This window comes from Mesoplodon densirostris, chromosome 2, assembly GCF_025265405.1.
Source record: "Mesoplodon densirostris isolate mMesDen1 chromosome 2, mMesDen1 primary haplotype, whole genome shotgun sequence".
Lineage (NCBI taxonomy): Eukaryota > Metazoa > Chordata > Mammalia > Artiodactyla > Ziphiidae > Mesoplodon > Mesoplodon densirostris.
This window is the reverse complement of record NC_082662.1, coordinates 112,240,857-112,385,035: the sequence shown is the minus strand read 5'-3', so window position 1 is coordinate 112,385,035 and position 144,179 is coordinate 112,240,857. Positions and strand designations below refer to the sequence as shown.

The following is a 144,179-nucleotide window of genomic DNA, read 5'->3' as shown; positions in this document are numbered from 1 at the left end:
TTTCATTGTCTCCTGGCTTCCATTATTTCTTTTGAAAAGTCAGCTGTCGGTCTTAGAGTTGCTCCTTTGAAGATAATATGTGTCTTTTCTCTGGCTGCTTTTAAGATTTCCTCATTGTCCTAAGTGTTTAGAAGGTTTTTATTATGTGTCTAGGCATGGTTTTCTTTTATATACCCTGCTTGGAGTTGATAATAGTTTTTGATTCTGTGGCTTGATATCTTTCATCATTTTTTTAAAAAACTGTAGTTATTTAACCCCCCAAATTACTGTACTTCCCTTCCAATCTGAATGTAGGCTTCAATAAATTGTCACAATTTTGGTAGCATTATGACACCTTCACACACACACACACACACACACACACACACCAGCTTTCTAGTTGTTCTTAAAGTAATCTTACTCTGAAACAACCTACTAAGCCATTCCACAAAGCGATCCCTTAAAAACTGAATTATATTAGATTACTCTGTTACAAAAAAAAAATCATTTAGTGACTTCCCATCACATTTAGAATAAAATGCACAAATATTACCCTATTTAGAAGATCATCATTTTCTGACCCCTTTCTGTAAATCTGACTTTAAGTTTTATCACTCCTGATTTGTTCTGGAGTTGTATTTTTTCTATATCACTAACATTCCAAGTTGATTCCCATGTTGGGATCACTGCACTGTTACTTTTACTTAAAATTCTTCAACTAGTCAACAAGGTTAGTTGCTTCCTATTTTTCCATTTTAAGCTCTAATATCCTCTTTACCACAAAATCATCTCTGATTAATCTAAAGTACATTCCCCATAATAACTCTATATAGCACTATTGTTATTTTAATGTATGTATATCACTTCTCAATATCTAATCGCTTCATTCACTTGTTTGTTTACTGTCTTCATAAGAATAGGCATCTCATTTATCTTGTTTATATCCCCAAAGCATAAAACAGTACTTAATCCTGTGGTAGGTGTTCAATATTTGTTAAATAAATTAAGGTGTGAATGAAAGTGTAGAAATCAAGGTGAGGTCATGCTTGGAGGTATCAATCTGGAAGTCATCAGATAGATAGTATCTGAAGGGATCCAATGAGATTTTGAAGTGAATAGATACACGGACATGGGCCATGGGGATTTCCAACATTTGGAGATTAAGCAGATGAGAGGTTAGCAAAGAATACTGAGAAACAGCAGCCAATAGATAAGAGGTATATCAGGAGAATATAGTCTTGAGATCCAAGAAGCAAACAAACAAAATTCCATGAATGGTTAGGGAAAGGTTAACTCTACTTTACACCACCAAGAGGTTGAGTAAGATGGTGATGAGATGGAACCGATCACTGTATTTAGCAACTTGGAGATCATAGGTTATTTGACACAAATCAGTTTCAAGTGTTTTGGAGACAGAAAATTGAGAGAACTGGGTTTAAATGAATGGTAAACATAAAATGAGGGAAAGCACAGAAAACTCTTTGAAGACTCTTTGGTGAGAAAGTAAACAATTCATTAGGAGAGCTGGATGGGGTGGAACATCCTGGTGGAGGGGGAAATACTGTTCTAGGGAACAAACTTATCTTCAAGATGATACAAAGTCCAGCATGTTTTTGTTATGGATCAAAATTAATTACTAGATAAGGCAATAGTATGGAGGTAGGAAAAGTGACCAGTTTCAGGGATATTTTTTAAGTACACTGAATAAAACGTTGATGAATTAAATACAGGATGTGAGAAAAAGGAGAACCAAGACTAATACCCAGGTTTGTGGCTTGGGCAATCAGCGAGATAGGGATAACTGGGGAGGAGAGGGTGTGGGGTAAAGTAGTTGGAAATGAAGACTTCTATCTTGAACATGGTAGGTTTAAGACCTCTCTTAGGCCCAAATAGAAATATTTGATAGGTATTTAGATATACACGTGTCAAGCTTAGAGGAGACGTTATAGCTGGACATATAAACTTGGGAGTTGTGAACCTATACATAGGATTTAAAATTATAGGGCTAGATGAGACCCCCTCCACCCCGTTCAAGGGAACATAAATAGAGAAAAGAAACTAAGGAGTCAATCTCAGGCACATCGACATTAGGGGCTGAAAGAGGAGACTAACAGCAAATAGGCAGTGAGGTTAGAAGAGAAACAAGAGAGCACGGGGTCTCTGAAAGAGGATGTAGCCACCTGCATCAAATGCTGCTGATATGTCAAGCACATGGGAAATGAAAATGGATAGTTGGATGTAGTAAGACAAAGGACTTTTTTTATCTTCATAAGAGCTTTAGTGGATTTTTCAGAGAGAAAGATAATTTGAGTGAAATAGGAAGTGAAGAAGAAATATAGGCATATCTTTTGAGGGGTTTTGCTATAAAAGTGAAAAGATAAATCAGGTGGTTTCTAAAGGAAGATGTAGGATGGGAGGAGAGGATGTTAATAAGAGACACTTCAGCATAAATACATGCTGAAGGGAATGATCCAGCAGAGAAAAAGAAATTGATGATGTAGGAGAAAAAGTGGACAACTGCAAAAGCAAGTTGTTTGAATAGGCAAGAGAGTGAGGTCCGTTGCTGAAACAGAGGAGAGAAGCATAGTTTATCCACCAAAACAGTAGTGAAGGTTAAGGTATGTGGATACAAATGCAATAGGTTGGGTGAATAGATATTGGAAAAATGAAATTATCTTCTAATGGCTCCCAAGTTTTCAGTGAAATAAAAAGCAAGGCCAGGGCTTCCCTGGTGGCGCAGTGGTTGAGAGTCTGCCTGCCGGTGCAGGGGACACGGGTTCGTGCCCCGGTCGGGGAAGATCCCACATGCTGCGGAGCGGCTGGGCCCGTGAGCCATGGCCACTGAGCCTGCGCGTCCGGAGCCTGTGCTCTGCAAAGGGAGAGGCCACGACAGTGAGAGGCCCGCGTACCGCAAAAAAAAAAAAAAAAAAAAAAAAAGCAAGGCCATCTTCTGAGATAAAGGAAAGAAAGAAGCTGTTGGGGCTTTGCCAATGAGTACAAGAAAGAGTGGGACAAGAAACAGAGGGTGTATGCAAGGAGTAATGATGGAGATGAACTATAATGTCTAACCAAGGTAAAAAGAGAAGTGAGTACATAAAGCAGTAAAAAGTGAGGTTAAAGAATTATTGAAGTATGGGTACAAGAGGAAGTCAGAGAGTAAATCCGTGAGAGTGAGATTTTGGAGACAGTGCCATTACAATTAAGTCCAGGTCTGAAATATCACCACAAATAACAGTAGCTGAAAAAAATCTTAAAATCTTAGGTATGTTTTTGTAAAAAGCCTACAACTGTATTTTTAATTCAATCTTTATAATCTGCCCTTTAACCAGCAAGTCTGGCCTATTTTACATCTACTGTAACTAATGATAAAATAATATTTAATTCTACTCTTTTATATTTTCTGTTTATCCTGCCTTTTCTATGCTTTTTATTTTCTTTTCCCCTGGCTTCTATCAAATTGATCAAGGTTTTTTAATTTGTTTTTTCTTCTCTTAATGGTTTAGAAGTTATAAATTCTATCCTTCTAGTTCTTATCCATAAACATATCAAAATACGTATTTAACCATGTCAAAAATTAATCAGTACCTATTTCCTCTTACCAAACAATCTAAGGTCCATAAATGCTATAGATCTGACTACTACAGTAATGCCTTTCATGCTATTATTTTCTACAGCTTCCAAATTCTCAGTGAAATAAAAATCAAGGACATCTTCTGCCTGGTTTTATAAGCCCTAAAGTAGTCATTATAATGCTTTTATATAATAAATGCTTGCTTAGATTTGTTGACATGTTTAGTAATTCCTTTGTTCAATGAGATAAACTGAACATTCCTTAAATGCTACTCCTTAAATGGCAAAATGAAAGCTAGTCAACAAAATATTTTTTATTTTTTATTTTTTATTTTTATTGGAGTATAGTTGATTTATTACAATGTTGTGTTAGTTTGAGGTGTACAACAAAGTCAATCAGTTATACATATACATATAGCCACTTTTTTTTTTTTTAGATTTTTTTTCCCCATATAGGCCATTACAGAGAATTGAGTGGAGTTCCGTGTGCTATACAGCAGGTTCTTACTAGTTATCTATTTTATATATAGTAGTGTGTACATGTCAGTCCCAATCTCCCAATTTATCCCTCCCCCCCTCTTATCCCCTGGTAGCCATAAGTTTGTTTTCTATATCTGTGCCTCTACTCCTGTTTTGTAAATAAGTTCAGTTATGTCCTTTTTTTTAGATTCCACATATAAGCGATATCATATATTTGTCTTTCTGTGTCTGACTTACTTGACTCAGTATGACAATCTCTAGGTCCATCCATGTTGCTGAAAATGCCATTATTTTGTTCCTTTTTATTGCTGAGTAATATTCCATTGTGTATATATACCACATCTTCTTTATCTATTCCTCTGTTGGTGGACATTTAGGTTGCTTCCATGTCCTGGCTATTGTAAACAGTTCTGCAATGAAAATATTTCTTATAATATTGAAAATTTATTAAAGCCATTTGATCCAATCAAACCCTTTTTATAATATTGAAAAGCTATTAAGCCATTATATCCAATCAAAACCAAAAAAAAAAAAAGTAAACTGAAAGGATGTTTGTTCATTGACTGTCTCAGCCATCTGACAAACTGGCTTGCAGAAAATAGTCTCTCAACATACATTTAGCAAATTAGCTTTTGGAGGACGGATTTTTAGCAAATTGGTATGAGTAAATTTTCCTGCTTCTGACGAGTAGTCTTTCTTAAATCCTGTTATGGACAATGGCCAGATCAGAAAAGGGTGTCTTATGTATAGCACACTAAGGTCTGTGAGAGTATCTAAATCCTGCTGTGAATGAGTTCAAGGCCAAAATGTTGGCATTTTTTTAGTAAGCAGTTCAGTCAAACTCTGTGTTAATATTCACCATGTAGATAATAGATAGAAGTTTTTCGTGGCCATCTTCCATTTTTAAAGCTGGACTACATAGGGAAAGATGTAGGTTATAAATGTGGAAATTCATCACAATAACTGATATGACCTACAAAATAAAAGAAATATAAGAAAAGTACATTTTAATTTTTTTCTAGGTTCACCTATACTTCCAAAAGATGTCTACTCTCCTGGAAAACATCATTGCCATCATCAAACTATTTCACGAATATTCAAAAACAGATAAGGAGACTGACACATTGAGTACAAAAGAGCTGAAGGAACTTCTGGAAGCAGAGTTTCAGCCAATCCTGAAGGTAAAAGATATTTGCCAGGATTAAAAGGTGTATCATTTTTGTTCTGCATCAAACAATCTGTCAAAATATTACTGTGAAATCTTTGTGAGTTGTTTCTTTTGGAAGAGGAACAAATGTAATCTTATTTCAAAACAGATATAATTTGTTCAACTTCTTTATACCTCTATATATACTACACACACACACTGTGAAAAAATATATATAAATATTTAGGACAAATAAGTGAAAAACAGTTAGTTAATTCATTGTAATATTCCCCCTAATTTCAAGAATGTAAAGAGGGTACAGCTAAAAGACAATTCAGTTAAGAAATTTATAAAATACTGACATTTGAAGAAGAAGTAAAAAGAACTTGCCCCATCAAATTTTTTATGTCACCATAATAGTGTTTAAGATTTATTTTTTTTAGGACAGTACCAACAGCTCCCTGCTGAGTCAGGATAAGATAAGTATTATTAAAGAAAAAATTAGGTTCTACTTTCCTGTACCAAGAATTCACATTCCCTAAGTTAACTTTAATTATTTAATTACCCATTTGAGTCAGTCTCATGGACTTTCCCTGTCTTCCTTGTATACAGAATCCAGATGACCCAGATACTGCTGATGTTTTCATGCATATCCTCGACGTAGATCACAATGATAAAATAGACTTTACAGAGTTTTTCCTGATGGTATTCAAGTTGGCTCAAGCATATTATTATACCCAGAGACAGAATTTCAAGACATTAGGGAAAAAGCAGAAAAAGTATAGATACCATTCTGAAGATGAAACAGAAGAGGGTAAAGAAGAAAGAGAAAGAAAGTCCAGTCATTCAAGAAGAAGTGATGGAAAGAAAAACGATAGAACAGAGAGCCCAAGAGGAAGAAGAAAAAACAGAAATGGGTCTAGTTCTGGAAGGGAAGGAAGAAGAGGTGACAGAGCTTCTGGACACAGACAGAGATGTGGGAAGAAACATCATGAATCAAGTAGGGAAAAGAAAAGCAGAGCGAGTTCTACTGAACTAAAAGAAAGAAGTCACATGTCAAGTGTTAGCCCCACCAGGGAAAATGAAGGAAAAGAAGAACGTGGTTACAAAAATAAAGGTAGAGGATGTGAAAAATGTATAGGATCAGAGCGTCAGGGCTCATATCAAGTTTGTGAAGAAACTGTGACTATGGATTTTCAACCCGGTTGCGGTACACACCGGGTTTCCAGTATCAGTAAGGGCAGCGACAGCAAAGAACATTCACAACATTCAGGTAGACAATCAGTGATCACTCATGGAAGGTTGCCATCCAGCTCAAGGAACCAACATGGGTGTTCCCACGACCAGTCAGGAGACAGCCCTAGGCACTCAGAGTCGCATCAAGGGAGGACAGACACACACAGGAAGAGTGAATCTGTCCATGGAAAGTCAGGATCCAGCACTAGGCAAAGACAGGGGCACCACCATGAGCAGGAAAAAGACAGCTCCAGACTCGCTGGAACTGGACATGGACACGCCTCAACTGGATCCGGAAGCAGTAGGCACAGGGAATCCAGTGTTGGTCAGTCCAGTGACAGCGAAGTAGAGTCAGGATATTCAGGTAGATATTCTGTGACCACTCATGGAAGGTCTGGGTCCAGCTCAAAGAACCAACATGGATCTTCTCATGGCCAGTCAGGAGACAGTTCTAGGCACTCAGAGATACATCAAGGAAGGACAGACACACACAGGAAGAGTGAATCTGTCCACGGAAAGTCAGGATCCAGTACTACCCAAAGACAGGGGCTCCATCATGAGCAGGAAAGAGACAGCTCCAGAGACTCTGGAACTGGACATGGACACACCTCAGATGGATCCAGAAGTGGGAAAGACAGGGAATCCAGTGTTGGTCAGGCCAGTGACAGAAAAGGACATTCAAGAGATTCAGGGAGATATTCGGTGACCACTCATGGAAGCTCTGGGTCGAGCTCAAGGAACCAACATGGGTTTTCCCATGATCAGTCAGGAGACAGCACTAGGCACTCAGAGTCACATCAAAGGAGGACAGACACACACAGGAAGAGTGAATCTGTCCATGGAGAGTCGGGATCCAGCACTACGCAAAGACAGGGGCGCCACCATGAGCAGGAAAGAGACAACTCAAGACACTCTGGACAAGCCTCAGATGGATCCAGAAGCGGCAGGCAGAGGGAATCCAGTGTTGGTCAGTCCAGTGACAGTGAAGGACAGTCAGAAGATTCAGGTAGACATTCTGTGACCACTCATGGAAGGTCTGGGTCCAGCTCAAGGAACCAACATGGGTCTTCCCGTGGCCAGTCAAGAGACAGCACTAGGCACTCAGAGTCACAACAAGGTAGGACAGACACACACAGGAAGAGTGAATCTGTCCATGGAGAGTCAGGATCCAGCACTGCTCAAAGACAGGGGCACCACCACGAGCAGGGAAGAGACAACTCAAGACACTCTGGAATTGGACATGGACACGTCTCAGATGGATCCAGAAGCAGCAGGCAAAGGGAATCCAGTGTTGGTCAGTCCAGTGACAGTGAAGGACAGTCAGAAGATTCAGGTAGACATTCTGTGACCACTCATGGAAGGTCTGGGTCCAGCTCAAGAAACCAACACGGGTCTTCCCGTGGCCAGTCAAGAGACAGCTCTAGGCACTCAGAGTCACAACAAGGGAGGACAACACACAGGAAGAGTGAATCTGTTCATGGAAAGTCAGGATCCAGCACTGCTCAAAGACAGGGGCACCACCACGAGCAGGAAAGAGACAGCTCCAGACACTCTGGGACTGGACATGAACACTCCTCAGCTGGATCCGGAAGTGGGAAAGACAGGGAATCCAGTGTTGGTCAGGCCAGAGACAGCGAAGGACATTCAAGAGATTCAGGGAGATATTCTGTGACCACTCATGGAAAGTCTGGGTCGAGCTCAAGGAACCAACATGGGTTTTCTCACAGCCAGTCAGGAGACAGCTCTAGGCACTCAGAGTCACATCAAGGGAGATCAACATACAGGAAGAGTGAAGCTGGCCACAGCAAGTCAGGGTCCAGCACTACTCAAAGACAGGGGCACCACCATGAGCAGGAAAGAGACAGATCCAGATACTCTGGAACTGGACATGGACACACCTCAACTGGATCTGGAAGCAATAGACACAGGGAATCCAGTGTTGGTTGGTCCAGCGATGGTGAAGGGCAGTCAGGTGATTCAGGTAGACATTCTGTGACCACTCATGGAAGGTCTGGGTCCAGCTCAAGGAACCAACATGGGTCTTCCCATGGCCAGTCAGGTGACAGCTCTAGGCACTCAGAGTCACAACAAGGTAGGACAGACACACACAGGAAGAGTGAATCTGTCCATGGAAAGTCAGGATCCAGCACTACTCAAAGACAGGGGCACCACCACGAGCAGGGAAGAGACAGCTCCAGACACTCTGGGACTGAACACGGACACACCTCAACTATTTCTGGTAGCGGCAGATACAAGGAATCAAATATCAGTCAGGCTAGCAACACAGAAGGACATTCAGGAGATTCAGGTAGACAGCCCTTGACCACCCAAAGATGGTCTGCATTCTATTCAAGGAACCAAAGTCATGGTTCAGATCAAGGTTGGAGACATGGCAGCTATGGCAGTGCAGATTATGACTATGGACAGTTCAGGGTTTGGCCATTCTCAGAATGGAAGTGTCAGTCATGATTCCAGCCATATGGGAGCCAGGAACAGATTTGAATATAGGAGCATTTATGGGATCCAATATAACAGGCAGTAACATACACCCTGCACCCTGCAACATATGGCCATTCAAATTATATTTCAAAACGGTTGGGGTTTGGACAGTCACATAGACACTATTATTATGAGTGAGAAACTATTAAATAAAGTATTAACCCAAAGAATTGGAGAATGACCAAGACAACTTTGAGTCAAGAAAATGTTCATTATACTTTCAGTGAGGTTATCTTTTCTTGTCATTCTTTAAAAAATTAGTTACACTATTTCTTTACATTAGTGATAGTTTCTTTTCATTCTATAGGAAGCTTTGAACTTTATAGTTAGGAACTGGTTAATGGGAGAAAGCAATATCATGGAGTGCTAAATTTGGAAAACCATAAGTATTTGGGGAGGTTGGGGTTAAGTACGGATTTTTTCTTTTGAGAGGTTAAGTTTCAGAACCTCTCCAGATTGGTACATATTTGTAAAAAAAAAAAAAAAAATCAAAGGAACCAATAGTATAAAATCACTATTCTGTCAGCCAAAGCTGCTATATTAATATTAAGGGTCATCACACCTGCCTCTATTATCCTTCTATTGGAACTCTGTATTATTCTTCATTCACTAATTACCTTGGGCACATAGAATCCAAGAAAAGTGAACTGCATGAAAATTGAAAATAAACAATTGATCATATATCATACTGTGCCTCTTCCATGATTCTCATAGACCCAAAAAGACTTATCTCCCCATAGTAAGAATGACATATTTTCCTCTGTCACTGAAAATTATATGTCCAAATGGCAGATGTACACCATGCAAAAGAAATAAGGAGTCCAAAGAAGAAAAAATTTAATCAAATCCTATATCATTCTCCAACATAGTCACTGTTCCACGTAGTCACCATCAGGATGAAAAAAGGCTTAGCTCAACCATAGATAGCATCATAATTATTACAAAACATCAACCCGGGGCTTCCCTGGTGGCGCAGTGGTTGGGAGTCCACCTGCCGATGCAGGGGACACGGGTTCGTGCCCCGGTCTGGGAGGATCCCATGTGCTGCGGAGCGGCTGGGCCCGTGAGCCATGGCCGCTGAGCCTGCATATCTGGAGCCTGTGCTCCACAACGGGAGAGGCCACAGCAGTGAGAGGCCCGTGTACTGCAAAACAAAAAAACAAACAAATAAAAAACATCAACCCAAGTGGCTATTAGCAAAGTCAAACCAAGATCAGGAAACAAAATACTGACCATAGGTCCTTCTTACAAAGATACGAAAAGATATTTTCCAATGGAAACTAATGAGAGCAGAAAAACTGTGCTGAAATTTCTTGACAAAGGAAAAGTGATAAAGAAAATTGTCTCCTGTCCTGGAAAGAAAACATATATTCATATATTTTATGACTAGGCAGGAGATCTAATAATTTTAGTAAAAATGTGAACAAGCTTCTACCATTAAAAGGAATATCTCTCTGTGAGAATCATACCCCAAGTTTTCCTTCTCCATGATATCAGACCAGTAGGAATATTAGACAATATCTAGTCCAATGTTCACATTTTGCAGATGATTCTATCACAGAAATAATCCATACCAAATACCTCAAGTCCCCAACTCTGAGTTTAGTGGTTTTATAAAACCACTTATAAAAGCTGACTTTCTTTGACTTTTAGTTACATAAATTAAGCTAAACCTAAATTACCTGTCAAAGTTAAAATGATCTGCAATGTACACAGGGATTGAGTGAAAAGCAACAAGCAAGCTCATTTTTCTAATTAGTCTCAAACAATATTATGTCTATGTTTGTGCTCCATTAGCCAAATGAAGGGAGCACCAACCCCAGTGGGAATCCTGCTTCCCTGCTTGAAGTACTGTCCCCAAATACCCCTACAAAGCTGCAAAGTCCAGTCAGTGCCAAGAACACAGTCAGCATCCAGTAAATGTTTGCCATTAAGGATGGAATTATAGGCATGATTGAATGAGGGGATGGAGAGTGAGAACCAAGGAAAGTATATTGAGAAAACCCACCGTTAAAAGTTCTGCCCAAGTCACATAACAAGTAGGCAGTGGAAACAAAATTTGAAACCCGATTCTATCTTCCAAGTATATGTTCTCCTCACTGAAAAGGAGAGAGTGTTATCAAAGTTTCAATAGTTCAAATTTCAGGTAAAATGAAGAATGAAATACGTTCATTGATTTTGTTAACTTGACATTTGGGACGTGGAAACAGTTATTTCTGTGGAGAGGTGATGATGTAAACTCTGTTGGAAAGCTTACAAGTGAGTGGTTTTTAAAGAACTGGAAACAATAAAGGAAGTTCAGAGTAAATATCTAACTACACTTCTCCTGTGAAAAAGCCAAAAATTAATTTCCAACCGAATCCCTTAGGTTTTTCCCATCACTAAGTGTCCTGGGGTAGAGAGATTCTGGGGGTGAAGGCTGGGAAAACAGTCTGCGGGAGATAATTTTTGAGAATTAAGTAGGGATCATATCATGTAATATCTTGGAAGCCACAGGAAAGAGATTAGAGTTCTTTTTAAATTTGTAGTAAAAAAACCACATAACATAAAATTTTATCATTTTATCCATTTTTAAGTACACATTTTAGTAGTATTAAGTATATTCACATCGTTTTGCAACCAATCTCCAGAACTTTTTCATCTGCAAAACTGAAACTCTGTACCCATTAAAAAACAAATCCCTATTTCCCCCTCCCTGCAGCCCCTTGGTAGCCACCATTCGACCTTCTGTTTATCTTAATTTGACTACTAAAGATACCTCATATAAGTGGAATCATGAAGTACTTGTCTTTTTGTGACTGGCTTATTTCGCTTAGCATAATGTTCTCAAGGCTCATCCATGTTGTAGCATGTCAGATTTTCCCCTTTTTAAGGCTGAATAGTATTCCATTGTATGTATACCACATTTTGTTTATCCATTTGTCTGCTGGATGGACATTTAGGTTTCTTCCACTTTTTGGCTATTCTGAATAATGCTTCTATGAACCTGGCTGTGCAAATGTATCTTCCAGACCCTGCTTTCAATTCTTTTGGATTGAAATGGGATTGCTGGATCATATGGTAATTTCATATTTAACTTTTTGAGGCACTATCATACTTTTTTTCCGTAGGAGCTGTAGCATTTTACATTCCCACCAACAGTGCACAAGTGTTCCAATTTCTCCAGGTCCTCACCAACACCTGTTATTTTTTGGGTTTTTTTTTTTGTTGTTGTTGTTTGTTTGTTTGTTTGTTTTGCGGTACGCGGGCTTCTCACTGTTGTGGCCTTTCCCATTGCTGAGCACAGGCTCCAGACGCACAGGCTCAGTGGCCATGGCTCACAGGCCCAGCCGCTCCGAGGCATGTGGGATCTTCCCGGACCGGGGCGGGCACGAACCCGTGTCCCCTGCATCGGCAGGTGGACTCTCAACCACTGCGCCATCAGGGAAGCCCAAATTTTTTTTTTTTTTTTGTGGTATGCGGGCCTCTCACTGTTGTGGCCTCTCCCGTTGCGGAGAACAGGCTCCGGAAGCGCAGGCTCAGTGGCCATGGCTCACGGGCCTAGCCGCTCCGCAGCATGTGGGATCCTCCTGGACCGGGACACGAATCCATGTCCGCTGAATCGGCAGGCGGACTCTCAACCACTGCGCCACCAGGGAAGCCTGTTTTTTTTGATAGTGGCTATCCGAATGAGTATGAGGTGGTATCTCATTATGGTTTTAATTTGCATTTCTCTAGTAATTGTGGTATTGCGCCTCTGATCTTTTACATCATCTTTGGGTAAATATCAATTCAAGTCCTTTGCCCATTTTTTTATTAGTTTTTGTTGTTGTTGTTGATATGTAATAGGACTTCTTCATATATTTTGGATACTAACCCCTTATGAGATATGTAATTTGTAAATATTTTCTCCTATAACATAGGTTGCCTTTTCATTCTGTTCTACCTTTTGATGCACAAAACTTTTTAAGCTTGATGTAGTCCCATTTGTCTATTTTTGGTTTTGGTGCCTGTGCAGAAGGCTACATTTTATTCTGATCTGATAGGAAGTCTTTGAAGAATTTTGAGCAGTGGAGTGATAATAATCTGATTTTTAATTTTAAAAACATTTTAACTGTCTGATGGAGGATCTATCTCCATTGGGATTAAAGGCAAGACTGGAAAAAGAATAACAGGAGTCAATACAAAATATTATAGTAGTTGGGATGAGGGCAGAGGTAATAGAGGGAGTAAGAAGTAGTTATAACTGGTATATATTTTAAAAACAGAATCAGTAGAACTTGCTGATGGATTGGCTTTGGAGTATAAGAGACAGTGTAGATTCAAGGGTGACTCCCAGATCTTTGGGCTTGGAAGGGCTTGGCTGAACAGTTCTCACTTGGGGTCTCTCATGCAGTTATAAGTAATAGTTAGATGTCATCTGGGGTTTCAATCATCTGAAGGCTCAACTAGATCAAATGTACAAGATGGTTCATCCACATGACTGGCAGCTGATACTGGCTGTCAGCTGGGAGCTGAGCTTGGCCACTGACTGTGGGCACCTCTATGTGGCCTCTCCAGCCTGGCAATCCCAAAGAAGTATGATGTCTTACAAGACACCCAGCCTTCCCCAGAGAAAGCATGCCAAGAAAACCAAGTGGAAGCTGAGTGGTCTTTTCTGAACTAGCCTCAGAAATGACACAGAATCACTTCCTCTGTATTCTACTGGTTACAAGCAAGTGACGAAGCTTGACTCAAATTCAAACAGGACCACCATCTTTCAAAAAGAGAAATGCCAAACAATTTGAGGATGTGTTTCAAAACCACTACACTTACAATGTCAACTTTTTCTAGGATAAAAATTTTAAAGGTAAGAATGTAAGTGAATCCCTCAATTAGAACATAAATATGAGAGACAGAAGAGAGGCCAGCTTCCTGGAGGTAACAGAATATGTGGAAACTTGGAATACAATTGGATAATCTGTGTGGGCTCAAACATGAAATCTAAGGGACTCAAGGACAGAAGTCAAGCTTGAATACCATCAGCTTAAAGTTAAGATTCATCCAAGGCAACACATGGAATAGGAGAAAACATTTGCAAGTCATATATCTGATAAGGGGTTAATATCTAAAATATATGAAGAACTCATACAACTCAAAAGCAAAAAACAAAAACAAAACAAAAAAACAATTTGTAAAAAATAGGCAGATCTGAATGGAATTTTTCCAAAGAAGACGTACAGATGGCCAACAGATATATGAAAAGACCCTCAACACAACTAGTTATAAGGAAAATGCAAATCAAAATCACAGTGAGATATCACCTCAGACCTGTTAGAATGGCTATTATCAAAAAGACAAGAGATAACAAGTGTTGGTGAGAATGTGGAGAAAAGAGAACCCTTGTGCACTGCTGGTGGGAAAGTAAATCAGTGCAGCCACTATGTAAAATGGTATGGAGATTCCTCAAAAAATTAAAATTAGAACTACCATATAATCCATCAATTCAACTTCTGGGTATTTATCCAAAGAAAACAAAAACACTAACTCAAAAAGATATATGAACCCTCATGTTCACTGCAACATTACTTATAATAACCATGATCTGGAAACAACCTTAAGTGTCCATAAGTAGATAAATGGATAAAGAAAACGTGGCATGCATATATATATATATGCATATACATACACATGCACACATATACATACAATGGAATATTATTCAGCCATAAAAAGGAATGAAATCTTGCCATTTGTGTCAACATGGATGGGCCTTGAGGGCATTATGCTAAGGGAAATAAGTCAGACAGAGGAAGAAAAATACCATATCATCTCACTTACATGTGGAATGTAAAAGAAACAAACAATAAAAAGAGAAAAGAAGCTCATAGATACAGAGAAGTTGCAGGGTGGTCAAAATGGGTATATATAGGGTGACAAAACTTAACAACTTTCAGTTGTAAAATAAGTAAGTCATGGGGATATAATGCACAGTATGTTAACTACAGTTAATAATACTGTGTTGCATATTTGAAAGTGCTGGGAGAGTATGTCTTAAAAGTTCTCATCACAAGAAAAAATATTGTGTAAATATATATGGTGATGGATGTTAAGTAGACTTATCATGGTAATCATTTTGCAGTGTATACAAATATTGAATCATTATGTTGTACACCTGAAACTGAAACAGAGCAGGACCTTATGGTCCTTGCCCCCCACCATGTCCTCAGCCTGCCTTTTGTCTGTGGAAAAACTTTAGCCAAAGAATAAGTTTAATCAGAGAAATGAGAAAATACAGAAACAGAGGAAAACAGTCAAAGGAAACCAAATAATAATAGTTTAGTCATTAAGCATAGTCAAGGACCTTTAGTTCCTCCTTAAGGGCTATAGATAATATTCTGAGCCATATCCTGTGAGCTTTCTTATAGATACTGAAACCCTCACCAGGTGCAAGAAGTTAACTACATGATGACCAAGCTGTAGCCATGACATAAGCTGCCAGAGTTCTGAGAACTGGCCTCAGAGAAATGGAAGCAAACCCACCCTGGAGCTGAAGATTAACCGTGCCTAACATAATCAAGATGATGCTGGTCAGACCACTGATGACCAATTTCAAGATGACTGTCAGGGGGCTCCCCTGGTGGCGCAGTGGTTGAGAGTCCGCCTGCCGATGCAGGGGACACGGGATCGTGCCCCGGTCTGGGAAGATCCCATATGCTGCGGAGCGGCTAGGCCCGTGAGCCATGGCTGCTGGGCCTGCGCGTCTAGAGCCTGTGCTCCGCAACGGGAGAGGCCACAGCAGTGAGAAGCCCACGTAATGTAAAAAAAAAAAAAAAAAGATGACTGTCAGAGCTGACTGTACTGTTTCTGCATGTAGCCCCTCCCTCAACCTATAATAGCTCTTGCCCAGTGGTTGCAGGAGGCAGGGAGTCAGCCTTTGGACAGGGGTCTGCTCTCCCTGCCGGTTGCCAGCATCCAAAATAAAGCAAAGTTTCCTTTCTACCAAACTTGCCTCCTTATTGGCTTTTGAGCGGCAAGCAGCCAGATCCCACTTTTGGTTACAAAACTAATATAATGTTATATGTCAATTATACCTAAATTAAAAAAATATTCATCCACAGCTAGCAATGTTCTACTTTACTGGTAGTAACTTGCTATAAGTTGACCTTATTCAAAATACTTAATAACGATCTTATTTTTTCTACCATAAAAAAAAGAGAATGGAAATTTATTGATTTCTCACTGCACATCACCTTCCTCACAATACAGCGAGGTAAAAAAATTATAATTTACCCTTTACAAATTATAAAACTGATGAGCAAAGACATCAACAATAACTTATCTAAAGGCGTGAACTGAGTGATAAAGCCTCAAATTGAGCCCAGTCACTTCTACTACGACATACTGACTAGCACAGTTTCTGGCACACAATGGATCCAGATTAGACAACAGTTTCCCTTCTTGACTTCCTCTAAAAAGCAGTTTAGGGTACCATTTTTAGAGCCTAAAAAGAGAAGGCATATCTTCATATTAACTCAGCAAGGTCTCTTTCCTTCCTTGGCAGTAAGGCTTTAATAGAAGATAAGTTGAACCCAAAATTCTCAAAATAAAACTTTATCATAATCCAAGAAGAGACTCTTCTTTGTTCTATAAAAATATACTATTAAAATGTACAAAAACATTAATCATTTCCTATGGTGTCATTTCAGGTTCTAAACAAGCAGTGTTGTTCAGAAATCACACCACCACGGCGACCACTTACTGTTAAGATGTTAACATTTAGGGAAGTAGAGGACATGAGAAGAAAATGAGTAAATTACAATCATGTCCTAGGCTATTACCAAAGTGACTGAGCTTTTGGCAATAAGATTGTGGTTTTAATTTAACAAATGATTTATTTATATAGCTTCATATGAAAATGAACAAAATAGTCCCTACCTCTTTGTGGGGCTATACAGCCATCAGTTTTCATTGCTCTTCCCTTCCAAGGACTTGTTCCACTCTTCTCAGCACCTCTCCCAACCTGTCACGTGAAGAAAGGATTGGCAATACATATCAATGGATGTCTGGGCTCTAGACAAACACATTTCCACACATCTTCAAATACAAAGCTGAGAATAAGGATTAGACTGATCAGAATCCAAATAATACAGTTGTTGGTTGGCTCTTGATGAATATTACTTCATTCTTTCATCAGGAGGATTCAAGGAAATTAAATATTAATCATTTAGTTGTCAGTCTCTATACTAGATGTTGGAGTTACAAAGAAGAGACAGATCTGTTCCTTCAAGAGATCACTAACAATGAAGGAAAGACATAATAGCATAAGTAGATTTAAAAAGATATTATTAGGGCTTCCCTGGTGGCGCAGTGGTTGAGAGTCCACCTGCCGATGCAGGGGACATGGGTTCGTGCCCCAGTCCGGGAAGATCCCACATGCTGCAGAGCGGCTGGGCCCGTGAGGCATGGCCGCTGAGCCTGCGCAGCCGGAGCCTGCGCTCCGCAACGGGAGAGGCCACAAACAGTGAGAGGCCCACGTACTGCAAAAAAAAAAAAATATATATATATATATATATATATATATATATATATATTATTAATGTGCAGCGGTGGTTGAAAACTATAAGGTGCTAGCTAACTGTAATTAGTGGTAAGAAAGACCTGGTTCAGGGCTTCCCTGGTGGTGCAGCGGTTACAAATCTGCCTGTCAATGCAGGGGACACGGGTCCGGGAAGATCCCACATGCCGCGGAGCAACTAAGCCCATGCGCCACAACTACTGAGCCTGCGCTCTAGAGCCCGCGAGCCACAACTACTGAAGCCGGGGTGCCACAACTACTGAAGCCCGCACGCCTAGAGCCCGTGCTCCACAACAAGCGAAGCCACCGCAATGAGAAGCCTGTACGCCACACCGAAGAGTAGTCCCTGATCACCGCAAGTAGAGAAAGCCCACACGCAGCAATGAAGACCCAACGCAGCCAAAAATAAAATAAATAAATTTTAAAAAAGACCTGGTTCAGATAAACCTTTTGAATTTAGGAGAAACGTGCAATAAATCTCTAAAAATGGCTGGAAATGTGCCAGGTTGACTTGGGAAGGAGAGTATTCCAGGGTGGTTAACCATCCTGTGAAAAATCCCAAAGATGAAAAAATAAATAAATTAAGGTGCTGTAAAGGAAGTGATAGTAGCTCAGCGTAGCTAAGATATAAGATGAATGTTGGGACATGGCATAAGGTGATTCTGGAATCCTTGGAACCAGATTGAAAGGCTCCTAGTAAGCCATCCTAAAGGATTTGGTCTAAATGGTCGGATAGGAAGAGTCAACAAAGGGTTTTAAACAGAGAACATGATTACGTTTGCATTTTAAAAGATCATTTGGTGTGAAGACATGGAAGGGATGACGTCAGTGGCAAGAAGACTAGCTAGGAGACCACTGCAATATCCTGGCAAAATTATGTTAGGAGTCAGTAAGAGCAAAGCAGAACTGAATGTCACAGACATGCCTGAGATAAAGTGAATATGATTTGGGGATAGATTGAATGTGGTGATTGTGCAAGAGGAAAGTCTTAGATAATCTACCAGATTTCTGGCTTGGATTTCTAAGTAAATAGAGCACATCAGAGGTGAAAAACAATACCTTAATAGATGAAAGTACTTTACTGGGAACTTTCTAACAGTTTTAAAGTTGAATCACATCCCAACCAGTGGTTATAAACTAGTCACCTAAAGGCCAAATCTAGCCTACAGATGTGTTTTATTTGGCCTGCACCATTTTAGCTCAAGTATTCTGAATCTGATTTAGTTGGATGATTCCACATAAAAGCATGCATAGCTGCCTTCTTTCAAAATTGTAAGATAAGGCATGGGTTCATCAGCATCTTTTTCGGAAGACAATCAGCAATACTTAAGAAGTAAGACTGCCACCTATTGGCTGGACATATACCAGCCTGTTCATTCAGACCCATTATATCCACTGTCTCTCCTCCACTGAAAGCTGCCTCATTTATCTAGGTCATCTACCTGCCTGACCCCATTAGGGATATAGATATGTGACCCCTCCTCCAAGCCTAAAGCACACTGAAGCTCTCCTCACCACTAGCAACCCCCATTTCACCCCACACAGTCACAAGGGGAACTTGCAGTCAGTCAAGGGTGAACTGGTACAACAATTACACAGTGGGGGTCATTGGAAGGAGGGGTGGACCTTTTAATAATGGTGTAAAGAGGCTTAAAATTCTCTTCCTCTTACTAGATCTCTTATGTGTTCCTTTGTTCTGAGATACTTGGTTGTATTAAGTACAAAGAGGGAATCAGAGTGGGATTAGGAGGAAAGGACCTAAAAGAAGCTACTAGTACTAGCCACTCTTCCAGGTCTTAAATTAAAGGACTACAAGAAATTTATGAAGTTCTCCTTGGTCACAAAGTTGATCTGGGTGATAGAGCAGATAGAGGTTTGGGCTGAACCTTGGGAAGTGTGCATGTACCCTTGGGTAGCTATCTTCCTGGAACAGAGTTCATAAGCTGTCAGCTATGGGAAGTGAACGAATTTTCACATTAAATTCATTATGAAGAATTCTCAAAAGAAAGGCAAATAGAGTAAGAAAATAAACTATCTTTGCAGAGGGAAACTGCATGCTCCCTGTGGCAGATTTTTTTTTTTTTTTTTTTTTTTTTTTTTGCTGTACACGGGCCTCTCACTGTGTGGCCTCTCCCGTTGCGGAGCACAGGCTCCGGACATGCAGGCTCAGCAGCCATGGCTCACGGGCCCAGCCACTCCACGGCATGTGGGATCTTCTTGGACCGGGGCACGAACCCGCGTCCCCTGCATCGGCAGGCGGACTCTCTACCACTGCGCCACCAGGGAAGCCCTGTGGCAGATTTTAAATGGCTACAAATTCGTTGACACTCCTGGCATCAAGAGGTGGAGTCTGTGTCCACTCCGCTGGAATCTGGCTGTCCCGTGACTGCTTGGGCCAACAAAGTGGAGTTAAACCTGTGCCATTTCCAGGGCTAGTCTTTAAGAAAACTGGCAGATTGGCCCTAAGAGACTGAACATACAAACAAATAATGGCCAGATCATATATAAAAACAGAATTCTGATCCACAACCTGCAGAAACCTGCCCAGGAAACCAACCCCTTATCTACAATAAACCACCCAGGAAGCCAGCCTGCTGTAAGTCAGATTTGTAGTTAGACTGTTATCTTTAATAATAATCCAGGAAGCTAAACAATTACTTTTGCAACAACCAATCCAAATGGCCAGGACTCAGCTAATAACTGACAGCTTCCCTGAGTTTTATCCCTGACTCGCACTTAAGACCAAACAGATAAAGCCAAATATGCACCCCAATCCAATCATACAGGATGTTCTAATTAGCCCACCTACAGCTTCCCCATGCCAATGGGGAATGTGACTTTAGACAGCAGATCACTTTTCATTTGGAGGAGATAGAGCACATAACACAGGACACCTAAAGTCAGTCAAGGACAAAAAGAGGAAAGGATAAATGCAATGTTTTGGTTTGTAACCATTTGGAAACATAGTCATTCCCCACCTTCACCCCATTCCCCTAACACTATTTTCTTCTTACCATGTTCCTGGCTCTTGTGTTATGTTTTTCCAGTAAGGTCTTCATTCATAGGGTCTGAAGATACAGAGCAAAGAAAAAAAGCACTATTTGGAGGAACTCTACTCACAAGTCACAGTTTCCCTAAGGCTGTACTCCAAGTGACGTGAAAACCTACCATGAGTTTCCGAAGTTTAGGAAGGGGATTGGGCAGCACCCAGATCACACTGCACCCACTGCATTATGCCTCATGAGGGAAGCATACTTCCAGGGAAGTATCCCCTAAAATGAAAAGTCCTGAAAAAGACATTTACATTCTTAGATCTTCTCCTGCTCGAAACACATATAAGTACATAAGTTTACCCAATTAAGACAGTCAGTATTAGGCTGACAACTAAACTCTGATAATTTTATGATAAATTACTATCTATGAGTTTTAATATAACTAAACTTTGAGGCAATGTGCCAGATAACTGACAGAATTAACTTATTTAATACTCTCAAAGGTCCTTTAAAACAGGCATTTTACCCTCACCTTAAAGATAAGGAAACAGACTCAAAAAGGCTAGGTAACTTGCCTGACATCATAGAGCCATAAATGGAAGAGCTGGGGGTAAACTCAGGTGGGTCAGACTCCAAAACTTTAGCAGCTGACATTGTTCCAGGTTGGCTTGTGGCCTTGTCTACTCAAGAAGGGCAACAATATAGTGGCGGGTGTGTTTTTTAGGTCAACCCCATTATGTAAACTTACCTCACAAGATTTTTTTTTTTTTTTGCGGTAAGCAGGCCTCTCACTGTTGTGGCCTCTCCCATTGCGGAGCACAGCCTCCGGACGCACAGGCTCAGGGGCCATGGCTCAAGGGCCTAGCCACTCTGCAGCATGTGGGATCTTCCCGGACCGGGGCACGAACCCGTGTCCCCTGCCTCGGCAGGTGGACTCTCAACTACTGTACCACCAGGGAAGCCCTCACAAGATTTTTTTAAAATAGGAATTGGTACCAAGTCCAAGATCATTCTGCTCACCACACAAGAGGCCAACAAATTGGAGATGAGGTGTTGAGGCAAGGATTAATGACTTTATTCAGAAAGCCAGTCATCTGAGAAGATGGTGGACTAGCATCCTAGAGTACCATCTTATCGGGGTCTAGATGCTAGTTTCTTTTATAGAACAGAGAGGGGGAGGAGGTGAGGAAGTAAAGTAAAAAGGTCATAAGTCTTGCAAAATATCTCCTGGTTTTGGCCATCCTCAGGGAGGGGATGTGTTAACTTCTTCTTTCCTGCAGCCATTCACAGGTGGACAGGGTCAGGGTGTTTTCCTATGGGCTGAACAAAGGCACTTTGGTTTAACATTCAGACAGAGGGGTAGGGCTCCCTGAGGCAGGCAATTATGTATGCCTATATCTATAGACAGAACAAAAGCAATGGAAAGCAAAGGTCAAAGTAAAAGAAACAGATCCAACATGGAGTCAGAGTTTGTTCTTCCCTGTTACAGAATTGCATTAAAAAAAAAATTAGTTGAAATATAACCATACTACACATGAATTACATATAATTCAGTGATAGTTATCTTGAGTGATAGGGGTACACTGTACATAAGCACTAGTAAAAAAGTGGGAGAAGAGTTGGTGTGCTCACCACCACTGGGGATACCACTAAAAATACCTGATCCAGCCTGAAGGGATTTTGCCCTAAGTTGGTCAGGAAATCCCAAAGTAGAGCTGGGAAACTACAGGAAACTGTGAACACAGTTCAATGCTGAGATGCTGATGAAGGAATTAAAATGCTGATGGAGAGACTAAGCCAGGCTTCACCATGAGATCAGCACTGCTTGAGGAATCAGCTTTTTCAACATAAAAACACATCATTGGTGACACGAGGTCATGACTGAAGGCCTTTTGGAACTGTGTCTCAGTAATTATTCTGTTTTTATAGAGGTTCACAGCTCAGGATAATTTTTATACTATTGTTATTTTCTGCTACCGTTTGAATATCCTCCCCCAACTTATATGTGGGCAGGAAATTACAAATAATATGCAATGTGGTATAGACAGAGTCTTGTGCAAAGCTAGATCAATAATCTTGAAGATTAGGGATGCTATTTTATTCCCAAGCTCAGATTTTAATATTTAGCATTATTAAAATGATCTCTGTTAAATTTTCATTCCAGCCTATAATATCTTCAGTGGTACTGAATCTTACATACAACATATTGGCCACCTATTCACACTGTTGTTCAAGTCACTGATTAAAACGGTGACCTACACACAATCAAGGGAACCAGCACAACAGCTAACCACCCTACAGACTATTAGCAACCCATGAGTCAACAAGATTCAGAAACCCTTCCATCATATGGACAGACCCTATCACCATTCCCCTGAAGGCCTCAGCCACCTCATAATTTCCATCAAGGTGGCTGGAGTCATTAAGTGACAAAACCCTCTGAATAAGAGAAGAGGTAGACAAAGAGAAAAGAAATGTAAGAGAAGCTAATGCTGCCAAGAAAGAAAAACATGGATTTTTTTTTGTCCCTTTATTATGCTTCAGAGAGTATTTGATACAGGGCAGCATTTCCCTCACTGTGTTCCCTAATAATACATGTTCTTCAAAAGAAGAATTCCAAGGGGAAAAACGTTTGGGAAACCCTGGTTAGACAAGGGTCTTAGGTACAGCACAGCTTCTCAGAGTCAGAGCCTTTAATAGTCTAATGCACATTGTACGTCCAAGAGAATTGTGTGTGCTTTCCCTAATGGTCCGAACACTGTAACTTATTTCTCGCAGAGCACCTATTAATACCCTATATCCCTGATGGTATGAAGATGAGCAAAAAGGAGACTTTATCATGAAGATGGGGACACAGCAATGAGGGTAATGGGATGACAGATCCAGGAACAAACAATTAGAATACAATGTGACAAGAGCCATGGGAAAACCCTATGTAGATGCAAGTGATTTCAGTAAACAAATGACCTCGGGGGAAGTCACATATAAGCGATGACATTTCAGAAAGATCTTACAGTATATATAAGAGAGCTTGTTGGGCAGAGAAGAAATACAGCAGAGGAAACAGCATGTGCAATGACATGAGATCAAGAGTGAGGGTGGTATGATCAAGGATTGTAGTTAACATTCAAAGGGACAATCCCATAAGAGACAGTTCGTAGAAGAGGAGGCTAAAAAAGTGGATTCCCATCTGATTTCAAGGTGGTTTGTGGGCCCAAATTTAAAATAATTTGAATTTATTCTATAGGCAAAAGAGAGACGCCACAAGCTTTAAGGCAGGGAAATGACATGATAAGGTTTGTTTATAAGAAGATGAACCTGGCAGCAGTATAGAAGGGATAGTAGGAAGATATCCTGGTGGTAGAGAAAGACTGATTACAAAGCTGCTGGAAATGGTCAAGAGGCAAGGTGACCAGGGTCAAAATCAGATCAGCAGTGCTAGGACAGAAGAGGGCTGGGTCCAGGAGACAAGTCTGCAGTAGCACTGACAGGATAGGATGTGGTGGTCATCTGTGGATGAGGGTGGGAAAAAGGGGGAGAAATGAAGAATGACTACAGAAGTTCTTAGCCTGAGACACTCAAGAACGATGATGTTACTGATATGACAGTAGACAACAGGAGAAAAGATACTTCTCATTATATATTATAATGGAATCAGTTTGAACCTTTTAGGTTTCAGATGACAGGGATATCTAAATACGTGAAGAGATCATATAGGCAGTGAGATATAACGATCTAGGGAAAAAAAGTGCAAGTTTGAGCATGTTCTGCAAAGAGATAGTGGTGTTTTTATAGGAGTGAACACAGTATATGGCACGTGTCTGATATTCCAGGGTAATAACAATGATAAAAAGAGAAAAGTAGACCCTCCTCCCAACTTGGGATGATATAACTAAATTTTTGCACCTCCAATGTCCTCTCTGTTCTCATTTACCACAGTACTTCAAAGACTGCTATTAGTGATTTAATTATCTCATAGGCAGGTTTCTTCAATACTCAGAGATGGAATTCACAGTAACCAATGAGGTCACATTAAATCCTAGGTGGGCACACTCTTTTTTTACACTCTTCACCTCTCTTGGATTTCAGAGCCCTCTTACACATGCATATTCTATCTCTCTCAGTTCAAGGACCACTGCTCTTCAGCAAATATATATATCAAGCATTGTTAAGTCACCACGGCAGACACAAGAACGTATAAGGGATGACAGATGTATACAAGGAACGTGTGATTTCCAAAGAGACTCTTCTGTAAAATTTCTGGTAGAAAGGACTAATATTAATCTAAATCTGGAAGTTGCTAATATAAGCAGAAATGAGTAAAGAAGTTGTGAAATAAACAGTAGAGAAAGAAAGGTGGGGATAAAGGGTGGATCAGAATATGATTATGAATGAATTAGACCATCTCATAAAGGATGGCTCCTCCTGAGAATGAAGCTTTCGTTGCTATAAAAGGCCACTCTCCTGACCTTCGTTCGGCACCCTGCCAGCTCCTTCAGTCCACACCATAACTTGTACTTTTGGCAAACTACGTAAGAAAAAAATCTATCCAACTATTCCTACTTAGTATTACCCAAGATGGAAATCTAGGAATGTGCTCTAAGGCATAATACCACTGGGAGCTTAGCTTTTTTTCCTTTATTTTATGTTCCCTATTATCATAAGATTCCATATAGAGAGGAAACTAAGGACAGAAATGTACCTTTTCTGAGATTACTCAGTACTCTCTCTGCAGTGCTGCATTGTACAGCCCTAAGACATGGGAGGCCATAAGAGCGTCAGCATTATTGATAGTCTCTACTATCTTCAGAGAGCTTTATCTAAATGTCATACAGCTCTTACTGTCTCCTGCACTGTTGAATCTAAAGATGCAGGGAATTCTTGTGTCCTCCTACAACCTTTGGGATATATGATAATTTAGACAAGGCTTCAGTGAGATAGAAGCTGATCTTAGGAAACCAATCCCATGACTCTCTATTATCTAGATTAATGATAGCTAAATTCTAATTCAATGATTCATCTAATCCTAATTCAATGATTCCATTTTTTCAGGTAATATTTATGCAGTTCTACCACTGAACAGGTGCTTTCATATATGTTGGAGATACAAAGATGAATAAGCTGTGGATATACAAAAATCCGTAAACTATCCTCACAAAGATCACTTACCACATGAGATAATCCCATAAAATGCTAACTATAATTTAGTATATTACATGATATGTGTAGAACGAAAAGGACACAGTATGAACAGTGTGCTAAGGAAAAATGAAGGAAGGAGACCCTACATAGATTAATTTGTTCAGTTAATTTGTTAATCTTCATTTGTACAATCATGCAACAGATATTATAAGTGCCTACTCGAAGCCAGACTATTCTAGGTTTTGGGTTTACTGCAGATGGCAAAACAGATAAAATCACTCTCTCAAAGAGCTTATTCTGTTGGGGGAGATAGGTACTACACAAATTTCAAATGGTAATAAATGCTGTAAAGAAATAAATATGTCAGAGTATCTAGCAGGAAGGAGGGTTACTCTGAGGAGGCATCATCTGAGCACAGACCAGAATTACAAACAGAAGTCAGCTATGTGGAGAACAAAGAATCAATAACCAAGTCAGAGAACAAGGTCTTCTGGAAGGTACAGGCTGAAAAAGACATGATATTCTTCTGAGCTGAGAACTCAGTGTGTCTTCAGCATGGTGAAAAAAGGGAGAATAAAGGTACGAAATGAGATCACAGAGGCAGATGGGGGTCCAATCACAAAGTGAGTAGTGGTAAGAAGTTGTCAACTAAGTATGATGAAAAGCTCTTGGAGTGCTTTAAACAAGAAAGTAACATTTTGATTTACATTTTTTAAACTTCAGTCTATTACTGTATTGATAGTAGATCATGGAATAAAGCAAAAAGAAAGAGGGAGACTAATTGCACAGTATAGTTGAAATGATGGTGGCTGGGACTAGGTTGGTGACAGTAAAGATGGGAAAAAAGAGATGAATAGAGGATATTTTGAAGGGAAAGTCAATGGGACTTGTTGATGTACATTAAAGATGAGGAAAACAGGAATGAAAGATGACTTCTAACAGTTTATTCTGACCAAGCTGACAGATGATGGTGCCTCTTCTGGTTCCATTTATTTTGGTCATGTTAACTTTGAATGCCTACAAACATCTGGAAACTCAAAAAGGCAGCTGGATAACATCCATGTCCAAACTGAGTGTTCATTTTCACTGCTTGATACCTTAGCAGCACTTAGCACAGTTGACCTGTCCCTCCTGATTCCTCCTGGCTCCCATGACACCATGTTCTCATGGACTCCTCCTACCTCATTGTCACTACTTTTGGGTCTGCTTGGCTGGCTCTGCTTGACCTCTAAAGGTTGAAGGTCTCCACAGTTCTATCCTTGGCTTTTTTCCTTATACAGCTACACATCTACTAGGTTGTCTCAATCTAGTCGTTTGGCCTGCCATCAGTATGTCAGTGAGACAGCTATAGTCAGTCCAGTGATAGTAAGGGACAATCAGAAGATGCAGAAGAATAGTCAGTGTTCCCCCATCATCAGTTTTAGTATGGCAATAGGCAATATGGATCCAGCACGAGAGGAAAACAAAACTCTCATCATGGTCAAAGAGGAAGCAACACTAGACAGTCAGGATCTCAGCAGGACCAAATACCCAGTCTTGAATAGCTTGGTTCTATGCAAGAAAATATGGGTCAAGTATAAGAGGACATTCATCCAGTCATGGACAGTCAGGAAAGAGTTCCAGACATTCAGCATCATCTCATAGCAAATCATTATCTATAGAGTCTGGAATCAGTACAAATGACAATGGTGCCTAGTATAGTCAATCTAGTGATAGTGAAAGACAATCAGAAAACTTAGCATCAACCCATGAACAGTCTGGGTGTGGCCATAAACAATCAAAATCTGACAAAGTAGGAAAACAAGGCTCTAGCCTCATGCTAGACTCTCAGGACCAACATCTACCCATGGACAGTCTGGATCTACACATGTAGAATCTGGGCCCAACACAAGAAGACATGGATCCAGCCACAGTCATTTAGGAGAAAGCTCCAAATACTTCTCACAGACAATCATCACCTCTGCAGTCTAGATTCAGTACAAACAGTAGAGATATAACTTTACTCAGTCCAGTGGTAATGAAGGACAGTTAGGTGACTGGATAGACAGTCACTCTCTTCCCACAGTCCACCTGAATATAGGCATGGGCAGTCTGGATCTAGCACAAGAAAAAGAAATGGCTCCAGCCATGGACACTTAAAAGATAGGCCAGGGACTCATCAAAGATGGGTATCCACTCAATCTGGGTCTTCCAATGAAGAATCTGTGTTCAACACATGAGAAAGAAATGGATCCACCTATGGACAATCAAAAGGCAGCACTGGAACTTCAGGGTCAACTCACAGACAAGCACCATTAATATTCTACAGACATTAACAGTGATGCAGACATCAAGAGACACAGTTATACCCAGGCCAGTAATGATGAAATACAATCTGGAGATAGAGAGAAAGAATCACAATAAACCCACTGGCAGTCTGAGTATAGACAAAGATAGTTGGGCTCTAACACAAGAGAAAAACAAGGATTGAGTCTTAGAAACTGAAAAGATAGCTCTATAAACCCTATGAACTCTAGGGCTTGTCAGAGCCAGACATCCACTAATGGTCACTCTGAATCTACAAATGAAATCTCAGGATCCAACTCTAGAAAGAGACAAACAGCCAACCATGAACAGACATGAGAGCTTTGGAAAATCAGTGTCCCGTCATGGCCACATAAAAATTCATGAACAGTTGGGTCTCGTCATGAAGAGGCTCAGATAGAGAGTGAGGATTAATCCATGAAAAGTTTAGGTCCAGCATAAAAAAGAGACAAGTATCTAGCCATAAAAAGGAGATGGCAGTGGACATTCAGTGTCTACATCCACACAGCCTCTACCACTGTAAGCAGGAAACAGACATCAGTTATAATCAATCTAGTGATAGTAAAAGGCAATCAGGAGATTGAATAGACAGACAGTCAGCTTCCACTCATGGTCAGTCTGAGTGTAGTCATAAGCAATCTTGGTCTAGCACAAGAGGAAGACAAGGCTCTACCAAGGAGAATTAGAAGACAACTCTAGACATTCAGAATGTCAACATGGCCAGACAGCAATTCATGGACATTCTGGATCTACCCAAAGAGAATCTGAGTCCACTATAACAGGAAGACGTGTACAGTATTTGGCTATGGAAAATCAGGAGATAGCTCTGAATACTCCAGTTCTGCTTACAGACAATCTGCACATACAAGGTCTAAATCAAGTATAAGCAGACATTGAGGATCCAGTTATAGTTGATAACACAATCAGGAGACTCACATAGAAAGTCAACATTAGTCCATGCATGGTCTGAGTATGATTATGGACAGTTGAGAAACAGGAAGTCAGAAGACGGGTTTATATACTCAGAGTCTCACAAGGACAGACACACACTGGAAGACAGTCTGGACCTACTCATGAACAGCCCAGATCTAGCACCAAAAGCATATAAGGTGGTTATGGACAATCAAGAGATAGCTGTGGACACTCAGGATCTACCCACACACAATCATTTACAAAGTCTGGTTATAGTATCAACAGAGAAAGGGGATCCAGTTATAGTCAGTCCAGTATATTGAAGGACAATCAGAAGACAGGGAACAACAGTCTTCACCTTCCCATGATGAGTCTGAGTATGGATCTAGTAGCACATGAGGAATAAATTCCTCTAGCCACAGGAAATCTGGAGATAGGCCAGGGTTCTATCAAAAATGGACATTTATTCAGAGGCAAGCTAGGTCTACCCATGCAGAATTAGAGTCTAACACAAGAGAAAGATATGGGTTTATTTATGGACAATCTGGGTCATCCCACAGGCAATCATCATCTATACAGACTGGATCTGGAATAAGCAGACACAAGGATCCAGTTACAGTCAGGCCAGTGATAGTGAAGGGCAATCAGAAGATTCAGAGAGACAGTCAGAATAAACCCATGGCTGGTCTAAGTCCAGTTCAAAAAACCAGTATGAATCCACTCATGGCCAGTCACTACACAAGTCTAGATATTCAGGGTCTCATCAAGGCCAGAGAGCCTTCCCATGGACACTCAGAATCCAGCAGAGGAATAAATCAAGGATCCTGCCACAAGCAGTCAAGACATAGCTCTGACACTCAGGGTCTCTTGAAGGGCTGATGACAATTTATGGACAGTCTGATTCTTCCCATGGATCATCAAGATCAAGCACGAAAGAAAGATAAAGATCCCCCGTGAACATACAGGACACAGTTCTAGAGACAGCCTGGGTACGCAGCAAGCAGACATCGAGGATCCAGTTCCGGTCAGGCCAGTGATAGTGAAGGGAAGTCAGAAGATTCAGAGAGAGCATCAGCATCAACTCACGGACAGTCTGGATGTAGACATGTGAAATAGCTTTCAGGAGGACAAAGAGATAGGTCCATACAGTCAGAATCTCAAAAGAGCCAGAAAGCCACCCAGGGACAGTCAAGATTCAGCCCAGCAAGCAGATAAGACTCTAACTAGGAGCACACAGCAGACTGCACTAGATATTCACAATCTCATCATGCCCAGATATCCACCAGTAGACAGTCTGGGTCCACCCATGAGAGATTCAGGTACAGCACAACAGAAGGACATGTATCCAGCTATCAACAATCAGAAAATAGCTTGACACTCAGGGTCAGCCTACAAACTTCATCCATACAATCTGACCCTAGTAAAACTAGAAAATGAGCATACAATTATTGTCAGTTTAGTGGTGGTGAAGGAGACTCAAATAGAGTCAACATAAACCCATGGACAATCAGAGCCCCAAAAAATAAGCCCCCCAAAAGACCCATTCATGAACATTTCTGAAGACCAAGTTAGAAATTCAGAGTCTAGTCAACTACCCATGAGCAGTCAGAATCCAATACCAAAAGAATAATGTATACAACAAATTCTTTCCAGGAAAAAGTCATAGTCATAATCAGGCAAGAGATAGCACACTCAGAAGCCAGACACATCAAACCCAAGGTCAATTTGGGTCTAATCATATTCAGACAGTCATTAGTAGAGACAAAGGCAAGGATCTGGGTTATAATTGCAAACATGGCAGCTATGGAAGTGCTGAATATGACTATGGATGGTCTGAAAACAATAGAACAGAACATTTAGCTTTGATTCCAGTCCACTGAAATCTGGGAATAAAAGTACAAACAAGCCTAGGCTCAATCAGTCAGGATCTGCTTCTGATCATTCAGAGTCCAGATCAACAGGTAAGATAGAAAGGCAAGGATTTAATTTTGGATACTCAAGAATAAGTTATACACTTAATTTGATACCGATGACCAGTCTGAATCTATCAGAGGTGTAAGACCATCAACTGCTTATAGCAGGTCCCCTGAATGACCTTAGACAATTGGAATCTAGTCATTTTCTAACTACTTCCCCTATTGTCCATAATTCACTTCAGCTAGAAAACAGGCATCTAACAATAGACATTCTAGTAACTCTGAAGTTCAGTCAGGATAATCAAACAGAAAATAATCATCTACTAGTGGACAGATGACTTCTGGCCATGAAAGACCAGGATTCAACTCAACAATACTGGAAGACAGGAGTGCAATAATACCCACCCAAGCAAGTTACACCTACAATAAATTTGAGTCCAGTACAAATGGAAAGCAGGATAATAATGTCCAATCTAGTGATACATCCAGGCAATCACGGTACGAACAAGGACAATCAAGTTCCCCAAAGTGAAAATCACATCTCTAGTTCTTACAAATCTGGTGACAGCAAAGCCCCACCTCCCCCCCAAAAATAGGAGAATGCAACTATTGCTATACATTCAGTACCAAAACCAAAGGGTTCAATGGAAGGTATAAAAAAGAATCTAGCCATACTCAGCTACGGGACAGTGGAAGGTACAGCCAGGATGAGGATATTTATCAAGATGGCAGTTCTGAGACAACAAGTAACAATGGAAGCAAGCGAAAACCAAGTTTTTACTACTTTTTGTAGCAACACTCCGCTCTATAAATACATCCACGAGCAAAGGGACAACTACCATAAGTGAAACACCAACAGGAGAGGAACTAACTCAAAAAACTAAGCAAAGACACGAGAAAAATACATAAAGCACAGGAATTTGTAGTGAAAAACTGCTTTTTAAAGACAGTTATCTGTCTCTATTATTTTCTTTAAAAATGTAATTCTACTTTAATCATTATACTTCCTGTTAATCTTCCTTTAAAGAATAGTATATACTTCTCCCCCTCAGCTATATATTAGTGATATAAGTTTAAATGTAATAATATAATACAAAAAATTTTGCTGTTTAGGGTTCAATAAGAGTTAAATATGAGCACTTAAGTTTTGAAGTTTCTGCCAAGTTTGATATTACATGTGACTCAAAAGTGACATATTAGGGGCTTCCCTGGTGGCACAGTGGTTGAGAGTCTGCCTGCCAATGCAGGGGACGCAGGTTCGAGCCCTGGTCTGGGAGGATCCCACATGCTGCGGAGCAGCTAAGCCGACGAAGAGTGGCACCGGCACACTGCAGCTGGAGGGGGCCCATGCACAGCAATGAAGACTCAACACAGCCAAGAATAAATGGATAAAATAAATAAATTTTTTTTAAAAAGTGACATATTAGGTCTTACGGCATCATCAGATTACTGTGACTGCAATACCTTGAGTTTATAGACAGAGCTTTCAAGTCTTTGGTTTCAGACTATCTACTGCATAAAAATTGCCAATATAAAAGTATAAACACTATGTCTTGCCTCTTCCCTTCTCCATTATCTTACTATATAAATGGTAAAAACTGACCCAAACAGGCAGAGAACTAAGGATGCTTTGCAGAACAAAAGCATTTAAGCACAACCATGGAAGATGAGCCCTCAAAAAGCCTGAAAGAGGGCATGAAACTCAAGTTGTAAAGGGCTGATGAGTAAATAGAAGATAAGGGAGTCAGAGACAGGGAGTGCTTACTGCTCTTTCAAAAAGTGAGTTATGAAGAGGTGGAAAGAATTAGATGATGGTGATAACTTAGATGACAAGTCATCATCCTTCCCCCATCTCAAGCCCTCCCTTTAAGACGTATTGCTTTTCTCAGTGTGTATGATAATATAATCATCCAAGCCAGAAGCCTTGGTTACTTCCATTCCCTCATCTCTCAACTGACTGATCTTCCTTATTCTACCTCATGTCCCTATGGTCTAGTATCAACATAGCAGTGAGTCAGATCATGTCTCTCCTCTGCTCAAAACCCTGCACAATAAATAAGCCAACAATACTCTAGTATGTTAGATGTATGTATCACATAGAAAAGGCAGGGAGGGAGGGAGGGAGATGCATGAGGGAGGGGATGTGGGAACAGATGTATATGTATGACTGATTCACTTTGTTATAAAGCAGAAACTAATAAAAAAAATGGAAAAAAAAAAAAAAAAAGAAAAGGCAGGGAGGCCTTGTGAGATGGTAATATTTCAGCAAAGACTTGAAGGAGATAAAGGATTAAACCAAATGGATATTTGAGGGAAGACGTTCTTGAAATAAAATTCCTAAGGAAAAAGTGTGCCTGAAGGTTTTGGAGAACAGCAAAGAAGGAGCATGGCTTCAGCAGAGTCTATGAGGAGAGGGAAAGTAGGAGGAGAAAAGGTTAGAGAGGAAACTGAGGCCCAATTAAGCTTCACACTCATTACATTCACTACATTCCCTCTCCCCTCCCTGTCCCTCTCCCTCTCCCCCTGCCCCTCCCCCTACCCGTTCCCTTACCCCGCCCCCGCAAAAGCACACACACTAAAAGACAAAGGTTCTGGATCTGACTCCCGTCAACCAAGGTCTATATGTCTCGCTTTTTCCCCTCCCATACTTAAAGCTCGGAAATCCCCTCTGCTGTCTCCCATGCTAGCAGGTCTTTTATGTCACCTCTGTAACATCTGGAGGATCCCTAAGGAGCACTCCCAAACACTTTCTCCATCTGCCCACTTTAAGAGACCACATCTGCATGCAGAAAGCCTCAAGTAGGTAGGAACAAAGGGATACAGGCTATAAATGGCCATGCCAATAAGAGAATCAAACAGCAAGTTAAGGAGATGGAAACACACTAGTGAAAGATATTGACAGAAAAAATAAGAGGATACAAGTAAGAATGAGCTCTGGATTCCCAGCATCTGGGTGTTTTTGAGAACTTGAAGGAGAAAAGGGAGAATACTAAGATGAGAGAGAGAGAGAGAAAAACAACTGAATAGGAAGGCAAATCCTCAAGCAGAGTTATTCCAGGGCCTAGGTCTGGAGTTGAAAGATATATCAACGTGCCTGGCCCACCTCCCAGATATTACATGTTAAGGTGTAAAATTACATCAGATCCATTTTTGATTCTTTTGAGATAAGAGAAAAAATGACCCCTGTACCTGGGGAGAAAGATATGGGGGGGGGAAACACCTCTTGGCCAGTTTTATATTATAGCTGACTTCTTTTTGATTCCATTTACCCCCAAATCATGACCATCAACACTCTCTGCTTGTTATGTCCCTGCTTTTTACCATCTCCTCATTCATAGACACTAAGGTACAAACAACTCTCAGAAACTGCACAGGGAGTTGAGGGTAAAAGACAGAAAGGACAAGAGGGAGACTTTCCCTAGCATCTCCCTAAGACCCAGCAGATGGTGCTATAGGAACAGTGCCTTCCAGACAAGAGTGAAAATGTGACTGAACAGAGGTGGGAAGAAAGCTTCACTGTTTATCCTCACCAATCTTATTTGTTTGTTGGTTGTTTTTTTTAAGTCAAAATTAGATTCCTTAAGAATTGCCCCCCCAACCCTTCCAAGACAGGAATAGTCCCCCATTCCCTGGCTATGCTTAGGAAGAAACAGATTTGAGTTTGAATCTTTTTCTCCACTTAATAACTGAATTGAAACAAGTTTTGTATTTTCTCTGAGCCTCAGTTTTTCATCTGCAAAATAGAGGTAATAATTCCTACATCATATGGTTGTTGTGAGGATTAACAGAATGATGTACAGAAGGGCACAGAGCACTGTGCTTGGCATAAAGGGGAACGTAATTTCCTTTCTTCTGCCAACACATAAGGCACTGAAAAGCCTAGAACATGTCACATACCTTAAGAAATCTCTTCTCCTGAACCCCGTCACCTTCAAGGGGATAAACCACTAACTAAACTAATGGCAGAAGGCGGGGGGTGCAGACTTCATGCCCACTCTGTTAATGTGGGGCACGTACTCTGGAAAAATCATGAATCTCAGTTTGGGAAAAGACTTCTCTGATAATCTAGTCTGACTCTTACATTAGTAATTCTCAAAAGGGAGACAAGAGGCCAAAAGGTACATTCAACATGCCTGTTGTTTTCATGACACAAACCGAGAAATAAAGCTCATCAAACTCTGATTGTTGATTTTGCAGGATAATCAGAAAATAAAGCACTGAAAGGATTAAAACTGCTTACACAATACATGAAAGTTCCTTTAATACCCCTGACAATAAATACAATTACTCTGCAAAGACCTCATTGCATTTTCAGCCAACAGAGATATTAAAAGTTTCTTCATTACATCAAGTCAAAATTTACCTCCCGGGCCTCCCTGGTGGCGCAGTGGTTAAGAGTCCGCCTGCCGATGCAGGGGATACGGGTTCGTGCCCCGGTCTGGGAGGATCCCATATGCCGCGGAGCGGCTGGGCCCGTGAGCCATGGCCGCTGGGCCTGCGCATCCGGAGCCTGTGCTCCACAACGGGAGAGGCCACAACAGTGAGAGGCCCGCATACCGCAAAAAGAAAAAAAAAAAAAAAAAAAAAAATTTACCTCCCTTTCATGGTCGTTTGTTCCCTTTCCTACCACCTCACATATGCCAGCGTTCACAGACATGCATGCTTTTCTCTCTCACAAGAATTAGTGTTTCCGATGTCCACACTTCCCAGCCCTTCTCTTCCCTCTAGATTCTCCTCTCCTGTGAATCTTCCTGACAAGCAAATATAGAAGAGGGCCAGCGGGGTGGCAAACTACAGCCCAGAGGCCATATCTTGGGCATCACCAATCTGCTAAAAATGGCCCCTAAGCTAAGAATGCTTTCTAGATTTTTAAGGGTTGAAAAAAACTTGTTACGTGTGAAATTATGAAATTTAAGGGTCAGGTCGATCAGGTTTTATAGAAACACAGTCGTGCTCATTTGTTTACACATCATTTATGGATGCTTTCATGCTGCAAGAGCAGGGTTGAGTAGTTGTAACAAAGCCCATCTGGCCTACAAGCCTATAATATTTACTACCTGATCCTTTACAGAAATGTGTGCCAACCCCTCCTGTAGGAGAGCACTGGCCCCCAAAACATGTTTTACCCACAACCGTTTCTTCCCTCTGTGGTGACAGCCAGCTCCTGCAGGAAATTAGCCTTCACTCAGCAAATTCCACACCCCCTGCAATCCCTCAGTCTCAGTCACACCTCTGATGAAGCATGACAACCAGGCCCAAATCAGGCATCCAGAGGAAACGTGGCCACAGAATGGATACTGACTCTGCAGCCCTCTGAGTAACACTGAGAAGAAAACATATAGCCTAATAATGGTAAAATTCGGAATCATATAATTTATCATTTCCCAATAGTTGCTACAACCCCTTCCCAAACCCTGATGATCATATTGCACAAGTTGTAAGTCTATGTCACTTCATCCAGCTTCAGTGAGATTTGTGCTACATATGCACAACAGATGGAGTGTACAGCAAGGTCCTCAGGGACGATTCCTAATGTAAGATTCAGTTTATATCCAGGTGAAATCATGTCCTCTGAGCTGAACACGGGAAGAGAAAGGGCAGATCTTAATCCTGTGAAAAAACAGAGGTGGTCAGGGCAGAGCACTGTAGTCAGGACCCTTACTCCTCTTTCATGTCGATTCAATTTGGCAAACACTTATTGGGGACCTTTATGTGCCAAGCAATGTGCTGTGTCTCCAAGTGACATAGGGATTATATAAGGCCTGTTCTCTATTCTAAGGAGCTAATAATCTAGAAGTGACAAAGGCACATAGCCAAATACATTTGGGTGTCTGTGTTTGTGTGTGTGTGTGTGTGTGTGTGTGTACGTGTGCGTGTAAAGGATATACACCAAACAATTAACAGTAACTATTTCTGGGCAGTAGGATTACATGTATTTTCATTAACTTTTCTATATTTATCTATATTTTCTAATTTTTTATATTAAATATTAATTACATAGACAATTTTAAAAGACTATAATAGTGTGTGATTGATATTAAAATAAAATTATGAATAAGGGACACAATTATAACTCTCTTTCAAGTAATTCAGGAAAGATTTCCTACAGAATATGAAAGGTGAGTTTGAAAAATGAATAGTACGAGTTTGTCAGGCAGATAATGACAAAAGATATTCCAGAAAAATACGTAAAATAGTATGGTATATTCAGGAAGGTTTATGAAGTTAATTACCAGTGGAGCACAAAGAAGGATAGGGAGTGAGGAGATGTGGCTGTAGAGAGGCCACAGCACAGATCATGAAGAACCTTGGATACCATGCTAAAGAGCATGGATTTCTTCCCAATGTTAGATAGTGGTTGAGTGAAAGCAACATTGATGAATGGTCACTAAGGTCTCATAAACAGTCTTAGGTAAAGAAACAAGAGGGCCTCTGCAGCCATTATCCATTCCAAGAGGTAATAAGATAATAAGTAATAAGGTAATAATAATAATAAGGTAACTTGGCTGGAGTCCTGTATAAGAAAATTAAGTTTAAAAAAGAGAGTCTGACTAGATGATCTTCACGGCTCCTAAACATCAGATTCCATGATTCATTGACATCTGGTCCCTGATGTCCCTGCACACACTCCATTCAACTTCAATTAAAATCCACATAATTTTGTTATCAATGCATTATGCTAGACACCTTGTTGAACAGCACAGAGGTCTTTCATTGCAGTGCCCAGAGACTCTGGTAGGTGGGTTGATACTAGCCCAGATTTGGGAACTGCTAATGCAATCTCAGGTGAACAGGTAAGGAAGCAAGAAGGTAAACACCTGGGAAGTGGAAATGTAGGTGGATCTGGGCTTGTTTGGAAGTGAATTAGGACATCTCAAAGAGAGCAGCTCCTCCCTAAGATGGACTACTATTCGTTCTATAAAAAGGCCACTATCCCCAACTAGCGGCACCCTGTAAGCTGCTTCACTCTCCATCCTACTTGTTCCTCTGCTGAACTAGGTAAGTGAACAGGAGTACTTAGGGCTATAAATTATGAGAACACAAGATGTGCTCTAAGGCAAAGAGGCTCTGGGCACCAGGCTCCTTTGTAATATACATACTTTGGGGAACTTTGGTATAAGTCTAGCTTTATTGAGAAGGAAAATGAAGAGATAACTGGGACTGGTAGTACCTCCTTTCTTTGGGGTCATTTCCTTAAAGATCACAAGGCTCAAATTATCCATCAGGCAGATTGCCTCCTTTACTCTGAGCCTTTTCTCTTTGATGTGTAATCAGTAAAGCCTGAGGGTCAGTCCCTGCTTAAAGAATGAAAACAGAAGCTGAGCCTCGGGGTTCCCTGGTGGCGCAGTGGTTGAGAGTCCGCCTGCCGATGCAAGGGACACAGGTTCCTGCCCAGGTCTGGGAGGATCCCACATGCCGCGGAGCAGCTGGGCCCGTGAGCCATGGCCGCTGAGCTTGCGCGTCTGGAGCCTGTGCTCCACAATGGGAGAGGCCACAACAGTGAGACGCCCACGTACCGCAAAAAAAAAAAAAAAAGTTGACCCATAATGTTTCCATAACATGACCAAGGGAAGTGATCCTACTAAACAACAGGGGAAAATCCACAGATTAAATAATGTCCTATGTGAGTAATTCTTCTGGAAAGAAAATAAGCTGGTTCTCAGAAAAACTGCAAAATAGATGAAATGCATCTTCTTCCCTTTGTCTTTCTTCAGCCCAGAACATCCTGACCACTGTCCATTACTGAGATTCTGGCACTATAAGGCCTCTTGAGTTCAGGAAATTAGCATCTTACTCCTAAATCGTAAAATAGAGTGACTACCACCCTAAAATGTTAGCTCAGGAAATAAATATTCATAAGCTTAGATCTAGCTCTTGATCTTCAAGTCAAGCTGTCTACTGAATAGTTTTATTTGGGTTTCTATGGATGCCTTAAATTCAGTGTCAGACGCGAAACTCATCATCTTCCCCTTTAAACAACCCTCCTCCTCTTCGACCAAGGCATAATCTGGTGCCGTTCTTGATTTCCTCTCTCAGCAGGATCCTCCACCCTCCAACTTCCATCAAATTCACGAACAGTCTCTCAAAACAGCCCATTTCTTTCCATCACTATTGCTAGTCTTTGGGTCAGGCCACCTTCCACTTCCAATCTCAGCATTATATGCAAATCTAATCATTTCACAACTCAACTCAAAATCCTTCAATAGTTCCCAGCTCTTAAAATTCAAGTTCCTTAACACAACTTAAAAGGTATGATTTGGGGCTTCCCCGGTGGTGCAGTGGTTAGGAATCCGCCAGCCAATGCAGGGGACACGGGTTCGAGCACTGGTCCAGGAAGATCCCACATGCCGCGGAGCAACTAAGCCTGTGCACCACAACTACTGAGCCTGCGCTCTAGACGCCGTGAGCCATAACTACTGAACCCACGTGCTGCAACTACTGAAGCCCACACACCTAGAGCCTGTGCTCCGCAACAAGAGAAGCCACCGCAATGAGAAGCCCGTGCATCGCAACGAAGAGTAGCCCCCCACTTGCCACAACTAGAGAAAGGCCACACGCAGCAACGAAGACCCAACACAGTCAAAAATAAATAAATTAAATAATTTAATTTTTTTTTAAAAAAGGCATGATCTGGTCCCTATTTATCTTTCTAGCCATATCTCTTGACTGTTAGACTCTATATTTAGCAATCCTGAATCTCTCAGTTCCTTGTATGAGCCATGCTTCCTCTCATCTCTGGCTCTCTGTTCATATTGTTCCCTCTGCCTGCAACAATCTTTTGCCCCTCCTGCTCTTTCCATACCCCTTTATTTGGCTAATTCCAACCCATTATTCAAAAGACACCACTTCCTCTCATTAACCATCCTTGAACCCCCAGTGGTTGCCCTCTGGTATAATGTTTCCCGTGAAATTATCACCATACATGGAACTTTTAAGTTTGTGTGTCTTGCCCAGTAAACGTTAAGCTCCATTTTGTCAGGAACCAAACTTGTTCACTGCTTTATCCCTGAACCTAACTCAATGCTAGGCAGATAGTAGGTGCAAAATAAATGTTTGTTGTTGAGTTAATTAAGTAGTTAATTAATTAAAAGCTGGACAAATAAAGAAAAGCCATATAGAATTAAAGCAGTTATCCAAAATTATTGTTTATAAATTAGCTAATCATATATTTGACCCATTCCTTAAAAAATCATCAATTCTCTGTTCCCTGTCATCTTCCAGTTGCACCCTCTTCTAGCTAATTATTGCATATTCCTTTTTCTCTTTCTGCTCGGGATAGGGCAGTCCAGCCTAAAGGACTATGAGGCTGAGCTCCACCTAAGTAAGCTAAACATTCATATTTCTACAGCCTTCCTTTGATTGGTTAGCTCAGTGTGTGCTGCATACTCACAGAGCTTCCTTTTGTACCTTGTTCCTATACAGAATCCAGATGATCCAAACACTATAGATACCATCATGCAAAATCTGGATTGAGACCATAACAAGAAGATCGAATTTACTGAGTACCCTCTGATGATATTCAAGCTGGCTCAGGCTTGTAATAAAATCGTCGGCAAAGACTACTGCCAAGATTCAGGGTCAAAGCAAAAAGATCACAGTCACCAGCACCAAGAGGAACAGAGTGAAATAGAAAAGGAGGATGAAGGGCAAGAATTGTCTTCTAGTCATTCAAGTTGGAGTGAAGGAAAACATGATTCTTACTCCAGAGGCTCTAGGGGCAGCATTAAACACAGGTCTGGGTCCAGCTCCAGAAGAACTGGGCATCAAGGAGGCTTGTCTAGTTCTGGGCACAGGCAAAGCTCTGGGGAAAGAAAGAGAGAGTCAAGTTCAGGCTACTTCAAGGACAGTAAGAAAAATAAGCATGGTTCTCATCAGCACAAAAGGTCTAGGAGTGAAGAAGTTGGTTATACTCATTCAAGGAACTGTAGCATAAGATCAAACTCAGCAAATCAGTCAGGTACTTATGGAGAACAAGGGCGTGTGTGCCACTCAGAGGATCAGTCTTCCAGTTCTGACCAACACTGGTCTGACTCAAATGAATCTTTAGGGAAGAGACAACATAAGAAAAAATCATGCCAGTCACTTAGTAAGCAGCATTGTGGAGTCATCTCAGGGAGTTGTGGAGGACAAGACCACTGGTCAAATTCAAATGAGCCCACTGGCTGTGGTCATGGCTGTGGCTCAGGCCAGCCCTCTCAACAGAGATGGCATGAATCAAATGAAGGATATCAATCAGGAAACTATGAAGAACAAGGATACTGTTCTACTTCTAGTTCAAGTGAGGTATCCAGTTATGGCCAACACAGGTCAGGCTCAGGATGGTCTTCTAGCTCTATCCAACGTGGGTCTGGATCAGGTCAATCCTCTGGCTACAGACAAATAGATCTGGCTCAGGTCAGTCTTCTGGCTTTAGGCAGCATGGATCTGGCATAGGTCAATCCTCTAGCTATGAACAGCATAGTTCTACTTCAAGACAGTCACCAAGCTGTAGCCAACATGGATCTGGCTCAGGTCAGTCATCTAGCTGTGGCCAACACAGTTCTGGATCAAGCCAATCTCTTAATCATGGCCAACACAGGACTGGATCAAGTCAGACTTCTAGCTATAGCCAAAAAAGGACTAGATCAGGCCAGTCTTCTGGCTTTAGACAACATGGGTCTGACTCAGGAGAGTCTTCCGGCTTCAATCAGCACAGATCTAGCTTAGGTCAATCCTCCAGCTATGAACAACATGGTTCTACTTCAAAACAGTCACCAAGCTGTGGCCAACACAGATCTAACTTAGGTCAGTCTTCCAGCTATGGTCAATGTGGCTTAAGTCAACGTGGCTCAAATCAGTCATCTAGTCACAGCCAACACAGTTCTGGCTCAAGTCAGTCTTCTGGCCACAGCCGACATATATCTGGCTCAGGTCAGTCTTCTACATTTGGTCAGCATGGTTGTAGCTCAAGAGAGTCATCTGGCTTTGGTCAGCATAGATCTGGCTTAGGTCAATCCTCTAGCTATGAACAACCTGATTCTACTTCAGGACAGTCATCAAGCTGTGGCCAACACGGATCTAACTTAGGTCAGTCTTCCAGCTATGGTTAACGTGGCTCAAGTCAGTCTTCTGGCCACAGCCGACATGGATCTGGCTCAGGGCAGTCTTCTAGCTTTGGTCAGCATGGTTCTAGCTTAAGAGAGTCATTTGGTTTTGGTCAGCATGGATCTGGCTTAGGCCAGTCATCAAGCTATGGACAATACCAATCTGAATATGGTTAATCTTCTAGGCATGGAAAACATGGTTCTGCTTCAGGTCAGTCCTCCAGCTTTAGACAAAAAAAGTCTGGATCAGGTCCATCTAGCTATGGCCAACACAGGTCTGGCTCAGGTCAGTCTTCTAGTTGTGGCCAGCATGGATCTAGTTCAAGACAGTCTTCAAGCTATGGTCAATATGAGTCAGCTCAGGTGTGTCTTCTAGATATGGCCAACCTAGGTCTGGAACAAGCCAATCTTCTAGCTACAGCCAACATAGGTTTGGATCTAGTCAGTCCTCTAAGGTATGACTGTTATGGGCCCAGATCAGGTCAGTCTAGCTTTGGGCAACATGGGTCTAGCTCAGAAGAATCTTCTGCCTTTGAGCACGGATCTAGCTTAGATCAATCATTAAGCTCTGGATAGCGTGAATCTAGATATGGTCAATCCTCTGACTACAGACAACATGGTTCTGCTTCAGGACAATCATCAAGCTGTGGTCAACATATATCTGGATCATGCCAGTCTTCTAGCTATGGCCATTGTGGGTCTAGATTAGGTCAATCTTCTAGCTATAATCCACAGAGGTCTGGATCAGGACAGTCTTCTGGCCATGTCCAATGTGACTCTGGCTCAAGTCAGTCCTCTAGCCATGGCCAGTTTGGATCTGGATGGAGTCAGTCTTCTAGCTATGGCCAACACAAATCTTCCATGGGTCAGTGTTCTACCCAGAGTTAACATGGATCTGGCTTTGGTCAGTGTCCCAGTTCTGAACGATATGGGCCTGGCTCATGTCACTCATCTAGCTCTGGACAATATGGTTCTTGATCTGGTCAGTGTTCTAGCTCTGGACAATATGGGTCTGGCTCATGTCACTCATCTTGCTCTGAACAAGGTGGTCCTGGATTTGGTCAGTGTTCTAACTATGAGCAACATGAATTACAAGGGAGATTAGGTCAAGTTCAAGTGGAACTCATGAAGGGTACAGCAGACCCCAAATAGGCTCAACCCCCCATCAGTCAAGAAGAAAGAGCCAGGAATGGTCAGGGTATAGCCAGAAAGAAAGAACTAGGAGTTGTAGCCCATCAAGTAGCAAGTCGAATGGATATGAGAGTATTCATGGACAATCAAGAACATGTAGGCAACAAAGCCAAGGATGGAGCCAGGGTCAAAGGGAATCTGGCTGTAGCCATTCAAATTGTAATGAAGGGCAACCAGGAAGCAGTTATAGACAAGATGAAAGCTCCTCAAGTTGTAGCTTTAGACAGTTTACACACTCCTATGGACAGTCTAGATTCAACACTACCAATACATTGTTAATTTGCAAGGAGGATAATAGACAAGGTGGCCATTATTACCAGAGAGAAGGAGGTAACTATGAAGGGGGAGATACAAACTCAAGTTCCCACAGTTTCCATAGCAGCACTCCACTCTCTGAATATGTCCAAGAGCAGAGGTGCTAATTCAAGGAATGAATAATAAATAGAAGTGAAATTAACTCAAGTAGTAGTTTAAGAAATATGAAACTTATATACAAGCAATTCATTATGAAACTTCTTTCTAACACTGGATGTATCTATTTCTGTCTTTTCCTTTTAAACATGTAACTGTACTCAATTCCTTGTTATTGGGTTCCTTCCAAAGAATGTACAGTATGGGGGCTACTTAGTTAGGAAATACTGAGTTGAATAAATAATGTGTGGGAATAAATTCGGAAGAATAAGGCAAAGCATTTGAGGAGACTGGGGTTTAATTGAGGTGTCTTTTTGAGAGCTCCTTACTCACCATATGATGCCAAAACTAATGTTTCATCTCTAAAGAGCAAAAAATTATAAATGTGTTACCAGTTCTGGAGCCAAAGCTTCTCTTATAGTAACATGGACTATAATTCTTTGTGTGCCCCACAATGGATGACAGCAGAAAAAAGAAGACCCTAAAAGCAAAGACACAGCATTGATAGTGTCTTTGCTTATCAAAACCACCAAGCCCCTATTCTTAGCTGCATCTTTAATGAGTAAACTAACAAGAGGCATTAAAAAGTGGCACCAATGATGGACACTTAGGTTGTTTCCATCTCCTGGCTATTGTAAATAGGGCTGCAATGAACATTTTGGTACATGACTCTTTTTGAATTACGGTTTTCTCAGGGTATATGTCCAGTAGTGGAATTGCTGGGTCATATGGTAGTTCTATTTGTAGTTTTTTAAGGAACCTCCATACTGTTCTCCATAGTGGCTGTACCAATTCACATTCCCACCAGCAGTGCAAGAGTGTTCCCTTTTTTCCACACCCTCTCCAGCATTTATTGTTTCTAGATTTTTTGATGATGGCCATTCTGACTGGTGTGAGATGATATCTCATTGTAGTTTTGATTTGCATTTCTCTAATGATTAAAGATGTTGAGCATTCTTTCATGTGTTTGTTGACAACCTAAGTGTCCATCATCGGATGAATGGATAAAGAAGATGTGGCACATATATACAATGGAATATTACTCAGCCATAAAAAGAAACGAAATTGAGCTATTTGTAATGAGGTGGATAGACCCAGAGTCTGTCATACAGAGTGAAGTAAGTCAGAAAGAGAAAGACAAATACCATATGCTAGCACATATATATGGAATTTAAGAAGAAAAAAAAAATGTCATGAAGAACCTAGGGGTAAGACAGGAATAAAGACACAGACCTACTTGAGAATGGACTTGAGGATATGGGGAGGGGGAAGGGTAAGCTGTGACAAAGCGAAAGAGAGGCATGGACATATATACACTACCAAACGTAAGGTAGATAGCTAGTGGGAAGCAGCCGCAGAGCACAGGGAGATCAGCTCGGTGCTTTGTGACCGCCTGGAGGGGTGGGATAGGGGGGGTGGGATAGGGAGGGTGGGAGGGAGACGCAAGAGGGAGGGGATATGGGAACATATGTATATGTATAACTGATTCACTTTGTTATAAAGCAGAAACTAACACACCATTGTTAAGCAATTATACTCCAATAAAGATGTAAAAAAAAAAAAAAAAAGTGGCACCAGGTACTTTTCCCTAACCTGTGAGTGAGAGCATTTTTTTCTTAAAGGGCAGGGATGAATCAGGTCAGTATTAAAAGATCCAAATGTGGGCTCTGGGACTTCCCTGGTGGCAGAGTGGTTAAGAATCCGCCTACCAATGCAGGGGACAGGGGTTCAATCCCTGGTCTGGGAAGATCCCACATGCCGCGGAGCAACTAAGCCCGTGAGCCACAACTACTGAGCCTGCGCACTGGAGCCCACAAGCCACAACAACTGAGCCCGCATGCCACAACTACTGAAGCCTGCGCACCTAGAGAAGCCACCACAATGAGAAGCACACGCACTGCAACAAAGACTAGCCCCCGCTCGCCACAACTAGAGAAAGTCGGTGCACAGCAACAAAGACCCAACACAGCTACAAAAAAAACCAAAAATACAAAAAAAAAAAAAAATGTGGGCTCTGACTTGGTTTCAGCAGGAAAGATCTTGACCCCTACTACTAAGAATTTTCTCCAGGTTAAAAAAAAATTATAAGAGCAATAGCGTGAAAATACAAAGGCTCTAAACTACTTCTGTAGTTCACTGGCCTGCCTCATAGGACAATACCATTTATACAGCAATTGAACAAAACACTGTCAGCCACTGCTTCATAGTTTCTTACTTTGACTGTCGCATATTTGTTTCAAGTCTTTGGATTCAAATAACTGGACTGCATTAAAACTGACAATAAATAATCGTGATCAAATACTGAGGTTTGTCTCATCTCTGCTTCAATTCACTCTCACACACAGGTGGTCAGACTAAAAACTAACTTAAATAGTTATTTTCCAAGGCCCTGTCCTTCACAGATATCCCAGAATATGTAAATAATTTTTTAAATTCAAAAACAACTCAATCTTAAAATGAGCAAAAGATCTGATTGGACACTTACCAAGCAAGATGGACAAATGGCCAATAAGCACCTGAAAAGATGCTCAATGTCCTTAGTCATCAGAGAAACGCTAATTAAAACATAATGAGATACTACTACACACACATTAGAATGGCCAAAATTAAAAATACAGGCAATACCAAGTGTTGGTATTACTGGTGGATAGTAAAATGATAATGCTTTGTGATGACCTAGACCCAGAGGGGTGGGATAGGGAGGGTGGAAGGAGGCTCAAGAGGGAGGCCATATGGAGATATATGTATACATATAGCTGATTCACTTTGTTGTGCAGCAGAAACTAACATAACATTGTAAAGCAATTATACTCCAATAAAGATATTTTTTAAAAAAAGAAGAAAGTAAAATGATATATTCACTTTGAAAAATAGTGTGGTAATGTCTTATAAAGTTAAACATACATGAGTATATGAACAAGCAATTCTACTCCTAGGTGAAATGAATACATGTCCACGTGAAGATTTTTACATAAATGTTCACGATAGCTTTAATAATAATACCCAAAACTTAAAACAACCAAAATGTGCACAACTGATGAATAAACAAATTGTATAGCCATCCAATGAAACACTATTTAGCAAAGAGAAAAGAATGAACTGCTCATATACATGACATGGATGAACCTCAAAAACATTATACTGATCAAAAGAACCCAGACACAAAAAAAGTACATATGGACTTCCCTGGTGGTGCAGTGGTTAAGAATCCACCTGCCAATACAGGGGACATGGGTTCGAGCCCTGGTCCAGGAAGATCCCACATGCCGTGGAGCAATGAAGCTCGTGTGGCACAACTACTGAGCCTGCGCTCTAGAGCCTGTGAACCACAACTACTGAGCCCGTGTGCCACAACTATTGCACCCCTCATGCCTAAAGCCTGTGCTCCACAGCAAAGAGAAGCCACCGTAATGAGAAGCCCACGCACCACAATGAAGAGTAGCTGGGGATGTTGTGGAAGTACAGTAGGGCTTAAGAGCACACACTCTGGAGTCAGACTGTCTTAACTTTGAATCTGGTTCCTTTACTTATTGACTGGGTGACCTTACACAAGTTAATTAACTTTTCTTCAGCTCCCTGTTGCTTTTAGCATTCAGCCAGTGGCATGTAAACAGGATCTCTAAAGTGAATGAGTATGATCCATATCTAGATTTAGCTGTGAGGCCACTGAGAAACAAAGTGTTTTAGGGGTAGAAATCTACTTTTGCGTTGTTTTAGTTTTGCTGCCCCCGTAATGAGGAGGTATTGGTCACAGTCTTATCTTGCAGAAGTTTAAGTAAGGAAGAACATTTACATGGGTGGGCATTATCTGTACTGTGAAAAGTCCTGCATTTCATAGCCTTCAGGTTATTGGTGTGATTATCTACTTCTGAGAGTCAATTTCTCTCTAGAATCTAATCAATACTGACATAGCCGCAACTAGAGAAAGGGCGCGCACAGCAACAAAGACTCAACACAGCCAAAAAAATAATTAATTAATTAATTATTTTAAAAGTACATGTTATATGATTCCATTTATAGGGAACTATTAAAGACAAATTTTAAAATACAAAACATAGAAAGTAGACCAGTGGTTGTCTAGGGCAGGGAACAGAACTTATGAACTTATGAATTAGCTGGAAAGAGGAACCCAACGGAACAGTCCAGGGTGATGGACTTATTCTACATTGATATATATTTACATCAAAACTCATAAAATAGTATACTTAAAATGGTGTATTTCAATATGTAAATTATACCACAGTAAAGTTAATTTTGTTTAAAATCTCCACACGGCTTTTTGTGAAACTTGATACACTAATTCTAAAATTTATATAGAAGATCAAAGAATCAAAAATAGCCAGGATAATTTATAAGATAAATAAGGAGGAGGAATGTCATCTTAACAGATATCAAACTATATTACAAGGTTATATTATCTAAGACAATGTGGAATTGTTTTAAAAACAGACATATAAAGCAATGGAGGGACTTCCCTGGTGGTCCAGTGGGTAAGACTCTGCGCTCCCAATGCAGGGGGCCTGTGTTCAATCCCTGTTTGGGGAACTAGATCCCATATGCATGCTGCAACTAAGAGTCTGCATGCCGTAACTCAGAAATCCGCATGCCAGCAACTAAGAAGTCTATATGCCACAACTAAAGATCCGCATGCTGCAATGAAGATCCCGCATGCCGCGACTAAGACCCAACACAGCCAAAATAAATGAATAATTTTTTTAAAAAAAAAAAGCAATGGAACATCCAGAACAGACCCAATTAAGTTATAAATGTCCATAAATCAAAAGACATTCTCAAAAAGTAAAAAAGACAAGCCATCGATGAGGATAAAACTTCTGCAAGGCCTATAAACAACAAGTAATTAATAGCTAGACTGTACACAGAACTTATAAATATCAAATTAGCGAAAAACAGCAAAACTTACAAAAAGAAAGTTTACCAAAATAGAAATTCGAACAGCCAAGTGACATTTTAAAAACAATGCTTAGGGAAACATAAAATTAAAATACAATGAAATACCGTTTCATACAGATCAGGTTAGAAAGAACTAAATTCTGGTGATATCTAGCATTGGGGAGGACTGGAGCAATGAAGGTCTACATTGGTAACCATTTAGGAAGCAATCTGGCAATGACACAGGAGTCAGAAAATGTTGCAAATAACTTAAAAGTTCAACAGAAGAATGGATAAATAAATTGTGACATAGCCATATACTAGAATGCTATACAACAGTTAAAATTAATGAGATATACCTGGGGGGGAGGGGAGGGGAGTACAGAATACAACACCAAAAAATATTCCACATTGGCATGTAGATTGTTTTGAGTTGAAGGCAATCAAGGCCTAGCAGACTTAGGAAGAGTTTTGTTTCAGAGGTTTGTTTGTTTTTGCCTCTCCCTTAACTGTCTAAAAGCGGTTAGGTAGGGGGCCTATACCAGGACCAGAGCTATTAGCAGAGATAACTTTTTGTATCAGAAAGACTTACCTACATGGCCTGGAAAACATTTGTTTACCAAACATTTGCTCTTCTCAACTTCCTGTGATTTTTCTTCCTCCCTTTGAGGACCCCTACCCCCTTCTCCTTTGCTCAGAATGGTATATAAGCCTCAATTGCCTGACTGCCTTTGAGTCTCATATTTTTATGGTACTCCCATATGTATGAAACTAAATTTGTTTTTCTCAAGTTAATCTGTCTTATATCAATTCAACTATTAGGCTAGCCAAAGAACCTAGAAGGAAAGAAGAGAAAAGTTTTCTGCCCCTAAGTATACTCAGATCTTCCTCAACTTATCATGGGAGTTATATCCCAAAAAAACCACTGGAAGGTTAAAATATCTTAAATTGAAAATGCATTTAATATACCTAACCTACCAAACATCATAGCTTAGTCTAGCCTACTTTAAATACACTCAGAACACTTATATTAGCCTTTAGTTGGGCAAAATCATTTAAAACAAAGCCTATTTTATAACAAACTGTAGTACATCTCATGTAATTTATTGAATACTGTACTGAAAGTGAAAAACAGAATGTAAGTGTATCAGTTGTTTACCCTCGTGATCGCACAGCTGACTGGGAGCTGTGGCTCACTGCCACTGGCCAGCATCAAGAGAGAGAACTGTACCACATGTCACTAGCCTAGGAAAAGATCTAAATTTGAAATTCAAAGTACAGTTTCCACTGAATGCTTATCATTTTCAAACCATCACAAAGTTGAAAAAGTGTAAGCCAAACCACTGTAAGTCAGGAACTGTCGATGTATCTCAATATGGAGAAGTCCCCAAAATATAAAGTGAAAAAATTGTAAAACATGTATATATTGTGTGTTACCCTTTATAAAGTGTTACAATATACATCATAATACCATATATTATTTGTAGTTAACACATACTTGGTAAATATATAAATCTTTATGGGAATGTTAAACACCAGATTCAGGATAGCGGTTACCTCTGGAGAGAGGGGAGAAAATGGGACTGAAAGAATAAATGAGGCCAAAAGTTTTCTTAAGCAAGTTGATGTTTATTATATTATTCCCTACACTTATTCGTAAACCATAATTATTTCACAAAAGGAGGACACAGAGATCAATGTGAGCATGCCATCAAGGACCACTCAAGGGAGAAAGTGTTCTGACAAGTTACTCCACTGACATACATGGTCCAGCGTGTCCCAGGAGTTGAAATAAACGTATCAGCAGATCAATGCCTGATGAGATTCATCAATTGAATCACACAACCAACTGTCTGGTTCAGACTTGAAACTTACCAGAGAACCTTCTGAAATGTTGGCTTCCTATAATTTTCCCAAAAGGCCAAAGCATTCACTAGACAGATTAATAAAGACACCTAGTATTTCTGACAGCACATTTCTGATTGGAAATTAATAAGCTGGCATTCTAGTTTTCATGCTTCATACCCTGGTTAGTTACAAAGAAACAGCTTTCCTGAGTCTAATCACCTCTGAGACACTGATATCAGTGTACATCTGAGTCTACACGGATGAGGACCAAACTCTAACCCTTTTACCAGGCAATATCTCAACCTTACTTTTTGCCTCTTCCAAATTTCAGGGTTCAGGAGAAAGAAAATTAAGATAAAGCAAAAAAAAATTCAAATAAATGCCTCGTTGTACAGCTAAGCCAAGTTTTTCATAGTATTCCTCTTCTCCTTGTTATGACTCCAAAATCTAAGAACCATAGTGTTTCACCTAAGAGAAAGGGGTAGACTAACTGTTTGGGGCAGGATCTTAATAACTTATCCAGGGTCTGGATCCCAATTCAGAAAATAAAGATAGTCAATTTTTTTTCTGTGCACTCAATATGCAATTAATCTCTGAGAGACAGATTCATACTAAGCAAAGTCTTAACAGTCCAATTTTTAACAAAAGATAGATATGCATTGAGAACAGGAACCAGTTGTCTATCATGGGAACTTCCTTCCCACTGGATAGATTCATTTAAGAAATATCAGAGGTTCTTCGATGAGCTTTAGAGCAAAGGAGTTTGATTCTCAAAGTGTTGCCCTATCATGATTTAACAATTTGTCTTAAAAGGGAAAGAGTATGGGGCTTCCCTGGTGGTGCAGTAGTTGAGTGTCCGCCTGCTGATGCAGGGGACACGGGTTCGTTCCCCGGTCCGGGAGGATCCCACATGCCGCGGAGCGGCTGGGCCCGTGAGCCATGGCTGCTGAGCCTGCACATCCGGAGCCTGTGCTCTGCAACGGGAGTGGCCACAACAGTGAGAGGCCCGCGTACCGCAAAAAAAAAAAAAAAAAAAAAAAAAAGGTAAAGAGTATGAAACTAACATTTTTATTGAGTTCTCTATGAACTGGGAATACTAAATTATGTGCTGTACATATATTATTTAATAATATTATTTATTGCTTAATTTCACTCTCATAGCAACTCTGCAACTAGAGGAGCTACACTCATTTTATTGAAGAGGAAACTGAGAATCTGAAAGGTCAAGTGACTTGTTTATGTTAGTAGAGACAGGATTTAGACCCAAACCAGTCTGACTCAAAAACACACGTGAGGGCTTCCCTGGTGGCGCAGTGGTTGAGAGTCCGCCTGCCGATGCAGGGGACACGGGTTCGTGCCCCGGTCCGGGAAGATCCCACATGCCGCGGAGTGGCTGGGCCCGTGAGCCATGGCCGCTGAGCCTGCGCGTCCGGACCCTGTGCTCCACAACGGGAGAGGCCACAACAGTGAGAGGCCCACGTAACGCAAAAAAAAAAAAAAAAAAAAAACAAAAAAAAAACACGTGAAGTTACCATATGTCTTCCACTTTAGTAATATTTCTCTTTAAACAACTACAGTCAAACTTCTAGGACCAGAGCAGCCCCCTCGTCTGGACACTGCTGGAGACACACCAACTGGTACTCATCCTCTGACTCTCCTTTTCCTACCCTCCATGCAAAGATAATGTCCTTGAGGGACACTTGAGAAACACCCTTGCTCATTAGCAACATACATAAGAACAATTTTAAGAGAGGACCCCTGTGGCAGATAACTCATCTCCTCACATTTTATTTATCTGACCACATTTAATGCTTCTCATTAGGTTCAATTCCAGAGGGTGGCATTTCTGACCTAGTCCTCCCTAGTGCATGCCTTATTTGAGGTTCACTAGGGACTAATTATAAACAACCTCCCACAGTCTAGCACTCTTTAAAAACAAAGATCCTACATCAATTCCCCCATCAGCCAGAATTCCCTGTCTCTGCCCTGCCCCCATCACCCACTCCTGTGCCCTCTGACTCCCTCACTCTGTACTCCCTACCCCATATATGAAAGATCCCTGAGCAGCCCTCCCAGCTCCTGCTTGGTCCTTATCTACAAGTTCTAGTCAGAGCATTCCAGATGTTGAAGATATTATATCATCAGGTAATCTGAGACACAGCTATGACAAATTTGCCATGCAGTACTCCCAGACTGCACAGGCAGAGAACGAAACTCCATGTGCAAAGACATCAAAGAAGTAATATGTTCAGGGACCAAAGAGTAGACGTCTTTGGCTGAAGCATGTAGGCAAAGAGTATCAGGAACTGTACCTGGAAAAGCTAGTTGGGAAAGGCTTAAGTGGACTGTGAGGTACACAGAGAAGAAAAGTCAGGGAAGAACACTGATAAAGATAAATCAAAGTAGGAGGAGAAGCAGGGGAAACTGCTGTTCCAGAATCCAACAAAGAGAACTCCGGTAACAGGTATGAATATAAAATGTATTTTTTTTTTTTTTTTTTTTTTTTGCGGTATGCGGGCCTCTCACTGTTGTGGCCTCTCCCGTTGCGGAGCACAGGCTCCGGACGCGCAGGCCCAGCGGCCATGGCTCACGGGCCCAGCCGCTCCGCGGCATATGGGATCCTCCCAGACCGGGGCACGAACCCGTATCCCCTGCATCGGCAGGCGGACTCTCAACCACTGCGCCACCAGGGAGGCCCAAAATGTATTTTTAAAAGTTACAATAAATAAAACCAGAGAGAACTGGCAGAAGAGTAAACAAATAGATCGATATATCTGAATAAACAGTCCAGAAATATATATACATATATATATGTATTTTTTTAAAGGACACATGGAGTGTCTGCTACATACTCAACATATGTAAAGCACTTGGAGAAGTGCCTAATCCACAGACATCCTCCAGTAAATGTTAGTGGCTACCCTTATTATTATTTGTTGTTGCTGCTGCTGTTGTTGCTGTTATCATTATTACAAATCAGTATGGAAAGGACAGATTCTTTCAAGAAGTTTGGTAGGAAAGAGAAGTAGGAGAGTAAGCAAGGAAGACAAAAGAAGCCTTTACAAAAAACGAATTAAAGTATGGGTTGAAAACCTAGGAGGCACCCAATAAAATTTACTAAATGAGTGAATAATATTTGTAAGCTAAGGAGAAGGAGACTGAAAAGAAAGAGATGGTCGATACCAAAAAGGGGGTTCATTGCTGGCTCAAGGATCTGGAAGAAATGACAGAAATGGAAGCAAGAGCACATATAGCAAAATCAGCCCTAGAAAGGAATAAGATTCATTATACACTTGAGGGTAAAAGGAGGTAAAAATGAGTGAAGATATTATTATCTCAGTGTTACTAAAAGAGGTTCCTAGGATGAGAATTATCACCTGAGGCACTTATTCAGAAAGCTAATTCTTGGACTTCCCCCCACCCCCAGACCCACTGAGTCAGAATTTCTAGGAGATGGGATAGAGCAACCTGCATTTAAAGGATCTGTTGGATTCCTTTGAGAAGAATGGAAGTTAGGAGAATTCACATCTGTTGCCCCCTATGGAGAAAGCAAAATTGACCCCTTGCCCATCACTATTATGACTAAGTACATCAGATCCAACTGTTGCAGAGGGAAAAAAATCTTTATGCCCTGAGATAACCTGAAAATATGGAAGAAGATTCTACCTAAAATTAGTGTCCCCAAGTCAATGAAGCCTTGAGCTCTTTCCTGTAAACTGCTGACTCCCTCATGAAAAATGTTTCTCCCTGACTTTCGTAATACTGACGTCTACAAGTATGATAATCAATCACATGGGGAAATCACTGATTTTTACCCACAAGAAAGGACCAACTGTAACTTTGGTAAACTCATGATTTTTTTTCCTTTAAATGTCTCTATGTCATTTATTCAAAGAAACATTCTTAAAAAAAAAAAAAAGCAAGAAACATTCTTCTCAAGACAGGACTCCTAATGCTTTTTTAGACACTCTACCATCTTAACAAGAAGGAAGTGAAGTGATCTGCTAAAAGGAATATAGGGAGGGAGGGAGGCTTGAAAAGGAGTGGGAAAGGTGTGAAGTACCTGTTGAGGGGTCTGGGAAGGGCATCAACTAGGAATGAGGAAAGACTGTCAGGTAGGATTCAGAGACTAGATAAGGTGGAAAAATCACAAAGGTGTAGAGAGAAGAGAATGCACCACAGTACGTGATATCGCCAACACCCAACAGCCTGGCAGAAGAAGCAAAGAAAATGGCAGATATGAAATCGGCAGGGCAGGTGTGAGGACAAGTGAAGGGACCAAGGCACTGAACGATCCCTAGTGAGGGTTACAAGTATGGGAGAAAGAGACATCTTACAGTATCTCTCCTGGGCCCAAACTGTGTGTGTGAAGGGAGGGATAATCTTACAGTCAAATTTCCCCCTAATGTAGTAAAGATGGGCCTTCCTAGCAGCAGCAGCTTTTCAGGTAAAGGTAAATAACAATATGGAATATACTAGGACCTATGTATCAATGCCAGGTCACTTATCCCTTTTTAACCTCACAACTCTTTGGAGCAGAGATCCTTAAGCTTTTCAGTGTGCAAACTGGGGTTCTTAGAAGTTAACCATGAGTCCAAGGACACACAGATCAGTCATGATGTAGGTCAGAAGTGACCAACCACAAAACTCGTTCTCAATCCACTAGCCCACACTAACTTCAGCAGGCGCCACTCCACAGAGTAAAGGGAAACAGCATCATAGAAAACCAGATGTCTGATAGAATATGGGGTTGCAGGGAGTTTTTCAAGGAAGAATTAAAGATATAGGGATCTTTCTTGGCAACAGAACTAAAGAAAACGAGAGAAGCAAAATGTAGGAGAATTACCAGAGGGAGGAAAGCAAGTAACAGGCAGTAAGTAGCTGTAGATTGTATATCAGATTGCTGGTTGAAGGCGTATGTATTTGGAGGATGTGAGGGGGAGGACACAGGGAGGAGAAGGAAGGGAGAGGAAGAAAACAAGCTCAGCCCATCATGATCATTATCTGTGACATCTCTCAGTGGAAGTGGAGGCCCTGTCTAGATGAGGAGTCATTGAGCCTAGCAGGAGGAGCTGATCTCATTGCACCCTTAATCCAGTCCTTTTCTTCTGCCCACTTTGGGAGCAATCTGGGTGACCAGATCTGTGCCTCTTTGAGATGCTTACCCACTGCTGACAAACTCACAATGCATTATAACATGACTGAGGCCCACACTTTTAAAAGTGTGATTATGGAATCCAGGACAGATATGAAAGAAGGCAAGACGGAGACTGGCAGGCTGAACAAATAGAGACAGAATAAAGAACAGGTTTATTTAAAATGCACACCCAACCAACCAGCAGTTCCACTCCTAGTCTTGTATCTTAAAAGAAGGTGTACATATATGACAATAATAATATCTAACATTTATATAAAACTTAGTATAAGTCAAACTTATTATATGTTACTATACTATATGCAACGCTCTCAATTACCCCATGAGAGAGATAATTCCATATTCCCATTTTACTGATGAGGACAGTGAGGCACAGCAATTGTATAATTGGCTATGGTCACCATAGCTAGCATTTGAACCCAAGTGGTGTGGCTCTAAAGTTTTTCTTCTTAACACAAGGCACCAACTATGACTATGAAATCTGTCCACTGTCCAGAGATGCCCACAAGTCCAAGAAATCCAATGCATGTCCACATAAAAACCCACATATCTTTAGCACAAAGCTACAACCATGTGAGTACTTTTTCCTTTTCCCCAGGGACACTCCATTTGCCAAGCTATGTGTCCAGAGGACTAGGCCCATGCAAAGAGGAAGCCTTTCTAACTCACACAAAGGTGCCAGAGTCTAGCTGTGGTCCTACCTACCTGCCACAGCACTACACTATTTTGCGTGGGAAGATATTTATGAGGCTGTTTGATGCAGCACTGCTTGTAGCAATGAATGTGGAAATGGATAAATAAACTGCACAATATACTTATACTGGAATGCTACGGAACACTTAAAAAGGAATGAACTACTTGTTATATATATATATATTGATTATTTAAATATAACATTGAGTGAATCAAGCTGTAAATTATATACGGTATACTATGTAAATTTTAAAACCCAAAAAGATTACATTTTATAAACACACACACACATACACAGATTTACCAACTTTGTGTTGGTGATTGCTTCTGAGAAGGGGAGGAGATCATAACTTGGGGAAGAGCATAGGAGACTTAAATGTACCTATAATGTTTTATTCCTTTTAATAAGCCTTGAAGCAAACATGACAAAATATGTCACTATCAATTCTGGGTGACAGGCATGCAATTACTCAAAATAAAAATAAAGATTATTTTTTTAAGAATGGGCTTAGTAGGAACCTAAGGAATAGAAGAGTAAGAAGGCTATGCTGGGCTTCCCTGGTGGCGCAGTGGTTGAGAGTCCGCCTGCCGATGCAGGGGACAAGGGTTCGTGCCCCGGTTCAGGAAGATTCCACATGCCGCGGAGCGGCTGGGCCCGTGAGCCATGGCCACTGAGCCTGCGCGTCCGGAGCCTGTGCTCCGCAACGGGAGAGGCCACAACAGTGAGGGGCCCGCGTAAAGCAAAAAAAAAAAAAAAAAAGGCTATGCTGTGTGATCAATAAGTAAAACTCTGGGAGTCCTGGCTTCCCAAGAGGTGTAGTAGTTATGGGTGAATGCAAGGTTCAGGGTGTGGCCATTTGAATGGGTGGCTGATGTGGAATGGAAAGGAGCCAAAGTCCTTATTGAATACGGTTATAGGGCAAGATTAGTCAAGGGAAAAATGAGGTTGGAAAGAAGGTGGAGTACGTATGCATCAATTGAGGAGTAGCCGTTGAAAGAAGCCAGGGTGGTGAGCAAAGGCAAGCTCAGCCCATCTCCAGCCCACAACACAATGAGGGAGAATGAACACCCTGCACTGGAACTGCTGGAAAGTCATGTCACTCAGGAAAAGTCTGGTTTCAGTTCAGGTGAGGAGCTAGTTACCTCAAAAATTCTACCGACTCTACCTTTCTAATTCATTGATCCAAAACTATGGGTTCAGTCAGAGAGGAGTGGTTGATGTTACCAACAAAAAAGACTTCGGGACATCTTATACTGGGAAATCAAGCTGCCAACTGCATCAGGGAGCACAGAATGTTGAAGGAGATTATCACAAAGCAAAGGCCAAACGGGCAGTAAAATACTCAGTCCTGGGAAATCAAGTAGGCACTGAATGAGTGAAATGACCTGAGGGAGCAGATAGAGATATTTCAGAATATTGTCAATGAAGAGATGACTCTGGCTCAGGAAGTGGTTTTGGCTCTGGAAACTGCTCTGGGAAAGTGTCAAGGGATGAATGGAGAGAGGGGCCCACATATGAAGGGATGTGAGGTTGAGAGTCCAAATGGACCCATACAGACAAGGTAAAACCATATCCTAAGAATTAAATCTTTTCAAGATAGAATAGAAAAGTGACTAGGTCAGAATGGTGAAGAGGAAGACAGGCAAGTATCCAGGAAGGGAACAGGAATAATTGGATGGAACTTGCCGATGTCCCCTGATGCCACTTTTGGGCTAGGAGAAAGTCAGTCCCCTCATGCATGCCAAGGCATGCCAAACCATGTTTGTCCTCCCCAGCACTGAAGGGCCTCACCTTGGAGACACTAATGGAGGCCCGTGTCCCCTCAGCTCTAGGACGCCCACACTTAGAGAGAGGGGACTGTTCATTGTCACTGGAAATGTTCATTTAAAGAGACTCCTTTATTTCTGGGCAGAGTATAATGTGCTAAAAAAGAACTGCTTACCTTGATCAAGACCTTTTTCACAAAATACACTGATGCCTTTCTGTTAAAAAAGAAAAAAATTCATCACACTCACTCTGGGGCAGAGGAAGAGCACAGACCCACATGCTGCATCCTCCTCTTTATTTTTCTCCAACTCTCCTCCATCCCTGTTTAGGCAGTCTTTTTTCTATTCTGCATAGAGGTAGAGTAGGGAAAAAAAATAAAGATTCCTTGAAATAGCATGTCTTTCAAATTTAAATGTCTCACACCTGCACCTTGCCTTTTGCATTTAGAAGAGAGGAATGCTGATGTCTTCTTCCTCAGGTCCTTCAGTTTGGGCTGAGGGGCCCTCAGAGTACACCTTGTGAAGCTCACAGGGGGCTGGGAAAGACCTCATTATTACTACACATAGATGGCCATGGATGTTTCTGTACCTATAAAATGTTTCACTTCCAAGTATTTCAAAAGGCAGCACAATAAAACCACTCGATAGTGTAAAATAACCAGTTATCAAATCCATCTTTGCTGTTTGTAGAGGGAAGTAGTAAGAGAATTAAATGCCTGATATGGTGGGGAACTAGGACCCAGTGGTGACAAGTAACTTTTTATGGTTCATCAGTTTGGTGAAAGCCCCAAACGCTCCTGGGCCACCTTGACAACAGCACCACTCTTGTTCAGCTATACTCACTGAGCTGGAGAGCGTCCTTTGAGGAAGGAGAGGATGGGGAAGTAGAGCAGGACTGCGATGAGACCTAACACTCAGTCTTCAGACTTGGCTGCCTTCTCCTCCTACAAAGCAAACCCAGGGCAGAAGCACAGATCTTCCCGTCTCTGTGCAGCCCTGCGTATACAGAGCTAGGCAGTAACACGTCCTTCACTGTGTCAGGGAATTATGTGTACATTCCACCTGAAATAATCCCGTCTGCGCCTGGGGCCTCCCTCTGTGGCCACTGTCATCTCCTGCAGGAGCTCACCCCTCACTCAACAAATTCCAACATCCCTTCCTACCACACCCTTGGCCACATCGTGATGAAGCCAGGCTGCCTGTCTCTGAGCAGCAGCCCCCAAATGGCAAGAGAACAGATGTTGTCTCAATGGCCCATTAAATACCCAGAACTAGTAATTATAGTCAAGCCTTGTTGAGCATTAATCCACTGCTCTGAGAACTCAATCACTATAACTGTGTGAGGAAAGTATTATCTTCACCCATATTTCACACACAAGAAAACTATACCATGGAGAGGTTAAGCAGTTTTCCCAAAGGCATACAGCTAGTAAGTGGCCCAACAAGGATTTCAGCCCAGGCAATCTGATTCCAGAGCCCATACTCTTACTCACTGTGTGATTCTGCCCTTTGGAAGAATTCAGAACAGCTAATATGATTGTTACGTTGAGAAATACATAACCTACAATTTGCAGCCCTGCTTCCCAATGAGTTTTCACTCCTTTCAATGATTACGTTTGAGGCTTTCAGGCTTCACATCTAAAATGCAACAGGGTATGTAGTTTTATCTTGTCATAATGGAGTAGAAAACAAGATCTCAGTGGGAGTACCGTCCCCATGCCAAGTTCAGGAGCAGTCAGGTCATGTGCTTGTGTCTTCACCAAGAGTGACTCCAAGTTTCCAACTTTGCAGACCAGATAGACAACGTCAGCACTAACAGATTCAGGCATTCAGAGGGCAGAGCAGGTTTGGAGAAACAGATATTTAGTTTAGTTTGTTCATTCAGTCAACAAGTATTTTCAGAGCATTGAGTATCTGATACTGTGGGGGAATCTGGGGACACAACAGGGAACCAGAGTCTGGCAGCATTCCTTTCAGGATATGCTAGAGGAGACTGAGAAAAAACAAGCAAACAGTAAGTAAGAAACAGGGGCTTCCCTGGTGGCGCAGTGGTTGAGAGTCCGCCTGCCGATGCAGGGGACACGGGTTCGTGCCCCAGTCCAGGAGGAGCCCACATGCCGTGGAGCGGGTGGGCCCGTGAGCCATGGCCGCTGAGCCTGCACGTCCGGAGCCTGTGCTCCTCAACGGGAGAGGCCACAACAGTGAGAGGCCCGCGTACCGCAAAAAAAAAAAAAAAAAAAAAAACAGGATGCCATGACAAAATAACCCAGGGAACCTCTTTTATATGGCATTGAGAAATGTAAATAGTAAATTTGAGATCCTCAAAGATTGGGAGGTGGATACATAGGTCCTAATGACATGCCCCACTTTATGACTTTATGCCAACTTCCCAGGAACTTCCCTAAGAATACTTTAGGACCCTGTAATGCAAACTTCTTGAGCTGGTGCCCCAGGCCCTGCTGCAGCCCCAACCTACCTACGTACCTCTTCCCACCACCACTTCCAAACACACCCTCTCCATTCCATTTAGGCTAATGTCTCACTGTCCCGCAACACCTCACGTTCACCCACCCTGTTCTCTCCCTTCACCTATTAATTCTACCCATCCTTCAAGACCAGGCTTCCTCATTTTTATCCACTACAGGCTTACCAAGCTCCCCTCTCCTCTACACTACTAGTTCGCAAACAATTACCTCCAAATAAAGCCTGCTGTCTTTCACTGCTGTTTCACAAGCACCATAACCAAGGACTTTAACACAGACCCTAACCACCATCTCCTTGCAGCAAGTGTGGGCAGGAAGGGAAGGGGATTCAGCATACGTCCAGAGTTCTCAGAGCCAGAGGCTGAGAGAACAGACTCAGACTCAGAAAAGCAGCTCAAGGGGACCAAGAACAGTGTCCAAGTCCACAAGTCTACATATCGGTGTCCAAGAAGCACAATTTCCAAATAGCAAGACACAGAGTCTCCAATGAAGTGGAGAGATCTCTACAGTTGTGAATACAGGTGGCAAGGAGACAGTTCTAGGGGGAGACTAAAAGGCCAGGTGGGGTATGTAATCAAAGCCTAGGAATAAAGGATAAAGCATAAGCCTGGTCTCACAGACCTGGTCCAACACAGGCTAGAGGGAGCACAGACTTGTGACCGGGGGATACCCAGGGGCACCATGTATCAACTGGCAACAAAAGGAATCTGGGGGAGAATTCAGGAACCTAGACACCAAGACTGGGTGACTAAGTTTGATAATCTGACTCAATTCTAAGTTTAAGCTGTAGGTAGAGATGATCAGTGGACTTGTTTGGGGAAAGTACACAAAGTAGATGAAAGAGAAGAAATGAAGGCCAAAAATGTCCATGGATAGATCACTAGTCCCCCGGGTGCAGGGCCCATGCCTCAATTCTATCCTCCACAGCACTTAGCAAATACTTATTTATTGATTACATAAAAAAGGAAGATCCCGGAGAGTCTGGTGTTACCCAGTTGAGGAAATAAGCCAAGCAAACCTGAGTCATCACTTAAGCAAGCTATGTATTTTTGCAGGTTTACAAGAAACCTCCATCACCGTGGCAAACACAGAGCGGTAATGTGATGTGGTGAAGGAAGATGGGGCTAGAAATGAGGAGGGGAAACTACACCAACTTTGCCAGCAACCTCCTGTAAGACCTTAGACAAGTCACTTCACTTCTCTGAGCCACAATTACCCCATCTATAAGAGGGTAAATGTAATTGCTTCAAATTTTTCATGGTATCTATAAAACAATCTTCACCCAGTTCTCTGCTTGGCTAACTTCATTTTTTTTTTTTTAATCTTTGATCAAATCCTGCATCCCTAATGAGGCCTATCCTAGCCACCCTATTCAATACTGCAACCAGCCCATGCCAACACCCCCCACACACACACTCTGGTTTACACTTTTCCATAACACTTTTAACACACTATCTAATTTATCTATTATCTTTATTGCTGCCTGCTAGAACGTAAGCCCCACGACAGCAAGGATCTTTGTTCTAGTTCACTGATATATATCAAGTCTCTGAATAGCATCTGGGACAGCGTAGGCATCCAATAAATATTTGAAGAATGAATATATGAACAAATCAATTAAAGGCCAAAATCTTGTGAAATAAAAAAACTACAATAACAAATCTGCCCACACCATCAAGCATCCTTAAAATTCCTTAATACCTTCTTGAGGGAACCCAAAAAGGCAAACATGTCCACAGTGCTCTGGGGCCATCTGCTGGCAGCTCTACCTAGTAGCTACCTCGGCAATTAAACTGACAGGAATTTCCAGTGGGGTATGGAGTTGCAGGGAACGTCTCCCTTCAGCCACTGAGGACACTCAGGCTACAGATAAAAAAGGAAGAAGAGGGCTTCCCTGGTGGCACAGTGGTTAAGAATCCGACTGCCAAAGCAGGGGGCACGGGTTCGAGCCCTGGTCCGGGAAGATCCCACATGCCGCGGAGCAACTAAGCCCATAAGCCACAACTACTGAGCCTGCACTCTAGAGCCTGTGAGCCATAACTACTGAGCCCGTGTGCCACAACCACTGAAGCTTGTGCGCCTAGAGCCCGTGCTCCGCAACAAGAGAAGCCACCCCAGTGAGAAGCCCACGCCCTGCAACCAAGAGTAGCCCCTGCTCGCGGTAACTAGAGAAAGCCCACGTGCAGCAACGAAGACCCAATGCAGCCAAAAATAAATAAATAAATTTATTTTTTTTAAAAAAAGGGAAGAAGAAAGCTATACTACAAATCAGGAGCATCCAAAAGTTTCTGGAAGAGAGAGTTAAAATTTCTCTGAAGCACCATATGTCCCAGTGTTTCCCAGAACTTCTTTCCACTTACGATAATAACAGTAAGTACTACGTACTAAGCGCTTATGTGTCAGGCACTGTTTAAAGAACTTTCTGTATTATTCTGTTTAATCTGTTAAACGTCATCAAGCTGTTGACGCACATACCATTTTATAAATGAATAAAGTTTTTTCATTTATTTTTTAATTTATCTTTGGCTGCGTTGGGTCTTCGTTGCTGAGCGTGGGCTTTCCCTAGTTGCAGCGAGCGGGGCTACTCTTCGTTGCGGTGCGCGGGCTTCTCGTTGCGGTGGCTTCTTCTGTTGCGGAGCACGGGCTCTAGGAGCACGGGCTTCAGTAGATGTGCCGAACCTCGAACCTGTGTCCCCTGCATTGGCAGGCGGATTCTTTTTTTTTTTTTTTTTTTTTTTTTTTTGCAATACGCGGGCCTCTCACCGTTGTGGCCTCTCCGGTTGCGGAGCACAGGCTCCGGACGCGCAGGCTCAGCGGCCATGGCTCACGGGCCCAGCCGCTTCGTGGCAGGCGGATTCTTAACCACTGCGCCACCAGGGAAGTCCCAGAAAGTTTGTTTTTAAAATAAATGTTTTCGTTTAAGTAAAACAGTGAACCCATCTAAATTAAAATATCAATAAGAAAAACCAAGACGTGGTGTGCACGCGGCGCTTCGGGGGTCCTAGCGCGCCTGTGCTGGCAGGTGTGACGGACCAACCAGCCCACCCCTCAAGCCAGGCACGACCTCAGTCCTGGGCTCTGGATCCCAAGGCCGCCCGGTTCATCCTGCTCACCTCAGAGAAGGAGGACGCTCCCCAGAAGGCCATGTGAGCTGTTTCCAGGCCTCAGATGCTCCCACCTGCCTTTCTCAACTGAGCTGGCTGGGCCCCGCCCTCTCTTCCGGAAGTGCAATCCCTCTTCCCCGAAGCAGCTTCCTCTACTTCCCCCGAGGCCAAGCCAGTCCGGGGGACGCCACGGGCACCATCGCCTCTGAGGACGGACGGATGCCTGAGGCAGGGCCTCTCGCAGTTTCCAAGTGCACCACCGAGTGGGCGAAGGGCTACGCAGGAGGCCGCCGGGCTGCCCGCCCACCCCGCACGCTCCACCTCCGACGCGGGGAGGCCTCTGCTCCTAGGATCCTCCGCATCTCGGAGGACGCCGCGCTTAGTCCAGGCCTGACCACCCGGACAGGCCCCAGCAGCCCCTCCCCATCGGCGCCGCAGGGCTCAGCTCTGGGCCTCTCAGGGGCCCCGGGTCTGGGCGCACCGGGGCAGCCACTCCAGGGGAGAGAGCACAGCGCCCCGAGGGGTGTGGGGGAGACCCCCAGGTGAGATAAAAGCCCGGGCTTTCGGGAAGGCGAACAACTGCGTCCCCTGGTGGTTAGGCGGGGCCTCGGGCTCTTTCCTCAACTGCAGCCCTGATTACAGTGTTTCCCAAAAGGAGGATGCAAGATGGTTTTAGGTGCTAAGTACGCTTTTTTGAAATGCTTGAGTTATTTACTCTTGGGTGTTTTAGAAAGAAATTACGAGTACAACAACCCCTTTTCTTGAATATTATTTTGCTATGAGGCAAACTTTTTAAAAGTGAGTGGTTAACATTGGTTTAAAGGAAATATTGAATAAAAAATAAACAGATGTTGCACTAAAAAATCATGGTAGTGGTACTCAAATGACTTAAATCCGGGAAAACTATCAGCCCTACAAGGACGATGAGGGTAATACGTGGGTGTGATGGTTAATTTTATGCGTAAACTTGCAGGGAGTTTTTGCATGACATTAGCATTTAAATCAGTGCACTTTGAGTGGGTGTCATCCAATCAGCTAAAGGTCTGAATAGAATAAAAAGACCCACCAACCTGAGCAAGAGGGAATTCTCCAGTGGAATGCCTTCAGACTTCATCTGTACCATGGGATCTCCTGGGTCTCCAAGCAGCAGATTTTGGACTTGGCTGCCTCCATAACTGCATGAGCCAATTTCTTACAATAAACCTTTTCCTACATATATACACATCCTACTCGTTCTGTTTCTCTGGAGAACTCTGACTAATAGAGCGGGTCATCTCAAGCAGTCCTTCCAGCTTCCACACTGACACTAGGTGGAGCTGTGAGGAGGACAGCAGGGGAGAGAAAGTTTGACTCCAATACCTGATGCTCTGAAGTGCTGAGGGGTCACTCTATGCCCTATTCTCTAGGCACACTCACCCCGGTTTCACTGCTTCTGTCCTCCTTCCCCTTCCCACCAGGGCCCTTGTACACCAGGTCTTGGGGCATTCCCACTGCTCACTCTTTCTGGAGGAGAACTAAGTAGTGCAAAGTAGGTGGAGTCTGTACCCAGTTCAGGATATCTAGTTTCCTAGCTCCTCTCCCTGATGACCTTGCATCACTTGCTTATCAGAGTCTTCTCCCTTCCCTGGAATTCTGTTGTATCTGTAGGATAAGAGGGCATGACTAGAAGGTCTAAGGTCTCTGCAGGATGTGAGTGCCTTTCCCCACGCCTGGCCTCTTTCCACCCCTTTCTTGTCTTTGCCCCCGAAATGGTAGAAAGACAACTGATTGCTAAATTTTGTAAGGGTGATTGGCTCAGGTCTGCCCTTCTTCTACTGGGAGCTGCAGAGATCCTTCATGGCATAACAGGGACCTACATCTGTGCAGGGACGCCTGCCCCAGCCCAGGGCTGGCATTAGGTGGGTAACTCTGCCTAACCATGGGGTCTACCATGAGCAAGCCCTAACAACAGACCTAGAGCCACAGCCTATAACTGAATGTCTATCAGCAAGAAAGTGGCATTCTGGCTACCAGACTTTCTTCCTGTTTAATTTTCCAACCCTGTTCAGAAATAGAGCAGGGGGTAGGATGCGATTTATTGACATTTCGTTGTAGAATGCAACAATTCCTTCTAGCCCCTCTACCACTTCCATTCAATAAGACGATGAAGACATCTAATGAATAAATTCTCTCTAATGGATCAATGTAACCCTTCATAGGTACTATAAGAAACTAAGAAGGGGCAATGCTTGATGGTAAACACTATACAATTATACACCCTTTATGGAAAACATATATTGGAGTAAGACCTTTTCCGGGATCCCTCAGGAAACATACATGACTGTCAATCAGTCAGTGGTTTATTCAAAGTTAAAAGTAGAGATTTAGAGTATACCGTTTGGGTTCAAATCCTCTCCCTCTCCATGACTAGCTATGTGATCTTGGGTAGGTCATTTAACCTCTCTGTTCCTCAGTTTTTTCATCTATAAAATGGGGATGATAATAGGAAATCAAAAGACTTGCTAAATACCATAATACTTCTGGTATGTTTCACATGCTGTGTTAGTCCCAGATCCACAAGCATTTTCTCTCTAGAATAAAATCTGTGGGACCAAGAAAGGAAATGTTTTGCGGAAGTCGTGGGAATAGTAAAATCAAACCAAATGTGAACATTTGGGCCAGGAACAAGGATAAATTTCTAGACAAACCTGAATTAGAAAACAGAACCATCTTCCCAGGATGAACTCCTCAGACAAATACCAGATTAACTAACTTAGCTTCCAAACCCAGGCTGTGCTTTGGGGCACATGAGACACACCTGAGCAATGTATACAGGGCTCTGTTCCCTGATGGCAGTGGCTTTAATTCCTCTAAACTTTCACCAGGTGTCTATAGACACACTCATACTTCCCCTCTATGGCTCCTGAGTCAACAAAAGCGGAAGCTGGAACAGAGAGGGAATAACTAGCCCAAGGGCAGATGGTTTGGCAGTGAAGGACTCTGCACTAGAACTCAGGGTTGAGTGGCTGATTAGTGCTCAACCCCAGCTCCAAAGTGCTCCAGGGCTAGGAGGACAAACAGATTTCAAAGCAAGAATCCAAGGCCCAGGAGGAACCTAAGACTCCATCATATCACCATCCCTCTACCTTTTATTATCTACCAGACTTTCTGTGCCTATTAATTTTGGTCTCGATCTTGAGCTCTTTTGACCTTATAACCTACTTCCCTTCTAATAACTGGGTCACAGTCCAAATCCCGGTCTTCAGTGCTTCGGGCAGGAAGGAACATTGAGGGTGGGCCCCGTGCTGCCTGGCCTACCATGTGGGAGATAGGTTGAAATTAAACTCCTTTCAAGTCTGACTAAGGGGCCGTTCAGTCTTCTCATCCCAATGTGCCTCATCCTCTGTAAAGTCAGAACCCTGCCACCAGCTCCAGCTCCAGCTCTGTCACCTGGCGGGGCGGGGGCGGGGGGTGGGGGTGGCGCATACTCTTCAGGTATGGCCCTTTCAGAATGCCCTCTGGCTTCTTCTGACCTGGGTGAACTACCAGGCCCCAGGGTGTCTGGCTGAGATGAAACTCCTCATTAGATTTTTCATGATCAGAACAATCAGTGCACAGTAATAACAATAATGAAACATGAGCAACAAGAGTAACAATAATCACTAATGTAAACTATGGACCTTGGGTGATAATGACAGGTCAGTGTAGGTTCATCAAGTGCAATAAAGGTGCCACTCAGGTTAAAAAAAAAAAAAAAAAGAGTAACAATAATACTGTTATCAGTTGGCCTCCTTTGTTATTTATGAGCCCAGGGGAGGAACCCAAGTTTCCAGGGAGCAAAGCCTACTTCGCTACTGCCATGCAGTCTGCACCCGAGCTGTCACTACACTGAGGCTGACAAGAGGGGCCACACTGACCTGCACCGTCTCCGACCACAGTGGAGCCAGAACTCTGAGACTCAGCCAGTGGGCCAGCCTGGGACAACTGATCCGGCCTTGGTTCAAACTGATGCTCTGGGGCCAGGAAAGACATTAGAGGGAACTGAGGGGCACCCCGTGACATCTGTGAAAAACGGCCGCTCAGACATTCCCCAGAATTGGCTGAGCCTAGGGAGATGTGCCTCAAAACTCCTCCAGAGCCTTTCCCAAGACTCTTTTTGTGCAACTTTGGCCTGTCTCTGCCTGCATCTTCCTCAAAGAGAAGAAAAGGGCGTGAGACAGACAGACTAGAAGTGAGAGAATGAGTCTGATTATTTGATTATTAAATTGATCAGCACCGGGGCTTCCCTGGTGGCACAGTGGTTGAGAGTCCGCCTGCCGATGCAGGGGACACGGGTTCATGCCCCAGTCCAGGAAGATCCCACATGCCGCGGAGCGGCTGGGCCCATGAGCCATGGCCGCTGAGCCTGCACATCCGGAGCCTGTGCTCCGCAACGGGAGAGGCCACAACAGTGAGAGGCCCGCATACCGCAAAAAAAAAAAAAAAAAATTATAAAGCATAAGATTAGCTATGCAGGAAAAGAGCAAATGCCATAAAATAGAAAAACAAGAACAATTCAGTTCAGAAAGAAGGTAAGAGAAAGCCTGTCTGAGGAAGTGACATAGAAACAAGGGGTTTGCACCAATGCAGGGAGATCAGAAAAGAGAGAAATTAAGTACACGAATTAGAAAGAAAGAGGCAAAATGATTATTATTTAAGATATCACAACAAATATATGATACCATAACACAATAGATATATGGTATGTATATGTGTCTATAAATATATATACACACACCATATGTATAGATATATATTATCAATATATAATGGAATATTATATTAATATTAACATATACCTTAACTTATATATGTTAAGATTTCTACCTAGAAAATTTAAGGGAATGGACTGAAAACCATTAGATATACAAAGTTTAGTAACATGTAGTTATAGAATAAGCATACCAAAACATCCCACCAACTTTATAATAACGACAACATGATAGACTTAGGAGTAATTAATGTGAAATGTGTCTGTAATATAGAACTGGCCTAAAGGACATAAACTCCAATACACAAAGATGTGTCTTGTTCTTTTATGGGAGGGCTCACTGTTAAAAGATGCCAACTATTCCCATATGAGTTTATACCTTGAACAGGAATTGTATAAAATAATATACTTTTAGGACTATATAAAAGTGATTTAATATTTATCAGAAAATATAGAGGCAAGTGTAGGCAGGAAAATTTGGGAAAGCATGTCAATAAGAGGGCTTACTATACATTATATCTTTTTTTTTGTTTTTGTTTTTTTTTTTTAATTTTATTTATTTATTTATTTTTGGCTGTGTTGGGTCTTAATTTCTGTGCGAGGGCTTTCTCTAGTTGCGGCGAGTGGGGGCCACTCTTCATCGCGGTGCGCGGGCCTCTCACTGTCGCGGCCTCTCTTGTTGTGGAGCACAAGCTCCAGATGCGCAGGCTCAGTAGTTGTGGCTCACAGGCCTAGTTGCTCCGCGGCATGTGGGATCTTCCCAGACCAGGGCTCGAACCCGTGTCCCCTGCATTGGCAGGCGGATTCTCAGCCACTGTGCCACCAGGGAAGCCCACTATATTGTTATTATACTATATAATATTATTATGTAGTATACATAGTGTTATTATACTATATCATATTATTATATATTAAAATTATCATAAGCTGAAGTAATTAAAATACTGCAATAATAGTGGTAATTAAAATGAGAAAGGTCAATGGAACATAATAAAAAGTTCAGGAACATATCCAAGCATAACTATGAGAATTTAGTATTTTATGAAGAAGATATTTTCAAATCTGGATGCTCTTTCCAGAAGTTTGGCTGGGAAAGAAACAGGAGATGAGATATAGCTACACTACAGACACCAGTTGCAAGCCCAGGTTGTTACCTGTACTTCTGACCAACTGACTACAAATTAGAGGTTCCCCCAACCTCCTCCTTGTGTTCAGTTAATTTGCTAGAGTGGCTCAGAACTCAGGAAACCCATTTACTCACTAAATGACCGGTTTATTACAAAAGGATATAACTCAGGAACAGCCAGGTGGAAAAGATGCATAAGGCAAGGTGTAGGGAAAGGGTGCAGAGATTCCATGCCCTCTCCAGGCACAATACACTCTGGGAATCTGCACATGTTCACCAACATGGAAGCTTTCCCAACCCTGTCCTTTTTGGGTTTTGATGAAACTATGACTGATTAAATCATCGGTCAACGGTGACTGATTCAACCTCCAGCCCCTTTCCCCTCTCAGAGGTCTGGGGATGGACTGAAAGATTCAACCTTCTAATCAGGTGGCTGGTTCTCCTGGTAGCCAGCCCCCATCCTTAGGTGCTTTTCAAAAGTCACCTCGTCAAACTAACAAAAGACACCATTCTGGCTCTCAGCACTTGGGACATTCCAAGCATTTTAGGAGCTCTGTGCCCCAAATGGGAATAAAAACCAAATACATGTTTATTACAAATCACCATATCACACCTCTTTAAAGACCCCATCTCCAAATATAATCACATTCTGAGATACTGGGTGCTGGGGCTTCAGCATATGAATTAAGTCCATAACAACCAAATGTCTTTGCTCTTTCCACTGAAGTACACTAGTTATGCTAACTCTACTAGACCACAAATTCTACGGGGCTGAGGACTGTGCCTATCTTATATTCTCCACCCACATCCATCTAGGCAATTGTAGGCATTCATTCAACAGATATTGTTACTCTAATGAATGAATCCTAACTTCTCTCCCTATTCATGCTGCCCAAACCCTCCTCCAGCTGCTCCACGGAGTCTTTGCCTTCACCAGCTCTGCCTGCCCACCCATGTAATAGAGCAAGTCAGCAGCTTCTTAATGGCCATCTAGAAAGAACCACGTCTGGGAGGCATGTGGGCCTCAAAACTTCATGCCTGGGGCTTGTACGCCACCTCGTGGTGACTGACTGCAATGTCTCGAGTAGATCCATCATTAGGCAACAGGGAATGTGGAAAGGACCTCTCACTTCACTGCCCTGACCCTGGGCTGACAGGAAGAGGTGACGTTGTGCGTTCCTTCTTGGAATTGCCAATGGACAGGAAATTCTCGCTTTCCATTCATCTGTAACTGAGGTTGTAAGGCGGAGAGTACTTCACGGTTATAAAACCCAGATCCTTTATGGATAGGTGCTCCTACTTAATTCCCTTTATTCTAAGATATTGTGGGTTGTAAGAGGCACCATCGATTAAAAAGCAGCATTTTTGTTGGGGGGATAGGGGGAGCACTATATTAAATGTGCCTTTCAATTTTAAAACACATCTGAATTTCAGCAATGTTGTAACATGTGAATAAATAGTTCTTAGAATGTGACTCTCATCTATAAAATCTCCCTGATAGGAAGGGTGGTATCCACTACAGACTTTGTGTTCATTTCAGCATCTATAATACTGTTCATGGTCACAGCCAGCTCTGGAGGGCAAGTGTTTCAAAAATCACTACCTAGAGGAGTCCCCCTGCCAGCCACCTGCTGAAAAATGAAGAAAACTCCTGTATGGAAGGAAAGGCCAAGATAGAAACTACGAAAATAACTTGACTCCCATCAGTGGAGTTGTACAGTGCTAAGAGATGGTTATTCATTTGTTAATGACCAGGGCTGTAGACTGAGGACTAGCTACCAACTCCCAGCCTGCAGCTTGCTGAGCCTGCAGCTGGCTAATCAGGTAACCTTAGATCTAGAAATGAATACCCCTCCCCATCCCACTCTCTAGGTGGGTACAGGCACAGGAATGTGTTGTTATTATAATAACAAAATATCTCTTTGAAGTGGAGCTGCTGAGAAAAATGTCTTGACATAAGTTCAGGGTGGAAGGCAAGACCCAGAGGGTGTGTATAAGTGATAAAAGATGACTGTAAACTTCTAGTCATGGAAAGAGAAATCTGGGTTTTTCCAAGAGGGAAGAGGAAAAGAAGAGGGAGGAGTCCACAGGTGGCAGAAGGCTGTGTGAGGTGTGATGTACCCCTTTCCAGGACCCCCAAATCTAAAAAAAAACACAGATGCTTGTGTGGGTGGTTTTTTGCTAGAAATCTAAAAAGAGGCTGAATTATCCATGTCAAGGAAGCAGAAAGCCAATACAGGTAGGAGGCCGCCACGAGAATAGGAGATTCAGGAATACACAGAGATCACCCAGAAGGCTTGGAATTTCTGCTGGACAAGATTTAGTGTGGAGATGGTTCAAGTTAATTTCATTCAGCTCTGAGAGTCAGACCATTTCTGGCTGACCTATGGACAATATATGTCAAAGCCTTTTGCAAACCTTCATTGTCCTTGACTCTATACCTTTAAGCCAAGCTGACCCGCCCATTGATCAAGCCCCCAACAGCACAAAGACAGCACAGAATAGCACCCCTGACATTATCTGATAGGCATGGCTAGAACACCCTCACTGCTTCCATTCTGATCCAGGAACTCCTGTCTGCTGACCTTCAGCTTGATGTCCTGGTTTCAAACGTGTCCCTGTCCCTTAGACTTGGTGTGGTATATTCGCCAGCTCTGACTCCTACCAACCCAAATCCAACCCTCTGATTCGTTCTCTTAAATATCTAGTGTAGCTTAAACCAACTTACCTTGAGGGAAACCTAACTCCCAAGACCCCCATGAAGAGGAGAAGGGAATTATGACTGTATATGTTATTTCTATAAGTCATACCAAAGATTTTCAGAGAGGGCTCTAGGACTACCTACCTCCTAAGCGCCTAGCTGCTGAGTGAAACTTAATAAAATGCAGATTAATGAACTTCTGAATTAGAATCTCTGAGTGTGGAGCCCAAGTGTCTGAATCACTAATAAGCTCCCAAGGTAAGTCTCATGCACACTAAATTCTGAGAACCATCCTCAAACAAATGGAATGTACTTAAGTGGAGACACTCTCACAATTAGGGACTGAATGCTCTTGGCCAGCTAGACACTCTAATCAAATAGATTCCAATTACCTCATGCAGCCATTAGAAACAAGGAGGTAGATTATTCAGTGATATGAAAGGGTATTTACAATGTGTAGTCACATTAAAATAATTAAGTGTTATCCCACTTTTGTGTGAAAAGGGAATGTTTATATATGCATAGAACACAAGTCAGGAAGAGCATACACTGAAAAATTAACCTGGATGATAGAATTGTGTGTGTTTTCTCTCTCTCTTCCTTCCTTCCTTCCTGCCTTCCTTCCTTCCTTCCTCCCTCCCTCTCTCCCTCTCTCCCTCTTTCTCTCCCTCTCTTTCTCTCCCTCTCTTTCTTTCTTTCTTTCTTTCCTTCTTATCAGCAATTTCTATATTTTTGCAACAGGTACACAAACACATATGCATAATGAGATTTCTGTGAGATCAGGGACTTTGTTTTGTTCCCTACTAAATCCTTGTGCCCTAGAAAAGACTCTGGCACAGGAAGGTCTCCAATAGGTACATGCTGAATAAATAATAAAGAGAAATTAACTTTAAAAAAAAATTCCAAATATGACCTAACTTAATCTACCTTGAACACAGATATGATTCCTAATACCAGGTTACTATAGTATAAATAAATGGCTTTGGCTGAGGGTGCATGCTGGGTGAATTCACAATTAAACAGTAGTGATGTTGCTTATATATTTGTAGTTGACACTTTGATTGAACACATATTCAATTTATGAAGTAATATGAATAGCAGTTAACATTTATCATTTCATCTAACATCTTTAAAACCCCTTACTATGAACAACTGTGAGAGTAGTTATTCTAAAGGGTGTCAACTACAATATGACAGGTGAGAGGTACTCAGTAATTCACAAGAGAAAATAAGGGGGCCAGATGTAATACCTAGGACTCCAGAAATTGATACAGCAGTGAACAGACTGGACCTGATATTGTGACTCAAAGGGGAAAGTATGATGCCTTATCCCTAGCACCCAGCACAATGAAAAGCATATAATGGGGCTCAATAAGTGTAAGTGTTGAATTTCCAAGACTTGGGGAGACAAGACTTGTGGATGGAATACATGAGGGAAGTGCATACCCTCATCAGAAATAAATAAACAGCGCTATAAGGAGGAAGGAAGCACGGTGCTAGGTGACAAGATAGAGCTGCATGCACATCTCTAAGACTGAGGATGGGAGACTGCTAGGGAGCATTGGGGTGGAGACAGAGCAGGGGGCGTACCAGACATGATATGTGAGAATATGCTAGAGGCTTCCTTGGCCAGATGGAGTGTACTCATGAGCATTCCTGAAGCAGATCACAGATATCACACCACAGCACCCATGGCTGTGACAAGAGGCAGCACAAAAGCATGGGAAGGCTTCAGAGCCAACTCCACGTCTGCCTCTTTTTTTGGCTTTGTGAGTGTTTTTAAAAACTCTTTGATGGGACTTCCCTGGTGGCACAGTGGTTAAGAATCTGCCTGCCAATGCAGGGGACACAGGTTTGATCCCTGGTCCGGGAAGATCCCACATACCGCAGAGCAACTAAGCCCATGCGCCACAACTACTGAGCCCACACGCCGCAACTACTGAAGCCTGTGCGCCTAGAGCCCATGGCCCCCAACAAGAGAAGCCACTGCAATGAGAAGCCTATGTGCACCACACTGAAGAGTAGCTCCCACTCGCTGCAACTAGAGAAAGCTGCACACAGCAGCAAAGACCCAATGCAGCCAATAAATTAATTAATTAATTTTAAAAAAAATATGTACGGTTAAAACAATCTGTTTAAAAAAAAAACAAACTCTTTGAGCCTTGGGGACTTTCCTGTGGTCCAGTGGTTAAGACTCCATGCTTCCACTGCAGGGGGTGCGGGTTTGATCCCTCATCAGGGAACTAAGATCCCACAAGCCGCGCAGAGCGACTGAAAAAAAAAACAAACTAAAATCAATCAATCAATTAATTAATTAATTAAAAACTCTTTGAGCCTTAGTTTCTTCGTCTTTATAAAGAGGCTTATAATACTTACCTCATAGGTTTATTGTCAGAATCAGGAAAAATGTATATAAAATATTGACCCTGGGCTGCGATTTTCCTGGCACACAATAAATGTTGAATAAATAGCAGCTAATATCATTACACTGGTGGAGTGGGGGTGGGGGGGTGCTGGCTGAAGTGGATTAGAAACTACGTGCTTGAAGGACCACAAATCCCAGGGCTATGTGACATCTGCGTTAGCACAATCTACTAAAAGTACAGTTTTTTTATAAGGTCTTGACTTTCCTTCCTCTTTCAATCATAAGAGTCATCTCTCGCAATGAAGAAAGTGCTGCACAGTATGGAATAAGGAAGAGTTGACTGATGCTGTGAAAGTGATGAAAATCTTGAAGGAGAACAATATCATCTTAGGTTTCGTGAAAGCCAAGACATGAAAGACTGGGCATGATATGAGATAAAAACTAAAAATCAAAGTTCAAAGGAAATACAGGCATAGATCCATGTTGTGCTTAAGAAAATCACTGATGTACTATTAATTTGTAATTACATTATTTGGTGACAGTCTATTACATGCTCTATTAAGCACTGTTTATAAAATATACATTTCTATGAAATCATAAAATTTTGTTGAAGCAATTTTTCATTAACTTCTGTATATTCAAATCTTCAAAATACAAAACTATTAAAAACCCTAGAACAGGAAATGGACTTAAATATGGACATTTTTCTCATTGGCCTAAGAAAAATCTTCAAAGGGAAAGAAAACAGAAGTATATATGAAGGAGAAGATGATAAGATGATGAGCTCACCTTTAGACATATTTAATTTGATGTGGCTGTTAGACACCCTGGTGGAGATGGCCAGTGGACTGTGGAGTACGGAGATAAAGATTTGGAGGTCAACTTGTATATAAGTACTGGTTAAAACTAGGAAAGAGGACTTCCCTGGAGGTCCAGTGGTTAAGACTCCACGCTTCCACTGCAGGGGGCAAGGGTTCGCTCCCTGGTTGGGGAATTAAGATTCCTCATGCCACGCGGTTGGCAAAAAAAAAAAAAAAAGGTAGTTTACAAAGTGAACTGTTAAAGAATAATGATAATAAACACTAGGAAACAGGGATTTCCCTGGTGGCGCAGTGGTTAAGAGTTCACACTCCCAATGTAGGGGGCCTGGGTTCGAACCCTGGTCAGGGAACAAGATCCCACATGCATGCCACAACTAAGAGTTCACATGCCACAACTAAGGAGCCAACGAGCCACAACTAAGGAGCCCTCAAGTCGCAAATAAAGGAGCCCGCCTGCTGCAACTAAGACCCAGTGCAACCAAATAAATAAATAAATATTTTAAAAAAACAAAAAACTAGGAAACAGAATTAGATGCCCAGGGTTGGGGGCGGGGGATGCACAATAAGAAGAGTGGGGTGGGCACTGAGGACAGAAGCCTGGAGGGCACCGGCATTTAAGGGGAAAGCAAAGGAAGGAACCCCAGAAAGAGAAGCAGAACAAACAAGCATAGAGGTACATGGAGAGACAGGGATGTGAGCAATCCCAGAAGCTAGCATGTGGAGGACAGATCCACAATGTCATACCCCTCACTCAGGGAGGCCACGTGAAACAAGCACAGAAATAGGCCCAGGGGATTTGGTCATTAGGAGGCCTTTTTCAAGAAGTACAGTAGCATGATGATAACAAAGCCAAATTGCAGAAGCTTGAGGAAATGAGTGAGAGCTGAGAGAGAGCAGATGTTGCATGAAAACTGTTCACATATGGATGTATAATTAAGAAATAAGAGAGGAGGGTAGGGGCGCCAGTTATTAAGCTAGTATCTGTTGGCTTCAAAATTACTCTTCTGTGCACACTTTGGGGTGTTGGAGCTGCGACTCCACTTTGCAGCTGAATCCCAGTTACCTCTGCCAATGGGGACCCTGGAGGGAGACGGGAAGAGGAGAGGAACTTACTCCTCCTCCTGGCTTCTGGCTTCCCGCAGTGTTATGCCAGCTTCATTTCTTCACCCAGCAGGGCAGTTTCCCCACAAAGGAACAATGTATTCGCAACTGAGAAGCCCTGCAGGAGGAATCTGAACTAGCTTGGGTTTTGTTCCCCAAAGGCAGTTGAATCCAGTGTGCAGTCTTTCCAACCTCACAGAACCAGCTCTGAGACCTCTGCACCAGCAAGAAGCACCCCTTCTCAGAGGCTTAAGTCTCAGTCCCCCTCCTCCAACCTTCTGATAATTCCAACCTCTCCCCTTGGAAGTTAGCCGTGGGGGTAACTGCTGGTTCCTGAAATTGCTACTTTCATATACCCTAGAGCAGTGGTCCCCAGCCCCCATGCTGCAGGGTCCACAGCCTTTTAGGAACCAGGCCGCACAGCAGGAGGTGAGTGGCAGGCGGGAGAGTGAAGCTTCATCTGCCGCTCCCCATTGCTCCCCATCACTCACATTACCACCTGAACCATCCCCCACCCCACCCCCGTCTGTGGAAAAATTTTCTTCCACAAAACCGGTCCTTAGTGCCAAAAAGGTTGGGGATCACTTCCCTAGAGTTCTCTTTACCCTTTCAGTTATCTAGTTAACGAGTCTCTCTGTTTAATTCTTTCTGTTAAAATAACTGGTGTGTAGCAAACAACCCAATCAAAAAAATGGGCAGAAGAATGAAATAAACATTTCTCCAAAGAAGACATACAGATGGCCAACAGGCACATGAAAAGATGCTCAACCTCGTTAATTATTGGAGAAATGCCAATCAAAACTACAAGGTATCACCTCACACCAGTCAGAATGGCCACCATCAAAATGTTTACAAGTAATAAATGCTGGAGAGGGTGTGGAGAAAAGGGAACCCTCCTATACTGTTGGTGGGAATGTAAATTGGTACAGCCACTATGGGGAATGGTATGGAAGTTCCTTAAAAAACTAAAAATAGAGTTACCATATTATCTAGCACTCCCATTCCTGGGCATATATCCAGAAAAGATGAAAACTGAATCAAAAAGATGCATACACCCCAATGCTCATAGCAGCACTATTTACGGTGGCCAAGACATGGAAACAACCTAAGTGTCCACTGACAGATGATTGGATAAAGAAGATGTGGTACATATACACAATGGAATATTACTCAGCCATAACACGAATGAAATAATGCCACATGCAGCAACATGGATGGACCTAGAGATTATCATACTAAGGGAAGTAAGTCAGACAGAGAAAGACAAATATCATATGATATCACTTATATGTGGAGTCTTAAAAAATGATACAAACGAACTTATTTGCGAAACAGAAACAGACTCAAAGACATAGAAAACAAACTTACGGTTACCAAAGGAGAAAGTTGGGGTGGGGCGGGGATAAATTAGGTGTTTCGGATTAACAGATACATATTACTATATATAAAATAGATAAAACAACAAGGACCTACCATATAGAACAGGGACCTATATTCAGTATCTTGTAATAACCTATAATGGAAAAGAATCTGCTGTGCACCTGCAACTAACACAATATTGTAAATCAATTGTACTTCAAATAAAAAAAATAATAGTAGCTGGTGTGTTTTTGTCTGCTGCCTGATACATAGGAAATAATGACTTTTTCTTACATTGATGAAACTAGAGTGTATTAATAGACTGTGATAAAGGAGCCCCTAGAGAGAGGGGTCAAAGAAACAGAAAAGAGGAGAAAACTATGGCCAAAGTCGGAGAGTATACAAAAGAGGCAGGATCAAGGGCTGGCCTAGAGGAGAAGGGTGGAAAGAGGTCAGGATGGGTATGAAAGAAGACATGTCTGTGGATGGCAGAAGTTGAGGAAAACTGTGCCTAAGGGCCTGTGTTTCTCCAGGAATTAGGAGGAAAGCCCCCCTGCAGAGGTGGGAGGATGAGAGATAAGAAGAAGCATCTTCGGATGTGGAGAGGTCCCTGAGGGGAATGAAGATCATTAATCAAAGACAAGTAAAGGGGCTGATAAGAACACAGGCTAAAGTGGAAAGAACAGGATCCATGACTACTTGATCTTCCCCACTGGGCCCAACCACAGCTGAGGGGGTGCAGCGAAGATACAATAAGGGTCATGAGGGACCTGTTGGACAGACAACCACTTCAAGACAGAACTGAAGGGAAATGAGACTGTCATTGACTGAATTACTCAGGTGGTCCATGGAGTCCAGCCTGGGAGGTCAGGAAAAGAGGCCTAAAGGCATTCAACAGACAGAGAAACAAGGGGATCATGGACTCCATTAGGTGAAAGCAGATAAGGAGGTGAGGTCCATGTCAGCTCTTATAGGACCATGGTGCCAGGCTCTGAGCTAATGACACCTGCCACCCTGGAAAGAGGACCATTTCACCTCTACATAAGTGGTTGATCTCTTCCCCAACAAAGCCTCCAGATATTGGGAGAAAAAAAAAGGAAATTATGATGTCAGACAAACATTGGTTTTTGTTGTAAGCTTTTTTTTTAAATATTTATTTATTTATTTGGCCGCCCCGGGTCTTAGTTGTGGCACACGGTATCTTCGTTGCCACGTTTGGGATCATATAGCTGCAGCATGCGGGATCTTTTAGCTGCCGCATGCAGGATCCAGTTCCCTGACCAGGGATCGAACCCGGGCCCCCTGTATTGGGAGCACAGAGTCTTAACCACTGGACCACCAGGGAAGTCCCTGTAAACTTTAAAGAAGCATACACTTTATATTTCGGGTTTCCTTTTTCAGCAGTCCTATCTATTTTGCAAAGATTTATATTTCATAACTCTTATTCTTTCTTAGAGTTCTTCTAAAGAACTAGGGAAGACTGACTGACTTTTTAAAAAGTAGAATAAAACTCATTCTGTCTTGTGATTATCATATGGGTCCATTGGACCATTTTAGAAATCTAAGCTACATTTTGAGGTCTTAATGATCATATTTTTTCTCTATCATGAAACATTTCAAGATATAAGAAAACAGCAATGATGGGAACACTTAGAGGATACTGCAAGAGTGAAACAAATCATCACTGTGACAGCATCTGCAACATCCTTCAGTTTTCCTAGAAGGTACCCAAAGCATTGCATCATCTTTTAAATACAAATCTTTCAAATACAAATACATAAATATATGGTGTTGATTTGTATTTGTTTTAGTTTTTCTTGAACACAGTTGAAGATCTTGAATTTTTCATTTTCTTCACTTAATGGCAAAGAGAAGAAAATTGGCAAAAGAATACATCTCTCAACTATCTCATGAATCAAAAGATATATGCAAAGAGACCCATAGCAAAACTCTCTACTGACCATGGCAAAATTGATCAAACAAATGAAATCTCATACTCTGAGTCTTCAGATGACAGTATTCTCAGTGAATTTACTCAAGCTCAGGGATCATTGCATGGGAGAGCGAGACATGGTCTCATTGAGATATTGTTACCTCGCTGATTATCAGGGTTGATTCTGCTGCTCTGGCTGGCTAGCTGGGTGCAGCCTGCCCTCCTCACATCTCGGTGTCTGTCTCTCCCAAAGCTGAATGCTTGGTAGAGGAAGATGGTTTTCCCTAGTAGAGAAGATCATTATTTCATAAAGGTAATACAAGTAGCTGTGCTGCCCTCCAAATGAGCTTGCAAGAATCAGTGAGTGAAGAATATGTTTCTAAGGACAAAAAGAAATATGGTATTTTCATCCAGTTAGTTATTCAACAGGAAGAACTGTGTCTCACAATATTATGCATGAACCTTAATCATCCCATTTTGCTAAAAAGACATGTGACTTTATTCTTTCATCTCTTATAATGTTTACGCACTAAAATGTACTTGATATATTTGCCGTAACAATGCTGAAGACAGGTGTGTGTAACAAGGCAACTGGGAAGAAATAGGTGATATAGAAATAAAAACATTCATTGGATTATTTGGTATTTATAAATCTAAAAATGAAAATGTTTTGCAATTATGGAATAAAGGTGATACACATACATATGAGCCTATATATATGTGTGTGTGAATGTATACACACATCAAACACACACACACACAAAGTGAGTATGTGTGTGTATCTTCAAATCCAGGAAAATATGGAATAAACATTTGAGTTTGCTATATCTAAATTCTTATTAAAATTTCTAATAAATTTATTTTTTACTATTTCCTTATTCTTCTATAAGTTATAAAATGATTCAAAAGATAGATAGGTGGGTAGGTAGATAGATTAGATAGATAGATAGATAGATAGATAGATAGATAGATAAAAAGAGTGCCTTGGACCCAGATGGTAAATGGTGATCATTATTTTTCCTGGTATACTAAGGGTGTAAGGCGTCATGAGAATCCTATAATTTGACAAATCCTTCTAGGTGAAACCTGTAATGAATTAGGTGTGTCTGCCCCACCTTCCCAACACCAGCTCTTGGACCCGACCCACAGTAACTCCAGCCCCGGCTGCTGTGCCCGCGGTTGAAGCCACAGGGCTGCCACATTCTGGGATTGTGGACAATGACGGTGGGTGGAGAGCAAGAGGTAGCATGACACCATTTCTCTTTGGCAACTTCTGGAGCACGGCTTCCTGGCATTTTTAGAGCCCCCAAATATTTGTGACAACAGGTGGTGCTCACATCTCTAAATTACTAGAGTTCTGGCCACCAAGGTGTCCAAAGTCAGGAAATTCAGTGGAACTTAACAGAGCCGGACCACCCTGAGGACTGGGATCCTTGAGCCCACAGCAGCTCTACTCAGGGACCCACCCACAAGCTCTCCAGAGAGATAAGGAAAGCTGCAACTCAGACAGTACATGTTTCTGAGTCATTTCCTGGGGAGTGGCTCTGAGCCTCTACCCTGCCCCAGGCCCCAAATCTGCATGAGCAAACATAATTTTTTCCACTGGGACCATCAAAACCACCACAGTTCCTGGTCCACTGCTAGATCTCTTACTGACCAGCCTGGCTTGGAGGGGAGAGACAGAGCCGTGGGTCTTCCTCCATAGGGACGAAAATCAGGAGACAGACTAGAGACAGGGTTCCTCTCTGCTCCTGATGTGTGGGACCAGAACAGGAGGCGCAGCGGCACTCAGCCCTGCTGGGCCCAACACCCTCTCCTCCCTCACACGTGCTCTGAACTGGCACAGGGTACGTGCTCAATAAATATTTCTGACTAAATAATCTTCCCATCCTCACATTGTGAGCCTGTTTAACCTGGTTTCTTTCGTGTTTTAAGTTTACCACTTAAAAATTCATACTGCTTTGCTCTAAAAGAGTATTTGCTTTTCTCTCTTCCTCTAAAGAGCATCCAGCAAACCACAAGGAGAGGTCACACTCTGGATAATAACTGGGAAATCATAGACCTTTCTGGCAGCAGGGGCTTGACTGAGAAACAGGAAATTCCTGTTCCTCGGGCTGACGGGTTTTTTTGCTTTGGCTCCTGATCAAGGGGTGACTAAGCAACAGAGGGGGATTTTGCCAAGTATAGAGAGGCTCACAGTGGAGCAAAGGGAGCTCTATAGGCTGGGCTGGAAATGAGAAAAGGGTGGCTAAAGGAAGCCAACCAGAACCAAAGCAACATTCCCAGTGGGCTCCAGAAATGCCTCATATCTAGGATAAAACACAAAAATGTACCACAGCATTTAACTCCTTTGTACCATTTGGTGTTTTACGCCTCAGCTGACTTGCTGATCCACAGACCTAAGAAGTGACTTGCTTTCTCTATCAAAAACTACTAACCCCTGAAGGACAATTTTGCAACATCTATCAAAAATTTAAATGCTCGTATCAGGGAAACCATTGATTCTATAATACTTCCAAGAATTTCTCCTCAGTTATACCTATATGTGTACAGGATTTCTGGAACATTTCTTAGGGAAAAAATGAAACCATCTAACTGTCTTTCAGTAAAAGTCCACTACTAGACCTTTGATATTATATCTGTATTATAGAATGCTATGTAGTCATTAAGAAGAATAAGGTGGAAATATATGCACTGATATGAAAAGATGTCCAAAATAAATCATTAAGTGAAAACAAAGTAAGTGGTGAATGATTATATACAGTGTGACTCCATATATGTAAATCCAACAAAATAATTACTGGAAAACTCCTCAAGAAACAGATTACAGAGGGTAGTGGATCTAGAAGGAATGAGAAGCTGTTTCTTTTCGCTCTAAAGCCTTCTACATTATTGGAACTTCCAGTAATAAGCCTGTATTTCTTTTTCTAGTAATAACAATGAGTTTTAAGAGAAAAAATTAAAATGCACATATACAGACATATATACAATGTCTAAGGAAAATATTTTATTATAAAGTGTTGAAGCACTTGATCTGACAGGTCTACAGAAGGGCTGAAATTCACTATCACAGGAGAAAAATCTAAGATATGCAGTCACTATATGCACTCACTCTTTCATCTGTTCGTTTACATATTGAAGGCCACAACTGCGCTATGTGTTAATTAAAAAAAAATAACTAAGATATGGTGTCCATCTTCAAGGAGCTTATACTCTCAACAGGAAGAGATGTACGCGTAGATAAATAACTGCTTGTAGCAGTCAAGGACATCAGGGTACCGTGGAGACACTGGTCAGCTCTATTGGATGGGGAGTGGATGGGAGAGGCCATCAGGAACACCTTCAGAAAGAAAGGGCTGCTCTGTTGAGTCCTAGGATGAGCAAGTATTTACAGTAAAGCCAGAGACCTAGTTCTAAAGAGTCCTCACCAATTCCTGCAACCCCTCTGGACTTCAGCTTCGTTATCTCTAATGGAATCAGCTCCAAGAATTCCAACCCACAGAAAATCATTCAAATAGATAGCTAATGAGAACCCGACTGTATAACACAGGGAACTCTACTCAGTGCTCTGTGGTGACCTAAATGGGAAGGAAATCCAAAAAAGAGGAGATATATATATATGGATAACTGATTCACTTTGCTGTACAGCAGAAACTAACACATTGTAAAGCAACTATACTTCAATAATAAATAAATAAATAAATAGGTTGGTGTAGACTAAAAAATTTTTTTAAATAAATTTAGACAAAAAAAGAAAATCATTCACTCACCCAGCAAATACTTACTGAGTATCTCAGTGGTCCGAATAACAGAAACCTTGAAATAATAAAAACCCAGAGGGACCAAAGTCTTAGGGATGTCTCGTCTTATAATTCAGGAAGCAACCAAAGTTACCTCCACATTTGATCAGTGGAGGAGAAAGAGGAGAGATTCTCTCCTCTGGAATCTAGGAGTTGCTCTCTTCCTGCCAAAGGCTCAGATGTTCTACATAAGCCCAACTGCCAGCTGCCAGGTTGCAAAGCAAAAGATGTGCAGAGAAAGGAAAGCCAATTCCAGGAACAGGCCACTTTAGCAGAACACTGCAAAATGCACTCAACAGAGATTCAAGTCTGCAACTGCCAGTTAGCTGGTGAAGACAGTGCTTGAAGCCTGAACTTTAAGAAATTGTCAACAAACTCTAAGACTTCATAGTAGGAGCTCTGAATATCAGGAAGGGACCCATGTGGATCATATGACGGAGGCAGCAAGGCAAAGAGCAGGTACATAAAAGTTCAGGGAAATAAGCAAACCCAAGATTACAAAGTAGAAGATCAAGACAGCAATAATTCCTTTAACCACACCTACTTAAGGAGTTTAGTCAGATCCCTAAGAGACATAGAATTTGTTACCATTTAAATAACACCATATTACTCTATCTATTACTTATATATTTATGATTGAGTTAACACTTTAAAAACAGTATATAGATTTTTCTAAAGTGTGAATTCAGTCATTCTCATCTTCAGTTAAAACAAATAAATAAGTTACTTTGGGGAATATTTACTTGAGCTGAGTGGACCCTTCTGACAGCGAGTCAAGATCCTGGTTCCTAGAATAGGCAAAACAGGTAAGAAGATGCCTTAACAAGGATGACTGCTTCCAGGGTGGGCCGTACTTTAAGTAAAAAGGGAGTAGATAGTTGTCATTGATTATTTTCCTTGGATCCTGAACATCCAAATCACAACCAGCCATCTCCTACTGCAACTTCTCAAGGGAGATGTGCAAAATCACTGCTTGTTATTATAAATCATGAACCCCCAAATCCCATATAGAAATCCCAGACAGAGAATAAGTTGAACTAAACAATAAAATTCCTTTCAGGCTTCAACTCTTTCCTCACTTTAGGCCTTGCCCTTGATACCTAACTAATCCAATGACAAAAAGAGTAAGACACCAGAGAAAGCACTGAGGAAACACAATTCTTTCCAGAGTGCACCCCTGTTCCAGCTGTCTACTGCCGCATAACAAACCACCCCAAAACTTAGTGCCTCATAGAACAGCTCTCCTCTGCTTCACATGGTGTCAGCGGGGTAGCTTGAGGCTGGAGGATCCACTTCCAAGATAGCGCACTCACACGGCTGGCTATGTGGTGGTGGCTGGTGGTTTCCCTGCACATGGATCTGTCCTTGTGGCAGCTTGGGCTTCTTCACAGCATGGTGGCTGGTTTCCTTGAGTGAGCACCCCAAGAGAGAAGCAGATAGACTCCATGTCACCTTTTAACATCAAGTCTCAGAAATCACATAGTGTCACCTCCAAAGTAGTCACCACAAGCCCACCCAGGTTCAAGGGGAGGAAACATAGATCCTACCTCCTGAGTGGGGAAGTGTGAGGGTCACATTGTAAGAAGAGCATGTGGGAGGGCAGATAGTGTTATGGTCATTTTTGGAAAATATAATCTCCCAACACAGCTCCCCAACACCCATTCCATCCCTAAACAATTTGTCTCAGCTAATTGAGGTAATTCCATCCCTTTGGCCATCTATACGTTCAGGGATAGGCAGGCCTAAACCGTGTGGGATAATGGGATTTAAGAGAAGGCTGTTCAGGGTTTCTGGAAAAGAAAAGCAAGTCTCTCCCTGAGATATGAACAAGAAAATACATGCCCTGGATATGTCACCTATGATTATAATGGTAAAGTGGATCATGGGATAAAAAGATGAAAGAACCTCACCCTTAATGACATCACTGAGCTGCTGAATCAATCAACCTTGGAGCCTCTTCTGCTCCAGGGGACTCCTGTTGTAAAGACAACAAATAATAATTTTATGGTTCCTTAAACTGTCTTAAGTCAATTTCCTATTATCTTCACCCCAAAGCACCCTAACTCATATATTTTCTCTCTAAAGCCTGGGAACAGAGCTGAACTAACCGGCCCACGCCTAGGCCTTCCAAGAGCTGGGGGGTGGGGATATGGGGACCAGGGAGAGGTGAATCAGAAGGAAGTCTTATTGCACAAAAATGTCAAACTGTTGATAAAGACTGCAACGTAGACCACAGGAAATTTTAAATTCTTCATTTGTCACATAAAAGTCCTCATGCCTACTACTAACCCATCACACACTTGTCCTAGACCCAGAGTATGAGTAGTAGTAGTTTGAATGACATTTAGGGTGAGTGGGTGGTGCCCCACAAAAAAGGCATTATACTATACCTGGTCCTCAAGGAGCTGACAGTCTAACAGGAAAAAAAGTGGTACATACTTAAATAGCTATAATTCAAGATAAGCTGTAATACATGCCACAAAAAAAGTGCAGATAAAAGGCTGTAGTAGATCAATGAAGAGACAGATCCTTTTTAGTTGGAAGAGATAAGTAAAAAGCTTCCTGGAGAAGGTTCTTTATGAGTTGGATCTTTGTACAGGTAGAATTTGGACATGAGAAGATGAAGGAAAAATTCCAGATGAAAGGAAGGAAACACAAGGAAAAAATCAGTAAGTGGGAAATTCTGGGGCTCCTAAAGACAGGAAGATATTCAAACTGTGACCTAGCACTGACCAATCAGAACAGTGGCCAGGCTACGAGGCTGGAGCAAGTCCTAGAGACCCTCACCACTCCGTGCATTAATCCTTATGTTACTTGATTATGGGAATCACATGGCCCAGGAGAGGGACTGAGGTGGCTGGGGCTTCAGGTGAATGGCACTCAGGGATTCAGGAAAGAAGAGAGGACAGGGCTACCCTGGTGGGCAAGTGGTTAGGAATCCGCCTGCCAATGCAGGGGACACGGGTTCAAGCCCTGGTCTGGGAAGATGCCACGTGCCGCGGAGAACCTGAGCCTGTGTGGCACAACTACTGAAGCCCGTGAGCCTAAAGCCCGTGCTCTGCAACAAGAGAAGCCACCGCAATGAGAAGCCCGCGCACTGCAAGGAAGAGTAGCCCCCATTCGCTGAAACTAGAGAAAGCCCACACACAACAACGAAGACCCAACGCAGCCATTAATTAATTAATTAATTAATTTAAAAAATTATGGGCCTCCCTGGTGGCGCAGTGGTTAAGAGTCCGCCTGCCGATGCAGGGGATACGGGTTCGTGCCCCGGTCTGGGAGGATCCCATATGCCGCGGAGCGGCTGGGCCCGTGAGCCATGGCCGCTGGGCCTGCGCGTCCGGAGCCTGTGCTCCGCAACGGGAGAGGCCACAACAGTGAGAGGCCCGCATACCGCAAAAAGAAAAAAAAAAAAAAAAAATTAGAGAGGACACTTAGCAACTGGTAGAGAAGAACTTCAATATTTTACCAACTAGTGTGGGCAAACCAGTGAGAACCGGCAGGAGGATCAACCCTGCCTACAGGCAATAGCGAAAAGTTCCCACTTGACCAGAGTTCGCAGTAAATGAAAGAAAATAATGAAAAAACAGAAGCTGGGATTCGAATTTCATCTTGAATTCCAAGATGAAAAATTTGGACAAAAAATGAGCAATACAGATCCACTGAGAACACTTTGATGACACATTCAGATCACAACGGATTAGACATGGATCTGATATGGTGTGGCCTCCTCGGAGTAGAAATGTAACATACATGCAACAATTTGCTGTGGGTCATTGTGAAAGAGAAAATTTCTCAACTCTGCCTAACGACAGTTGGAGACTAAAAACAACTATGTGGAGGACTTTAATGGTTTCCAGCCACCAGCATGAAAGATGTCTAGAAGAATATGAAGGAAAACGTAGATGTGTGCAGACAATGGAGGAAAGCAGTTAACTTCCACCAGCTTGCCCAGGAACTCCATGTCTGTCCTGAAGATGCCATCACAATAGGACAAATCAGGGAATTAGTGAGGGCCAGCAATTAGGGCAGAGGCAACAGGAAGTGAAAAGACAAGGGCTTGAAGGGATAACAATAGTGACACCAAGATCTGCAAAGTAGAGCCTACAAAGCACACTTTCATTTAATCCACACAGCAATACTGCAAGGAGTAATTAACATTTGTATAACACACCACCATTTGAAGAGCCCTTTTATATTTATTTTCTCCTTAATTGCTATCACCATTTTACATACGGAAAACTGAAGCTCAGAAGTAAAAACAGTTTATCTAGGAAGAGGGCTGGAACTCAAACTCAGGCCTTTAGATTTCTTGTCCAGCATTTCCATTTACAGCACAGTGGCCTCAGAGATTGAGGGGTCATTCCTTAATATTGCAAATGTGGCCTCAGTGCTGTGAGTAAGCACTGCAGATTATGGGAGAAATAAAAGGATCTCCCCTTACAGTTCTTATCTTCAAGAGGTAAATCTTCCAGCCCAGGACTTAAATGGGAAGAGACTCACCCAAGAGACTGAGTGTACACCTTCTGATGAAGATGACTCAGTTTCTAGAAGGAGCCCATTCCTGTTTTATTAATCAAATTAGATTTGGGGATCCTCAAAGGCAGGAACCATGACTTTTTTATCTTTGTACCCTCAGACCCTAGCACAGGATCTGGTACTCAATAAATACTTGTTGAATAACTTAATTTATATAAAATTTAAGACTCTTAACAGAAATAGCTTGCGATCCTTCCCCCAGAAAAGAAAAACAAAACAAAGAGTCAACAATTCTTGAAACAATTATTTAACATTGTCCTGAACGTTAAATCACACAGAATTAAACCAAGTACAGCCCCTACTCTGAAGTCATACTATTCGTTCAATCCCATGAACTTTCATTGGGTCCTACTATGTGCAAATGGCTATGAATGACACAAAAATGAACATGACGGATCCATAATTTCAAGGAACTCACATGCTATCAGAAAAGATACATCTATTAACATAAATCCCTGTAATACACAGCAGAATATTAAAATCCCTCCCCACAAGAAATAATTTACAAAATATTATGGAAGGAAGGGTAAATGTGGGTGGTGGAGATCAGAAAAGTTTCATGAAGGAGGAGCTTCATTGAAGGAGCCATAGAATTTCATCAGAGGAAACTGAAATTAAGGATGTTTCAAAGGCAGAGAAAGCTTGGGTAACAGTAAAGAGGTAAGGAAGTACAGAGGATCTTTGAGTGATAAACAGTGGTTCCATTTGTTAAAGCATGGAGGATAGAAAGGAAAGTGGCAGATGACATGCTGAGACCCCCTGTCACAACCTGTCAGTTTCACTTCAGACAGCATAACCTGCTTCACACTCTTGCTCTCCATTCCAGCTCCTCTCATCATCCGGGCTGAGCTCAGCACTGATGAGGATCACCCACCCAATGCCCCACCCTCATAGCTCTTGACTTCCCTCCTTCATGCCCACGCCACATACACTGCAGTCAGTTTGAGGCCCTTAGCCATGCTTGGATTTTGCCATCATAAGAGTTCTATCTACAAGTTACTAAACTCACTGGAAGTTTGTATTCTACGAATAACTTCTTAAATCCCCAGCTCTCTCCATCCCTCTTTTCCATTTAACTTGTTCTTTGATTTTATGGAGAAATTTTTTTGTGCCCACCCACCTTCCATGTCCTCACTCCTTCCTTTTTCTTCCTGTACTCAATGCCCAATCAAGTGGATTACTTTCTCACCCACACCCTCAACTCCTTCACTGCCTTATCCTTTTGTTATATCCATTCTGTAAAACCCTAAACCTATTTCACAAGCCTCTCTCTTGGATCCAGTGACTAGATTTCTAAACACACCAGAAGAAAGCCATACAGCCTCACAATCATACAACCATGTGTATTAGAGTCACTGCAAAATTATAGCTTCCTAAGCTTTTTTTTTTTTAATGTTGAGCCTTCTTTTAATTTATTTTATTTTTTTATTTTTGGCTGTGTTGGGTCTTCGTTTCTGTGCAAGGGCTTTCTCTAGTTGTGGCAAGTGGGGGCCACTCCTCATCGTGGTGCGCAGGCCTCTCACTGTCGCGGCCTCTCTTGTTGCCGAGCACAGGCTCCAGATGCGCAGGCTCAGTAGTTGTGGCTCACAGGCCCAGCTGTTCCGCGGCACGTGGGATCTTCCCAGACCAGGGCTCAAACCCGTGTCCCCTGCATTAGCAGGCAGATTCTCAACCACTACACCACCAGGGAAGCCCCTTCCTAAGCTTTTGCACCACTCAGCCATCTGAGTCAGCTCCTGTTTCCATTTCCCTCTGGGACTATGGAGAACCTCTTCAAGTCTCCTACTCAAATCCTGTGGGCTCTGTCAAGCACGTCCTTACCTCCCTCTTCATATGCCAACAAGGGTATCAGGAAGGATACTCCTCTGTAGCCCTCCCAAAGCTATGGTCCCTCTATAGTCTCACTCCTCATTTTCCCCTTTTCCACTCTGTGGGGTAATTCATCCACTATAGCTCCTCTGAGACCTTGCTCTATCGTTTGTATCGTCTCAACCTTGTACATGTGCCTTCCCATTCTGGTGACTCCTTCTCCATACCCTGTGAAGCCATTCAAGGGAACACTGCAGTAAGCAGGATACTGGCTCTGCCCTCAAGTAGCTTGCTGTCTAGTGAGGAAAATAAATAAGTAAACAGAAAATGACAGTAGAGTATAGTAAGAATTACAGTACAGGGAGCTATGGGGGAACATATAGTGGATACAGGACATGCTGAATTCCTCCAGCTTTGAATTGTGACAACACATGCGAAGTTCTGTCTACCAGAGAACCTCATTAGAGACTCGGTGCCCAAGGCTTTTACTGGAGGCTGGTTGCATACGCACACTTTCTCCAGCATGTACCGGAAAACTCCAAACTCCCAGAAGGAATGCAGGTGCTTGGCATAAACTACATTGTTTGTACCAACAGTTGAGGCACAGTGAGCCACTCTTAGGCCCAGTGAGGGGACAGATGGGAATCCTCTTGAAATACAAGTTCCCAGATGCCAGCCAAAGTCCAGCCTTGCAAGCAGGCCTTGCTAAGGACAGCAGTCTCGGGCAGCTACGTTAACTCTTTTTTTGCATAGATACCTAGCACTCTCTTAGGAGATGAGAAATGCTTAGGGAAGATGATTTCTAAGTTATATGAAGGATGACACTATGGACTTAACTGTGTCTGTCCCAACAACAACAAAAAAAATTTGCATATGTTAAAGCCCTAATGTGACTGTATCTGGATATAGGGTCTTTAAGAGGTAATTACAGTTAAATGATTAAATGCTTAAATGTCATAAGAGTGGAGCCCTAATTCAGTAGGAATGTGGCCTTATAACAAAAGGAAGAGAGAGAACCCTCCCTCTCTCCACCATGTGAAGACTCAGCGAGAAAGCAACCATCTGCGAACCAGGAAAAGAGCCCTCATCAGGAACTGAGTCGACTAGTACCTTGATCTTGGACTTCCAGCCTCCAGAACTGTGAGAAAACAAATTTCTGTTTACACCAGTCAGTCTGTGGGAGTTTGTTATGAGAGTCCAAGATGACTAAGATGAGAAAAAGACTATTGCAGGCAGACAAGACAGGTGTGCAAAGGCCCTGAGGTGAGACAGAGATTTGAAGAGCTATAAGTAAATGTGACTGTTCCCGGTCCTATTCTCTCCTAAAGTGATTTCATCCCTCTTCCAAACCCCCCACATCTAAGCAGAGGCCAGGTTTGATTGCTTTTGCCTTCTTTGTACTTGGAAATTCCCTGCCCCACCTCCATGGCTATCTCACCTTGGTTATTGCAACAATATCCTAATATGTTCCTTGCCTCTAGTCTCTTTCCTCTCTGGTACATTTTCTATGCTTCCCAAAAGGTGAAGTGGGTCAAGTCACTCTCCTGATTTAAAATCTTCAGTGGTTCTTGATAGATAACCCTCAGGATACAATCCAAATTTCCAAGCGTAGCCCTTAGTGCTCTGACCCTTACCTCTCCAGGCTCAATCCCACAGCTCCTGGCTCACTTTTACCATCACCCCATACCCAAAGCCCAGGACTACCAAACCACCTGCAAGTACTGAGAATACACATATGCTTCACCCCTGCTTACTTTTGCACAAGCCATTACGGAAGGGTTCCTCTGAAGACACCACTCGATGTTCTAAGTATTTTACATGATTACATCTTCATCCTCACAACAACCATATGAAGTGAGTACTACTACTCTCCACTTTATAATTGAGGAAACCAAGGCACAGAGCAGATAAATGACTTGCTGGAGCTCATACAGATAATATGTTGCAGCACTGTGCTATACTGATTTCACCTTGCTTCACCACTGTGCCCATCCACCTGATGAATTCTTTTATTTACTTTTTTTTTTTTTTTACACCTGGTGGATTCTTATTCATCCTCCACTACCCAACTCAAGCAACACTCTCTCCACAACACTTTCTCTGCTCCTCCAGAGTTAACCACTCACTTCATTCCCAGCAGTATCACTGTGCCTTGGTCACACCCCTGTTATTATGGTTGGCTACTGTATCCATTTAAGATCCTGCCTGGCCCTGCACAGAGCTCAGGTTGCACATAAGAATTACCCTGCACCGTGGAAGTCCCCACATTTATTTCCTGAATAAATTGACTCATCTGTACCTCATCTTTGTCTCTTGGTATCAATTTACCAGCCCTCACTCATCCTCGGCTCCTTGCCCACTTTAGCCCTTCACTTTGACACACCATTTACCTACTTTGCCAATTCTACTTTGCATGCCATCTTCCTGAACTCTCCCCTCCTTTAACTGAAAACCCCTTTCATCATGACCGTGGTGATTTGTCACTACAGACAGCCCTCACTGGGCGGGGCTGATCCCCCAACCTGGTTCTGGAGAATTCATACTTATTTGATTCAGCTCTTTTCTTTGGTTTCACTCAAGCCACCTCATAGGGCAGGGAAGTTATTGAAAGAATAGAGGCCTGACATGAAATCAGGAAAACTAAACAACCAGGTGCAGGAAGAACAAGAACACTATTCTGCACATTTTTTCCAAACTTCATAGCTCCTACTTATTTATGGTGTCTGATGCTTCATAATTTTTATTTGCCATGACCTCATGATTCTGTCCATGCAAATGTTCAGCTTCACTTTTCTAAATGCCTAATTTGCTATGTGTTGCTAATTTCAGTTTCCCAAAAAGCTGAAGGGTCCCAGCTCACCTTTTCACGTCATGTCGTGAAACATCCACTACTATCCATTCTATGGACTAGCAGTACTTGAGTCCAGCACTAACCTCAACCCAATCAGCTGTGACAGTGGGCACAGGGTCAAATCATGCAAAAATTCACTAATGGGGCTGGATTTTCAGCAGAGGCAATAAATGGGGTGTTTTTCCTTAAAGAGGAATGTTGTATGGGAGGTCCATGATTCAGGTATAGAGTAATATAGACCAATGATTCTTTACTTTTTTTGATCATAGATTTTTCTGAGAAACAGATGAAAGCTCTGAAGAAGAAGTTCTCTTATGCAAAAAATTTCACATATACCTTTAGGGTATTTGTGGACCCCAGCAGCCATCCATGGAACACCCCCCAGAACACCATAGGTCTAAAGTCTATCCATAGACCACCCCAAAGGCAGGCATTAATATCACATTTATGTTTGTATCTCTTGTGCCTAGCAGTGGGCCTGGCACATAGTAGTTTTCCAAAACTATTTTTTGAATGAATAAATTGAAGGAGTCATTCATTAATTAAGGTTAAAGAGGATTTTCAAAGCCAGGTAGAAGCTAAGAAGTTTGGATTTGATATAAAAGGCATTAGAGAGCCATCTTGTTTTGTTCTTTTGTTGTGTTTCATTTTTAAGCAGGCACTTGATCAGAGCTGTACATTAGAAAAATGTGTCTTTGGGCTTCCCTGGTGGCGCAGTGGTTGGGAGTCCGCCTGCCGATGCGGGGGACACGGGTTTGTGCCCCGGTCCGGGAGGATCCCGCGTGCCGTGGAGCAGCTGGGCGCGTGAGCCATGGCCGCTGAGCCTGCGCGTCCGGAGCCTGTGCTCCGCAACGGGAGAGGCCACAACGGTGACAGGCCCGCGTACCGCAAAAAAAAAAAAAAAAATGTGTCTTTAACAGTCAATAGAACAGATTGGAGGGCAAGAGACCAGTTAGGAAACTGGAGGAAAGAGGGAATGCAAACCTAAGCTAGAACACTGGAGGTGAGAATAGAAAATATGAGGGGCAGATCCAAGAGAAAGTGTAAAAATAAAACTGATGGTACTTGGCACTCGATAAGATTTGGGGGTAAGAAAGGGATTTAGAGTCAAAACCTGGCTCCAAAGTTCTCAAGTCGGGAGAATAGAAGAATGTCAATACCATTAGCAGAGGTAAGGAAGACAGAAGAGAAACAGATTTAGGGAAAACAAGTATCTCTTGAATTGAGTTTGAGGCTCAGGTGAGACTTTCAAGTGGATTCAAGAACAACTGAAAATGTGGGTCTGGCGTAGGTGAGAAGAGATGAAGGTCTGCTCAGAAGTGACCAGCTGAGGCTGCAGGAGCAGAGGGGATGCCAGGAAGCAGTTTACACAATGCCCTGCAGCCCATTATCTTTCCTTTGCATCTATTCCCGTTTTTTTTTTTTTTTTTTTTTTTAATTTTTATTTTTTTGGCTGTGTTGGGTCTTCGTTTCTGCGCGAGGGCTTTCTGTAGTTGCGGCAAGTGGGGGGCCACTCTTCATCGCGGTGCGCGGGCCTCTCACTATCGCGGCCTCTCTCGCTGCGGAGCACAGGCTTCAGACGCGCAGGCTCAGTAGTTGTGGCTCACGGGCCCAGTTGCTCCGCAGCATGTGGGATCCTCCCAGACCAGGGCTCGAACCCGTGTCCCCCGCATTGGCAGGCAGACTCTCATCCACTGCGCCACCAGGGAAGCCCTATTCCCGTTTTTGAAGCCCTCTCAAAGCCATCTTTTTTTTTTTTTTTTTTTTTTTTTTTTTTTTTTGCGGTACGCGGGCCTCTCACTGCTGTGGCCTCTCCCGTTGCGGAGCACAGGCTCCGGGCGCGCAGGCTCAGCGGCCATGGCTCACGGGCCCAGCCGCTCCGCGGCATGTGGGATCTTCCCGGACCGGGGCACGAACCCCTGTCCCCTGCATCGGCAGGCGGACTCTCAACCACTGCGCCACCAGGGAACCCCAAAGCCATCATTTTATCTGATAGTCATAACAATCTTGTGAAGTAGGAAAGGAAAGGGCACCTACTTTTACAGGTAAGGAAATGGAAGCTCAGAGGACTGAGGGGTTTTGCCAAACGTATTGCATTGAAGTAATTACAGATCCAGGATTAGAATCCAGAGCTTCTGATTCTTCATACAACTCCCAACTCCGTTGCCAACTGCTCACAGATAAATGCCCTACTTGCAGGGTTCAGTAGTTTGCAGTAGTACTGTACCGTTGCAGTTCTTTGGGGTCTAGGGTCTTGCTTTGTTTTGTTTGTTTTTTTAACTGTTTTCGGTTTAGAGAGAAGTCTGTGTCAACGATGCTCCAGCTGGCACAAATCACTACCGTTTAGTCTGTTAACGTCTCCAGTGTGAAAGAAGAGACAGCCCTGGTTTCTAGGGAACTTATAGCCCACACTCCACGTTGCACGTTTTTCAAAGGGACCTTTCTGCCTGTCTAACATGAATGACCAGAATGAGCTCGTGAGCTTGTACAGGGAAAAGACCCACGGACTTGGACAGACTTCCAGAAGACCGCTATGCAAAACTTTCAATTCGGAAAAGTCCAAAATCTTCAAGGTTCACGGCACAGGGGAGAGAGATTCTTCAGGGCTCAGCGAGGACAATGGGTTTTGTGTGAGTTTTATGGTGAAGCCGTGTGCTTGGCAAAGAAGGGCGACGGCGACCAGTCCGGATCCGCGCGGCGGCGGGCGGAGCTGAGGAGGGGGCGCGAGTCAGGCGGAAGCCGCGCGGGGCGGAGCCGGGTGGGGCCTGACCTGGGAAGCAGCAGACTCGGCCCGCCGCCCAGTTCGCGCCTCGCCGCTCCTCGCTCGCAATCCCGTTCTTCGCTCCTCTCCGAACATGGTAAGCCGCACTTTTTGTCTTCCTCTTGCATGAAAAGAAAAAAGCAACAGCGTACTTTTCACCAGGCTTGGTCTTTGATTTTTATGTGGACATGGCAGGAAACAGAGCAGGACGAATGAATCTATGGCAGGGAATTAGGAAAGAGCGGATGGAAGGAAGAAGCCCTGAGTTATACCTGTAATAACAGCCTAGGGGTAGCAACGGGAGGTTCTTTTGTTTTCCAGGCGAAGGTCTAGGGCTGGGATAGAGGAAATGCACTGCGAGCCGCGCCCCGCCCGGAGCCCCGCACGGGGTGAAGCCGCCCCGACCCCTCGCTCAGCCGGGACGGGGGCGGGGGTGTCCGGCCGGTGCGGGACGCCCCTCGCCGCCGGTGTCCGCGGAGCCCGGGGTACGACCTAAAGACAGGGGCTAGAATTCTGCGCGGCGACGCTAGTTATGTACAGTTCTAGAGACCAGAAAGGGAACGTTTCAGACCTAATGGTCTGACCCCTAGGGGAAATCAGAGTTTCAGTAATCGACCGGCAAACGGCCAAGACGCAGAGACTGAAACTGAAGCGAGTCCCAGCTAGCCGAGCGGCAGTCAGGAATGTGGGAGGAGCCCGGCGACCGGAAGCCCCCTCCTCCTTTCTTTTCCCCCCTGGCCCATCATCTTGTTCGGTGGTCACCCCGTCTCCTGTTTTTCTTCTCTCAGCTCCTGCCATCCCCATTTTGAACTCTATCTTTTCCATTAATCCACCTCCAAAATCTGCCTCTTCCTTGGGCTCTCTTTCGTGAAGGGAGGTCTGCAAACTTCCGCCCAAGGGCCAAATCGGGGTTCTGTTCGCCCACGAGCTACGAACGGATTTTACATATTTAAATAGTTGAGAGAAAGTTAAAGGAAGAATAATACTTTGTAACACGTGAAAATTATATGAAAATCAAACTTCAGTGTTCATAAAGTTTTATTGGCGCACGACCACGCCCATTCATGAGTTTTCTGTGTGGTTGCTGCCCTGCTACAAAAGCAGAGTGACAGAGCCCATATGAGCCGCACTGGCCTAAAATTTATACCATCTGGCCCTTTACAAAACACGTTTGCCAACCCCTGCTTTAGTCTGCCAGTCTGTACCCTCGACTGCTCTTTCCCCTTTCCGTGCAAAAGCGAGGAATCAGTCACATGGAACCTTGAAAAGGCAGACCCAGCACCACCAAGTGGTGAAGACCTGGAATGACCGCCCCGGCGGAAGGTGGATGCCACCAGGGCTCCTTGGGAGGAAAGGGAGCATGTTAGTTAAGAATGAGAACTGCAATACTTGAGTTTTTTCAGGCGTTACTTTTTTTTTTTTTTAACTTTCTCAAATGTTGAGTGTTTAGCATGCATTTTTTAAAATTTATTTTTGTCTGCGTTGGATCTTAGTTGCTGTGCGTGGGCTTTTGCAAGTTGTGGTGAGTGGTGGCTACTCTTTGTTGCAGTACAAGGGCTTCTCATTGCAGTGGCTTCTCTTGTTGCGGATCACAGGCTCTAGGTGCACGGGCTTCAGTAGTTGCGGCATGCAGGCTCAGTAGTTGTGGCTCACGGGCTCTAGAGCGCATGTTCAGTAGTTGTGGCACACAGGCTTAGTTGCTCCGCGGCATATGAGATCTTCCCGGACCAGGGCTCGAACCCGTGTCCCCTGCATTGGCAGGCGGATTCTTCACCACTGCACCACCAGGGAAGTCCCTAGCATGCATTTTTAAAATTCTCTCACAGCACCCATTTATCACGCTGTTTTCTCCTTCCTATCATTGTTCCCATCAAATACAACTCAGGATGCAGTGATGGGGAGCACTGGCTTCCATCCAAGCAGGAGATCTTCTCTTCTCCTTCAGCCACTGCTCCAACTTGAGCAAAGCTTTCCTGTCTCTGGGCCTCTCTGCCCCTCCAGCACTACAAATTTTGCAATTCCATTTAAGTAATTTGATAATTGTGTTTCTTTTCCTCTGGAAATTACCTCTGGGAAGAAATGCAGCGGTTTTAATTTTATCCATGCGGCTGATAGCAACAGTTTTAAAGGGGGAAAAAAATCTGTCAAGATTGAGGTTAAGGAGAGAAAAAGGAAAAGCAGAAAGCCACTTTGAAACTGGAAAATCAAAAAGCAATCTGAATTCCGCAAAGAAAAGAGGCAGAGAACACATCTGTAGGTCTAGAAAAAGATCACAAAGCCCTTGCTCCTCAACCTGGAACCTTCTACCCTATCTGGTGTGCCCTTCCAGTCAGTCTTGTTCCTGTAATCTGACACATTAGTAAGACTGTGAGATTGTAGTCCTGGTAAGAAAAGCTGTTGTGCAAACACATCTGTTTCTAGGCTGTGGTATTTTGTTTCTCACCAAAACTCTGAAGCTACCAACACTTTTCTAAAGAAAAAGTTCTGACAATGTGACCGTTGAGGAAGAATCCATCTCCAGAAGGGGCTTTATAGATGTTTCAGGATGCAATGAGCACGGGGCACCTGGCTAGGCAGTTAAAGCACCTGGAGAGACTGAAGGAGGGAAGGAGACTGGTAGCTGTGCAGCTAAGAGCTCAGATCAATAACAGGGCTCACATCAATCCTTAACATATTAATTATGGGGCCTGAAAGCCTCCAGCTCTGGGCTCCAGGAAGTCCATCCCAAGAACAAATTAACGGGCTAAGTGCCACATTGCGAATGTTACCATCCAATGTAGACATTGTTAATGTCCAGAGAGAAAGCTTTGGAGGAAGGGTGTGGCCCTGCAAGTTTTCCAGAAAGTCTGCAGTTTCCCTTCTTATCCACCAGGGGGAGCCTACGAGTTCCTCACGTCTGGGGCCCAGGTGCTGGCTGGAATGAGGGGCAGACTCAGCGTGACACAATTTCCTTGAAGACTTCTGTTGTAAGGAAAGCAGAGCCCAGAACAGGATATGAACCTTGTGCTCCTTCTAGTGCAACCACAGCTGTGGTTCAGCTCCGTAGATGCGATGGGAGCTGTGTGAGTGGCAACCTAAGAGCCCCCATATCAACCTTCCTGGTGTGAAGTGACCGGAGAAGTTCCACCAGCCTTTTCTGTGGGAATTAGTGGCATCTGGGAATAGAAGGAGCAAAGGCCAAGGGCTGCAGAAAGCAACCTGGAGGCTAAGATTGTAGAAGTAGCTCTGCCATGTCAGTTCCCTTCTCATGCCTCACGTGTAAAATTAAGGGGTTCTAACTCTCAAATACGAAAGCTGTTTTACAACATCCAAAAAATTCTCAGATCTCCTACCTCATACACAATAATACCTATGCTTTTAGTTTTCTTCTAGAAAATGTATGAGTCCTGGGAATTCAGTATTCCTTTAAAAAGAAATGCCATTTATCACAGTAGCCTCCATATACTCTTGGAAAATAGGGAACTTTTTAATCTATAGACGATGCTTGGTATGCATATGGATTTGTGGATATATAGTTATAATATATTTACCCGCACATTCTAAAAATATCAGTAAACCCTGTCACCTCACGCTCATCTAGGCAGTCTACTGCTTTCAAACATACCAGCATGCTCCATATTTACCCTCACTAATTTTCACCTGGAATAAACATGTGAGGAGATGTGGGGAGGAAGCTCACTGAATGTGACTTTCTGTGGTTGTCTTGGGCCCCTTAGCCCCCTAAACAACGACCAAGTCTTTCAGGAAACTGCTTGACCCAAAATGAAGAGACGAGATCCTCTGGAGTTTTCCCTAGCACCCAGCTTTTGATATCTTGCCCTTGTCTGAACCCTGAATTTTTTTTTTCCAAAGGCAAAAACATCCAGTCCTACAGAGACTGAACGGTGCATTGAGTCTCTGATTGCTGTTTTCCAAAGGCATGCTGGAAGGGACGGTAACAACTGCAAACTCTCCAAGGCCGAGTTCCTTATCTTCATGAATACAGAGCTGGGTGCCTTCACAAAGGTATTGGTCCCTGCCCCCAACCCCAGGCCACCCACAGCATGAAACAAGACCCTGGCAGAATGGCTAGGAGTGAAGGAGAGCAGCTGAGCCCCTAGGGCTGAGTAAGCTCTGAATGACTATTAAAGGACCTTCTGTTCTCCTCTTCTTTGAATAAAGTATGTTCTAAAGATCAAAGTTATCAAACTACACTGACATAGGGAACAGTAATTTTTTTTCATTTAAGGAGAGGGGCTTACAAAATGGTAAATGGAGTAATAGAAGAGTTTTCAAATTTTATTCCTCCACCCCAAAGCCTCTAGGGCAGCCACAGAACTTTCTGTAGTGATGGAATTAATGTTCTATATATGCGCTACCTGATATGGTAGCCACTAGCAACTAAAGGACTGACTTTCTAAATTAATTAAGTAGCCATATGTAACCAGTGGATATAAGTGTGTGTATGTGCTGGGGGCTTGGGTGAGTGGAGGATGGGGCTGATTAGGCAGGGCCCGCATCCTCTTTCCACCTCCAGTCACTCTGCTTTTATGTAGTTTGTATATTGGAGTTGCATGCAACACTTAGAAAAAGTTTTCCACTGTTTTTACAAAACTGAGTAACCCCTGATGGTCACAGAAAGAACCCTGGACTAGGAGCTAGAAAAGCTGGGTTCGTGTCCTAGGTCTTCCGCTTAGGCCACTCACTTCACCTGTTTGAGTCTGTTTCTGTCTCTGAAAAGTGCGAATATTAATAACCCCTACCCGGTACCTCACACTCGTGTAAGAATAAAATGTGGAAACATTTTTGAAAGCATCTTAGAAAGTACAATATAAAGGTACTAATATCATTATTATTGTTATTATTATCTTTGCAGAACCAGAAGGACCCCAGTGTCCTTGACCGCATGATGAAGAAGCTGGACCTTGACTGTGATGGACAGCTAGATTTCCAAGAATTTCTTAATCTTATTGGCGGCCTGGCGCTGTCTTGCCATGACTCCTTTATTAAGTCTACCTCTTCCCGGAAGTAAATTGGAGGAGCCTTTGGGCCTGGCCTCCAGCCCCACTCTCTTTCCTTCAGCCTCCCAATTATCATCTACCCCTCACAGCCTACACATACCCTGAGCCCAGTGTACCCACCACCCCATGCAGGCCACTCCTGCTAGTAGTAATAAAACAATATTGTTTTTTAAAGCACACACTGGAGAGTCAGTAAATTTGTGCAAGGGAGGGAGATGACTGGGAGGAATATAAATTAAATTGATGGAAACAGTTACCAGAAGTTGCAAAGTAAATAGGAAAAATGCATCTTGGGTGTATACATAATCATGACTAATGATACCAACATAATCATCTAAATTACTCAGACTGATGGAGAGACGTCACTTATTGTTCACTCATTAAATGTCTATACACCCCTACGACAGGCACTGTCATAGGCTTTGAAGATACAGTCAGCAAGACAGACAAGGTCCTACCTTCACTGACGTTACCTTCTAGTGGGGGGAGAAACAATAAATGAATAAACAAACAAAGAACTATGAGTGCAAAAAGATAGTTGTCTTTCTGAAAGCCAAATTGAATTCTTTTCAAAAACTTGATTAGAGAAATTCACTGAAGATAACTGTGGTTGATGTAGGTGTAGCTGAAACAACTGTAAACAAATGTGAAAAGCCTCATAAAAATCTAGAAGCATCTTTTACTCAGATTGCCTCACAAGTATCTTTAAATTCCTCCACTTAAAGGAACTGGGACTTCATCCTGGTGGTCCAGGGGCTAAGACTCCACGTTCCCAATGCAGGGGGCCCAGGTTTGATCCCTGGTCAGGGAACTAGATCCCACATGCTGCAACTAGGAGTTCGCATGCCACAGCTAAAGATCCTGCATGTCGCAACTTAAAAAAAAAAAAAGATCCCACATGCTGCAATGAAGATCCTTCGTGCAGCAACTAAGACCCAGTGCAGCCAAATAAATACATAAATTGTTTTTTTAAAAAAGGAACTGAAAATCATAAGTGTGATTTATGCAAGAAAGGCAGTATAGCAAAATATTGGTAAATGTACACGTTTGAAATTTAAGTACTTAGAATATTTTTATGAATACCCATTTTAACTGATTTTTTTTTTTAAGTTAACCAGCCAGCTACTGGTCCCTACCCTTCAGAAAAGACAGTCTCTACCATTTCCCAATAAACTTATTCTTCTCTCTGCCCCAGCTTGATCTCTTCCACTCCTTTCCCCACCCTGTGACCAAAGAGTTTTTAAAGGCAAACTTGATGATGTCACTCTCCTGGTTAAAACCAAGCATTGATTCCTCTTAATAAGCAAGATGAAATCCAGTTATCTTTGGGCACCCAAGGGCCTTCATGGTGGGTCCCTAACCCCTTCTCCAGCCTCATTTCCACTTCTCTCTAGACTTGCCAAACACTCCTGAGCTGATAACCAAGTGCTGTGCCTCTGTCCCTTCATAATCTCTTCTTGCTGCCCTGAAAGCCCTTTGCCCCTTTCCCACCTTTTCCTACTCTATAGAGCAGCACAAGTGTCATCTCCCTTATACTGTGCTTCCACGGCACTCTGTTCTTACCTCTGTTACAGCACTCATCACTCTGTATTGCAACAGTGATGTCTTCCCAGACTTGACTTTGAACTCAGGAAAAGGGATCTAGTTAAATGCATCACTGTATCACTAGTACCTAGCGTGGTGCCCGGCATATAGTGGGTCGGAAAAAGTAGATAGTGCTCTAAAATCAGACTTGGGACACTATGCATATCAGTCAGGGTTCCCACAGGAAACACGTGCACACTCACCAGGGTCACTGAAGAAAGTTTATTGAAGAGACTATTACAAAGTTGTGCTCAGGGATAAGAGAAACACAAAGGATGTCAAAGCACCAGGGACTAGCAAAATTAGGAAGCTGTTACCACCACTACGCCTGACTGGGCAAACCAAGGAGCAGTTACTGGAAGCTAGCAAGAACCATAGGCAAGGGAGAGGGGTCCCCACAGATGCTGTGGCCTTGTTCATAGAAATACAGCCACTGTCAGACCACAGGCGGCAGGAGGGAGCCAGGGGAATAAATAGCGATTTCTCTCTCTTCCCATCTTCATGATCTCCTGCCAGCGCCTCCCATGGGACAAGCCAACTAGAAAGCTGAGAAGGGCAGAGAAGCATAGAAAGTGGATATGGAGGGGCAAAGAGAATATCCATCACATCGTAGAAAGGTGAGATCATTATTTCCCTACACAGAGTTACTCCTGTCAGAGAGAGAAGCAGAGGATAAAGTGCCAACGCTAATGCAAATAAATATTTTTAGTATATATCTTTAATTTATTAAATGGTTTTTTTGTGGTTAAATTTACATAACATGAAATTTAACATTTTAACCATTTTTAAGTATACAATTCAGAAGCATTAAGTACATTCACATTGTGGTGCGACCATCACCACTATTCATCTCCAGAACTTTTTCTTCCATGACGGAAATTTTGTACTCCCCACTCCCCTCTACCCCCATCCCTGGCTATAAACATTCTACTTTCTGTCTCTGTGAATTTCATTACTGCAGGTACCTCATACAAGTGGAATCATACAATATTTGTTTTTTTGTAACTGGCTTATTTCACTTAGCATAATGTCCTCAAGGTTCATCCATGGAGCGGCACATGTCAGAATTTCCTTCCTTTTTAAGGCTGAATAATATTCCATTGTATGTCCATTGTATGTATATATTACGCTTTGTTTATCCATTCACCCACCAATGGACACTTGGATTGCTTCCACCTTTTGGTTTTTGAGAATAATGCCACTATAAACATGGGTGTACAAATATCCATTAAAGTCCCTGCATTCAATTCTTCTGGATTATACACCCAGAAGTGGAATTGCTGTATCATATGGAAATTCTGTGTTTAATTTTTTAGGAACCACCATGCCATTTTCCACAGCAGCTACACCATTTTACATTCCCATCAGCAATGTACAAGCAATGTCCAATTTCTTCACATCCTCACCAACACTTGTTATTTTCTGTGTTTTGGATAAAATTCAACCTAACAGGCATGAAATGGTATCTCATTATTTTCATTTGCATTTCCCTAGTAATTAGTGATGTTGAGCAGCTTTTCATGTACTTATTAGTCACATATATCTCGACTGGAAAAATATCTATTCGAGTACTTTGCCCATTTTTTTCCCGACTTTATTGAGGTATAATTGGTATAAAAAAACTGCACATAATTTATGTATACAATTTGGTAAATTTGTCCATTTTTTAATTGGGTTGTGTGGTTTTTTATTATTGAGTTGTAGGAGTTCTTTATATATTCTGGATATTAATCCCTTACCAGATACATGATTTGCAAATATTTTCTCCCATTCTGTGGGTTGCTTTTCACTCTATTGATAGTGTCCTTTGATGCACAGAAGTTTTTAATCTTGATAAAGTTTTAATTTTGAATGTATCTATTTTTCTTTTACTGCCTGTGTTCCTGGTGTCACATCCAAAAAACCATTGCCAGGGGCTTCCCTGGTGGCGCAGTGGTTGAGAGTCCGCCTGCCGATGCAGGGGACACAGGTTCGTGCCCTGGTCCGGGAGGATCCCACATGCCGCGGAGCGGCTGGGCCCGTGAGCCATGGCTGCTGAGCCTGCACGTCCAGAGCCTGTGCTCCGCAACGGGAGAGGCCACAACAGTGAAAGGCCCGCGTAAAAAAAAAAAAAAAAAAAAAACATTGCCAGATCGAATGTAGAATTTTTAAAAAAAGAAAAGAAAAAAAAAATCCAGCAAAGATCCAGCCCTTTTTAGGAAGGTTTGGCCATGATGTTAGGACTTCTGTCAAGATTGAGGATGGAGCAAATACAGCAAGCCCCTTCCTACTGCAAATAATGCTGGATAAAATGGAACACCCCCCCTCCAAAATAAGTTTAAATACTTAGTTCAAAATTCGGAAAGAGAAATATCCAGATGCCAAAAGCAAAAAAGGAACCCACAGTTGTAATTATACCAGAATTGAGGTCATGTGAACCTAGGCTGCAGAATAGGAGCTCTTAGCTAAAGGAGACAAACCACTAAAGAGTTGCCCTATCAGTGATGAAGACTGAAAAACTCAGCCCACCACCCCAGACAAGACTCAGAATAAGCCATAGGGGGAACAAAGTTATCTGAGAGAAGTCAAAATGCTGCACTTGTGCTTCCTGGAGGCATGGGGCTCAAACACACACTGCTGCTGTGTACAGAATCTCCAGGCTAAGAAATTACCTTAAAAGTGCTCCAGAGCAGTAAACACAATAAAACCCTAGGCAAATGCAAACCACCTCATGGAGACACCCCAGGCATTTGGAGGATATCCACAGAAGACAAATCCTGCTAAAATAGGCTGCAAACATTACAAACATTACACTGCACATGAGAGACTATCAGTATATGCAAAAGATGAGAGACTTTGCACCCAAGTAAAGAGAGAAAGCAATCTGGAAAGGACTTTAACATGAGTATGTTTAAAATGTTCAAATAAATAAAGGCAGGAAGTAGGATACATAAAACAAGAACAGGGATACATGAAGTAGGAAAAAAAAAAAAGAGAGAAGCAAATAGAGAGTCTATACATGAAATATATAGTCCCGCAGATATATAAAGGATCATGAAGCTGGACGTTGCACCAACAATTCCTGGCCCTGCTGCGGTGATGACGGGGAGGATCTGTCCCCGCCTGCTAGACCTCAGGAAGACCTGCTGACTCACTGCACACGCCCACCTCCCAACGACCCTGTTGTACTCTCCACGAACCTGGTGAGAGATGTTTTGGGAATTTGGGCAGAGAGACAGAAAGGACCACACCTGTACAGCAAGATAGATAATTCACGCTTTGTTTCTCTGCTGTCTCTAATCTCCCCCAGTCACCAGTGAAAACATTCCTGAATGGCCACAGTCAAGAAGGAAGACTATGAGAGGGAAAAACAAGTCTGCACTGGCTGGGAACTGGCTCTCAGTGACTGAAGCATCCTGTGAGAACAGGCAGCGAGGACGGAGAGGAACAACGATAATCCTGGCCCCTCGCCACACCTCTCTCGGCTGAGACTGCAGCCCACACAGAGAGAAATGTTGCTGTTGCCAGATTCATATTTCATCCTCACAGCGACTTAGTGTCAACGTTATCTTAAACATGATGCATGGAGTGGCCAGAACTTCTGGTAGGAATGCAAAACAAAGACAACTCAGGAACGTTGTAAGTCCAGTCCACAAAGAGATTAACTTCTGACAGAGGAAGAAAACCAAATGTGGAAGTTGGAGAAGGTGTACATTAATATCACGTAGGCAGCAGAGGTTGCTTCATAAATGCTAGCGACCCTCTCCTCATTTCATCACCATTAAACCTCCTGAACGGATGGTTGGAACTTTTGTTCTCACCCTGCTGACTTCTGGGTTGGGGAGAGGAACTAAATATTGAGTTCAATCACCAATGGCCAATGATTTAATCCATCAGGCCTATGTAATGAAGTCTCCATAAAAACCCAAAAGGATGGGGTTTGGAGAACTTCTGGGTTGGCGAACACATAGAGACAAGGAGAGAGGGGAGTGCTCTGAGGGGACATGGAAACTCTGAGCCCCTTCCCGCAGCTTTGCCCTATGCATCTCTTCCACCTGGCTGTTCCTCAGTTATATTCTTTATATAACCAGTAATCTAATAAATAAAGTGTTTCTCTGAGTTCTGTGAGCCACTGTAACAAAGTGACAGAACCCAAGAAGGAGGTCATGGGAACCTCCAAAGTATAGCCAGTCGGTCAGAAGCACAGGTGACAACCTGGACTTTCAGTTGGCTCTGAAGTGAGGGGAGGGAAAGGACTGAGCCCTTACCGTGTGGATCTGACCCTATCTCCAGGTAGATAGTGTCAGAATTGAGTTAAATCGTAGGACACCCAGCTGGTGTCAGAGAATTGCTTGGTGGTGTGGGGAAAAAAACACACACACAGTAGTTGGTGTCAGAATCATTACCTAGCATCCTCTAAAAGTGACCAATGGGGGACTTCCCTGGCAGTTCCGTGGTTAAGACTCTGTGCCTCCAATGCAGGGGACACAGGTTCGATCCCTGGTCTGGGAACTAAGATCCCGCATGCCGCACAGCGCGGCCAAAAAAAAAAAAGTGAGCAATGAGATCGTTTTGCTGTCATTATTTAGTATCATTATTAACTCATGGATTTAAGCATATTAACTATGTTTCCATTATTTTCCTTATCAATACTCATATTGTCTCATGTTTGGCCAGTGGGAGTTCCTTTGAGTTGGGGCCTAAGTTCCTATGACATGACCCTAGTAGTCTTTGATAACTTCCTCTTCCTGGTATAAGATGTTCCTGGATCATCTAGTGCATTTCCTGCACCACACCTTTCTTCAAGGATCCCTTCTTCCTTTTAGCAACCTCTCATCCTTTTTGTTTCCTTTGCCCACTCTTCTTTCTGTACCTTAAGACTCAAACTCAGTCTTTGACCTTCTCCTCTTATGTCCCTAGTTTCTCCCATCAATGAAAGTCATAACCAGTCACACTTCAACTAGCACTCCTTGCTGGCCTATATGTCTGCATTCTTTTTTTTTTCTTTTTAAATAAATTTATTTATTTATTTATTTTTGGCTGCGTTGGGTCTTCATTGCTGCGCGCAGGCTTTCTCTAGTTGCGGCACATGGGGGCTACTCTTCGTTGTGGTGCGTGGGCTTCTCATCGCGGTGTCTTCTCTTGTTGCGGAGCACAGGCTCTAAGCATGCAGGCTTCAGTAGTTGTGGCTCACAAGCTCTAGAGCACAGGCTCAGTAGTTGTGGCGCACGGGCTTAGTTGCTCCGCCACATGTGGAATCTTCCTGGACCAGGGCTCGAACCCATGTCCCCTGCATTGGCAGGTGGATTCTTAACCACTGCACCACCAGGGAAGTCCAATTTCTGCATTCTTAACAAGAATAAGCTCTTCAACCTGGTTTGAACCTGCACCATCTGCCCTCCAAATTCTCGGGCTTTTGGACTGAGACTACATTATCACACCGGCTTTCCAGGATCTCCAGCTTGCAGGTAAATTTTGTAGAATTTGTGGAATTAGGCCAAATAGAGGGGAGAGGAACAACAAATAGATTACCTCTGCACCTTTGCTGTTTCTTCCTTCACATGGAATTCAATTTGACATGATTCAACTTAAATTTATTGCTTTCCATGTCCTAAATGTTGTACCCTTATTGTTGGCATTAATAGTAATAATTCTAATAGCTAAAACTTATTAAGTACTTACTGTGTGTCTAAGAGCTTTACATATATTATACCTTAACAAGTATTCCTCAACAATCCTATAATATAAGCACAATTATTAATGCCTATTTTATAGAGTAAGACACTAAGGCACAGAGAGACTGAGAACTTTTCCCAGGTCTCACAGCAAATAAGAGGCAAGGCCAAGTCTGCCTGACTCCTCGTGATGGTTAATTTTATGTGCCGGCTTGATTGGGCATAAGGGATGCCCAGGGGCTTCCCTGGTGGCGCAGTGGTTGAGAGTCCGCCTGCCGATGCAGGGGACACGGGTTCGTGCCCCGGTCCGGGAAGATCCCACATGCCGCAGAGCGGCTGGGCCCGTGATCCATGGCTGCTGAGCCTGCGCGTCCAGAGCCTGTGCTCCGCAACGGGAGAGGCCACAACAGTGAGAGGCCCGCGTACCAAAAAAAAAAAAAAAAAAAGGGATGCCCAGATAGCTGGTAAAATATGATTTCTGGGTGTGTCGTGAGGGTATTTCTGGAAGAGATTAGCATTTGAATTGGTAGACTGAGTAAAGCAAAAGGTCCTCCCCATGTGGGTGGGCAGCATCAGATCCCTTGAGAGCCTAAATAGAACAGAAGACAGAGGAAGGGCGAATTTGCCCTCTGAGCTGAGACATCCACCTTCTCCTGCTCTCGGACTTCGACACTCCTGGTTTTCTGGCTTTCATACTCAGGTGGGGACCTGCAACATCTGCCCTCCGAATTCTCGGGCCTTTGGACTTGGACTACATTATCGCACCAGCTTTCTGGGATCTCCAGCTTGCAGACAGCATATCATGGGACTTCTTGTCCTCCATCACCTCATGAGCCAATTGATATACTAAATTTCCCTCTATATGTATCTGTATATGCTCTTGGTTATGTTTCTCTGGAGAACTCTAACTAAAACACTTCCAAACCCTATCTTGACCACTAATCCATTTGTTGTTTCCCTCCCCTCTATTTGGTCTAATACCACATATTCTACAAAACTTACCTCAAGTCTCAGGTCTTCTAAGAAGCCTCCCTTCCTAGTCTGACCAGAGTGACTCGCCCTGTCCCTCAACTACTTCACTACCCATGAGGAACTTAAGAATACACTGTCACGCAGCTTCATTCCACTTCAGCTGCAGATTCTGATTCCCTGAGTCTGTGGTGGAACCGGAGATTCTGCATTTCTAACAAGCTCCCTGGTGATGCCGCTGCTGCTGGCCCATGAACCACATGTTAAGTAGACAGGATATAGCAGACATACACATATAACTTCATCAACTATATTTACCAAAATATGAACAATGGTTATCTCTGGATGCTCCTTTGGTTCTTTATATGTTTCTGTATTTTTCATTTTTCTATCAACGGATACCGTTTACTCCTATAATCAGAAAAAGGTATATAAGTATTAAGCTTTCAGGACTTCCCTGGTGGTCCAGTGGGTAAGACTCCATGTTCCCAATGTAGGGGGCCTGAGTTCAATCCCTGGTCGGGGAACTAGATCCCACATGCATGCTGAAATTAAGAGTCCGCATGCTGCAACTAAGAAGCCCACATGCCACAACTAAAAGATCCCGCATGACACAACTAAGGATCCCACATGCCACAATTAAAGATCCTGCATGCCACAAAGAAGATCCCACGTGCCACAACTAAGACCCGGCAGAGCGAAAATTAATTAATTAATTTTAAAAAGTATTAAGCTTTCAATATTCCTCACAGTATTCAAAATAAAGTTCAGATTTCTTCACTCAGCACCAGTAGCTCTTTGTGATTTGGCCCTTCACAGATTCTATGTCTTGATCTCCTGCAAGCTCCCATGTACCCATACATCCCACGTACCCACCAAACCTTCCAAATCATCTGTGGTTCTCTGGATGCCCCTCCCTTACTCCCTCATCCCCCCACCTTCTTCACCTGGCTCTTATTCATCCTTCAGGTTAGCCTCAAGTGGCTCCCCCTCCAGGAAGCCTCCCCAACTCCCCTATCTCTGCTCTCTTCTCTGCACTCCAACCAACAACCAGAAGCACTTTGACCACAATACTTTTCACCTTACATGTTTTATTTGTCTGCCTGGCCTGCTACAGCTGGGTTCCTGAAGACAGAGACTGTGTCTTTCTATATTTTTCTATATTTTTCTATATTGTCTATATTTCTATATCCTCAGCATTTAGGTAGTGCCAGGCATATAGTTGGCACTCAGTAAGTTTCTGAATGAATATACAAAAATGATTTGTATAATAAATTGCAATGGCTTTCCCAAATATTGGTTATTATTATCACTTTGAAGATGAATAAACAAATTCAGAGAGGTTAGGTAACTTGCCCTAAGTCTCAAAGCTAATGAATGGTCGAACATGGTTACCATGAGGTCTATATATATATATACATATATGTGTATATATATATAAAATTATTCTAAGTTGCTGATGTCTTAATTTCAAATGCATTTTAACAGCCCTGCATTTTTACTTCCCTTTTCCCATGATTATTGTTTTTGACATCATATTTTATATCTTTTTGTTTTGTGTATCCCTTAACTATTTATTGCAGATATAGATGATTTTACTACTTTTGTTTTTTAACCTTCCTACTAGCTTTGTACATGGTTGGTTTACTACTTTTTCTATATATTTGCATTTTCCAATGAGTTTTTTCCTTTCGTAATTTCTTTTTTTTTTTCTTTCGGTACGCGGGCCTCTCACTGTTGTGGCCTCTCCCGTTGCGGAGCACAGGCTCCGGACGCGCAGGCTCAGCGACCATGGCTCACAGGCCCAGCCGCTCCGCGGCATGTGGTATCTTCCCAGACCGGAGCACGAACCCATGTCCCCTGCATCGGCAGGCGGACTCTCAACCACTGCGCCACCAGGGAAGCCCCCTTTCCTACGTTTCTAGTTGTACCTTTTTTTTTTTTTTTTTTTGCTTAGAGCAATTCCTTTGACATTTCTTTTTTTTTTTAAGATTTAATTTTATTTATTTTTGGCTGCGTTGCATCTTCGTTGCTGTGCGCGGGCTTTCTCTAGTTGTGGCGAGTGGGGACTACTCTTCTTTGTGGTGCATGGGCTTCTCATCGCCCACGCGAGAGCATCGCGTGGGCTTCAGTAGTTGTGGCGCACAGGCTTAGTTGCTCTGCGGCATGTGGGATCTTCCTGGACCAGGGCTTGAACCCATGTCCCCTGCAATGGCAGGTGGATTCTTATCCACTGCACCACCAGGGAAGTCCCCCTTTGACATTTCTTGTAAAGCTGGTTTGGTGTTGCTCAACTCTTTTAGCTTTTGCTTGTCTGTAAAACTTTTGATCTCTCCATCAAATCTGAACAAGAGCTTTGCTGGGTGGTGTATTCTTCTTGTAGGTTTTTTCCTTTCATCACTTTAAATATATTGTGCCACTCCCTTCTGACCTGCAGAGTTTCTGCTGAAAAGTCAGCTGATAGCCTTATGGGAGTTCCCATGTACAGAACTCGTTGCTTTTCCCTTGCTGTTTTTTTTTTAAGCTCTATTTATTTTATTTTTTATTTATTTTTTGGCTGCGTCAGGTCTTAGTTGCAGCACGCGGAATCTTTCATTGCGGTGCGCAGGCTCTTCATTGCAGTGCGCGGGCTTCTCTCCAGTTGCAGCGCGCAGGCTCAGTAGTTGTGGCACGTGGGCTTAGTTGCCCTGCAGCATGTGGGATCTTAGTTCCCCGACCAGGGATGGAACCGGTATCCCCTGCATTGCAAGACGGATTCTCAACCACTGGACCACCAGAAGTGGTGGAAGTCCCTCCCTTGCTGCTTTTAATATTCTCTCTTTAATTTTTGCCATTTTAATTACAATGTGTCTTGGTATGGTCCTCTTTGGGTTGACCCTATTTGGGACTCTCTGTGCTTCCTGGACCTAGATGTCTGTTTCCTTGCCCAGGTTACAGAAGTTTTCAGCTATTATGTCTTCAAACATGTTCTCTGCCCCTTTCTCTCTTCTCCTTTTAGGACCCCTATAATGTAAATGTTAGTACACTTGATATTGTCTCAGAGGTCTCTTAAACTGTCCTCATCTCTTTTTATTCTTTTTTCTTTTCTCTGCTCAGCTTCAGTGATTTCCACTACTCTGTCTTCCAGCTCACTGATCCATTCCTCTGTATTATTTAATCTACTGTTGATTCTTTCTAGTGTATTTTTTTAATTTCAGATATTATATTCTTCATCTCTTTAGTTCTTCTTTATATTTTCTCTTTATTAAAAACTTCTCACTGTATTCATCCATTCTTCTCCCAAGTTGTTTGATCATCTTTATGATCACTACCTTGAACTCTTTATTGAATACATTACCTATCTCTACTTCACTTAGCTTTTCTGGGATTTTATCGTATTCCTTTGTTTGAAACATGTTCCTCTGGTGCCTCATTTGCCTAACTTGTTGTTAATATTTTTATCTATCTGGTAGGTTGGTTATATTTCCCAACCTTGGAGAAATGGCCTTTTATAGGAGATGTCCTGTGTCCAGCAACATACTCCCCTCTGGTCACCAGAGCTATATGCTCTAGGCGCACCCCTTATATGTGGGCTGCGTGGATCCTGTTGTGGTGGCTGACTACTGTGGGCAGTCTGGTAGGCATGGCTCGTCCCTTATCCAGTTGGCTGCCAGGCCCCGCCTTGTGCAGAGGCTGCCAGCTGCTGGTTGATGGAGCTGGGTCACAAGGCGGCTAGCTGCAGAACCCCAGAGGGGTCCTAGGGCTAGTGCTGGCACACTGGTGAGCAGGGCCAGGTTCTAGGGTGGGTGGTTGTGAAGCCAGGGTTCCCAGATCTAGTGTTGACCTGCTGGTAGGCAGGGCTGGTTCCTGACACAGATGGCTACAGTTTCCGGGGTGTCCCAGAGCTGATGCTAGCCCACTGGTGAGTGGGGCTAGATCTTGGGGTGGCTGGTTGAAGAGTCCAATGTGTCTCATAACTGGTGTTGGCCTGCTGGTAGCCAGGGCTGGGGCCCAGTGGTCTCTGGTTACAGGGCCCTGGGGGCCCTGGGGTGTCAGCCCACTGGTGGGTGGGGCTGGATCCCAGGACCACTGATTGAAGGGCCCACAGGCTGTGTCGGCCAGTTGGTAGAGAGGGCCAGGGCCCAGGGGGCTCCCAGGGCTTGTTCTGGCCTGCTGATGTGTTGGCTGTGTCTTGCCATGGCAGATTGCAGGGCTGCAGTGGTCCTGGGACTAGTGTCTGCCTGCTAGTGAATGGTGTTGGGGTCCAGGGGATGTGGACTGAACCTGGCTGGGAAGAACTGTGCAGGAGTGAAATCCTGCCAGGACCCTGCCTGACCATGAAACACGCACAGGTAGCCAAAGGTCAGTGCTCAGGGAAACAGACAACTGGGACAGCCTGTGTCTACACACTCTCAAAGCAGGTCATTTCCACTTAGAAATCCCACCGGCAGCGTTTTTATCACCTTCCTTCCGAAGCCAGTATTTCCTCTCTGCGTTGGGCAGGCACCACAATACTCCAGGTGCCCGGGCTGGACAATTCTGGGTAGCTGTGCTCGTCCTCTCCCTCATGCCCTGCAGCTCAGTAATGGCAGCCCTGAGGACTCTTCCTGCAGATTTTTCTCAGATCTGTACCTTTCTGTCTACTCTTACCACCACCATTCCAGTGCAGGCCTGTATCATCACCAGCTTCACCCCCATCATCTCCTGGCCCCCGTTCTCTCTCACCTCCAGTAGTCAGTGGTTCTGGCTTCTGCTGTTTAGTTGTGCCTACAATTTAAATCTGCAGTCTGGAACTCAAAACCATCAATAATCTAGTCCTTATCCCTCACCCTAACCCTTTTTCTAGCTGTACTTGATCCTTCTCTAAAGGTGTCCCGCACATTCGCTCCTCTGTGCTGACAGGATGGTGCTCCTCTGTGCTGAGAGGTTGGCCCTCCTCTCAGCACCTGTTCCACATGCCCCATCGATGCCTATCAAATGGGATAGAGACCCAATGTTCAAGGCTCTCTTCAAATCTTATCTCCCATCAAGTTATTCTTAAGGATCCCAGCAAAGGAAGTCTGCTCTTCTAAATTCTTGCTGGTCTTACTGTCTACACCCATGCAACACTGGCCACACACACTACCTCCTATTAGAGCTATTTGGGAATATTCCCATGTTCCTGCCTAGATTATGGCTATGTTCCTAAGCAGCTGTCCTGTTGCTGCTCTACCCAAAAAAAAAAGCAAACTGGGGTGGTGGCAATAAGGAGGCTTTAACAGTAGGCTTATCTGGGTTCTAATAGGGCCATACAGATGCCCTTAGGTAAGTTATTATTTAAACTCTCTGAGCTTCCTTTCCTCATCTGAAAACACACTTAACATCTGTCTTACAGGGATTTTATGAGACTTAGAAATAATATATGTAGGGGCTTCCCTGGTGGCGCAGTGGTTGAGAGTCTGCCTGCCGATGCAGGGGACACGGGTTCGTGCCCCGGTCTGGGAAAATCCCACATGCCGCGGAGCAACTGGGCCCGTGAGCCAAAATTACTGAGCCTGCGCGTCTGGAGCCTGTGCTCCGCAACAAGAGAGGCCGCGATAGTGAGAGGCCTGCACACCGTGATGAAGAGTAGCCCCCCGCTCTCCACAACTAGAGAAAGCCCTCACACAGAAACGAAGACCCAACACAGCCAAAAATAAATAAATAAATAAAGCAAACTATCAACAAGTAAAAATAAACACTATTAAAAAAAAAAGAAATAATATATGTAAACCTCAATAAATTACAATAATCATAATTCTAATCAATCTAAAATACTTCTTGGGGTGATTATAAGGAACAAATAAAATAACACATGAGACAGCTTTGTAGACTATAAAATTATTATGTTAATTTTTAATAAGCGAAACCTGGATTACATTTTTCTTTTTATATGACATGACCAATATAGACCTCAAAGATGCCCCCCATTAATTACCAGCAAGTATGTCCTCCGATATCCAGGCACTTTGGTTTTCAGAATATCTGTGCTCAAAACAGTTAGAATGAATGCGCTTAAAAGCCAGCCAATAAAACTGGTTGAATTCTATGTCCCAATTGAGGCTTTTATCTATATAGCACCAAACGCTAGTTCAACCTAATGTCTCTATTTTCATGCTTTTTTTTTCTCATCATGTACACAGAGCATTACTGTTCCCACTGTTCAAGCCCTGAGAAATGCTACCAAAGGAATGAGCCACTGGGCAGGGTTCCCACCTAAATCACAGCCTCCATCTCAGGACAGCTCTGTACACTTCTCAGCACCATCTTCAACCCTCGGGTTTCTCAACAAGGCTTCCTGCTCCATATGCTGCCAGGCCCAGTCAAGAGAAAGCAAACGCAACTGCAGAGCTACTCACTCTGCAGCCACCAGAGGGTCCCACAGCATTAGCTAGGAAGCAAGGACACACCCTCTCCTAGCACAAATCTCCACCAAGCTTACTCTTCCCCGGTGCCTCACAGCAGCTTCCCCTAGCTTCCAGCCCCCAAACAGGATTGCCTGGAACCCCCAGAGCTACTTGCTGGCTAATACTGTTGAGGCACCAGTTCATACTAAGTGGCCGGCTTTTCACAAGGGGTTTGTGTCACCAGGGCCCCATGGAGTCACATTTCTGAGGGTCTGAGAACTCCTCAGCCACATTCCATTATCATCCATGAACACAGAGTATCTGGGGCTTAAATAACTTTCTCTTTCATACAGCCCCCAGAATTTCTGTCTGGAACACCACTTCCTCTCAAGTTTTAATAAAGAAAAGGTAACTGCATATGAGACTGGCAGACTACAGCCCATGATGGGCAGGTCTTATCTTGCAGAGTTCTCCCCCAAGTCCAAGCATTCTTGGGGTCCAGACAAGCTGGTGTTCTGTTCTGGACTGATTACTTAACTCAAGGTACAGCGTCCTTTTTTCTTCCTCCTTTGAAGAGATCTGGAAAATCAGAGTCCCTTATGACTAGAAGATGGAAGAGGAAGGCCAGAATTCCCAGGTTTTTCTTTGTCGGCTACCCCAATCCATAACATAAGTAGACCCGCAAACTTGTGACTGATTTTCATTAAGGTTTTTTTAAAATAAATTTATTTATTTTTGGCTGCTTTGGGTCTTCGTTGCTGCGCGCAGGCTTTCTCTAGCTGCGGCGAGCAGGGGCTACTCTTCGTTGCAGTGCGCAGGCTTCTCATTGCAGTGGCTTCTCTTGTTGTGGAGCACGGGCTCTAGGCACGCGGGCTTCAGTAGTTTTGGTGCACGGGCTTAGTTGCTCCGTGGCATGTGGGGTCTTCCCAGACCAGGGCTTGAACCAGTGTCCCCTGCGTTGGCAGGCAGATTCTTAATCACTGTGCCACCAGGGAAGTCCCTCATTAAGGTTTTGTCTGTCTCTTTTTTGAGTGTTTAAAAAGAGGCTGGATATATTCAGGAAAATACTTTAAAATAATTAAAAGACTTTGAGAGGTTGGCTCCTACCTTCAGGATGGCTGCACATAAATCACTTCATATAATCCCCTTAATAACCTACCCCCCAGGATGGGAATATGAAGTCCATTTTATGGATGAGGAAACAGAAAGCACGGAGACTTACTTGCCCATGGCACAAAGCAATCATGCAGCAGAGCCAGGTTTCAACACAAGTCTGTCTGGCTCCAACCCACCCTCCACTTATTAATAATAATTATAGTTAACAGGAGTGGGGCACTTACTATGTGCCAGGCAGTCTGCTAAGTATTTACTCATTTATAGCCACAATATTCATAGGAGGCAGGTATTCCTTTTGAGTCCATTTTCCAGATGAGAGAACTGAGGTTTGGAAAGGCTGGTGACATGTCCAAGATCACATGGCTAATGAGTGGCAGAGAAAATATGATTCACTCCCCAAGCCTGCATTCTTAACCCCTGTGATATGTAGCCAAACTGTCTCTCCGAATGTCCAGTCCCCCTCCCCCATGCTCCCCTTGCTGCAGGCATACTGGGGGTTTTCAATTACCATCCCAGACCAAGCCCCTCCCCACCTCCCAGCCTCTGCATGTGCTTTTCCCTCTACCCAGAAAGCTTCCTCCTGGTCCCTCCCTTATTTTCAACCCTAGTTCCTCTTCTTCCTCTAGGTCTGAGTTCCAATGTCCCCTCTTCAGTGTAGTCTTCCCTGACTTTCTACTTCGATTCTTCTCTCACTCAGATCCTTGTTTTTCCCATCAAGGCACTCATTACAACTTACCCCAAATTTTATATTAGTTTCATTTTACTTGTATTTTATTTGCCTTTCCCGCTAGAATGAAAGGCCTATGAGGGCAGAAATTTGTCTGTCTTGGTCCCTGACATATCTCCAGTAGCCAGAAGATTCCAGGTATTGATAGGTGCTCTGTAAATATTTAATAGATTATAATCATTAGAATTTGCAGCTCACCAATAGAAGAAAGCAGATGGTTTCCAACCCCAAGCTAAGAGTTCTCTTGTGTTTAAAAAATAAATAAATAAATAAATAAAGGTTTCAGCTTCTGCTGCTCCAAGAGGTAAGTTAGCACAGCAAGCAGAGCCTCGATGGAGTCCTCCCAGTGCCCTAGAAGGAAGTCTGCTCAAAGATGTTCACCCACAAATCCCACACCAGGGACCTTGGGCCACAGAACAGCCCTGCTTGGCCTCCTTAAAGCTTCTTCTCCACAGGGAGGGATCACACAGAATCTGATCTGCTGCCCAGAAGCTGCTGCATACCAGGGCTGAGCTGGATGCCTCATGGTCATGAGCCAGTTCATTCTTTGCCATTACTCCAGACGATAGGCATCCATCCCTATTTTACCCGTTAGGAGACTCAGGTTCACAGTGGTGAGATGGCTTTCCCAGAGCCACACAGCTGGTAAGTGGGAGAGTCACTCACTCCCCCTTTAACATTCTTCAGTGGCTCCTTGTCACCTTCAGAAATGAACTCCAAATTCTTTAGCACGTAACAGAGCAGGACCTTATAGAGCTTTCCTGGGACAGACCCCTCACCACCTTGTCCTCTGCCTGCCTCCTTTTTGTAGAAAAGCTGTAGTCTCCCAGGCCGCCCCTGAGTCACAAAATCCTGGCTCAAGAGTTAATGTGAACATGTAGTGGCAAAAATAGCAGTTGGGCCAGGAGAACTGATAAGAATTTAAACAGTAAATCAGGCATATGGCAGTCACAGAATCTTTAGTTTTTATCTGAAGTATATAGATAACAGTATCTGATGCACATTTCCTGAGTTGTTTTACAGATGCTAAAACCCCCACCAAATGGAAGAAGTTAACTACTTGATAACCATGAGCACTGTAGCCCCCAGAGCTACTGGAGCCTGAGGATTGATAATGTTAACCCCTGTGATACAGCCCTGCTACTTCACCATCAATCAATCAGAGAATTGTGCACAAGCTGATCACACACCCTGCGACTCCCCTCCCTCGCCTTGCCTTTAAAAATGCTTCTCCAACCTAAATGTCCATCAACAGAGGAATGGATAAAGGAGATGTGGTATATATATACAATGGAATATTACTCAGCCATAAAAAGGAATGGAATTGGGTCATTTGTAGAGACATGGATGGACCTAGAGACTGTCATACAGAGTGAAGTAAGTCAGAAAGAGAAAAACAAATATCGTATATTAATGCACATATGTGGAATCTAGAAAAATGGTATAGATGATCTTATTTGCAAAACAGAAATAGAGACACAGACGTAGAGAACAAACATATGGACACCAAGGGGGGAAGAGGGGGTGGGATGAATTGGGAGATTGGGATTGACATCTATACACTATTGATACTTTGTATAAAATAGATAACTAATGAAAACCTACTGTGTAGCTCAAGGAACTCTATTCAATGCTCTGTGGTGACCAAAATGGGAAGGAAATCCAAAAAAAGAGGGGATATTTGTATACATGTAGCTGATTCACTTTGTTGTACAGTAGGCTAATACAACATTGTAAAGCAACTATACTCCAATAAAAATAAATTTTAAAAAGTAAAAAATAATAAAAATGCTTCCCTGAAACCCATAGGGGAGTTCAGGTTTTTGAGCATTAGCTGCCCCGGACTCCTTGTCTGGCACCTACAATAAACGCTGCACTTTCCTTCGCCACAACCTGCGGTCAGTAGATTGACTTTACTGTACACTGGCGAGCAGAGCAAAGTTTGGTTCAATAACAAGCAGAGTATCCCAGGTGCCCTGGAGAAAGGCACCTCCTCTTGAGACTCATCCCCATCTGAGGCCCTAATGGACTTTGCGCTCTCCCCATGCAGAACTGAGGCAATTCCTGGAATAGACACAATACCTCACAATTCCATGCCCTGGCACATGATTTTCCCTCCTATCTGCCCACTCACAGAATGTGGCTAACCCTACTGGTCCTTTAAGATCCCCATAAACAAACAAACAAAAAGGACAGTCCCTGATAGGAATCTATCCTAAGAAAATAAACATGGGCAAAGATGTTTATTCAAAAGTAGTTCTTTTATATATAATTATTATTTATGACAGTAAAAAATTGGTAACAACCTAAATGTTTGAAAAATATGGGAAATGTTTAATAAATTCTATTTCCCTATTTAGGGTGTACTAGTAAAGCCACACTTGGTGTTTGTTTTGTTTTGGGGGTTGCCAGCAAAAAGTCTTGACCAGGCAACTGTAAATTGGCAGTTATCAACTGAACTGCCATGGAGGACTGTTGTGACTCCTTACTATGGCTCCGTAATTGGTGGATAAAGTTTCCTTTTGCTACAACTATGATTCAAACCATTAATACAATGCTTTGGAAACCCAGGACTCTGGAAGTCCTGTCCATCTTGTGGAGCTGCAGCCACTAAGATGCGGGAGCCCTCAGAATCTGGCCAGCAGGCCAAAGAAGAGAGTAGAGAAGCCACAGTGTAATTGAATACAGTTGTCCCTTGGTACCCTTGTGGGTACTGGTTCCAGAAACTCCCCCCATACCAAAATCCATGGTTGCTCAAGTCCCTTATATAAGATGGCACAGTATCACATATAACTTACACACATCCTCCAGTATACTTTAAATCATCTCTAGATTACTTGTAATACCCAATAGAATGTAACTACCATGCAAATAGTATGTAAATGCAATGTAAATAGTTGCCAGAAAGGCAAATTCAAGTTTTGTTTTTTGGAACTTTCTGGAATTATTTTTCTGAAAATTTTTAATCCATGGTTGGTTGAATCTGAGGATGAGGAACCCCCAGATATGGACAGCCAACTGTAGTTACTTGTTGAGTGGGGGAAAAAAAAATGAGTGAGTAAATGAACAATCATGCTCTTGATATTTAATGACATACAAAGTAATAAAAATAAGGTATTATGGGACAAAAATAGAATACATAAGTTTATAATCAGTGTGGTCACAATTTAGGAATTTCACATCAAAAGCAAAAAGAATGAATTTGCTTATTTTTAACAATTTTCAGCACTTCCTAGCTCTTCACTAAATAACTACCACCCAAGCCACCAATGGATTTGATAGCAGTTGTCACAATGGCTATTGTTTGCCAATTCTGGCTGATGCCTGACAACCTTTGAGGAAAACTGGATGTACTCTGTTGGAGTAGAGAAAGCTTTGGAGTTCTTTCTTCCTATTGGATTGCATCTGGAACTTTTCCTTTGCTGCCCAGTTTTTTAGTGAGCAAGTTTGGTGAAAGGTGGGAGAGACAGATCCATTGCGTCAACTAACTTTTTCTGAATTCCCTTTAAGGATCAAATTCAACAATCCCTTCTGGGTTCAATTTTCAAATAAAAAAAATATCCTCCCTGGACTTCCCTGGTGGCGCAGTGGTTAAGAATCCTCCTGCCAATGTGGAGGACGTGGCTTCGAGCCCTGGTCCGGGAAGATCTCACATGCCGCGGAGCAACTAAGCCCGTGCGCCACAACTACTGAAGCCTGTGCGCCTAGAGCCCGTGCCCCGCAACAAGAGAAGCCACTGCAATGAGAAGCCCGCTCACTGCAACGAAGAGTAGCCCCTGCTCGCCGCAACTAGAGAAAGCCTGTGCACCCAACGAAGACCCAACACAGCCAAAATTAAATAAATAAATCATTCTACCTAAATCCCCAAATTATATATATATTTATTTATATTTATATATGTAATATATATGCATAAAAAGACTAAAAGGTATAGACAGAATTAATCAAAAAAATCTATACAAGGAATAAAAAATAGTTGTATTTGAGCCAAACTGAGGATGATACCAAGGGAGACACGGATTCAAGAAGCACTTGAATTGTGTCCCACTGGACTACAAATGAGGAGGCTTATAAACGCAAAAACTGCAAAATTACATAAGTTGTTTGTCAAGAATTAAAATTAGATCTGGCAAGAAGTAAGGGTGCTTATTAAGTAAGGGTTGGTTGACGCCCCAAATGGTTGCACAGTTACAAAGGAACACCTTAAGACCATGAGGTTGCAGCTGGCAGCTGCTAGCAGATACTGGGTTTTTTGTTTGTTTTGTTTGTTTGTTTTTTAGCCACACTGCACAGCATGCCGGATCTTAGTTCCCCGACCAGGGATGGAACCGGCGCCGCCTGCAGTGGAAGCGAGGAGTCTTAACCACTGGACCACCAGGGAAGTCCCTAGCAGATACTGTTTTGAGAGGGGCTGGTGGTGTTCTTGAGTCTGATACAGTTCAGAAAATTCAAGTTCTTAACGATGTAGGAACTATCTGAAATCACATTCACAATGGCCACCCAACTCCATTTAGGATGCCTGAGCCACACTTACTCCATTTTGATTTTTTAAATGCACTCTTTTCTTTAATGATTAAAGCAGATGTACAATGCATGTTTGGCCACAAAATAGGCTGTTCTAGTTAGCATAAAGTTTAAGTGAAATCATGTATAAGCCAAAATGGCTTCCCCATACCTCATAATGTAAAAACTTCTTTCATCAAAGGAAATATATAAAAGTATTTCTCTTTGGTCCATGAGTTTACAAATAATCTTATTTTCCTTTTTATACATTGGTATATTTTCCAAACTTTCTACAATAAGAATGTAACCTTTTTTACAATCAGATTTAAAAGTGATGGTAAACGTTATTGTTATTTGAAGAACGTCTATCAAATGTTCCTCCTCCAGGAATTGTTCTGCGACCATTCCATGGGGACTTGGAGGCCCCTCCTCAAGTTCTCACAGTGTCCCTTCGTGTCCTCTACCATTCACTGAGCTCACTGGATTTTAGCCATTTGCTAATCTATCTTCCAACAAGATTTGAAGCTCTTTGAGAGACAGGACTGATTCTTTGATTTCTGAATCCCCAGGCCTTAGCACATACATTAAGCATTCCTAAATGTTTGTGAATCAAATGAAGAAATCAAATAAGGAGTCTATAGTATACGGAACTCAGGTATTCTCATTCTAAACCCAGTTGCATATTTCCTGGAACTAAAGAGATCTAGAATTTTCTCCATTCTTGACTGTAACCTAGGGCCTAGGAAGAACTTAGGAAGCCTATGTTTTTTGCAGGAGTGCCCCACTGAACATTCAGCACCAATGTTGCAGGAACCCAGCAGAGTGAGAGCTGAAATCCAAGTTGCCAAGATTAGTCACTTGGAGGCACTTGGAGGATTCCCCAAGTCTGCTCATTCCTTTGGGATCACTCACTCCTCCCAGGACCTCCCCTGGGAACAAAGGAAAACCCAAGACTTGGGACTGGGCCCTTTTCCAACAACAGCTGCTAGTAGTTTGCATTTAACCCTAAACCACAATTAAAATAAAAAGTGGGGGGGACTTTCCTGGTGGTGCAGTGGATAAGTCTTCGTGCTCCCAGTACAGGGAGCCAGGTTGGATTCCTGATCACGGAACTAGATCCCACATGCACGCCGCAACTAACAGTTTGCATGCCACAACTAACAGTTTGCATGCCACAACTAAGGAGCCCTCCTGCTGCAACTAATACCTGGCGCAACCAAATAAATAAATATTTTTTTAAATGGCGGGGGGAATAGCGTCAGCTAGGAAACACTTAGGTTTTCTCTAAATTTCTTCTAAAGAATTTGAGGACCAAACAGGCCAATTTCAGGACAAAAAAAGGAGACCCTGAAACAGGTTTTAACAATATCAACTATGACGGAAGCCATTCACACTAAGAGGGGTAAATCTCCAGTTCAACAAAGGGTTTGTAACGCCCTCGATCTGACTAGCCACCAAACGGCAACCACTCGCCTCCACTCCGCGAGCAGGCGCCGGCAGGGAACTCGGCTTCTCTGAGAGCTGCCCGTGGACAGGGGTTCCAGGCCTTGGAGACCCTCCCAACTGACCTCCTAGGGCCTTATCTGAAACCAACCAAGTCTGACGCCCTCGCGGTCGTTAGGACTCCACGAGCCCCTCCCTGTAATATCATCTAGAAAATAATTCCTAGACCTGTAGGTTACGGACAAGCGCTTACAATCTCGTTCTGGGCCAGCGCGCCCCACCCGCAGCATGGCTGGATTCTTGGATTTGCACACTCACTCGCTCTCTAAAACCAAACCCGAGAGGAAGGGCATGGCCGAGGGTGGGAATGTCCTAAAATATTCCAGAGCATTTGAGTAGGAAGAGAAGTTTACAGTATTGCTCTCACTGGGGGCGGTGGGGAGCCCTGGAGCGAGGCTCCTCCGCACAGCGAAAGAAGGGTGTGTGCGCTGCGCCCGGGGTGTGAGTGTTGAGTGCGGGGGCAGGAAGAGGAGGGAGGAGAAGGGGTGGGGTGAGCGGAGGCCCTGACACTGGCCCAGGCTCCTCCTGCCTCCCCCGCTCCCCGCCCCCACTTACTAAGGCGCCCAGCCCGCGGCGCTCTGCTCACTGGCCGCGCGTCCCCGCTAGCCGAGCGACCCCGCCAGCCGAGCGTCCCCGCCCCTCCTGCCACGGTGAGTTCCGCCCGCCGGTCCCAGGAGGTCCCCAGCCCCAGACCCCGCGCCCGTGGAAACCCCTGCATCGGCGGCTCTGGCTCGCCCGGCTGGCTTCGCCGGGTGTCCCGGGCGCCGGGGGGCTTGGTCGAGGATCAGCTGGAGATGGGGAGGTATCTGGGCCACACCCTGGCTTGGAGAGCAGCGCCCCTGACCCGCCCAGGCGCGAGCCCCCAGATCCTCGCGGGGGGGGGCGAGCCCTTGTCCTTCACTACTGTACCTCCGTGTTGGTGCCCTGGGGTCTGCTCTCTCCTACCTTTCGGTTTGTCTTTTTTTACACCCACTTTCCTACTTTTCGACTAGTCGCCCTAGTTACCCGAACCCCCGCTTCTGGCCCCCTGTCCTGGCCGGCGTATTTCTTTGTGTGCTCCGGCTGCAGGCTGACCTCTGTCCAGATGTTCGTAGCCACCTCCTAGCTGGACGGCCCGTGCAGGCTCGGGGAGGGCTGACGGTTTCCCTACCCAAAGGACACCCGTCAGCCCCTCTCCCCGATGCTTCAGGTTGGGCTTCCTGTTGTTTGTCTGCTAGACGGGAAGGTTCTTACTGCCGACCAAGGGAGGAAGGTCTATTTTCTTTATAACGCAGTTTTATAACGCAGTTTTGCTGAGGGGTGGGGGTAAGAGGGGGAGGGAAGCCTATGTGAAACCTGTGTGAGTGATTTTTGTACTGAAAGGGATCCCTTCTTGCTGTCTTAAACAAGTGGAACTATACAGAGATAGAGGAAGAGCAGGCTTAACGAAGGATCTTCTAACCCAGACTAATCTGGCCCAGTGCAATGAGCTGTTGGTACCTGGTCACAATTTGAGCCTGGCCAGAGGACGGGCGCTTCCCCCAGGCCTGGATACCACTCTCTAGCCTCGGCCGGACTCCACCTAACTGAAACCCGGAATCTGCCTTGTTGGGCCGGGGTGGTGGGGAAAGCAGAGCAGCTAGCCTCGTACCAGGCGCAGCCGAGCCCCGGGCCAGACTCTGGAATACGTTAAGCCCACCCCCTTCGCTGGGAGCTTTCTGCAGGGCGTGGTTAGCACAAAGGGCTCCCGGATTCTCCTAGTGGAGGCCTGTGACTCAGTTGTGAGGCCATGTGGGTGTGGCCCGGATGGTTGCAGATTGATTCTGCAGATGGTTCAGACAGAACACTCCCTGAAGGAAAAGGGGAACTGTGCCATCTTAGAGGGCATTTTCCAAGAGGAAGTGAGTCACACCAGGACTTGGCCCGCAATCTGAAGGAGCGGTTTCTTGACTGAACTGTGTGTGAAGACAGCAGTTAGACTGGTAGGGCCATGGCAGAACTGCTGCTAGGTTATCGGCCTGTATGCCTGCTGGCAGGCTGCCCCAGCTTTATTTAGGAGGTAGCTCTTCCCGTTAAGAGGTTTGCAGTTGCTGCAGATGCTTTTTCCCCTGCAGCCTGAGTTTCAACCTAAAGCAGTGGATTTTCATATCCTGCACCTCAGGTGAGGCCGGTCTCAACACCCTGTCAATGATCTTTGCCTCCAACGTGATTCAGCAAATTGCAAAAGGTAATGACAGGCATTAGGGCAGGAATGAGTTCATATAACTCATTTGGAATTTCTTCATCAGCCCTGCCCCCACAGATTCCTCTCCAGTTTCTATTTAATCATCTCTTCCAAATGATGTATTCCTTCCTTGACAGCCAGAAGCTACTTTCTTCACTGTGGTCCTTGATACACCATTTGGAGATTCTTATTTTGGTTCTTCAAATTTTCCTGAGGGTCTACTGAGCATAGCACCCTGACTTCTAGGTGATGGTCTTCCCTGGCTTTTCCTGCATACAACATCAGATGGCCCCTTTTCCTCCCATGTCTGGCCCCTGTCCAGCCTCTCCAGCAGCCACTCCAGTGAGGTCAGGCCTTGTGCTGGGTGGAGCTGAGACTGAGTGCCTCCTTGCTTTCCATGGACAGCTCCAAAAATGTGAATCTTTTAGAGCCTACCCACTTGGTATGGCCTTGATCCAGTCCAGTCTTTTAAAGTTGAGGGAAACAATGGAATCCTTTCAGAGTTATAATGTGCAGATTAGCACTCAGAGTGCTGGGAAAGCTAGACTGATCTTTTTATTAGGATCTTTCTTAAGCTTCTCATTTTCCCGGGACTCAACAATTTAGGAATTTCACATCAAAAGCAAAAATAATGAATTTGCTTATTTTTAACAATTCTCAGCACTTCCTAGCCCTTCAGTGGGTTTAATAGCAGTTGTCACAGTGGCTATTGTTTGCCAGTTCTGGTGATGCCTGACAACTCTTCAAGAAAAACTGGATGTACTCTTTTAGGGTAGAGACGGCTTCAGAGTTCTCCTATTGGATTGCATCTGGAGCTTTTCTTTTGCTGCTCACTTTTTTTAGTGGGAAAGTTTTACGTTTGGTGAAAGGTGAGAGAGACAGCCTGGATCAGATTCATTGCCTCCACTCACTTCTTCTGAATTCCCTTTAGGGATCAAATCAAGAATACCTTCTGGGTTCAATTCCCCATCCCACCCCCCACCCCACCCCCAATTTTTTTCTTTTTAAATTCCTCAAAGCAAAAGGAAGGAAACCTAAAACACATTTTAGATAACAGATGTTTGTTTTTACTGACATTCTGCCAATTGTTTTCTGGGTGGGCTGTAAGAAAAGTAGGGTATGGACAAGACACGAAAGAGCAAAGTAGATCAGACTTCTTGCTCTTTGGAAGTCTCCTTTTTGAAATTATGACCTGGATCTGGGCATGAGTCCAGAGCAAACATTTGGTATTGCTTAGAAGCAGACACTTTTCTAAGGAGGCCTCCTACTTCCCTGCTACTCCCAGAAGGATCAAAATGTACATTATTGTCAATTTCCTTCTTACTGATTCATTGAGCAGGCTCTGAGGACAGGGCGCTAGCTTCTGGGACCCTGCTACTGGAGCCCACAGTTTAGTGTGGAAAGAAACAAACACAGTTAACTAGAATTCAGGCCATATTTTTAAATAGTATGACCTTAGCTGGTGAACTCCCCAGAGGCAAGCATCAGGGGACAGAGGTGGTGGAGAGCACACCCACGTGTGCCTAACACCGTGACAGGGTCATGCAAAGTAGGTGTTTGGTGAAGGAACAGAAAAAATGGAAAATTGAATTCCCACCACTGTAACTAAATTTGTAAAGCTCAGAATTCTTTTCGGAAGAGAAAACTACACAGAGAAAGACACGTGAGCTTCCACTCTTCAGACCTGTGTAGGACATACACAGACATCAGAATAAAATGATTCAATAAAAGGTGAGTGAATGATGAAGTAGTTAGAGCCTGTGGAGCTCACAGTGAGAGAGCAGTAAAGTGGGATAAACCAAAACTCAAGAAAACCGTAAGAGTGAGAAGAGAAAGAAAAGTCAAGTCGTGTTGGGTGACCAGACCTGTTTAGCAGGATACACCGTTTTCTCCTCCGCTATGGAATGTACTCTGCTATGGAATGTACTCTCCTATGGAATGTACTCTGCGGTTCATTCATAGGCCGCCCCTTTCCCGGCCCTTCCCAGCCCTCACCTCCTCCCGCAAAGCTCCCAGCCTCAAGGGTTTCAGCCCAGACCCGGTAGTCACACCTGCACCTCAGCTCTGGCCAAGGGAATTATTTGATTGATTCATTCACTCACTAGCAAACACTAAACCACTATTTAGTTGTTCGTGGATAGAACTGAATAATTCACAGTTCTTAACCTAGAGGAACTTAAATCTAAGATAGAGAGACGGGCAAATGATTAAATGGATGGAGTGTTTCAGGTGCCGGAGTAGGCTGTCTGGGGAACAGAGGGGACGCTGCAGCCTCTCAACCCCAGGCCCAAGGCTATCCATTGGAAGTGTTTCCGAGCCAGAAGCTATAGAGTCCCGGGGTGGGACTCTTCTGGGGCGGAGGAAACGGCGAATTCAAGTCCCTGAACTGCTTGCTGCTTTAGCAACCAATGGTCAGTGCTTCCGTCAGCCCAGGCTGGGCAAGCCCCGCCCAAAATGGGAGGGCCGGGCAGGCTGACTCAGTAGGTCAACTGCTGCACTCTGGAAGAGCTGTTCGATTCATCCACTAGCCAAAAGAACAGTATTAATCACATCTTCCCCTTTTCCTTCATCTTACTTTAAAACCAGTGTACTGGCTTCACCTTCAAAACGGAATAACTTGCTCGTAGCCCAGGTCAGTGCCCTCAGGGGCCCTGGTTACTGATGAGAGAGGGTGGTCATCTCTGGTTTTCAAAGCTGTTTTCACTTTCACAACCTTAGATCTCCTGAGTAGCCCTTGATCTACATTCTTATTGCAGAACAAACAGGGAGTCTGTGCTGACTGCTGTGTCCACGGCCCATGTGCTGAGTAAACAGCAGAGGGAGATCCAGTGGGACAGGAAAGCTCTGGCACTTCAGAATGAGCATAGACAATCCCGGGCTGGGTTTGGAGTGACCTGAGTGCTCACTAGAGGAAGACTGGCCTCACTCTCTTGAAGAAGGTATTCAGGGGTGGCCAGGACTTCCTCAGCTTACAAGTTGTATTTCTTAGAGGTTCCTAAATTAGCCTGTTTCCTATTTTAGGGGTCCTTACCCTGCTGTATTCCCTTTCTTACTTCTCTGGCTTTGCAGTGCATTTTCCTTCTGCTCTGCCCTGTGAAGAATGTGAACTAGGTGTCCCACAGCCAGTTCCAGTTTCTGGGATCTTTGGGCATTTGTTGTGAAGTGCCCTGCCACTTGAGCTTGGGCACGGGTATTTTTAAACCTCTGTGGTGGCTGACTCCTTTCCTGAGATATTTCAGAACTGGTGTGGGATGCCACAGCCTTCTCCCATAGGTGACTCATTCAGTTCACTTCTCTTATGTTGCTGGACTTCCAGAGCCAATCCAGGCAAGGCTGACTCCCTCTAAGCCCACTGCCATCTGAAGCCAGATCCTGGCTGTGTCAGAAGAGAGGGGAAAAGGTGTGGTTCCCCTGGAATTCATCCCACAGTGGACCTTGAATTGGCTGCTCTCTCCAAGAGAACTGCTTTCCAGATGAATCATGCCAGATTCTGGTTTATAGCATTCTCTAGAGTATAGCATTCTTTGGCATACTGATTCCTGTACTTTTCTGGAGATTAAGGGGTAGAACTTTTGACTCTTAAAGTGTAATTTTTCAATCCTCATGTTCACCAACTCCACCTTCTCTGTAACAGACAGCATTTACAGATCTGTGTTGAGTACGCATATGTCAGCGGAAGGAACCAGACTGAAAGCATGTCTCCAGTTCCTGTTGAGACTCTTCAGGGGAAGTTACCAGCCTCTTCTTCAATCTCTGTTCTAAACTTATTCTTGATGGTTTTTTGTGGTTTTTTTTTTTTTTTTTTTTTGAGTGGTATATTACAGTCTCAATTCAAATTCACCTGTTTCCTATCCAATAGTGATTTTAGATGGTGTTAGCCAAAGCTACTCCATTCTGGCTAAAGCATGCCTTCCAGTTAAGCAAAATTCATTGGGCTCCTTTTAAGTACCAGGCATTGGGTCTTGATGAGACATATGCCCCCAGATTATTATACCTGAATATAATGATCTGACACATCCTTTCCTTTCTTTTTTTTAAAATTAAATTAATTAATTTATTTATTTATTGGCTGTGTTGGGTCTTCGTTGATGCGGGTGGGCTTTCTTTAGTTGCAGTGAGCGGGGCTACTCTTCATTGCAGTGCACGGGCTTCCCATTGCGGTGGCTTCTCTTGTTGCGGAGCATGGGCTCTAGGTGTGTGGGCTTCAGTAGTTGTGGCACGCAGGCTCAGTAGTTGTGGCAAACGGGTTTAGTTGCTCCACGGCATGTGGGATCTTCCCAGACCAGGGTTCGAACCCGTGTCCCCTGCATTGGTAGGCGGATTCTTAACCACTGCACCACCAGGGACGTCCCTTACCTTTGTTTTAAACTATTCACAATGAAAAGCTCTTCCTTTCCCACTGCACCTCAGACTGTGAGAGTAGCTCTTTTGTCTAGTGCTGCCAAAAATATATCAGATCCCCAAAGGAATTAGGATATACTATTACTTGTTCCTTCTCAAGGAAGTAGATAATGGGCTTTGGGTAGCTTTTATTTGGGTAGGGCAACTGCATGTTACTACCAGAGATGCAAATGTCTTTGTTACAATCAATAACAAGTTCAGAACTTTAGTAAAGAATACATGGAGGGGGCTTCCCTGGTGGCGCAGTGGTTGAGAGTCCGCCTGCCCATGCAGGGGACGCGGGTTCGTGCCCCGGTCTGGGAGGATCCCACATGCCACGGAGCAGCTGGGCCCGTGAGCCATGGCCGCTGAGCCTGCGCGTCTGGAGCCTGTGCTCCGCAATGGGAGAGGCAACAGCAGTGAGAGGCCCGTGTACCGCAAAAATAAATAAATAAATAAATAAATGGAATTCCCTGGCGGTCCAGTGGTTAGGCCTCAGCACTTTTACTGCAGTGGCCTGTGTTCAGTTCTGGTCGGGGAACTAAGATCCCACAAGCCACGCGGTGAGGCCAGTACATGCTCAGGAGACAAAATTCATTTTTAAGCAGATTTCTAAACCCTAGAATGACTGAACAAGGTTACCTAGTTAAGCTTGGAGAGTTGAAGTTTTTATATTAACCAGGCTTGATTGTGTGGGTTGTTGGTATTCAGCCATATCCATATCGAAGAGTCCCATTTACCAGCACTAAGAGAAACAGAGAAACGTCTGTTCTTTCAGTAGGTGCTTTGTCAGTTAAAAGGAGGGGCACTGATCTTGCTTTTCCAAATAATTAGTGTTTTTACTCTTCATTTGGTGATTTATGCAAAATTAGCGGGCAACTAGATAAATCCCTTATTCAGAGCACCAATACCTGAACTGCCTATTTTCATCAGCAGGAGGCATAAAACCTGAGTGAACTGGTTCTTATAGTCATTGAATTTTACAGCTGAAAAGGATTGAATGAATGAGCTAATCACCCTCTTCCAATCATTCTCAAAAGACTGGTAATTCATGTCGCTTAAAAGTTAACGTAAATTGTTTCTTTACATCCTTTAATAGGTTCCAACAGACCTCACCAAAATGCCCTCTCAAATGGAACATGCCATGGAAACCATGATGTTCACATTTCACAAATTTGCTGGGGATAAAGGCTACTTAACAAAGGAGGACCTGAGAGTACTCATGGAAAAGGAGTTTCCTGGATTTTTGGAAGTAAGTGTTGAAAGGCTCAGAAAGAACCAGAACCAGATGTAAAAATCAATGCTTCTGGGCCCTAGTTCCTTTCCCTTCCTCTTTCCAGCCCTTCCCTGTGGAAGTCACTACTAGAAAGGTGTTTTCATTCATTTACTTATTAAACATTATTGAATGCCTACTGTTTGTAAGATACTAGGGGAGGAAACAGAAGGTAAAGAAGACACAGCCCCTGCCCTCAAGGAGCTTACAGTTTGGAAGTGAAATGACACTACACACAAATCACCATAATGCGAGGTGTTAGAAGTCATCCGTGTCCATTGAGACAGAGTTGTAGGAAAGAGGACCTTTCACCAGAGTAATCAACCAGGTTGCCTTGTTGCCCTCAGGCCCATAAACCTGGCACTGGAGGTACCACATCCTGGTCACATCCACTTTGAGCAACTTGAATCTCCCTTCTTAAATTAAATCCCTTTAGATAAAGGCTTTAAAATTTTTTTCCAACACTGCTCTAAAGCAATGGTGTCAAGCATCTGCTGAATGAGAGCCAAGCGGCACTCCAGAAATAACTGCTTTTCACATTGAAAATGCAATGAGAACACAGGAGCGCAGTTTGAGTTTATGCCTCACCTTTGACAGATCGAGGGGTCCGTGAAGACCAGAAGAGGATCTGCCATGAGCTCAGATACATCACTCAGGACATTAGGCAACAAGGCACAGTTGCCCTTTTACATCATAGGCCCTCAAGAGATGGTTGTTGCGTTTCACTGAAGGTGAAACATTGCCTAACAAAATATTAGATTGAAATGCAGGCCCTTCTCCCCCTGCCACAGCCAGAGTCATTTGAAGGGATCAGTACTGTGTTTGGTGTGCATTAGCCTCTAAAGGGCGAAGGGAGGAGATGGTAAAAGACAGGGTTCTGCCTCTTGTCATCTGCCTGGTAAACAGCATTAATCAAGCCCCTGACTCCTGACTCATTAAACATAGGGTTTTGTAGTACATGATGACTTACATGTTGTCAATACCAGTCAAATAAGCAGATATAAATAGCTTAACTAGTATCTCAGAGCTGCAGTTACCACAATTCTATCCCAGAATGAGTTAGAGGATACTGTTGTTCTGCTTTTATACAGTTCTGGGATAGAGCCCCAGACCAGGACCCTAACTGGGAAGGTTGCTTCAGCTTCCTGTGCCTCAGTTCCTGCCTCTGGAAAATGAGAGGCTGGACATGATTATCTCCAAGACCACTTTCACTTTCTGTGATCCTTCCAGGCAAGCATAAAATTCGAGGACAAAATGTGCTCATTGTAAACCTGCCCATCACACAAACAAAAGCGTTCTCGGTCTACTTCTGAACACTTATTAATTGTGTTGTTGCATAAGTTAGAAGCCAGGATGATATCACATGAGACGAAGATCCTTCCTCCCTAAAGGCTTTGTGGCTTGGTAAACATAAAGTGTTCAGTACCGAGTACTGAACGTGGCAGTATAATTTATTCTAAGCATGGGGTCATAATTCCAAGCACACCCACACTCGCTGCATTCACAGATCGTTTTGTTTCTAAACTTGACCCCTTACGTCATCCAAATTTCACTCCTTCTGACCACAGCCAGGAAGCTGGGGTTAAGGCCAGAATTAACTGAAACCCACCCAAAGCAGAGGTAGCTGCATAGACAGGTTATAGATGATTGCTTAGGGCGTGTAGGAAATGCTGCTGCTTTACCTTAAGGGATTTCTTTTTTTTTTTTTTTTTTTTCTTTTTGCGGTATGCGGGCCTCTCACTGTTGTGGCCTCTCCCGTTGCGGAGCACAGGCTCCGGATGCGCAGGCCCAGCGGCCATGGCTCACGGACCCAGCCGCTCCGCGGCATATGGGATCCTCCCAGACCGGGGCACGAACCCGTATCCCCTGCATCGGCAGGCGGACTCTTAACCACTGCGCCACCAGGGAGGCCCTTAAGGGATTTCTGAGTGCAGTTTATAAAAATCCAGCACACTTGAGACACTGAGTATCAGTTCCCTCACTCATTTATACAATCAATGAAATTCATAAATATTTTACCCGAGTCCTTTAACACCTGTAAAGGGCCATATTTCCCTCTGGTTGATGGCATGGACCCTACAGGAGAAACCACACTTTCCCACTTCTAAGCATCATCACTACAAAAAGGAATGATCAAGCCAATCACCTTGAAAACAGAGTAAAAGAAAAAACAAAGGGGATCTTAACGTGCTCATCTTAGTTCCATGTATTCATGCTAGGCACTGAGAATCATGGGGAGTTTTATAACTCCATCACACATACTGCTTTTGAAGTACATCCAGTGTAAAACAAAGAGTACATCCAGCAAAGAGTATAGGATGGCATAGATTGACCAACTTATTAAGAACAGAAGCAATCTTAGAAACACTCTAGTCCAACCTCAATTCTTAGTTGTTACATGAAGGCCCACCAAGCTGTGTGACTTACTGAAGGTCACCTGGCTAATATGATATGAAGCCACCCTAGACTGGCCTCAGCTGTGCCAAGAAATGAGGAACATCTGCCTGAACTCTTTAAACCTAACAAACCCCAGGGCATCATTAACACCTCTTTAAAATCCATAGGACATGGGGCTTCCCTTGTGGCGCAGTGGTTGAGAGCCCACCTGCCGATGCAGGGGACACAGGTTCGTGCCCCGGTTCAGGAAGATCCCACATGCCGCGGAGCGGCTGGGCCCGTGAGCCATGGCCACTGAGCCTGCGCGTCCGGAGCCTGTGCTCCGCAGCGGGAGAGGCCACAACAGTGAGAGGCCCACGTACCGCAAAAATAAATAAATAAATAAAATAAAATAAAATCCATAGGACAATGATCTGAAATTTACTCCCTAAATAATCGCATGAGGTCTTTCATAGGAGTTTCCTTCTTTAAGGACTTGACCATTATATCAGGAATGAAAGTTTGTCAAGAGAATATAAGTTTAAACTAAAAAATAGGGGAATTTAGGGTGGTTCTCAGACAGAATTTTGTGATTCTGAAAATTGTGGTAACAGTTGGACTGTAAGTAAAGCATGTCAGAAGGCCATGCTGGTTTCTAAGTGGATTGAGAGTTCAGAGCCGTGAGTCTCCCTTCTCTGGCACTGAATCTCCTCTTTCTAGAAATAGGCTGTTTCTAGTCCCTGAGTTATATACAAGAGTGCCATGGAAACCTCTTTCCTAGCTTGAAATAAATATGAATTTACTGAAATGCTCCCTCAAAGCAGAAAAATACATTTAGATGACCTCCAAAGATCACTATGACCTAAAGCAAGAATTGAAATAATTAGGAGATGATATATATAGCTGTCAGCAGTACAAATCAAAGAAGCTCGTCATTGCAACCATTGACTCATATTTCTTGCCTCTGTCCTTTTTTTTTCAGAATCAAAAAGACCCTCTGGCTGTGGACAAGATAATGAAGGACCTGGACCAGTGCCGAGACGGCAAAGTGGGCTTCCAGAGCTTCTTTTCACTAATCGCTGGGCTCACCATCGCATGCAATGACTATTTTGTAGTACACATGAAGCAGAAGGGAAAGAAGTAGGCAGCATTGAACAATTACTCCCACCCTGATAAGAATTCTCATAAAGGGTCACTTAAGGAATCTGCCCCACAGCTACCCCTGTATAAGGATTTCCTGAGCAGATTGGGACCCTTAGAAAATGTACAAATAAAATCCAGCTCCACCTTGAGAAGCAGAGAAAGAAAAGTCAGTTAAAGCCAGATAAGCTTTTGATTTTTATATTGCTTGCATCCCCTTGCCCTCAATAAACAAATTCCTTTTTTAGTTCTGAATTTGAGACAGGATGTTTGTTCTTCTTCAGAAATGTTTGTTCCCTGCTTCATTCACAAAGAGCCCACATGCCCTTAAGCATCTAGCGCAAGGCAGAGCTCTTTCCACAGAACCTGCAAAATGGGAAAACACTCTCCACTCAGGCTTGAAGTCTAACTTCTCAAATTGATCTGCCCTGTAGCTGTTCCTAGCTGAAGGACAACAACTCCAAGGATTAAAAGAAGGCACTTCAGGGTATATTCCACCTTTATAATTCCTGAGCATAGTCCTGCCCAGTTAAAGCAGTGCCTTTCCAGCTAGCACTTTGTATGCCTGAAATGTCTGAGTCCATTTTTCATAACAAAGTTTCAGCAAACTAGGGTAAAAATAGTTCCATAAGACAACTAATCAAAATTAGAGTCTAGTGTGATGCCTCTAACAATATAACATTAACATTTTTTGAGCTGTCATGAGATGCCATGATTGTACTAAGATGTCAGGAAATAGGCTAGCCATGATTTATAATATAATGGGGTAGTGCTTTTTTTGTTGAAAATGAAATGCCAGTACTTATGTCTTGATAAACAGCAGAATGTTTCTCCCAGCCCTTTCTGTGTCTGTTACAAGCTTCAGCAGATATGCATTCCATAGCTATTATTAAATAGCTATGCTTATTAATAATACAGTATTCTATATTTTTATGGAGAGATGAGGTATTAATTGGCACATGAAATTGTCCCAATTAAATAGGTCAATGAAGATGGAAACATCAATATAACTCTGGGGGAAAGTTCAATATAAGGTCATCCGGGCTTCCCTGGTGGCGCAGTGGTTGGGAGTCCGCCTGCCAATGCAGGGGACACTGGTTCGTGCCCCGGTCCGGGAAGATCCCACATGCCACGGAGTGGCTGGGCCCGTGAGCCATGGCCAATGAGCCTGCGCATCCGGAGTCTGTGCTCCACAAAGGGAGAGGCCACAACAGTGAGGGGCCCGCTACAGCAACAAAAAACCAAAACAATATAAGGTCATCCACCATCACAAGGAAAAACATGCAAAAGGGAACAGGATAGTCCAAAACTATCTTTGGGGAAAGGATATCTGTAATAAAATCAAGGCCCAAGATAAAATTCCTACCATTTTATTTTGTCTCAGCCAACAAATGAACAAGGTAAGACAACTTATCTTGTTAGCTATAGTTAACAGATAGCTTTGCAGCTATAGAGTTATATCAGTCAGCAGGCTTACAAAGAGGGATTTACTACAAGATATTAAATGGAGGAGCGGAGTTGGCTAGCTAAAGAACTGACTTGAGGAATGATTCCCAAATCTGTGCCATAGAACTGGGCACCCAAGGAAACTGTTGGCTCAGGAAGCTGCCTGCTGAACTGGGAAGCCGTTGCTAAAGCTAGCAGCTCCAGAACCACACAACCCATGGCACAGTCCACACTACCAAATATGGGTACCCATTACCCTGCCTCTTTCCACACATGAGTTGGCTCCCACATCCAAGTATCAAAGAAGTGCATCTCATTACCAGAAACTCAATCACATCAAAACCTGAACTGCAAGGGAGTCTGGCAAATAGTTTTACATTTTCCAACCTCTACACACTAGGAGTTGGCATGCTGGTCCACCATATCTGCCACAGTGACAATTCTTAATTCTAAGAGAAATCTTCCGATGGACCTAGAGACTGTCATACAGAATGAAGTAAGTCAGAAAGAGAAAAACAAATATCATATAATATTGCTAATATGTGGAATCTAGAAAAATGATACAGATGAACTTATTTGCAAAGCAAAAATAGAGACACAGACATAGAGAACAAATGTATGGATACCAAGGGGGGAAGGGGGAGTGGGACGAATTGGGAGATTGGAATTGACATATATACACTACTATGTATAAAATAGATGACTCATGAGAACCTACTGTATAGCACAGGGAACTCTACTCAGTGCTCTGTGGTGACTTAAATGGGCAGGAAATCCAAAAAAGGGGATATATGTATACATATAGCTGATTTACTTTGCTGTACAGCAGAAACTAACACAACATTGTAAAGTGACTATACTCCAATAAAAATTAATTTAAAAAAAATAAGAGAACTCTTCCAACCTGTAGGTTAAAGAGATTATTGCTCTAAGGAAACGAGACTCTAAAAGATAACCTCTGACAGCTACAGGGAATAGAGAAGCAAACTGGCCCATCCCAGTAAGACAAACTTGTATCAGTCCAAATGTACCCTTTTAGTTTACACCACCTGCGTCCTGGGGCAACTGTGTTTACTGGGTGTTATGAAATTGGTGTTCAGTTTGCAAATGGGCAGGTGAAAGTGTAACACAGGGATATTATAGGCTCAGATGTCCCCAAATCCATAGCAAGCTTTCACACTCGAAGCCTCTTTACCTGAAAACAGAAAGAGAACTATCCCAGGAGAGAGGGTTCTGGGGCTAGGAGAGAGGAAGTATCATTCATCTTCACAGTGGATTTGTAGAGTCTAAAAATTTCTAAAGCAGCGTATTATTCCCAGAACATGGCCTCAGATGCTCTGGCCAGGGAATCATCTGAGTCACTGTATTTGGGGAGGGTGTGTGGGGGTGGCGCTGGGAGGAGAGGAGAGGGAAAGTGGACAATAAGATACTTTTTCTCACCTTAGCCTCATTGCTCGAAGCACTTAGTAGGGAGCTAGTACAAGGAAAATTAAAAGGCTATTTATGGTTTGAAATCCTACACAGCTTTCCATGCCAACAAAAACACAGGGATCCCACAATCTGACCTGCTGAAACAGCCGTTCAGGCTTTCGGAGCTACAGCCTAATGGCTCCCAGGGGCAAAGCTGCAATTATGCCAACAGTCATCAAGAGGAACCATCTGGAAAATTCCACTCATTCTGCTACAGGGCTGAGTTGTAAAAGCAGATCCTGCCCCTCCCCACACCCAGCTGTGAAGGAAGAACAATTAACAGTACAGAAAGCCAGTTTCAAACATGCTGCAGAGCTGACCCTGAAAAACACCTCATTTTCTCTCTTGGACCCTGACCATGAGCCAATTACTTGTGATTTAATACTTTTCTATCCAACTCATCTCAGTGGGAGACCAAGGGCAAGTATATAAACCTCTCTCTCAAGTCGACCAATTTGAAAGTGATTGTTCAGGTAACTTCTCTGGCTCTTAACCACAGAGGAATAGTTGTGAATAGAAGTTCAGTCATTTGGCAAATATTTATGAGGGCGACTATATGAATGACACCAAGCAAAGTTCTGTGGCAGATATAAAGAAGCAGAACAGGGCCTGCTCAGGGAGATTATAATCGGGTTGCAAGTGAATAGATAAAACAGACAAAAAGTTAAATAACAACACAACAGAGGATTGGCAAAGGTGAGATGTGATGGGCACCCTTGGTCACTGTTGGTAAGAATGTAATTTATACAACCTCCGGAGGAGGCAAAAGTTGGCAGTAGGTACCAGGATCCTCTGATGTGTTTTCTTGGATCCAATATTTCTATCCTTAAGCATTTCTCGTAACAAAGTATTCAAAGATAGTGACAAAGATTCATATGCAAAGATATTTAACGCAGCATTCTTTAGAATAGTTAAAACCCAAATAAAACCTCCATGTCCAACTATACAGTTATGGTTAAATAAGTTAAGTGTAGATGCACATGGGATACTATATGACTCATGAAAACCATGACTGAAGAATATTAAATAAGATGGGGAATTGTCTATGTAAAGTAAAGCAGACAGCAAAATTGGTATGTAATGGGATTCTTCCCTTTTTAAAATATGTGTCTGCATACACACACAGACAAAGACCAAAGGAAATACACCTACGTGTGTTTTAGTTTCCAAGGTAGGAGTTACTGGCCTGGGAAATTGTTGTCTCCCAAAAGAAGTTTATGAGCTTATTTTAATTTTCTTCTCTACACACTGCTACGTTACCTAAATTTTCTATAATAATTCTACTTTTGCAATCTGGGAAACAAAATTCTAAATAGTATTTTTTAAAAACGCATGTGAGGGGCTTCCCTGGTGGCGCAGTGGTTGAGAGTCCGCCTGCCGATGCAGGGGACATGGGTTCGTGCCCCGGTCCGGGAAGATCCCACATGCCACGGAGCGGCTAGGCCCGTGAGCCATGGCCGCTGAGGCTGTGCGTCTGGAGCCTGTGCTCCGCAATGGGAAAAGCCACAACAGTGAGAGGCCCGCGTACCACAAAAAAAAAAAAAAAAAAAAGCGCATGTGTATTTATTGAGGGTCTACCATGAGTCAAGACCTGTATGAGATACTTCTTAAACATTATCTTATTTAGCCCTCACAGTAACCCTCTTATGGTATTATAATATCCATTTTACAGATGACAAAACTAAGACTCAAGTAACTCTCTCAAAGTCCCACAGTGACAATGTCAAGATCTGAACTCAGATATTGTCTTTTTCTTTCTTTCTTTCTTTCTTTCTTTCCTTTCTTTCTTTCCTTTCTTGCTTTATTTCTCTTCTTTCTTTCTTTCTTTCCATTCTGCAGCTGTGTCAAGATGCTATTTGCATGTTATAACATTCAAAAGAGTAAGAAATCATTGTGGGCTGGGCAAGACTAGTCAGAGAAGGTTTTGTGTAAGAGGTAGGATCTTATCTGGTCTTCAAAGAGTAGGAGAAATGTGGATAATAGTGTTCTTACTACAATCCAGTTTCTGTTCTAGTGCTTTACAAATATTAACTCATTGCTCCTCCCAGCTTATGAGGTAGGTGCTATTACTTTACAGGTAGTTTGACAAGGGTACCAAGCTGATAAGTGGTGGGGGCAGAATTTGAACCTAGACCATCTAAGGTTTTAACCACTCTTCCCTGGTGCATCTCTGGACATGGTAATGATAGCACCAAGTAATATCCAGACAAAGAACACCTGGGAGGCCTCTCACAGTCCAGCATGCTAGAATGGAGTGTATTCACGTAAGGAAGTGCATGTAGGTGGCACAGGAAAGGTAGGAGGTGATAAGTGAATGATAACTGGGAAATAGTAAATGATATGAGAAGTGTGGTGGGTGAGGTCACTGGATTAAAAACTCTACAAATCTAAGGTTTGAGTTATCTCTACTCCTTTGGGAGACAGAGATGAGCCTCTTGTATAAAAGGAGTTAATCAGCAGAAAATGTGTTCTTGTGAATGTTCTACCCACTTTCTTCTAGCTTTCACATTCCAGTCACATTCCAGCTACAAAAGATAAAGCAGGGTGGGGATTCTTATTTGTCTTTCTAAGAAGCTCCGAGGACAGAGGAAGAAGGAAAAAAATTGACCTCTGCCAAGTCATGCCAAAACCAAGAGAGGGAGAAAATCAAGATGATGGGGCCATAAGGTCTGGGTGAGAAAGCTGCCTCCATATAACACGAATTCACCTTGTTTCCCACCATGAGTCCCATTTACCTGCAAAATGACATGTTCACTCCAACTGTAGCTACCCTATATATATATTTTTTTATTAATTTATTAATTTATTTTATTTTTGGCTGCGTTGGGTCTTCGTTGCTGCGTGCGGGCTTTCTCTAGTTGCGGTGAGTGGGGGCTACTCTTCATTGTGGTGCGCGGGCTTCTCATTGTGATGGCTTCTCTTGCTGCAGAGCACGGGCTCTAGGCGTGCGGACTCAGTAGTTGTGGCTCAAGGGCTCTAGAGTGCAGGCTCAGTAGTTGTGGCACACGGGCTTAGTTGCTCCGTGGTGTGTGGGATCTTCCTGGACCAGGGCTCGAACCCGTGTCCCCTGCATTGGCAGGCAATTCTTAACCACTGCGCCACTAGGGAAGTCCCTATCCTATATTTTTTTAGGGTAAAGTCTGGAAGAATTATGTAAAAGTAAAAATGGTCGTGTTATTAAAGTTTTCTTTAACATTTATACATCATCCTTTCAATAAGATTGACCAAAGTTAGAAAAATAATTTCAATTAGCTCTCCAGACACAGAACTTGTACTGCTCAATGTAAAAATCCTATTTGTCACGTTACCCAAAGCAGCTAATCAATGAACAGCCCCTGCATTTCCGGTTCTTCCTGCAAAGGTTCAGCCTGTCCCTTTCAAGCTCTTCTAGGCATATCCATCAAGGCTCTGATGAGCATTAATAGCACTTAGCCTCAAGCCTGTTCTTCTAGAAGGAGGAGGGAGATGATTCAGCTTTGGTCTCAGCAGGGAGGACTCTGCTCTGTCCTACCCAATCCTGGGTGAGTCAGCGCACAGAGTCAGGTTTCTTGGCATTCTTACAAATTTTACAAATGTTAAAATTTCCTTTCAACGATGTGATTTAAAGCACTGCAGGAGTAGCAAACGACACAGAAAATGTGGTCACTGGCCTGCAAAGAGTTTACAGTCTGGTGGAACAAGAGCTGTACATACCACAGCAACAATACATGAAGTGTGTGAGGTAAAGAAATAGCATCAGTGGTGTTAGCTCTGAAGGTTGGGGGTTTCATGGAGGAAGCATCTTGGCCACAAAGGACTGAGAGGAAGATCCGCTTTGGGCAGGGAAGGCTGGGAAGAACAGAGAGAAACACAGAAAACGTGGAAAGGCAAGAAGGAGAAGTGAGAAGCCTGGCAGGGCTGTGACCTGGGATGGGAGTGCTGTCAGACGGAGGATGGGCATGGACCTCCTCACGGCTAATGCGGGGTGGGGGCCGCTGGTAGGATTCATCAAGGTGTTGAGCAAGGGAGTAGTATTTCAGCACAATTAATGCGACACAAGTAACGGATGTGGGAGAGACTAGAGACCTACCAATCAAGTCTACTGCTCACTGTACTGCTGTGAAAACACTGAGGGAGATCTCAATGTGCTGATTTGGAATGGTCTCCAAGACACAGTATTAGAGTAAAAAAGTACAGAAGAGTGTGCGTCTGTCTGTCTATGTGTCTATTAAATGATCATTTGTGAAGAAATGACAGGGGAGAATGTAAGCACATAATTACTTAAATATGAAAACAACATATCCAAAAAGAATATACAAGAAACTGATGAAACCGGATGATTCCCAGAAAGAACAGGATGGCTGCGGGAACAAGAATTGGGAAGGAGAATATTTATGTGTCCTTTTGTCTCATTAGAATTTGAGTCCATGTAGAGATACAAAAAATCAATAAAATTATACTTTAAAAAATAATTCATTGTTTTAAAAAATATTTTAAAGAACTTTCCTGTCTTTAGTAAACATGTATTGTTTTAATAATCAAAGCTTCACATTATTCTCTTAAGGTTTTATGTGCATATTGTAATAATCTGAGTAAGATAAGTTAAGGTTTGGACTAGAGTACTCGAGGCAAGAATGTAAAGATGAGGTGGATGCAAACAGACAGAATGATATAGAAAGCGAGGATGGGTATTGGAATTGAAGAAGAATTTATTCTTCAAAAGCCACTCTTCACACCGAATATATACAATGAACAGCAGATAATTAGGATCTGCTAAGGATTCCCTAAGCCTGTGCTTCTTCACACTGTAGCCAGGGGGTTTTGGGTGAGAGTCAATGACAGAGTTTACTCAAGTTATAGCTTCAGTAGGGAGCACTTTTCTGGAGCACCCACTTTACTTAATGGTGTCATTTAAAACAATTTTATATTAAAACAGATCTTCAGCATAAAACACAGGACTTCTAAGAAAATTCCCTCCTACAGGGTGTTCCTTTTGGCTGCACTTTTTGGATACCTCCCCACAACACACACACACACACACACACACACACACGAGGCAGGTGTTCACTTTCCTCTGCTACAACCAGCACTTTGGAGGACCCACTTGAGAAGCCCACATTGGGCAGCCAGGCTCACCCCATGCAATGCAAACAGCCCCATGTGGCAAGCTTCCAGCATCCTCACACCCCTTCTACCCTTAGACCCCCACCATTTACCCTGACCCTCTAGGCCCTTCACTCTCCTGTCTCTCCCATGTCTTACCTCTTTGTTTAAACTCTTATTTACCGCCCTGCTCCAACTTTAGGACTGAGGCACACTCACACTTTGCATGCCAACAACACTGACTTCCTTCCTTAACAGAGATTCTCCCTAATCTATGTTTTCTCAGACCACCCTGAAAAATCTAGAACCTTCTACACGACTGCAGTCTCCTAGGCAGCACCACTCCCACCAGGCATTCTCAGGTCACAGATCCAGGGACCAGAACACAAAACAAAGTTATTTTAAAAATGTAACAGGACTCAATGACCCATTAAAATGGATGGAAAATAGAAGTATTAGTTGCACCTTCAAAATCTATGCAAGCTTGACACCTTGGGCTGGGGGCTGGGGTGGCAGACTTCCAAAAGAAGCCCAACTGCAGTGAATCATTATATACGAGGATTTGTCTAAACCAAATCCTGACTTTGACCTGGCATTAGCCCATAGACTGCACATTCCCTGCTGGGATCTGTCAGCAACACTGTGGGTCAGGTGTGTGACCTTGGCCGCTCCTGTGGCCTCCACTTACACTTCATGGACCAGGTTTTGCCTTCTTATCCCTCCTTCACTGGCCTCCAACTCTCAATCTGGGCCTGGTTCTGCCTTCTCAGCACTGACCACTCATCACAGTGGGAACAGGAAGAGGGAGGGGTCAGAGGAGCTGCTTGAGTGGACAGAAGATTGAGAGGTCCACTGACAACATCCCGGAAGCCTGGGAAAGGGGCTTGTGAGCCCTGTGATGAGAATGCTTGGGAGGTACCTGGTACAGTACTTAACGTTAAGGCTCTGGAGTCAAGCAGAACTGTGCTCAAATCCTGCCTGTTACTGTCAACTTTATGACATATTGATAAGAATAGGTACCAACTACTGTCCATTTTCTATTGGCCAGGCATTCTGCTGAGATCTTAATATGCTTTATCTCATTTAATCCTCACAGCAACACTTTGCGTTGAGTATTCTTATTGTCCCCACATTACAGATGAAGAAAGTGAGCTCCAGAGAAGTTAAGCAATTTGTCCAAGGTCACAAAACCTTTTAAGTGGTAGAGCTGTGACTCATACCTAGGTCTGACTCCGAAGTCTATGCCTTTAGTCAAATAACTATTGAGTAGACAGGGAAGAAGTCAGAAAAACAGATTTGAGAATCAAGTCTAGTTATTCTCGTCATTAGAGACCAACAATCCCAGCCTGCAGGGCAATATCATAATTGTTTAAGAAGTCCACACTCAGGAGCCAGATCTTCTGGGTTCAAATTCTGGCTTTGCTACTTACAGGCTATGTAACCATGAGCAAGTTACTCAGCCTCTTTGTCCCTCTGTTTTCTCCTATGTAAAATGGAGACAATAACAGAACCTACCTCAAAGTGTTGCTCTAGGATTAAGTTATGATGTCTACAACACCTAGAACAATGCTTGGCACTATATAAATATTGACTATTATTAGTCCTGCAACTTTTTCTCAGTTTAAGTTTAGGAAGTTGAAAGGAGAAAGACAAAATCCTGGTAGACATGTTATATGCCAGGGGATATTATAAAGCCACATAATTCATCTTCCAACCAGCAGGTCCCTCCTTACCCTCAAGCTACACAAAATAATGCTTCGTTGAAAGAGCAAGAGCTTTGGAGTCACAAAGACTTGGGTTCAACTCTTACTTCACCACCTCCTCTGTAGCCCTGGGCAAGTTACTTGACCTCTTTGAGCTTCAGTTTTCTCATTTGTAAAAGAGACCCAATTATATCCAAGTGGCAGGATTGTTAGGAGGAATAAAGGAGATAATTATATAAAATATGCATATTGGTGTTTCTCAGCCATACACAGAGGCAGAAGCAAGGTTGTTTATTCCAGCAAAGTCTTGCTCAGGAAGAAAAGGCAGACCTTTGGTACTGAGTTGGTCAAACATTAATTAAGGGCAGCCTCTTCTGCTAGATCTCTACCAAATGACACCGCACATTTGTGTCAGTAAAAGCTCTTTCCATTCTAGCTTATCAAGTCATAAAACAGGGAATAATTAAATGT

The 144,179-nt window shown here is 43.1% G+C and overlaps 2 protein-coding genes across 2 annotated transcripts; both read left to right on the top strand.

The window, feature by feature from the left end:
• The first annotated feature begins 95,225 nt into the window (after positions 1–95,225).
• S100A11 (S100 calcium binding protein A11) lies at positions 95,226–100,414 on the top strand. The gene is made up of 3 exons (XM_060090553.1): positions 95,226–95,332; positions 99,088–99,240; positions 100,091–100,414. Exons 1-3 carry the CDS (start codon positions 95,330–95,332, stop codon positions 100,244–100,246), a joined length of 312 nt encoding a protein of 103 aa, XP_059946536.1. The 5' UTR covers positions 95,226–95,329; the 3' UTR covers positions 100,247–100,414.
• A 22,763-nt stretch (positions 100,415–123,177) lies between these two features.
• Positions 123,178–134,262, top strand: S100A10 (S100 calcium binding protein A10). Its single transcript, XM_060090552.1, has 3 exons — positions 123,178–123,285; positions 130,318–130,470; positions 133,850–134,262. The coding sequence occupies exons 2-3, from the start codon at positions 130,339–130,341 to the stop codon at positions 134,009–134,011; spliced, it is 294 nt and encodes a 97-aa protein (XP_059946535.1). The 5' UTR covers positions 123,178–123,285; positions 130,318–130,338; the 3' UTR covers positions 134,012–134,262.
• The last annotated feature ends 9,917 nt before the right edge of the window (positions 134,263–144,179 follow it).

Excerpts from the sequence above, each read along its gene's own strand:
- S100A11 (XM_060090553.1), top strand. Across the intron at positions 99,241-100,090 it reads AGCTGGGTGCCTTCACAAAG|AACCAGAAGGACCCCAGTGT; the intron begins GTATTGGTCCCT and ends TTATCTTTGCAG.
- S100A10 (XM_060090552.1), top strand. The coding sequence starts at position 130,339 with ATGCCCTCTCAAATGGAACATGCCATGGAAACCATGATGTTCACATTT. Across the intron at positions 130,471-133,849 it reads AGTTTCCTGGATTTTTGGAA|AATCAAAAAGACCCTCTGGC; the intron begins GTAAGTGTTGAA and ends TTTTTTTTTCAG.